At 42.7% G+C, this 136,211-nt stretch overlaps 1 protein-coding gene and 3 long non-coding RNA genes across 4 annotated transcripts; 3 read left to right on the plus strand and 1 right to left on the minus strand.

Moving 5' to 3' along the window:
• Window positions 1–12,784: 12,784 nt before the first annotated feature.
• LOC119486229 lies at window positions 12,785–76,739 on the minus strand. Its single transcript, XM_037766192.1, has 4 exons — window positions 76,423–76,739; window positions 71,562–71,683; window positions 55,081–55,374; window positions 12,785–13,381 (listed from the first exon to the last, which is right to left on the minus strand). Exons 1-4 carry the CDS (start codon window positions 76,576–76,578, stop codon window positions 13,315–13,317), a joined length of 639 nt encoding a protein of 212 aa, XP_037622120.1. The 5' UTR covers window positions 76,579–76,739; the 3' UTR covers window positions 12,785–13,314.
• On the plus strand, window positions 45,643–46,013 carry LOC119486233. The gene is made up of 2 exons (XR_005206493.1): window positions 45,643–45,809; window positions 45,920–46,013. It is a non-coding gene; the product is annotated as an uncharacterized LOC119486233 (long non-coding RNA).
• Window positions 76,740–100,201: 23,462 nt separating the features above from the next.
• Window positions 100,202–105,687, plus strand: LOC119486231. Its single transcript, XR_005206491.1, has 3 exons — window positions 100,202–100,450; window positions 104,946–105,091; window positions 105,550–105,687. It is a non-coding gene; the product is annotated as an uncharacterized LOC119486231 (long non-coding RNA).
• A 277-nt stretch (window positions 105,688–105,964) lies between these two features.
• Window positions 105,965–110,551, plus strand: LOC119486232. The gene is made up of 2 exons (XR_005206492.1): window positions 105,965–106,873; window positions 110,304–110,551. It is a non-coding gene; the product is annotated as an uncharacterized LOC119486232 (long non-coding RNA).
• The last annotated feature ends 25,660 nt before the right edge of the window (window positions 110,552–136,211 follow it).

The raw sequence follows: 136,211 nt of genomic DNA on the forward strand, positions 1-136,211 counted from the left end.
CCAAACAGACCTGTGTCAGGGTTAGGACCAAACAGACCTGCCTGTGTCAGGGTTAGGACCAAACAGACCTGTGTCAGGGTTAGGACCAAACAGACCTGCCTGTGTCAGGGTTAGGACCAAACAGACCTGCGTCAGGGTTAGGATCTAACAGACCTGCGTCAGGGTTAGGACCAAACAGACCTGCCTGTGTCAGGGTTAGGACCAAACAGACCTGTGTCAGGGTTAGGACCAAACAGACCTGCCTGTGTCAGGGTTAGGACCAAACAGACCTGCGTCAGGGTTAGGATCTAACAGACCTGCGTCAGGGTTAGGATCTAACAGACCTGCGTCAGGGTTAGGACCAAACAGACCTGCGTCAGGGTTAGGACCAAACAGACCTGCGTCAGGGTTAGGACCAAACAGACCTGCGTTAGGGTTAGGACCAAACAGACCGGCGTCAGGGTTAGGACCAAACAGACCGGCATCAGGGTTAGGACCAAACAGACCGGCGTCAGGGTTAGGACCAAACAGACCTGTGTCAGGGTTAGGACCAAACAGACCGGCGTCAGGGTTAGGATATGACATTTACCAGATGTGTGAACGTCTGTGTGTGAGAGGCATTCTGTTGAAAACATTTACCACCAGAGAACAGATAGCACGACATCCTTTTCTCACCAGAAAGAAAAGAGCTGACAGGTTACAGCATTCTTTGAGTGTGTGTGTGTGTGTGTGTGTGTGTGTGTGTGTGTGTGTGTGTGTGTGTGTGTGTGTGTGTGTGTGCGTGTGTGTGTGTGTGTGTGTGTGTGTGTGTGTGCGCGTGTGTGCGTGCGTTTGCGCGTGTGTGTGTGTGTGTGTGTGTGTGTGTGGTATCAGAGCTGAGCTCCAGCAACTTATCAATCATCTTTCACAGGAATTAGAGACAGGTAATGATGCCTTACACTTTGTGACATACAGTATGACAACCACAGCCCCATGAAAAATGTATTCATTTATATTTGCTTTGTAAAAGACATAAAAGGCTGTGGGGCACGTCTGTAAATCCATTCTTACTGTATAGATTTGTGTTGTCATTCCTCAGTGTAAAGTGAGCTAAATCAGGAAGTTGATTAAAATGTGATAAGGTAAATTTAGAAGCTTAGGCTTTAAAGAATGAAACGCTGTTTGGCTATCAGACTGGAGATTTATAGATAGAGTGCTCCAGGGATGACGTATTTTTCTAGGCCAACCAGGAAGTTAGCATCACCCTGGTTCCCTCCACTAACAGCCAATGGGATTGTTCCATTGGGTTTTGGATTATTGCACAGAATAAACTCTGTGGTAAACACACGGTTATGATACTGACATGTTTACATGAATGCAATCAGCAGACATAAAAAGCTAACGTTAGGCTTTAAACCAACTACACCACCACGGTCACATGAGAGAGAGTAAACACAACGAGGCTGTAAAGGAGGACGAGTCGGCGTGATGACGTTTAGTCTCATTTAGTCACTTGTTAGCAACCAACTTTTTAAGACACAAAATTCACAAGTGGGATATTTATTGATGTATTTTATATCGTAGAACAAAATGTTAAAATCTCTTCAGCTTGTGTTAACCACAGACCTGATTTCAGACATCTAACTAAAAACCCATTGACTTCCAGACGAGGGAACAGGAAGGGCTAAAATGCTGACTCACTTCTGGGTTTTAGGACTCATTCCTGTAGCTCTCTATTGGAAGGAAGAAGAAAACGATATATTTAATACATATTTAATGATGATATATTTAGAGAGATCTACCTTTACTTTGAAATTGTGATGCCCAGGTGTTATAAAACAGAATGCTCTGGACAACAAAACCAGCCCACCTTAACATGATGGTTTCTCATTATGCAGAGGGGTCAGGGTCGGGTGGTGTTTCAACATGTACTGTAGCCTCAGATTTGGCAGATAATCATATAATGACTACATTTATTATTTATCAAGGCGAGGGACAGGCCGCTGTGGCGGGTTTACAGCCACATTAGTGACACAAGCTCTGATTGGATTGAATATAGGCTTGTTCAGAGTGTAAAAAATAATCTCCAAGTGAAAAAAAAACTATTAAAAGAAAAATAAATCCCAAAATAGGTTGATTTATACTGAAATGAAAAGAAGACCAAAACTAACAATGTGTTAGTCCGTCTCTAAATACCATCCGACTTCCATACCGTGTCTGTAGGTTCCTGCTGGAGACGTAAATCTTTAAAAAGGCTCAGTAATTTCTGAAAACAGCTGGGCACTGCAGTTTTTAGCAAATGTTACTAAAACAAGAGGAAAGAGTCTATTTGTTTGGAAATACATTTATCTACGGAGGAATACACATTTGGTGCTGCAGTGCAGGATTGACCGTAAATAAACACAGTGTGTGTGTTCATTGTAATGAAGGAACAGTTGATCGTAGGATCAACTGTTTGTTGGTTTTGGTCTTTTTATGGGCTTTGTTGGTACATGCTAACACTGAGACACCAATGTTTTCGTCTCCGGTGTGAAAAGGCCTCAACTCTCGGCAAGAACATGAATATGTGTATTTAAAATCCAAAGCTTGTATCCACTGAACCAAACAGACACCCAGTATTATTACATGGTGGCGTCTCTGGGGAAATGACACACAGCACTACGAGTGATTTTACACATGATGCTAAAAGAAGCAACAGTAAGGCTGCACACCTGGAAAGGAATGAAGTGTGTATGAGAGAGAGAGACCAGGCGATAGGATGTTCCCTCTGACTCCAACCTCATCGTCGGCACCAACAGATGAATAGAAGGAAACAGATGCTGCCTTTCGCTTTCCTGTCTGCCACTTCCTATTACCTACGCAGCATGTGTGTTCCTATAAGACGTGTGTGAGTGTTAACTTTCCTTTTCTGCTCTCGTCAGCATAGCTGGAAATGGTGTGTGTGTGTGTGTGTGTATGTGTGTTCGTGTGTGTGTGTGTGTGTGTGTGTGTGTGTGTGTGTGTGTGTGTGTGTGAGGGGTTGAGAAAGACCCTAATTTCCAGTTTCTAATTCTGCTCTCTAGCTAATCAGCACTGTATCACAGCACCGTGCATCACAACGTGCATCTACTCGTGGACGAGATGCTCTTGCTCGTGAGAGCGCGAGCATTAAGGCGTCCTCGGTTGAGCTGTAACGTTAGCTAGCTCAGTGATGATAGGTGATCTAGGTTAGCTATAAACCATGAGCCACAAGCCTCTCATCCATGATGCACGCTTCCTTCTGCGCGGTGATCAACCCGTTCTCACTCCCAACTCGTAAAATACCGTTGTTTGGTCAGTGCCCTTCAGCATCGGAAACCGACGCACGGAGGCCCCCTTTAGCAACAGTATGTGACGCCCCGGGCTTTCAATTAACTCCAATGTAAACCCAGCCTCAGCGTTATTCGATGGTTAAAGCAGTGACATAGTATTAATAGCGTGAGAGTCCAACAAACACCAGACTTTCAACCAGGAGACTGCTGTTCATGTCTCGTGTGAAACTAAAAGTATCGTTGACTTAGTTGTACGTAGTTGTACTACCTAAACCTAAATCCCTGTGAAAACAGAAGTTTATTCTGAAAGGACACTATAATAATAATAATAATAATAATAATATATTTTATTTATATAGCGCTTTTCTGGAAACTCAGAGACACTTTACACAGATAAAATGATCATAAAACAGGGACATCATAAAAAATATAAAACACAATATTAATCACACATTAAAAGCAGTTCTAAAAAGGTGATCAGTGATTTGAATGTGGACAGGTTGGTGCAGTCTCTGATGTGTTTGGGGAGTGAGTTCAAGAGGGAGGGGGCGGCTATGGCAAATGCTATGTCGCTCCAGGTCCGGTGCTTAGTTCTGAGTGGTGTGGATAGGAGGTTGGCATCAGAGGAGCGGAGGGAGCGGTAAGGAGTGTAATGGTGGAGCAGATCTGTGAGGTAGGAGGGTGGTTGTGGAGGGCTTTGTGAGTGAGGAGGAGTTTGAACTGGATGCGTTGTGGGACAGGGAGCCAGTGGAGGTTCTGGAGGACGGGGGTGATGTGATCACGTGACTGGGAATGGGTGAGCAGACGGGAGTTTATTGAGGACTTTGGATGGTGAGACGTAGAGAATGCTGTTGCAGTAGTCGATTCTGGATGTAATGAAAGCGTGGATGAGAGTTCCGGCAGCAGGGAAGGAGATTGATGGGCGGAGACGAGCTACTGTATGTTTTTGAGGTGGAAAAGGGCAGTCCTGGTGATGTGGTTGACGTGGTGTTCGAAGGAGAGGTGGCTGAAATGACTCCGAGGTTGCGGATGTGAGGGTGGGGGGGGTGTGGGGGGGCAGAGTGGAGTTGTCGATGGTGAGGCAGAAGTTGTGAGCGGTTTTGGTGAATGATTTAGGACCGATGATGATAATGTCTTATTTGTCACAGTTGAATTTGAGAAAGTTGATTTGTATCCATGATTTAATTTCAGTGAGGCAGTTGGTGAGAGTGGAGTGTATGGCGGTGGTGATGGATTTTGTGGAAATGTAGAGCTGGACGTCGTCGGCGTAGCAGTGGAAGTGGAGTCCATGGCGGCATATGATGTGACCAAGGGTAGAGGATGAACAGAAGGGGACCAAGCACCGAACCCTGGGGGACGCCTTGGGACAGAGGAGCGGGGGAGGAGGTGCAGTTGTTGATGTTGATGAATTGTTGCCGGTTTGTGAGATATGATTTTAGCCAGAAGAGGGCAATCCCGGTGATATTAAGGGAGGATTCAAGGCAGGAGAGAAGAATGGTGTGGTTGATGGTGTCGAAAGCTGCAGTGAGGTTGAGGATGATGAGGATGTTGAGTTGACCAGAGTCTGAGGAGAGGAGGAGGTCATTGGTGACTTTGAGGAGGGCTGTGTCTGTGCTGTGTTTTGAGCGGAAACTGGATTGAAATGGTTCATACAGGTCGTTGGAGATGAGGTGGGTTTTGAGTTGTGAGGCGACAGCACGTTCCAGTATTTTAGACAGAAAGGGGAGATTGGAGATGGGCTGGAAATTAGTCATGACATCAGGGTTGAGTCTAGATAATGGCAGTGACCAGGGGTGTGGGACCAGAGAGTTTGAAGGCAAGTTGTTCAAAGGAATGAGTGGCAGGAATGGAGATGGTGATTGTTTAAATGTCCTTCCTGTAAACTGCAGCAACACCACCTCCCCGCCCCTCAGGACGAGGTTGGTCAGTGTAGGTGAATCCAGTGGGTGTGGTTTGGTTGAGTGAGAAATAGTCCAGGGGTTTGTGCCAGGTTTCAGTGAGACAGAGGAAGTCCAGGTTGTTATCTGTTATAAATTCATTTAGAATAAGGCTTTTATTGTTTAGTGAACGAGTGTTGAGCAAAGCCAGTTTCAGGTGACGGTGCTTGGTGATGGGTTGTGAGGACTGAGGGAGGGGACGGAGATTGGCCAGATTCACGTGTTGATTGTTGTGATGACGTAATGAGGAAGTATGTGTGCGAGCGGACTAGAGGGGAGGAGTGGAGTTTGGGGACGTGAAGTTGTATGTGAAGATACGGCCAGAGCCTCTGTGTGGAGGATGGCCTCTGCGGAGAAGTCCAGTTTGTTTGAGGATGTCAATGCAGTCCGGAACAGGTGGTTGTTGAAGTTATGGAGATCTGAGGCGGAGTACAGCAGCGGCATGGTTCGGTGGCGGAGCGCTAGCACAAGGCTAGCGTTAGTTTGAGACAAAGAGCCGGGTGTCCAGGGAAGGATGCGGACCCCAGGAGAATCAACGGGATAATCCACAGCATATCCAGCGTCAGCAACCAGCAGTCCGGTGGAGAGGAGAGGAACCTGGGAGAGGCTACTGGTGGAACTCTGGTCTACCTGGTGCGGCGGTGGCTAGTGGCGAGGAACTACGAGTGCCCAGGGCTTACCACACCGGGACGGGAAGACCCCGGCAGGATAAGCAGGTGGGCTATTGCTGGCTAGCGATGTAACAGTCAGAGACTGGAAAAATGACCACACCGGTAGCAAGGCGCAGACGTGACGCTGTGAGTCCATTCGGGATTCCTGGAGCTAGCAAGAGTGGTGGAACTTCTTGGAGGTAAAATTTATGAGGCGATCTGTAACGTCAGCGTAATCCAGATGAGAATACAAAGCTAGCATGTAGCTGCAAACTAGCAGTATCAACAGACAAACCAAATTGTGACATCAAAAGTGTGGATTAAACAGCATAACTTTAAGATCAGAAACGAAGCGGCAGCCAAAATGCGCCAGCGTCCGCCATCTTCAAAAACCAATGATGAGTTTTATGCATTTATGTATTGCATTTATGTACTATGCATGTAACGGGCGAATATTGACACACCGTCCCTAGTCTGTCAAACAGTAACACAGGAGGTGTATCCTGTGCATCGGTCTCCGATGCTGAAAGGCACTGACCAAGCGGCGGTATTTGATATGGTACATGGACTTGCATTTATATAGCGCTGTACTCCGCCTCAGATCTCCATAACTTCAACAACCACCTGCTTCTGGACTGCATGGACATCCTCAAACAAACTGGACTTCTCCGCAAAGGCCATCCTCCTAACAGCGGCTCTGGCCGTATATTCACATACAACTTTACGTCCCCAAACTCCATCCCTTCCCTCTGGTCCGACTGCACACCTACTTCCTCATTACGTCATCACAACAATCAACACGTGAATCTGGCCAATCTCCGTCCCCTCCCTCAGTCCTCACAACCCATCACCAAGCACTGTCACCTGAAACTGGCTTTGCTCAACACTCGTTCACTTAACAATAAAAGCCTCATTCTAAATGAATTTATAACAGATAACAACCTTCAGACCACTCAAAGCTCTTTACACTACATGTCAGCATTCACACATTCACACATACACTGATGGCAGAGGCTGCTAAGGTGCCAACTTTGCCCATCAGGATCTAATCTAAATACTCATTCACATACCAATGGCTATTTGGGGTTAAGTGTCTTGCTCAAGGACACATCAACATGTGACCCGGAGCAGCCGGGGATCGAACCACTGACCTTCCGATTGGTGGACAACCTGCTCTACCCTCTAAGCCACAGCCGCCCCAATTTGATAAGTTGGGAGTGAGAATCTGTTGCGGTGATATGGTTGGTAGAAAGAAAACAGTTCCTACATAAAACTGCTCACAATAGGTCTGTGGATTACCTTGAGTAACCGGGTCATGATTTGTTGAAAGAGACATTTCTGCGGAGTTTTTCAAATGTATTTCTTTGATGCTTTGAGCACCACAAGCCGAGCATCATCTAGTTCCATTATATTGGAGAGAATGCAAACATCTCTACAGCCGATATCTCCAACACCCGGCAACTCACACCAAAATGTTAAATGGACTTGCATTTATATAGCTCCTTTCTAGTCCTCCGACCACTCAAAGCTCTTTACACTACATGTCAGCATTCACCCATTCACACACATTCATACACTGATGGCAGAGGCTGCCATGCAATGAGCCAACCTGCCCATCAGGATCTAATCTTAATACTCATTCACACACCTATGGTTCAGCCTTCAGTAGCAGTTTGGGGTTAAGTGTCTTGCTTTTCCCCATAGACTTACATTGGGAAAGAGACGTCTGTAACTCAGAGGATCATTTATTTTGAGGTGAATCAACTCCCCAGTATGAACACTCTAATAGTCCTTATTTAAATCATTAGGTCCTAAAAGTAGGAAAATGCACAAATAGCTGAATCCAGAGTTATTTCCTTCCTCCGTTCATGTGAATGAGACCCAGACCGAGGCTTGAGCGAGGGCTGGGAGGAGGAGGAGTTAGGGGAGCGAGGGCTGGGAGGAGGAGGAGGAGTTAAAGGAAACACTATTGCTCCTGCTCTATGGGCCCAATGGATGAGGAAGATCACCGGATGATCCAGGTACTTTATCACTCGGCAGTCGAGCCATTTTGTCTTCATGCTCCACTGAGACACTCTCATAGGAATGAACGGGAGCCTCCGACGCTGTATCCACTTCTCTTTATACATCCATGGTTGAAACAAGCTGCATACTGCAGTATTACTAAGAATTTAGAGAGTACTTTCCACACAAACCTAGTGAAGGAAATCGCTGGAGCAATACAATCCAGAATGGAGTACAGCACTTACATTTCAATAAACTTGTTTTTGGCCCAACAAGGCCGATTAAATATACTGTAGCTGTATATCAGACATCTTAACAGTGTTTCTCACAATCAGAGCTTAACTAGGTTATTCTGACCCAGTTACAGTATGATGTTTACATACAGCGACTGAGAACAAAGTGAATAATGTGGATAAGAATAATCCATGCATCGCCAGAGTTGACAGTTAAAATCACTCCCGGAGAGTGTCATTTTACAGTATATGCTTCTTTTCTCAATCCTGTAGCCTCTGTCATATACTTGTGTAACCTAATTTCTATGCCTTGTCATGCCACTTTATTGAAGTGGTTATTTATGGCATTATCAAGAAGCTTCAGTCCTTGCCAGAACTGAAAGTGAGACACTCCCAGGTTAGTTCACCATAGCGCTCATCCACTGTGGTGCAGAGATATCAGGTTCAGAGGGACTCTCCTCCACTTTCCCCTCGAATGAAAGAATGTGATTGTAGATTAGCTCAACAGGGAGGATGTTAGGAAACAGGAGGCAATCATTAACCTCCGCTTCCTATCCAGCTATGGATTTCAAACTCTCTCTGAATTCCTCTCACATAAAGTTTCTCCTGTTTACATGTTTCTACTTGCTGCCGTTCTCTTTCTTTCTTATTGTAACTTTCCTCATCACATATGGCATATTCTGTATATAGTATTAACAACTGTAAATGATATAAGTGGACGGTGCAGGTGGGCTGAAAGTTCATATTAGGATGTAGTTTAAGTTGTTAAGTTAGTGTTATTTTGTAAAACTGGTGCTCAGTGCAAACTAGAAAACACATGTACTGCTTGCAAATCCTCTAAAAGCAAAAGCAGAATTTTTCTTGTCCACGTCCACGGAAAGCCTCAAAAACCCAAAGTAGTTCTGGAAAGCCATCAAATCATTGTCTGCTAGCTGTAACTCAATCAATCTCCCACCCAGTATACTTGTTGATGGTCTCAGGGTCAATGACAGGACAGAATCATTTGTTTCTTATATACAGTAACTCTGAAAATGATCGCCAATGACTGAACGAACCATTGGCATTACTAATGTCTTTAACTTCACTCCCTTTACCACAACAGAGGTCATGAGGGCTCTAAAAGAACTCGATCCTAGAAAACCAGCAGGCCCAGACCACTTAGAGCCTCTCTTTTTAAAAACTGGTAACTGATATTATAGCTGGACCACTGTGTCACATTTTTAATTCATTTTAAACCTAAACAAATAGTTTGGTTGCGTAAACCTAACCAAGTAATTTTATATTCTTTTGCTTCAATTCACAACGTTAACATTTTTAAAAGAAAATGTGTTTCGCTCCAGATTGAGAATGCAGTTTAGTGGTGTGGTTAAGTTATTTTTAGGAGACAGGGTTGGGTTGTGATAACCTCCTTGGTCGATGACATATCTGTCCACATATTCATTTGCTTTGCTTTTTAAGACCTCAAAACAAGCATGCAAACAAACAGACATGAATGGGAACAATAACTAATAACATGCTACATCCTTCAGCTCCTAGGATATCCCAAACAGCAATTTTCTGGATACTTCATGTGAAACATCTCAAGGGCAAAACATTTCTCATAATAGCAAATCGTCCTAGAAGACACATCATGTACAGCACTGACAGTATACACTTGTTAAACATGATGCATTAGCAAAATGCTACCTCCTAAAATAAATATAAATCTTCAAAGCAGAATAATATTTTTAGGGACTTCTGGGAAACGTGAGTAAAACAGTCAAATGTTAATGTTTGACTAATCTGTTTTGTTTCATAGTCAACCTCCCCTAAAAATAGATTTAGTTTCCTGTAAAGCCAGTTACAAAACACACACCAGACAGTCCTAAGTTGAAATCTCTAAGCGAGTAGGTTAAAGCTTAATGTTTCTCATACAGCGAGTGCTGATTTCATAATCAGACGCAGTGAAACTGTGCAGGCTACGTGAACAGAGGTATGTGACCCCTCTGTCCACCCCCGCATCTCTATCCAGGTTGTGCAGTTTGTCTTTGATCCCGAACTACCGAGTCAAACCATAACAAGGTCAGAGGGTCCGCTCTGGACATTCCACAGCTTTTAATAGGTCACTACCATAAGACCTGAGACGTGGGATGAACAAAATCGTAGGAAGAGGGAGAAACAGACCAAAAAAAGATCCCATAATCTGTTCCTTTTTTATTGTTCACCTGCTTTCTCTTTCAACAACCTTTAGTATCGCTGAGCCAGGGATCAGTGCGTGCTTGTTTCAAGCCACACCCATCATCCATCCACCGCAAATCCAGTTAACTGTGTTTTCTCTCATGACAGATTAATACCGGCAGTAAATCAAGCTCTCCTGTCATGACACTGCAGCCGAGTGTTAATGAACAAGGAGACAAAGATGTGTCAGTGTGTGTGTTCCAACTTGAGAAAAAAATGCATGAATGTACAGAAATGAGGGAAAAAGGAGACAGACTGAAGGAAATAATGTTCCGATACCATGTTTTTCTTTCGCGATACCAATTCCGATACCTTAATTTCGGGTAATCTGCCAACACCGAGTAGCGATCCAATACCAGCGTGATAAAAAACAAACAGTTTACTACTGACCATGTATGGATGTGATATGATTACTATCTTTATTGTCTGGCCTGGCTCAGGTTAAACCCATTGTAAACGTAACAAACTACCTGCAATCAGATCTTCTTTGCTGCTCTCAAACAGTAGTAGCCAGTGGCAGCCATGATACCTCCAGGGCAACAGCTACTGTTTTGGAGCAGCGAAGAAGAATTGATTTATGGTTAAACATGTTCTTTTTTTTCTGGGTTAATAAATGATGGTATCGGATTGGTGCATAGACTGGCGTACTCACCGATACCCGATACCACATTTTGGGCAGTATTGGATGCATTTCCGATACTCAAGATCAGAGTTTTGAGAGTTTCAGTCAGTCCCAGAGTCATTCTAATCATCATGGCCTGCTGATTCTAACAGATTAAATTTTTCTGAGCACTTTAAGGACTCGTCCACGTTGTCGTATCACTTTTCAGTGTGGCTTCCAAAACCACAGTCACATCATGTTACTTGATGGTTACGGGTATGGGTTGAAACATCTTAAAACAGTCAGAAAGTGTTGACTTAATGTGATGATGAAAATATGGACCAGTAGTTTTTAAAGTGCTCAGAAAAAATAACAAGTTGAACATCTGCAATTCCTTATTTAAAGGTGCTCAATAGAGAGGTGAAGTCCCCGGTGGACCCAATGGGACCTTGGTCAGAAAAAATATGTACGGTAGTTAACAGACAAATATTTTTGAATCCCATTTGATTTGCGCCATGAATCAAACAGTTGATGTTTGTCAATTTAAAAGATACTTTTGCAAGTCAAGAGAGTCTCAGTTTGTTGTAGTTTCATTTAGTTTTGTGTGAAACCGCTCAGTGAACATCTCTCATTTCACACAATATAAGTCACCAACACTGGCTAGCTAGCTAATTTAGCTATGTTCCACGCACAAATGAAACGTTATCTGACCTGATGTGTTTTATCCAGGGTGGACGCTACGCTTGCTCAACGGCTCCATTGGTCAGGACGGCGTTATCAGCTGTAACCACCGTACGAGAGCAGTGCAGAGCGGCAGCCTTAAGCTAGCTGACTATGTCAACAAAGCAGAAAAACTCAGATTACAACACACACAGAGGGAGAGTGACTTCGTTCTCTACTCAGGTAGACATTACTGCTCTATATCTTTACATAGACAATAGTTGTTTGCTGCTATAGTAATGAATATATAGAACCTTTATGGTCAGATTAGGAATGGTGTCCTTGTCATTGCTACTTGGGTCCTTGCTTTGGAGAGAGTTAGTACTCGCTAGATGTCACTTGTCTCGAAAATGTGGTCATTTTAAGCTCCTGAACCAGGGACCACTGATTTTATCTCAGATCATAACTGATAAAACCCAACTGATATTTGAATTTCAATAGCATCAAACATTTTCACTCAATCAAAATGTAATAAACACACTGTTAGAACTCTCAACACTATCTAGCTGTGAACTATTTGATATAAGAAGTTCCAACTCAGACTGAAGATAATTACATGATATGAGTGTGGTTTTGGAAGCTCAATGAAAAACTGACTCACTATAGAGTGCTCCAGGGATGACGTATTCTTATTGGCCAACCAGGAAGTTAGCATCACCCTGGTTCCCTCCACTAACAGCCAATGGGATTGTTCCATTGGGTTTTGGATTATTGCACAGAATAAACTCTGTGGTAAACACACGGTTATGATACTGACATGGTGTTCAGCAAGATAATCTCCACTAATAAACACCACTTTATGATTTTTGAAGCGTGAATACAATCAGCAGAAGTAAAAAGCTAACGTTAGGCTTTAAACCAACTACACCACCACGGTCACATGAGAGAGAGTAAACACAACGAGGCTGTAAAGGAGGACGAGTCGGCGTGATGACGTTTAGTCTCATTTAGTCACTTGTTAGCAACCAACTTTTTAAGACACATAAAGGCTTCAAAATTCACAAGTGGGATATTTATTGATGTATTTTATGTCGTAGAACAAAAGGTTAAAATCTCTTCAGCTTGTGTTAACCACAGACCTGATTTCAGACATCTAACTAAAAACCCATTGACTTCCAGACGACGGAACAGGAAGGGCTAAAATGCTGACTCCCTTCTGGGTTTTAGGACTCATTCCTGTAGCTCCCTATTGAGAAACACAGAAACGCACACAGGGATGCTACCACACTTTAAGCACAGCGGCCCGACAGCTCAGACAGACATCCTCCTAAATAAATAACAAGTCACCATTAAAAAGAATATCAATATTTTATTAGTGCCAACTGTGTAAAACAATAAAAACAGAGTCATGGTTAAGCTTTCATGGGTCAACTGGAAAAATGAACAACACCAGCGAAATAGTATCAAAATAGATCTTGGCTACATGCACATGCACGTGTGAATGCACGCCAACACTCATACAATTCAAAACATAAGCAGTATAAAGATACTCTCGACTACTACTCTGGTTTTACAGCTCTAAAGGACCTAACCAGGTCTGCAGTTTGCTGTATGGACCCTACACAGGAGGAATAGAACTGGGTTCTTATGGGAGTTAGTTACCCATTTGGTCCAAGACCAAACAAGATCACCTGTGATTTCATATGTAATGTTACCATTTAGTGCATTATATAACTTCCCGATCTTCCTCTCCCTTCTTCAGTGTCAGATCAGCTTGGACTCTCTGCCGTTCCTGAATGGGACGCTGGTTTGATGTCTGGAAGACAACTCCCTGAAAGATAAAGGCAAATAAAATAATAGCTTCAGAGAAGAAATACATTTATTCATTATCCGTAACCACTTATCCTGTTCAGGGCTGCGGGGGGGCTGGAACCGATCCCGATCCCAGCTGACATTGGGTGAAGGCGGGGTTCACCCTCGAACAAGTTGAATCATCCACTTCTAGGGACTTTTGATTAGGAAAATATCTGAATTGATACAGTAAAAATGTTTGATTTTCAGCATGTATGTAGTCAGAGATGTCCTGAAGTCAAATATATCAGGATCATTGTCAGGAATTATTATTACATTTTGTATCTAGCAACCCAAAAATCAAAGAATAAAGACATTTCCCTCACAGATTAGTGGTATTTTCTTTTAAATTTATGAGGGACATGTAATGTTTTATACTTCTGGTGAATATAATCCAATCAATCTGATTTCCATTGATGTATTTTGTATATACAGTTCCCTTTGTTAACACCTTATTTTGAAAAGCGGACGTAGTCCCACGTGTCTACTTCCTCTAACTTCTCCAAGGTGGTCTCTAGCTCTCCCGTCAGCTCCGTTCTCTTTATCCATCCATGGTCAGCTCCATCGGGGCCGTTTCAATGCAGAAAACACAAATGTCAGTATATGGTGCTCTACAGTTGTAGCGTCAGCCCGTTTGACCACGGAGACGAGCGCGATGGCCGGCTCCACCGCCACGTTACTGCCATACGATAACGTTTCCTGTCTGTGACAAAGTTAGCATGCAGCTTTAGCTCTGCTCTGTCCAGCTCTGCTTTTCCTGCAATGTGTGAAACCCAAAGTGTTTCCATTTTTTACTGGATGTGTAGTGTGTACCACGCTGGATTTAACATGGGAGGGTGCAGGTCGTATCCATGCTGACCCTGCAACATTTTAGACGTCCTTGTTTCGACTCGCGGCAGCCGGCTGGTTTGTTTTGGTTGACGGATACGGAACAGAAATGACGTCACGTTACTCAGACTACCACAATAAAAGCGGTAACTTCGTTGAAGCCAATATATCGATTCTGGCATTAAAAAATCTATGCGTGCTTTGCGTGGCAATGTGGACGGGAGTACAGTAGGTCCACAATTCACTTTCAGGACTCTGTAAGAAAATTAAAAAAACATGGTTCTTAATGAATCCTTGCTTTAACATACTTGGGTGGGATTTTGAGTGGGTTCCAATTCACAACTGGTTCTCGATACCAAAGCTGTAGACAAAGCAGTGCAGTAAGAAAGATTAAGTGTTGAATAACACAGCTACTATTGTAACACAGCTGATATGTTCTTGGATCTGCTACATTCAGCTGTAGCAGTTGGTCTTATTTGATTGAATTGACTGCATTTTAAATGTGGTGGTGTTTAAAGTTAATTGGGCCAACATAAGTAACCTCTTCTTCATCATCTTCCTGGAAATCTGCCTTCCCCATGGATGGAAATAAACCAAACTTTTTACATAGGTCCAGTCCTATGCCAAACCTTGTCAACTGGATTTGTGGGCCAATAGTCGTGATGGTGGCGCTACAGCAACCGTCTAAAGATCAAAACTTTGAAAATTCATAACAAATACGTGCTACAACTTTACAACTGCCACTAAAATGTAGGTCCAAGTGAGGAGAACAGTTCAGATGCTTCAACCTGGCAGGAATGATGAAGTCCATCACTGTAAAACTCCTCCCACATTTTTTCTCAATTGACACCAAACTTGGTGCATCTTCAGACTGTCCTCCACAAACCATCCAGACAGATATCTGAATGATCAAACACTGAGCCCACAGTGCATCAGAACGTTTCAGTGTAAACAGAACCGTACACAGCTGCTGCAGAGTCTCACTAAATAAAGCTCCAATGTTCATGACAATAAACGACAACATGTTGAGGTCATGGTAGATGTAGGGGGGTACATTTCACAATTTGATCTCAAAGACTGTATTTTTGACAGTATTTAGAATTCTATCCTCATGTGAACCATTACAGTCAATGGGAATAGAACACCTTTAAACATCAGTTTGTCTCTTATGGATCAATCAATCTTTATTAAAATAAATTACAGACATCTACATGAAGTACGCACATTCTCAGAATTTTGTCTCAAAAACTGCATTTTTTACACTAATTTGAAATCTGCCTTTACATGCAGCCTTGGAGATTACCTCAGTCATAGTGTGATGTCATAGTGTGAAGTCATAGTGTGATGTCATAGTGTGATGTCATAGTGTGATGTCATAGTGTGAAGTCATAGTGTGATGTCATAGTGTGATGTCGTTGTGTGATGTCATAGTGTGATGCCACGGTGTGATGCCGTAGTGTGATGTCGTAGTGTGATGTCGTTGTGTGATGTCATAGTGGGAAGTCATAGTGTGATGTCATAGTGTGATGTCGTAGTGCGATGTCGTTGTGTGATGTCATAGTGTGATGTCATAGTGTGAAGTGGTAGTTGTCTCCCGGGCAGTAAACTCACCAAGATAGTGACCTGCCCCTCTGTGTCTGAGGTTGTGAGTTTGAGACCCGACCGCAGCAGAACAAACATGCTAATGCCTTAAAAGAGTAATGATGATGAACCATCCTGTACTTCTCATTTGTCTTCCTCCTCTTCCTTTTTTCATCTTCATCTTCCTCATCTTCCTCCTCCTCAAAATGCCCAGCCCAACCCACAGCTGCACAGCAGCTATAATTCCATTTTTTTTGTAACATCTCTTTTCTGGTGTTCATACCATTGAAAACCACTGCGAGTTTCCCTGGGTTCATTTAATTATTGGTTATGGTTTTTAACCATATCACAGAAACTGGACCAAGATTCACATTCTCAAGAGCCTAAATTACATTTAGCTAATCTGCCAAAACCAACCAACTTGGTCAAAAGTCCTTGAGTTGCAATAAACCACAGACATTGATGAACACACCCTTAAGTTGCTAAACCAAATCCATCAGCAATGTGGAGTCACATACACACATCCTGAAAGAAAACACACATACACAGTGTTTGGGTCAAAACAGATGAAAGCTGTAAAATATTTCAGATGCCACCTGCTTTTTCCTTCTTGTTTTCCTTTCTCTTCCTAAAGGACTTTACATTTAAGAAACATTTCTTAGCTGAACAGCCCCTCTGCCTCTAGGGCAGTGAACAGCCACAATACCCATTCCTGCTGTGAGACAAATGCTCCATTATTATCTAAAAGCTCTCTTCGTGAAGAAATTATATTACACATGACATGACAGCGCTTTTTTTAACTAAAAGTGACCTTATCTTTATTGTCAGTGCACTTTCTGCATAGTCTGGAGACCTGTCCAGGGTGTACTATGCCTTTGCCCAATGTCAGCTGGGATCGGCTCCAGCCCTGAACGGGTTAAGATCCATACAGATAATGGATGGATGGACTTTACTCTGCTCCATCAACCACTTACAGCGCAGCGTGCCTCAACTCCACATGACATAAACACTACTTCTGTTCCTTGGATTAACCCTTTGAACCTTCAGTGCCTACACTGGTATTTTTGCTTATTATGATGTCATTTCTTGGAGTATCTTCAAATGCTTCATATCCCTAAAATCTATACAACCTAGGCTAAAAGGTCAATAAACCATAATAATTGATAAAAGTATTGACATTGTGTCAAATAAAAAAAAACATCTGACATGTTTTTTCATCAAAATTTACATAGAATCATACTGATCCACAATATGAATACGTCATTTCTTTGAGTATCAAAGTATTTGAGTTGAGTATCTTCAAATCATATTTTCCTAAATATTTCGAAGTGTAAAAACATGAACAAACTATTTCTTAACCTAACCATAAGTTATTTGAACTATGTACATTTTTTAGTTTTTGACATATGCTCATTTTAATGAGCAGAGTGCTAAGACGTTGATAGCTTTGTTACGTTACATTCCACATGTAACGTACCATGATGACAAAAGATAGAAGAGGCCTTAGCTCTCTGCTGCAAAAAGAAGGAATGCTTTAGCTATTATGGTTTTAATTTTAGATCGATTTATGCCGACCTTACACCGAACAACTTTTTAAGCAATTTCACTGTTGCAGACATATTTCCAATGTCAGAATAAAATCATGAGAGTGTTTCTAGAGTTGCGGCGCGCTCCCGTGATCTCGATCGTTTAGTGTAAGGTGGTCATAAAACTCAGTCCAAGCTGTCCTCAGTCAGTCTTTTTCTCGTCTTGACGTTCCGATAAAATCAAACAAGTTTAACGTTATTGTAAGTTCAATGAAGCGAACATTGTCAACAACCAATAGGAGCGCTCTCTCCAGCACCCATCAGGAAGCAGCAAACGGGGTAGAAAGTAAACATGGAGGAGCTGGTGAAGTTGTGGAGTGAACCAGAGTTTCTCTTTGACGTGTCCTCCATTTGTACCACGATAGAGAGGAGAAGGAAAAAGCTGCAGCTCTCGAAATCCTCTGTGAGTATGCTATATGCTATAGCTAGCTAACCACTGTCCCAAAAGGGCTACTTGGAAGCTAACGTTAGCTACTGGAATGTTTGCTATTAGCCTACGAGCTAACCGTACGTTTCAGCTAAAGATTGCTGGCTTCAATCATATAAGGGTGCTTTCAAATGAAACTCGTGAGCTTAACTTTATGACATGGGAAGTCGTGTACACGATATGCTTGGCGTTCAAGTGGTTAACTCATGAGAACACTGTCGGCGTCTAGAAGCCACAGAGGCTAACAATTTAGCAAACTAGCAAGTCAACATAATGCAGTCAATGTAAAGACATAATGACAGTGGAAAAGATGAGATGAGAATATCAACATTTTCCTCAGAACTATTATAAAATTACGAAGAAAAACAATATACAACTAAAATACAATATATGAACTTATTATGCACCGAAAAATGAACTTCCATGGCCTCCACCATTTCTGACAACTTCAACAAGCACGTCACAACTTGTAAACTCTGAGCTTTTAGAAACTTTCCACTGATGAGTTTGTGAATATCGCAAGAAGGGGGGGAGGCGTTCATGTGGACTCTTCTGGTGAACACGGTAAACACGACCACATCTGAAGGCACCATAAATCTGGCTACAGTACTCGCTCTCTCTCTTTCTCTCATATATACACGTGTGTGTCGATTTATATGATTGAAGCAGCAATCTTAAGCTGAAACATACAGTTAGCTCGAAGGATAATAGCAAACATTCCATGAGCTAACGTTAGCTTGAAAGAAGCCCCATTTGGGACAGTGGTGAGCTACTGTAGCTAGCATACTCACTGGGGATTTCTGTCCACTTCTTTCTCAACAGTTTTTCTTCCTATAAATTTCCACCAGGAGCACGATATGACATCATCTCAAAGACTGTAGTCTTGTAAATATTGACCCTGCAAGATCCCCATCCATCCATCCATCTTCAACCGTTTTTCTGGGGTCGGGTCGCGGGGGCAACAGCTCCAGCAGGGGACCCCAAACTTCCCTTTCCTGGGCCACATTAACCAGCTCTGACTGGGGGATCCTGAGGCCTTCCCAGGCCAGTGTGGAGATATAATCTCTCCACCTAGTCCTGGGTCTTCCTCGTGGCCTCCTCCCAGCTGGTCGTGCCTGGAACACCTCCCTAGGGAGGTGCCCAGGGGGCATCCTTACCAGATGCCCGTACCACCTCAGCTGGCTCCTTTCAACGCAAAGGCGTAGCGGCTCTGAGCCGAGTCCCTCACGGATGACTGAGCTTCTCACCCTATCTCTAAGGGAGACGCCAGCCAGCCTCCTGAGGAAACCCATTTCAACTGCTTGTACCCGCGATCTAGTTCTTTCGGTCATGACCCAGCCCTCATGACCATAGGTGAGACTAGGAACGAAGATTGACTGGTAGATCGAGAGCTTTGCCTTCCGGCTCAGCTCTCTTTTCGTCACAACGGTGCAGTAAAGCGCATGCAATACCGCCCCCTGCTCCGATTCTCTGGGCAATCTCATGTTCCATTGTCCCCTCACTCAGGGACAAGACCCCGGGGTACTTGAACTCCTTCGCTTGGGGTAAGGACTCATTCCCTACCTGGAGTAGACAATCCATCGGTTTCCTGCTGAGGACTATGTCCTCCGATTTAGAGGTGCTGATCCTCATCCCAGCCGATTCACACTCGGCTGCGAACCGATCCAGTGAGTGCTGGAGGTCACAGACCGATGATGCCAACAGGACCACATCATCTGCAAAAAGCAGCTATGAGATCATCAGCAAACCGAACTGCAAACACACCTCCCCCCGACTGCGTCTCGATATCCTGTCCATGAATATAACAAACAGGATTGGTGACAAAGCGCACTCCTGGCGGAGGCCAACCGCCACTGGAAACGAGTCCGACTTATGGCCAAGAACCCAAACACAGCTCTCACTTTGGGCGTACAGAGATCGGATGGCCCTGAGAAGTGACCCCCTTGGTGCTTGGTGGATCTTGTTGGGTCTCTAAACTATGGTGTACGGTCTAAGACCTGCTCTATATATAAAGCGTCTTGAGATAACTTCTGTTGTGATTTGACGCTATACAAAAATAAATTTAATTGAATTGAATTGAATTGTTCCTTCGATCCGAGGTTCGACTATCGGCCGAACCCTCCTTTCCAGCACCTTGTAGACTTTATCAGGGAGGCTGAGTAGTGTGATACCCCTGTAATTTGCACACACTCTCTGGTCTGCCACTCCTTAGGCACCGTCACCAACTTCCATGCAATGTTGAAGAGATGTGTCATCCAAGACAGCCCCTCCACACCCAAAGCTTTCAGCATTTCTGGACGGATCTCCTCAATCGCCGGGGCTTTGCCACTGTGGAGATGTTTGACTACCTCAGTGACTCCCACCAGGGAAATTGATGATGATCCCCAATCAGCTTCCAGCTCTGCCTCTACAACAGAGGGCATATTGGTCGGTTTCAGGAGTTCTTGAACGTGCCGGACGGTTTTCCAGAAGCACTTTGGTCCTGACCGAAAGTCTTTCTCCATGGCTGCTCCGAACTCCTCCCACACATTCTGCTTTGCCTCTGTCATGGCAGTGGCTGATGCGTTTCGGGCCTGTCGGTACCTTGCAACTGCCTCCAGAGTCCTCCGAGATAACATATCCCGGAAGGACTCCTTCTTCAGTCGGACGGCTTCCCTTACCACCGGTGTCCACCACGGTGTTCGAGGGTTGCCGCCCCTTGAGGCACCCAAGACCTTTAGACCACTGCAGCTTCAGCAATGGAAGCTTTGAACATCGCCCACTCGGGTTCAGTGCCCCAAACCTCCACAGGGATGCCAGAAAAGCTCTGCCGGAGGTGTGAGTTGAAGATCTCTCGGACAGGGTACTCCTCCAGACGTTCCCAGTTCTCCCGCACTACCCGTTTGGGCTTACTAGGTCTGTCCAGAGACTTCCCCCACCCTCTGACCCAACTCACCAACAGATGGTGATCGATCATCGACCTTCGGCATAGGGTGCTCTGGTACCATGTACACTTATGTTCGAACATGGTGTTCGTTATGGACAGTCCATGACTAGCACAGAAGTCCAGTAACAAATGACCACTCGGGTTTAGATCAGGGAGGCCATTCTTCCCAATCACAACTCTCTAGGTGCCTCCATGGTTGCCCATGTGCGCGTTGAAGTCTCCCAGCAGAACTATGGAGTCCCCTACTGGAGCCCCATACAGGACTCCATTCAGGGTCTTCAAGAAGGAGACCTGCTGTTCAGTGCATATGCACAGACAACAGTCAGAGTTTTCCCCCCCATAACCCGAAGGCGTAGGGAGGCAACCCTATCGTCCACCGGGGTAAACTCCAATGTAGCGGCACTCAACCGGTGATTTGTGAGTATCCACACACCCGCCCGGCGCCTCACACCTTGGGCAACTCCAGAGAAGAAAAGAGTCCAACCCCTATCCAGGAGTATGGTTCAAGAACCGAGGCTGTGCATAGATGTAAGCCCCACCAGACCTAACTGGTAGCGCTCCACCTCCCGCACAAGCTCTGGCTCCTTCCCCCAGAGAGAGGTGACATTCAACGTCCCCAGAGCCAGGCTCTCCTGCCCGGGTCTGGTCCGTCGAGGTCCCTGGCCTTCACTGCCACCCGTGTGGCAGCGCACCCGACCCCAGCGGTTCCTCCCGCAGGTGGTGAGCCCACAGGATGGAGAGGAGGGGGGTGCCACATCACCTCTTCGGGGTATCCCCGGCCGGGCTCCGTGGCAAGCCCGGCCAACAGGCGCTCGCTGAGTTCCTCCGTCTGGGCCTGGCTCCAGATGGGGGCCCCGGGCTTCCTCCGGGCCGTGTATCTCCTCCTCTGCCTCGTTCAATCATAGGGTTTTTATTAACCTTTCTTAGTCTGGCCCCTCGCCTGAGACCAATTTGCTATTGGAGACCCTACCAGGAGCACCAGGCTCCAGACAACACAGCCCCCAGGGTAATAGGGACACACAAACCTCTCCACCACGTTAAGGTGATGGTTCCCCAGAGAGGAGGCAAAATCCCTGGTCTTTGTAAAATATTATAGTCTGTGACTTAAGACACATTGTTTTTAGATGTGGGAGGTTGTCAAACTTCAGTCTTCTCAGAGTCTCCTAGTGTATGGTAGGCATTGAACAGGATCATGCAAACAACGATCCTCCGCAGCTGCCCGCAGGAGGTCCGTTTTTAAAGGGTTAAAATGTCTGACTTAGTGTGAGGGTGTGTGAGGGGGAGCACATGTGCCTGAAAGAGAGATGTGAGTGTGTTCCTTTGTGAGTGTGTGTTTGATTGAGTCATTGTCGATTGGCCTGATTCTGAGTCAGTGTGAGTGTGCAGCGATTACTCTGAGCAGGTTAGCTACGGTGGCTTTAGCTGCATGTGGTTGCAGACAGACCAACCTGATGGTAAACAGCCATTCACTGGGGCCAGCCCTCAGTCTGGCTTTCCCACAATACAAGTCTTTGGAGGTAATTCAATGGAAGAATTAACACTATGGTAAACGGTGCTCCTTGACACCGGCCCCACACTACACAAGCGTATGGCCAAGTCAGTCCACTAAGCAGCTCAAGCCTATGGAGAAACCAGTAAGGTGGGCCCCACACTATTCAGTCCACAACCTTTAAATGAACTCCAATAATCCCATTTAAACCCAAAGAAACTAAGGTGCACCTAATATAATGGATATACTCTGAGAAATCAGAATGGTACCAGTATGACAACATATGGCTCAAACTAAAAACCAACACAGACCAGTTGGAGAATATTAAACCCCCTGCCACCCACACACAAGCACTACTAAACAAGTGCAAATAAAAGACACCTTTGTCACCAGCACATAGAAATGTTCTCCCACAATCACTGGAGCTGGACCTGCATGGGTAATGATCTGTTTAATGTATGTACACGTGTGCATTAGTGCTGGCAAAGTTACTGCTATAATAATGTGTAAACGCAAATTTGTTTTAACGCCACTAATTTCTTTGTTACATTAACGCAAATTGTGATTTTTAGGTTGTAGCGGGTCAGTTTTAAAGCTAGAAAAAATCCATCGGTACCAACCATGTCATACTAGCTGGTCATGAAGGAGGTTAAATAACGCTCCAAACTTACGATACATTTTGGCGAGGAAAAACTGACATGGCCATTTTCAAAGGGTCCCTTGACCTCTGACCTCTAGATCAGTGAATGTAAATGGGTTCTATGGGTACCCACGAGTCTCCCCTTTACAGACATGCCAACTTTATGATAATCACATGCAGTTTGGGGCAAGTCATAGTCAAGTCAGCACACTGACACACTGACAGCTGTTGTTGCCTGTTGGGATTGAGTTTGCCATGTTATGATTGGAGCATATTGTTTTATGCTAAATGCAGTACCTGTGAAGGTTTCTGGACAATATCTGTCATTGTTTTGTGTTGTTAATTGATTTCTAAAAATAAATATATACATACATTTGCATAAAGCAGCATATTTGTCTACTACCATGTTGATAAGAGGATTAAATACTTCACAAATCTCCCTTTAAGGTACATTTAGAACAGATGAAAAATGTGAGATTAATTTGTGATTAATCATGATTAAATATTTGAATGGATTAACAGCCCTAGTTCTCACACATCCACTGGAGCAGGACCTGCATGGGTAATGATCTGTTTATTGTTTATGCACGTATGTGTGGTCATATTGGCGGGATGTAGATGAAGTTTCCTGCCATCCAGGGGGAAACCTAGACTCGTGAAAGCAATAAACATCCCTCCTTGCAACATCTACCTTTGATCTCTATTCAGTCCCTTAATTCCTGCCCTGACATCCATCACTAACACGTTATCCCCTACAATACTGGTTGTAAACTGACATTGTTTCACACATGAGAAGATTGACACCACTCTCATGCCTGTTAATCAAGCACAGAGCTGAGCCAGCAGCTGAACCAGCACTTCTAAAGCTCACTAATAATCGTTTGTTTGATCTGCATTAGAGCTGTCAATCGATTAAAATATTTAATCACAAATGAATCGCACGACTGTCCATAGTTAATCACGATTAATCCCAAATTAATCACACATGTTTTATCTGTTCTAAATGGACCTTAAAGGGAGATTTGTCAAGTATTTAATCCTTTTATCAACATGGGAGTGGACAAATATACTTGCTTTATGTAAATGTATGTATATATTTATTATTGTAAATCAATTAATAACACAAATCAATGACAGATATTGTCCAGAAACCCTCACAGGTACTGCATTTAGCATAAAACAATATGCTCCAATCATAACATGTCAAACTGCAGCCCAACAGGCAACAACAGCTGTCAGTGTGTCAGTGTGCTGACTTGACTATGACTTGCCCCAAACTGCATATGATTATCATAAAGTGGGCATGTCTGTAAAGGGGAGACTCGTGGGTACCCATAGAACCCATTTACATTCACTGATCTGGAGGTCAGAGGTCAAGGGACCCCTTTGAAAATGGCCGTGACCGTTTTTCCTCGCCAACATTTAGTGTCAGTTTGGAGCGTTATTTAACCTCCTTCATGATGATGACATGGCGAAATCGCAAGTTGCATTAATGCCTTAAAGAAATTAGTGGCGATAAAACGCTCGTTAACTTTTCAGCCCTAGTTGAAACAAATTGAATTTATTATAAACTTAAGCTAAAATAAAATAATGTTAGTCAGGTGATAGAACACAGAAGTGGCTGGTGGCTGGGAGGAAGAGGAGAAGGGTTAGAAATAAAGCCACTAAAATAGATTGAGGGCCAAGCTGCTCAGGTGGAGGCTATTTGCTGATGTCCTTCTCTGCTCTGCCCATTGACGTCAGAGCCAGGAAGCAAAACCAAACACGCAAGAGGCAAATTAACACAAAAGTTCAACTTCAGCTCAGTAGTGCAGGGCTTATTATTTCAACTGTGCTTCTGCATATACATTATGCAATAGACAAAGAGAGGCACTCCCAAAACTGTGAGCACCTTGTTTACAGGAAAGCATTCATTAAGATTTCAACTTGAAGATATTGTCCCCTGATTAGCTTCTGGGCTGCAGTAGCATTTGATAAGAATCATAAACCAGAGATATGGACCTCTACAGAGGTTCATATCTGCTATGCATCTGTTCAAAACATCACCCAAACCTTAAGAAAACAATGACAATGATATCATTCATGTCTATCAGGGGATACTGAACTAAACTGAGCGCAATCAGCTCTCTTGACATGTTGAGGCCTGACAGATTGAGCCGTATGATCCCAGCTGGCCCCACATTTTTCGCTAATGTAGAGCTCACAGTAGTTCGCTCCACTGTCATACAAAACTGCTGAGTTGATATAGTTTCCAGTCATAGGAGCCACAATGGAACTGCTAAAACATTTAGACTGGGTGTCAAGTTGGGACCACGCTACAGTGGGGTGGGAATCATTGAAACAAAGGCAGCTGAGTAACACAGTCAGGTGAACAGAGCTCTATCTCACACTCACACTCACACTCACGTAAAGTCTCTTGTGTGCCTGGTACAGTAATGGGAAAGTGTTAGCCAGGTAACATCAGCCCGTTGAACTGAGCCCAGGTTGCTTCTGGTTGTCAGAGACACACACACACACAAAAGATGTACAGCATACACATTACATACAAAGATAAGCATATTTGTACATGCATGTACACATATATATATATATATACATAGCCAGGTGTGCACGGTGCACACTCACCTGAACAACGAGAGTGATTATTACCTCTCTGCTCCAGCAGACATAAAGCATGCAGAATTCAAATTCAATTAGCCTGGAAGGGGAAGGAGGAAAGTGGAGAGAGACCCACAGGCAGCAGTAATGTGCTGCACCAGTCAAACCATTTCCTTTGCAGTGACTCAGCTCGTCAAACCAACTGGGCTCAGTTACTCAGCTCTTTCGGCTGATTGTCACTGATGCATCTCTGTGCTAAGTTCTTAGCACAGAGATGCATCAGTGAAAAGACACCTGACACCAGTGGCCAATGCACCTCAGAGGAACAACGTGTAACTGTGGCATGGCACTGTAAGCCTGTCAATGCCACATTGGTAAGACTGCTAAAGAGTAATGGTTTACTGCAGGAATAGGGAAGCCCCTGGGCTTACTTCACATGCCCCCTCAGCCACGGATGTAGGCCTGGTTAAAATGCCTTTATTAGTTTAGGGCATATCAAAGTTAAAAAGTACAACAGGAGAATGCCTAAGTAATAATTTAGTCTAAAAACATTTCTGAAGATAGTGAAAAAAGCCTTTAACAAGTTAACAAGTTTGAACTTGTTTTCGCACATTTTTTATTTGTTCAAAATGAACCATTTGTCAAGTATTTAATCCTCTTATCAACATGGGAGTGGACATATATGCTGCTTTATGTAAAAATGTATGTATATATTTATTATTGTAAATCAATTAACAACACAACACAATGACAGATATTGTCCAGAAACCCTCACAGGTACTGCATTTAGCATAAAACAATATGCTGAAATCATAACATGGCAAACTGCAGCCCAACAGGCAACAACAGCTGTCAGTGTGTCAGTGTGCTGACTTGACTATGACTTGCCCCAAACTGCATGTGATTATCATAAAGTGGGCATGTCTGTAAAGGGGAGACTCGTGGGTACCCATAGAACCCATTTACATTCACTGATCTGGAGGTCAGAGGTCAAGGGAGCGTTATTTAACCTCCTTCATGACTAGCTAGTATGACATGGGTGGTACCGATGGATTCATCAGGTTTTATAGTTTCATATGATACCAGTATCTTCACTCTAACTTCCACATCGAGGACTCAACCAGGGTTGAACCAGGGTTGGTTGTGTGTATGAAAAAGTTAGCCCGCTGTTCGCCTTCGCCTAAATTAGAACTGCATCAACAACAATAATAAACAATTCCACATCAGACAGGGAAACAGTCTCACAGAAACAGATGTTTCAACACATACACAGTCCACGTACATAAGGGCACATACTATCACACACACTATCACACACACCATGGCAGGTATTGCACTCAGGTAGTGCACTGCACCGTCTACCGTCTTGCCCATATTGCACAGACAATAGTCCAATATTACACAGATGCAACATATTGCACTGTCCCTATTTAACATATTGCACTGTCCCTATTTAACATATTGCACTGTCCAACCATATTGCACTGTCCTTATGATAGCTTTATGTTCCGAGTTGTTGAGGAGTTTAATAGACATCGGCAAGAATGAATGTTTGTAACGGTTCAACCTGCACAGTGGGACTCTATGTCTCCTGCCGGAAGGTAAAAGTTGGTACTCCTGATGTAAGATGCATAAAGATCCAACTGTCGCCTGTTCTCTCTGTTGCAAAGTAACAAACCCAGCCCTGGTTCATTACATTATCAAGCAATTAGCAAACTAAATGAAATATAATCTCATTTTATTATGTTTGGACAAGCTCTGATATTATCCAACAGTTGCCACATGTCCAGCTGAACAACTTTAGCTGGTCTACTATATGAAGTAAATCTTTGCTGTAATGGTGGAGTGAGTGGAATATACATTTCAGTCTTCAGAAGTGTTTAATCCTTTTTATAAATGTAGCCTATATTATCATATTAGATATCACAATGTGGTCTGATTTATGATAAATGGGTTCTGTAGATAGACAGAGGAACAAAGGTTGATGTTGATGGATAGATACTGTAAATCTGTATGTTGTCTGTATGTTTCTGCATACATTACAGCTCCATACAGGGTCCAACCCGGGTGGACTGGCTTGTTTCGAATTGACAAAAGGAGGGTTTAACCAGGGTCAGATAACCCTGGTCCAACCCTGGTCATTGGTGTGAAAGAGGTATTAGACAGCCCGAATATTTAGTTTACAAAGATATAAACTGAGTTTACAGCCACACAAGCGGCTCTGTGAAGATGAAGAGGGTGCTTTAACACCTTTACTTCAGTTCAGAGTGCTCAATGGATGACGTATATCAGTAGGCCAACAGGAAGTTAGCACCGCCCTGGTTCCCTCCACAAAAAGCCAACGGGATTATTCACAACGAGGCTGTAAAGGCGGACGTGTCGGCGTGATGACGTCTTGTAGCCACTTGTTAGCAACCGCCTTTTTATGACATATAAAAGCTTCAAAGTTCATCAGTGGGATATGTTTTGATGTATTGATATGTTTTATGTTGTAGAACAAAATGTTAAAATCTCTTCAGCTTGTGTTAACCACAGAGTTTATTTCAGACATCTAACTAAAAACCCACTGACTTCCGGACGAGGGAACAGGAAGTGCTAAAATGCTAACAACTCATTTCTGGGTTTTAGGACTCATTCCTGTACAACTCTATTCGGTCCGGATACAAACCAAAGGTAAAAAATACATATGTTTCATTTTAGTTTTTTAGTTCTGGTTCCTGCTCACACTGACTTTTTACAAATGAACCAGAGGAGTAAACAGGAAGTTCTACAGACTGACAGGTAACTCTCCGACTGTCATCCTGCATCATCAGGACTCATGAGGGGGAATCGAATTCCGGTGACTGACAGAAGTTTATGCAGCACTTTAATGCTTCTGATGATGTGTATATTTATGTTCTTTGGTTTCACAAAGAGCTCACGAATAAATAATTGATTTTAAACATTATTACTATTATTAGATTACAAATCCACCGCATGTAATGAATAATGACTAGCAGGTAGAGACAGGACGAAAAGGAGGCGTCTCGTACAGTAATGAAACAGGGCTTATTACTGTGCTGCCACACACTTTTTAATGGACTTATTGAACTGACAAGTACACAGAGTCGGATACAAGCACAGCAGCTTTAAATGCTTTTGGGCTATTAATCAGGGAAAATACCTGCGCTGGTTACCAAATGATTTGCATGGATAGCTTATATACAGTACATCGCTTTATGATGATCAATTATAAGATCACATCCTGAACAGATTACATGACCAGCAGATGGCTTTATTAGAAGTTTAGCTTTTGAAATCATGCTAACATGATATATCTGCTATCATAAAATCCTGAGGTTGGTCTGTTTGCTTTCACACCACATATGAACCGCACCAGAATCCACTTTTGAAGCGAGACCCACCTTTTCAAGCTGTCTTGTTCGGTTGTTTGGTCTGCACCAGAGTTCGATTGACAGCTTTCAGCCCAGCCTAAACGAACCGTACTTACCAGGCAAACGGACCGGAGTTCATTTTAACCAAACCAAACAGGTTAGGTGTGAAAGCACGCTTATGGGCCTTTCACACACAACACGGTTTGCACTGTGCCCGCCACTGGGTTCAGCGCACAGTGTGCTGGCCCAAAGTGAACGCGGTCCAAGACTACCTCTCGCAAGCGGTCTCGGACCGGTTGTTTTAGTCTGCACCAGAGTACGATTACTGCGTTCACAACTGGTTCACAACTGCCCAAACAAACCGCACCAGGGGTTGAACCATACCAGAGTTCGATTAAAACAGCGGACTAAATGTTGGCCCATGAAAGCGCCTCAGCAGAGCTTTGAGTTAAATGCTAATGTCCACATGTTAACATGCTGTTGTTTATCAGGTAACGTTTACTATGTTCACAATCTTAGTTTAGCGTGCTAGCCTGCTAACATTTGCTGATTAGCACTAAACAAAAAGTACAACTGAGGCTGACGGCAATACCATATATAAGGTATTCAGTCATAAAGCAAAATACGGGACTAATTAGAATTTTGACTCAATGGCGCTAGATGAAAAGAGTATCAATGAAAGCTATAACAATGAATCCTGAGGCAAACATGAATGTCTGTACTAAATTTCATGACAATCCATCCAACATTTGTTGAGACATTTCACTCAAAACCACAAATGTGATCCTCATGGTGGTGCGAGAGGAAAAGTTGGTGATCACCAAAGTCATTAGAATGCATGGATTTAGTGCCAATCCATTTACTCGATGTTGAGATATTATAGTCTGGACATTGTCAGCCATAGAGCAGTGCTGCTGATGCGGCTAAAGAGAAGCAAAGTCTCACATTGGTCACAATTGGAAACATGTGAATGACTTAAATCAATGATTCAATCATTTTGTGTCAACCAGCTAATCGATAAATTCACTAAACATTTCAGGACTATATATTGGCTTTATTTTATTTAATTTATCAGGGGGTCATGGAAGTTTTTCCCATACTTCTTAACCTTTAATGACAAGACTCTGGTTAGCAATATCTAACTTAATACTTGAATACCAGCCCCTAGTTAAGCTGCTATAGGCCTAGACTGCCGGGGGACTTCCTATGCCGGTCTCGGCAGATGGCTGCCCACCCAGAGCCGGTTCTGCTCCAGGCTGCTTCCCACTAAACGGGGAGTTTTTCCTGGCCACAACGCGCTTGGTAGATCTTGTTGGGTCTCTAAACTATGGTGTACGGTCTAAGACCTGCTCTATATATAAAGCGTCTTGAGATAACTTCTGTTGTGATTTGACGCTATATAAAAATAAATTGAATTGAATTGAATTGAATACAAATGATAATGCAAAAGAACTTTTGCAGATCTTCTTCGTAATATACAAGTCGTACACTTCTGAATGTACCATGGATTTACTGTAGATGATGCATAGATACAATCAGAAGATGAAATTGGAAGCTAACCTTACCTCAGCTACTGTCAAACAAGTGTCACAACAAATGACTGAAGAAAAGCCCCAAGGTGAGGGCTGAACTCAAACATCCTCTGAGTGAGGGGCAAGGCGGTTCCACTGGTAAACCATTACGTGAACAAAGTGTAGGAGAGTTGAAATGGGGGATTCTGGCTCTAATCTGATGGCACTATAAGTTAGAAAGGCTTTTGGCTTTTTGATGTTCTGGCAAAGTGTTCCTAACTGAGCCGCATTCTTTTCATTTAACCTGAAATGTTCATTTGACAACACAGCAACAAGCTTTGCATTTCACAAATAAGGACAGTAGATCATTCAACAGCAACCTTTACAGCCCCATCTCCCTCATCCTGTCCCCTGCAGGTGTTCGTAGTAAGACAGAGCAGATATCAGATAAAAGCTTAGATAGGGGCTGTAGGAAGTGCTGGGAAGTTACTAAAGACCTTTATCATGCAGTTCATTCAAAGCAAGTGAAATGTAGATCAGGGTAGGCACAGACTGAGTGGATATCTTTAACTGTTTCCACTGTTCCCTCAACAGGATCTCTGGGACGGTAGTTCACTTCTACTTTTACTACATTTCCAATGTGATATGCACACATATCACACATATTAAATACTTGACAAATCTCCCTTTAAAGTACATTTTGAACAGGTAAAAAATGTGCAGTTAATTTGTGATTAATTATGATTAACTATGGACAATTATGCCATTAATCACGATTAAATATTTTAGCCCTGATATATTAGGGCTGTCAATCTCAAGGGAGATGTGTCAAGTATTTAATCCTCTTATCAACATGGGAGTGGACAAATATGCTGCTTTATGCAAATGTATGTATATATTTATTATTGGAAATAAATTAACAACACAACACAATGACAGATATTGATCCAGAAACCCTCACAGGTACTGCATTTAGCATAAAACAATATGCTCCAATCATAACATGGCAAACTGCAGCCCAACAGGCAACAACAGCTGTCAGTGTGTCAGTGTGCTGACTTGACTATGACTTGCCCCAAACTGCATGTGATTATCATAAAGTGGGCATGTCTGTAAAGGGAGACAAGCTAATATGCCATTGTTTGCAATTTTTAGGTTGTAGCGGCTCAGTTTGAAATCTAGAGTGATGATACATCTTACGTCATACTAGCTTATCGCTAAGGAGGCGAAATAATGCTCCAAATTTACACTCAATTTTGGTGAGGAAAAACTATCATGGCCATTTCCAAAGGGGTCCCTTGACCTCTGACCTCCAGATATGTGAATGTAAATGGGTTCTATGGGTACCCACGAGTCTCCCCTTTACAGACATGCCCACTTTATGATAATCACATGCAGTTTGGGGCAAGTCTTAGTTTTAGGAAATTCTCTAGTAATACCACCATTGCAATTCACTACACATAATATATTGAGAAATATGAGTATGTGATAAATCTCGAATGACTATCTACACAAAATACCCGCATTCCCTTAGCACCAGAAGACTTAGAATCTGCATTGTCCTTTTATCCCAGCTCTATTCACTTTTATACTTTTAACCTTGAAGGCCTTTTCCCTGTCATTAACTTTGACCTTTAATGACTAGCATTCAAACCAACCCTTTCATTAAGATTGCAGATAAGCAACAATTTATGACATGTTTCTTGGTGAAATCTCAAAACCTCTACTTTTTTCTGTTAGGAATGACAGCTCCCTTTGTTACACTGGAAGAAAAACAATGAGCGAACCTCACAGAGCAATTTATGTTCAATCTATTCAATTTATCACGTCCCTTCACTGCAAGCATGCAGGGAAACCTTTCCATTCAGCTCTTAGAAAAACAGGGAGGTGTGGTCCATTCATGGTTCACTCACTCTTACATTTATACCTGTTACCTTTTGTTCACCTTTCTAGATAAACAGCAAGGCGTGGGCCAAAGCTGCCATTCACTTATGCTGCCTTGAGGCTGACCCCCTCTCAATGTAAAACTATATACATGTTATACATGTACAACATTCACTATAATTATGCAATAAGCATATTAAGGGTTTAGGAATTAAAGTAGAAATACTCTGAGTAGAAAGTCCATTTAATTACTATAATGATGGCTTATTAAAAGAGCTATAGTATAACGTACAGTATAACAAGAGGCTTCTTGGTTTTGGACTGATAAATCAAAACATAAAAAGAAGACTTTTAGACCACAAACTGTAGTATGACAAAAACTCAAGAGGAAATAAAGTTCAGCCAAAGTTGAAACAGTTAATTCACCGCTGTTATTGTATTTCTCTTTCTAACCGTTCAGGCTTAGGGTTGACACTTTCTTGAAGAAGTATAGTGAGTGTGTGTTTAAGTGAGTCTTTGATCAAACAAACACCACAGTGCGGGAGTCTCGCTTTTTCACTCATATGTGACCTGAGGAATGTTAGCATTCACATGGGTAAAGCCTGCTGCAGTGTCAGCTCAAACACACGCACGCACGCACGCACGCACGCATGCACGCACGCACGCACGCACACACACACACACACACACACACACACACCAAACAACAGCTGGGCATCGTTGGGAAATCTGGGATGACATCATGAATGATTAAGATTAGAGTGGTGGAGTGTGTGAAGAGAACGGTGCTCAACACAAATGGAGAGCACACGTGCATATTTGTTAAATTGGTAAAAAAAACAAAACTGATCACCAAACTTAAAAACAATTTTTCATCAGTTGAGCCTGTTGATAAAATATACTGCCATTTATGACCTTTTCAACTGCAAATTATGCAGTTTGTCAGCATCTGTTTTATCTAATAAGAATACAGTTTTCATTCTGCTCATCTCAGAGTTCAGACATTCACATATCTTGAGGTCAGAGGTCAAAGGACCCCTATGGAAAATGGCCATGCCAGTTTTTCATCGCTAAAATTCAGAGTAACTTTGGAGCGTTACTTGGCGTTCTTCCTCTAGCTTTAAGACTGAGCCCTCTACAATCTCTGAAAGACTAGTGAGGGAGTAGTGAGAGAGTAGTGAGGGAGTAGTGAGAGAGTAGTGAGGGAGTAGTGAGAGAGTAGTGAGAGAGTAGTGAGGGAGTAGTGAGGGAGTAGTGAGGGAGCAGTGAGGGAGTAGTGAGGGAGTAGTGAGAGAGTAGTGAGAGAGTAGTGAGAGAGTAGTGAAGGAGTAGTGAGAGAGTAGTGAGGGAGTAGTGAGGGAGTAGTGAGAGAGTAGTGAAGGAGTAGTGAAGGAGTAGTGAGAGAGTAGTGAGGGAGTAGTGAGAGAGTAGTGAAGGAGTAGTGAGAGAGTAGTGAGGGAGTAGTGAGAGAGTAGTGAAGGAGTAGTGAGGGAGTAGTGAGAGAGTAGTGAGAGAGTAGTGAAGGAGTAGTGAGGGAGTAGTGAAGGAGTAGTGAAGGAGTAGTGAGAGAGTAGTGAGGGAGTAGTGAGAGAGTAGTGAAGGAGTAGTGAGGGAGTAGTGAGAGAGTAGTGAAGGAGTAGTGAGAGAGTAGTGAAGGAGTAGTGAGGGAGTAGTGAGAGAGTAGTGAGAGAGTAGTGAAGGAGTAGTGAGAGAGTAGTGAAGGAGTAGTGAGGGAGTAGTGAGAGAGTAGTGAGAGAGTAGTGAGAGAGTAGTGAAGGAGTAGTGAGGGAGTAGTGAGGGAGTAGTGGCCAATCTGTCAGATTGTTAAATGGTTAATAGTTTATATAATAAAAGATCGATACTTGACGTCCGTGTACGAGACAATATTGCCACGCAAAATACTGCGATACTATGTAATAAAACCCTAAATAGGTGAAAGACAAACTTTGTGTTAAAGGATATGCACTACATTCTGCAACAAGGGGGCTAATTTCTGTGTTTACAGTGGAAATGGTGCTTTGGACTGAGAGACTAGTGTTTGAAATGATTTATGTGAAATCTGAGTGTATGTTTCATTCATTCATTCATATTCTGAAAGCTTTAGGAGGCCTGCCTTGTTATACACAACAGGAGTGGTGATTGCAAAGTTAGCATGATCAACACAAACTATAGCAATTTCCCTTTAATGTTACACCTTACTTCAAATATCTTTAACCTTTACCTTAAGGCTGGCTCATCTTAACATCATCTTAACAGATGTGTAAAATGTGAGAGAGCCCACACATCACGACATGTTATATTCAATTTAACAGGTTTCTTCCTATAGTGTGCGGAGAGCAACGATTAGGCCAAAACACACTAGCATATTCATTCATCAACAACGAGAGGTCCGACAAAAACAACCCCGGAAATCTCACAAAATCTCTGGCGATCAAACGTGACTTTAATGTAAACAAACATGGCGGACGACGGGCAGGAGGAATTAGTGATGTTAGTTTTTACTTTGTACTGAAGATTCATGAAGGATGGATGGATGAAATCATGGAGACACGTTAAATAAACACTCATCAACAAGTTGCTCCATCTCTGAGCTCCGTCTTGCTACTACTGTATGCTTCACGTTTAGCATTAGCTCATGCATTAACCGCGGCCGCCATGAGGGCAGTGGTTGTCCTTGTCAGGGGGAACGGGGAGAGGGACGCAATTGCGGAACAGGGGAATCTAAAAGTTAATCCCGAAGGTTAACCACTAAAATCGCAAGCGATTTAAAGGGAAAGGGGAAACGCCAAATGAAAACAGGCCTAAAAAGAAGGCTTCCTACACTCAATATATCTTGAAAAGACTAAAACTAAAACACAGCTGCCAAGCAGCTGACTACAACATAAATGAAACAAAAGAACCAGCAAAGGCAGGCCACACAGACCGAACCCACTCTAAGAGACTCCGGAGAAGAGAAGAAGCTAAATGGTGAGCAAATCCCACAGATAGGTTCACGTGGTACTTCTGCAAATTCACACACCCCTATACAGATAGAGCAAAAACAGGACAGCACTCTCACTGCCTCTGACAAAGAGACAATGAGTCAGCACCTGAGCGCTGAAACCAGGGGGAGATATAGGCTTCAACCATCTGATCCTCATCAGGGACAATCCCCACAGCTGCCTCTGCTCAGAGATAATGAACCCAACCAGCCTGCTGAGTGGCAAGTGACCCTCACAGTCCTTCCTTCTTCAGTCAGCTTGGTTCTCTATTGGCTATCGTTCTTTCCTACGTGACTGCATCATCGTCTGTTCTCGGGGTTCCCCACACACAACAGGATATCTGATCATAAATACTGAACATGTTTAATATTTATCATTTGAGATCAGTGCAGCCAGGATGGACTTCTGAGCCGATCGGAGGATGTAAAAAACTCTCCTAACATTCCTCACACCACAGGAACATCTGGAAAGATCATCTTTAGAACCATCAAACAATCAGGACTTGCTGACCATCGTCTGGTGGAATCAGGACCAGAATCAGCTGGATTCTAGTGTAGTGTGGACCCGGCATTAATTAAATTTAAATGCTAAGAAAATGCAGACAGAAAGATCCACAGTGCACAACCAAACAGGTGCCACTATCTAAAACTGGGGGTTTAGCTTGTCCAATATAATCGGTGGTGGCTGGTCTACCACTGAGCACTTGACTGTAGGGTAATTAGGCCCAAAGACTCATACTCATACTTCTAGGTACAATGTGATGTATCATACAATGAGTTATGACTTTGATCAAAGAACTGAAGTCATGGGAATGTACTGTACATTGTGCTAAGTCTTTATTACAGCTGTCAATTGATTAAAATATTTAATCGCGATTAATCGCATGATTGTCCATTGTTAATCGTGATTCATCACAAATGAATCACACATATTTTATCTGTTCTAAATGTACCTTAAAGGGAGATTTGTCAAGTATTTAATACTCTTATCAACATGGGAGTGGGCAAATATGCTGCTTTATGTAACTGTATGTACATATTTATTATTGTAAATCAATTAACAACACAAAACAATGACAGATATTGTCCAGTCAGCATAAAACAATATGCTCCAATCATAACATGTCAAACTGCAGCCCAACAGGCAACAACAGCTGTCAGTGTGTCAGTGTGCTGACTTGACTATGACTTGCCCCAAACTGCATGTGATTATCATAAAGTGGGCATGTCTGTAAAGGGGAGACTCGTGGGTACCCATAGAACCCATTTACATTCACTGATCTGGAGGTCAGAGGTCAAGGGACCCCTTTGAAAATGGCAATGACAGTTTTTTCTCGTCAAAATTTAACGTAAATTTGGAGCGTTATTTAGCCTCCTTTGCGACAAGCTAGTATGACATGGTTGGTACCGCTACTGAGCTGCTACAAATCTAAAAACAGCAAGTTGCTTTAATGCGTTACAGAAACTGCGGTGTTAAAACAAATTTATTACGCGTTATTACAGCGTTAACTTTGACAGTCTTAGTCTTTATCCATCCATATTTTTGTAGTTACATGTTTTGAAACAATGAGTGCATTATGTGTGTTACAGAGATTATATAATAAAAGACAACATTGTCAGCTGCTCATTAATGTTTTTTTATGACTTATTTTATGTTAAAACGACTGTACATTAACCAGTGACTGAAACCATGCTGGATTCGTTTGTGGTAGTCAGGGGAATGAAGGCATCACTTAGCTGGTCTAAGCACCAAACACTGCAGTAAGCCTTTCACTGTCCCTTTGTTTCTTTAAATAGGATGAGCACTTTGTGTGTGTGTGTGTGTGTTTGATCACTCATCCGTCCTGTATCCTCACTACCCTGTTACATAACATCACAACACCTGCATCTCAGCAATTCCCTTAACAATGGCAGAGGTGGTGTGTGTGTGTGTTTGTGTGTGTGTGTGTGTGTATCTAGTACATTCATGCACGTGCTTGAGTTTGCCTGATTACGATTTTTTCATGCATATGGCCATACCCGGGATTTAGTTTGCATCGTGTTTCATCACATGAAGCATGCGCAATTCAAAGGCATATCAGCACACACACGAACGAGCAGGTTACACAAGCACGTGATCACATACTGAATGTCTCTAATGTTAACGTGGACGGATATTTTGGAGTGTGCGCATGTACATAGAACATGTGTACACAAACACTTCCCCGGGGAGCAGAGATGAGAGGTGAGTACAGGACGGGAGAGCAGCTCCCACACTGCTGAACACACTGCTGAACACCAGAGGATCAGATGACAAGCTTCAGCCAACAACACACACAAGCTCATGCAGTATGCACAGACATGAATCATGTTTCTGTCTCTTTCTACCTCTCTCTCACATATGCATCCCAAAGGGTAACTCACTGGACATGCTAACTGCCCTTTGTCCAAAAGCACTGATAGATCATGTCTTTGACACAGGCACACACACATTATCTTATGATAGAGTTGTTACACTGAGCCTCTACCCTTCTGGTAGGCTCTGGGGGTTACATATGTTCTGCTGCTCTAACGTGAGGCTGGGTGGGAACTATGGCTGTAATTGTGTCAGTCCTACACACAATGATCAGCTTCTATCAGTGTCCTCACACACGGGACAAACAACTATTTAACCTTAAAGGGTTACTTCTGTGTTTTTCAACCTGTGTCTAAGTGATAGGGGTGTAACAATGCCTGTAATTGTATTGAACTGTTCAGCTCAGTCCGCGACATCCTCTCGGTACGCCCTGTGAGACAAACAGCTGTTTATGTCTACTACTCGCACACGCGGAACATAAATTCTGGAACATGACTTTTACCCGGAAAGTTTTGGCAGCGCACCAGTTGTTGTCTCTCAGCTGTAGCAGCGCTGTAGTTCACCAGGTTAATCAAGCTCAATGGACAACGTTCTGTACCAGACTGTATGCCGGCTGTTAAACTGAAGTCGGGTACATCTGTGGATTCTAGGGGTGGAACGGTTCACAAAATCCACGGTTGGGTTCATATCACGGTTTTCGGTTTGGTTTGGTTCATTTATGTTACAGCGAGGAGGTCATGTTCTGATTTCAACATGCTTTTCATTTATTTGGCAAAAATAAGTAAACTAATGTTTGCCTTAACAAAAGTATGGCTTACATAAGGAACATAAACACTTCATCATTGACAAATCTTAATTGAAAGAATAGGTCTTCTACAGTAATTAGTGCAGACAAAAAATGCAGCTTTGTTATTTTCATATAAATATGATGTAATTATAAACTAAGGCCATACATTGAAGCATAAGATCAACCAGAACTACTAAAAAACATAGCTTTTTATCTCCCACTCATTCAACAGTGGCTCATTGGCCATAATTCTTACTATAACAGTTAAGATACTCAAATACTGACATATTGTCAATAAAAAAAATAAATAACAAAAATGAAATCACAAATGTCTGTAATGTAATGTTCCATCTTAAGGCTGTTGGTAAATCCTCAACTGCTGCTTATGCTAGTTTCTACAGGGCCGGCACAACAGACTAACATTCACACGTGAAGGCTCACGCTCTTTGACCATCTGCTTTAATTCTGTATTGTTTATGATGGAGTGTGGTCGTATATGCAGCGATAAACACTCTTATAGCATTAGATGTTATTAATTCTGTATAGTTTATGATGGAGTGTGGTCGTATATACAGCGATAAACACTCTTATAGCATTAGATGTTATTAATTCTGTATTGTTTATGATGGAGTGTGGTCGTATATGCAGCGATAAACACTCTTATAGCATTAGATATTACTTTGGCACGGTGTGAATCTGCAGTGGGAGGCTGTCTGAACGCTGCAGGGGAACGGACTCTCCGTCCAGTCTGCTTTTGTTTCGCTCCGCTGATCGACACATTCAGGCGATGCCGTCGTAATTAAATGTTTCAAGTGTCCACATATAAACCCGACTTCAGTTGAGCAGCGTTGACATTATGGAAAGGACCCTACAGAGAAATAAGAGCGTTTTCTTTACCTTTCGCTTGATTCAGGGTTTCTGACAGTGTATTGTAAGGACAGCGATGCTTTGGCCTGGCCTGAGATGACTCCCCACCGAGCCAAAGCATCGGAGAATTATCTATTTTTAAGATGTTTTTTTAACTGAAATGTGTTCCACCAGTAGAGAACTCTGTTAAGGAATAACTGTGGTGGATAGAGAGGGAGAGACAGACAGAGATAGAGAGGGAGCGTGTGTGACGGAGTGACGGTGAGATGATGTCAGCCATAACTAGCTGTAGCGTAGCAGTGCAGTGTGAGTACAGTTCAGGCTGTCAGTGAATAAATGCTACAACTCCTCAAGGCACAAGCCAAGTTCCAGTTTCTTGTAGGGTTTCCCATACATGACGCACAGCAGGGATTTACATCTCCATGACAACAGCTTGCCTGCTTGACGTGACTGGTGGTCAAAGGAGCGGATGTAAAAACGGTGGATACTTTTATTTCCTTAATTCTTCACAATAAAAGCCCCCCTTTATTTGGTTATTCAAAAGCTTTTATTATGAAGCAACAAAATCAGGAAATGTCATCAGCAGCAACTCAACACAACTCCTATATAGCTGAAAGCAAAAAAAGTCAAATAAAGCAGATCTCTGAAAGTACAAGGGAAGCAGGAGATTCAGTTCCAAGCTACAAAACTACTGAGAGCTGAACACACAACGTCTGTCTCTGGTCTCCTGCACGCTTGTTCTACTGAAAAGATACTTTAGAAAATACCAAGCAACACTTTCTGTACTGCAACACAACACTCTGACAACACCAACACTCCTCTCTCCAACTCTCACTCACGTTTCCACCGCTGCCTTCTGGCAACAAGTCACATGACCCAATACCAGACCAGAAGGTGAACGGTAAAGAAAACCCTTGAATTTCTCTGTAGGGTCCTTTCCATAATGCTGTCAGACACTTATAATAACAATCTGAGCCTGTCAGTGGCAACAACAAGCACTTCTAGTGGACGTACATTGATGGTGAAGAGTTGCCCTGAGTGATTACATAGCAGCCTGTTTGTGACAGCCGTCTGCAGCGCTCTCCCTCAATACTGGACCAGTTTAAAAGAGTGTTGTCCCCGTTAGTCACTTAGACACAGAAACATGGGATGAACGTGGGTTGAAAAATACCAAAGTTAACCATTTAACAGATACACACATACACATACATATACAAGGTTTATAAGACAAGTCTAGATTTGAAGACAGCAGTTATCAGCCAGATCTTTCCCAAAGCAGAGATCTCAATTAAAAGCTATTATGTCTCATGAGTATATCTGTCTTGTTATAATATAATACGAAAGAGATTAAAAACAAATCCTTTAACATACTTTGGTAAGTGAGCCATGTCATGGTTAGATTTAATTAAGAAACCTTACACACCCTGTTTCTGTGAGAAGATGCCAAAGAGACGTGTGTGTGTGTGTGTGCGTGTGTGCGTGTGTGTCTCTCTCTCTTTGTCAGTGTCCACAAAAGTGCGTCTCGTAAAAAGGAAAAAGTTCAATTACAAATACAGTCAAAGACAAAAATATACAAGATAGAAAATGCATGCAACCTGAAACACTGCATGCAATACAGAGATTGTGCAAATGTGTGTTTGCCTGACACACATGCACACAGCCTTTTGGCTGTGTGCATGTGTGTCAATACGACTGACAGAATACTGGTTGAGCTAGTTACCGGGCACTGTGCCAGTCATAATAAGCACTGTGATTCTCACTTGGAAAAAAGTTGTCCTGCCTGCTAACCTGTTTGGGCCTCATGCAGAAAATATTCCTTTAAATTTCTCTTATGTTTTCTCTTAATTTTCTATTAAGAGAAAAAATTAGAGAAGTCAACTCCAGATGCACCAAACGTTCTTAACCATCCACATCTGCTCTTACCCAGGTGTGCTGAATGATGAATCCCACTCAAGGGACTCAAGGCACTTCATAGTGGATGACACGTCCTCTGTTTGTATAATCCCACTCAAGGACACTTGGGCAAGACGTGTGGGGCACCATAATAGTTTGTATTGGCTCAAAACTGTGTTATTTAGTGCGGTAATTGGTAAACTGTATAATCAAAATAGTGAGAAATTGTACCTGCTAGCAAGAATGCAACTAGTCTCTAGAGAAGTGGATCTGTGGCATATAGACTTCCATCCAGTGTCCCTACTAGGGATGTTAATAATTAACCGTTTAACCGTTAACACACATTAAGAATGAAACGATTAATGCTATCGGTTAAACTGTTAAAAGAAATATTAAAAATGAATTAAAAAGCTGAGCAAAACTCAGAGGAGACACTTGTCAGTTGAAGGAGAAAAACTGGTCCACCTTAACAGCCCACCGTAAGAGAGTATGAGCCGGAGTTACAGATACAGGAAGATGGCTCTCGTCTTGAGGAGTTGTAGCCTCGTAGCATTTATTCACCGACAAATAAACTGTACACACACTGTCTGCTAAACCTAGGTTCACAGCTAGAACGCCACCGACAACCCCACACCCACAGTGAACGAAGCACCGTGGCTGCTACACTAACTCTCCTGATGGTGAACTGGAGACAGTGAACGCAGCACTGTGGCTGGTACAGTAACTCTCCTGAAGGTGAACTATAGACAGTGAACGCAGCACCGTGGCTGCTACAATAACTCTCCTGACGGTGAACTAGGGACAGTGAACGCAACACCGTGGCTGCTACAGTAACTCTCCTGACGGTGAACTGGGGACAGTGAACGCAGCACCGTGGCTGGTACAGTAACTCTCCTGACGGTGAACTGGAGACAGTGAACGCAGCACCGTGGCTGCTACAGTAACTTTCCCTGACGGTGAACTGGAGACAGTGAACGCAGCACCGTGGCAGCAACAGTAACTCTCCTGACGGTGAACTGGAGAGAGTGAATGCAGCACCGTGGCAGCAACAGTAACTCTCCTGACGGTGAACGCAGCACCGTGGCTGCTGCACTAACTCTCCTGACGGTGAACTGAAGACAGTGAATGCAGCACCGTGGCTGCTACACTAACTCTCCTGATGGTGAACTGGAGACAGTGAACGCAGCACTGTGGCTGGTACAGTAACTCTCCTGAAGGTGAACTATAGACAGTGAACGCAGCACCGTGGCTGCTACAATAACTCTCCTGACGGTGAACTAGGGACAATGAACGCAACACCGTGGCTGCTACAGTAACTCTCCTGACGGTGAACTGGGGACAGTGAACGCAGCACCGTGGCTGCTACAGTAACTCTCCTGACGGTGAACTGGAGATAGTGAACGCAGCACCGTGGCTGCTACAGTAACTCTCCTGACGGTGAACTGGAGACAGTGAACACAGCATCGTGGCTGCTACAGTAACTCTCCTGACGGTGAACTGGAGACAGTGAATGCAGCACCGTGGAAGCAACAGTAACTCTCCTGAAGGTGAACTATAGACAGTGAACGCAGCACCGTGGCTGCTACAGTAACTCTCCTGACTGTGAACTGGAGACAGTGAACGCAGCATCGTGGCTAGTACAGTAACTCTCCTGACGGTGAACTGGAGACAGTGAATGCAGCATCATGGCTGCTACAATAACTCCCCTGACGGTGAACGCAGCATCGTGGCTGCTACAGTAACTCTCCTGACGGTGAACTGGAGACAGTGAATGCAGCACCGTGGAAGCAACAGTAACTCTCCTGAAGGTGAACTATAGACAGTGAACGCAGCACCGTGGCTGCTACAGTAACTCTCCTGACTGTGAACTGGAGACAGTGAACGCAGCATCGTGGCTAGTACAGTAACTCTCCTGACGGTGAACTGGAGACAGTGAACGCAGCATCGTGGCTGGTACAGTAACTCTCCTGACGGTGAACTGGAGACAGTGAATGCAGCATCGTGGCTGCTGCAATAACTCTCCTGACGGTGAGCTGGAGACAGTGAACGCAGCACCGTGGCTGTTACAGTAACTCTCCTGATGGTGAACTGGGGACAGTGAACGCAGCACCGTGGCTGTTACAGTAACTCTCCTGACGGTGAACTGGAGACAGTGAATGCAGCATCGTGGCTGCTACAATAACTCTCCTGACGGTGAACGCAGCATCGTGGCTGCTACAGTAACTCTCCTGACGGTGAACTGAAGACAGTGAATGCAGCACCGTGGCTGCTACAGTAACTCTCCTGACGGTGAACTGGAGACAGTGAAAGCAGCATCGTGGCTGGTACAGTAACTCTCCTGACGGTGAACTAGAGACAGTGAATGCAGCATCGTGGCTGCTGCAATAACTCTCCTGACGGTGAGCTGGAGACAGTGAACGCAGAACCGTGGCTGTTACAGTAACTCTCCTGACGGTGAACTGGGGACAGTGAACGCAGCACCGTGGCTGTTACAGTAACTCTCCTGACGGTGAACTGGAGACAGTGAACGCAGCACCGTGGCTGCTACAATAACTCTCCTGAAGGTGAACTGGAGCCAGTGAACGCAGCATCGTGGCTGGTACAGTAACTCTCCTGAAGGTGAACTATAGACAGTGAACGCAGCACTGTGGCTGCTACAGTAACTCTCCTGACGGTGAACTGGGGACAGTGAATGCAGAACCGTGGCAGCTACAGTAACTCTCCTGACGGTGAACTGGAGACAGTGAACGCAGCATCGTGGCTGGTACAGTAACTCTCCTGACGGTGAACTGGAGACAGTGAATGCAGCATCGTGGCTGCTACAATAACTCTCCTGACGGTGAGCTGGAGACAGTGAACGCAGCACTGTGGCTGTTACAGTAACTCTCCTGACGGTGAACTGGGGACAGTGAACGCAGCACCGTGGCTGTTACAGTAACTCTCCTGACGGTGAACTGGAGACAGTGAACGCAGCACCGTGACTGCTACAGTAACTCTCCTGACGGTGAACTGGAGACAGTGAACGCAGCATCGTGGCTGGTACAGTAACTCTCCTGAAGGTGAACTATAGACAGTGAACGCAGCACCGCGGCAGCTACAGTAACTCTCCTGACGGTGAACTGGGGACAGTGAACGCAGCACCGTGGCTGGTACAGTAACTCTCCTGACGGTGAACTGGAGACAGTGAACGCAGCACCGTGGCAGCAACAGTAACTCTCCTGACGGTGAACTGGAGAGAGTGAATGCAGCACCGTGGCAGCAACAGTAACTCTCCTGACGGTGAACGCAGCACCGTGGCTGCTGCACTAACTCTCCTGACGGTGAACTGAAGACAGTGAATGCAGCACCGTGGCTGCTACACTAACTCTCCTGATGGTGAACTGGAGACAGTGAACGCAGCACTGTGGCTGGTACAGTAACTCTCCTGAAGGTGAACTATAGACAGTGAACGCAGCACCGTGGCTGCTACAATAACTCTCCTGACGGTGAACTAGGGACAGTGAACGCAACACCGTGGCTGCTACAGTAACTCTCCTGACGGTGAACTGGGGACAGTGAACGCAGCACCGTGGCTGCTACAGTAACTCTCCTGACGGTGAACTGGAGATAGTGAACGCAGCACCGTGGCTGCTACAGTAACTCTCCTGACGGTGAACTGGAGACAGTGAACACAGCATCGTGGCTGCTACAGTAACTCTCCTGACGGTGAACTGGAGACAGTGAATGCAGCACCGTGGAAGCAACAGTAACTCTCCTGAAGGTGAACTATAGACAGTGAACGCAGCACCGTGGCTGCTACAGTAACTCTCCTGACTGTGAACTGGAGACAGTGAACGCAGCATCGTGGCTAGTACAGTAACTCTCCTGACGGTGAACTGGAGACAGTGAATGCAGCATCATGGCTGCTACAATAACTCCCCTGACGGTGAACGCAGCATCGTGGCTGCTACAGTAACTCTCCTGACGGTGAACTGAAGACAGTGAATGCAGCACCGTGGCTGCTACAGTAACTCTCCTGACGGTGAACTGGAGACAGTGAACGCAGCATCATGGCTGGTACAGTAACTCTCCTGACGGTGAACTGGAGACAGTGAATGCAGCATCGTGGCTGCTGCAATAACTCTCCTGACGGTGAGCTGGAGACAGTGAACGCAGCACCGTGGCTGTTACAGTAACTCTCCTGATGGTGAACTGGGGACAGTGAACGCAGCACCGTGGCTGTTACAGTAACTCTCCTGACGGTGAACTGGAGACAGTGAATGCAGCATCGTGGCTGCTACAATAACTCTCCTGACGGTGAACGCAGCATCGTGGCTGCTACAGTAACTCTCCTGACGGTGAACTGAAGACAGTGAATGCAGCACCGTGGCTGCTACAGTAACTCTCCTGACGGTGAACTGGAGACAGTGAAAGCAGCATCGTGGCTGGTACAGTAACTCTCCTGACGGTGAACTAGAGACAGTGAATGCAGCATCGTGGCTGCTGCAATAACTCTCCTGACGGTGAGCTGGAGACAGTGAACGCAGCACCGTGGCTGTTACAGTAACTCTCCTGACGGTGAACTGGGGACAGTGAACGCAGCACCGTGGCTGTTACAGTAACTCTCCTGACGGTGAACTGGAGACAGTGAACGCAGCACCGTGGCTGCTACAATAACTCTCCTGAAGGTGAACTGGAGCCAGTGAACGCAGCATCGTGGCTGGTACAGTAACTCTCCTGAAGGTGAACTATAGACAGTGAACGCAGCACTGTGGCTGCTACAGTAACTCTCCTGACGGTGAACTGGGGACAGTGAATGCAGAACCGTGGCAGCTACAGTAACTCTCCTGACGGTGAACTGGAGACAGTGAACGCAGCATCGTGGCTGGTACAGTAACTCTCCTGACGGTGAACTGGAGACAGTGAATGCAGCATCGTGGCTGCTACACTAACTCTCCTGACGGTGAGCTGGAGACAGTGAACGCAGCACTGTGGCTGTTACAGTAACTCTCCTGACGGTGAACTGGGGACAGTGAACGCAGCACCGTGGCTGTTACAGTAACTCTCCTGACGGTGAACTGGAGACAGTGAACGCAGCACCGTGACTGCTACAGTAACTCTCCTGACGGTGAACTGGAGACAGTGAACGCAGCATCGTGGCTGGTACAGTAACTCTCCTGAAGGTGAACTATAGACAGTGAACGCAGCACCGCGGCAGCTACAGTAACTCTCCTAACGGTGAACTGGAGACAGTGAATGCAGCACCGTGGCAGCTACAGTAACTCTCCTGACGGTGAACTAGAGACAGTGAACGCAGCACCGTGGCTGCTACAGTAACTCTCCTGACGGTGAACTGGGGACAGTGAATGCAGCACCGTGGCAGCTACAGTAACTCTCCTGACGGTGAACTGGAGACAGTGAACGCAGCATCGTGGCTGGTAGAGTAACTCTCCTGACGGTGAACTGGAGACAGTGAATGCAGCATCGTGGCTGCTGCAATAACTCTCCTGACGGTGAGCTGAAGACAGTGAATGCAGCATCGTGGCTGTTACAGTAACTCTCCTGACGGTGAACTGGGGACAGTGAACGCAGCACCGTGGCTGTTACAGTAACTCTCCTGACGGTGAACTGGAGACAGTGAACGCAGCACCGTGGTTGCTACAAGAACTCTCCTGAAGGTGAACTGGAGACAGTGAACGCAGCATCGTGGCTGGTACAGTAACTCTCCTGAAGGTGAACTATAGACAGTGAACGCAGCACCGTGGCAGCTACAGTAACTCTCCTGACGGTGAACTGGAGACAGTGAATGCAGCACCGTGGCAGCTACAGTAACTCTCCTGAAAGTGAACTATAGACAGTGAACGCAGCACCGTGGCAGCTACAGTAACTCTCCGGAAGGTGAACTATAGACAGTGAACGCAGCACCGTGGCTGCTACAGTAACTCTCCTGACGGTGAACTGAAGACAGTGAATGCAGCACCGTGGCTGCTACAGTAACTCTCCTGACGGTGAACTGGGACTCAGTTGTCTGTTGTGCTCATACACTGCAGCTGGCGTACCGCTGCATGAGACGCACTAATCTGTGTTCCACTGTCAAACATCCTGCAGTTGGGGGAAAAGCTATCCTGCAGGCTGTGACCAGGCCTGGACATGCACTTCTGCTGCTTTAGGTGAAAATCAATCATACTGCCCCTCTATTAGCAACAGGGACAGACTGGGACAGAAACCCATTCTGGGACTTTAAGATGGAGAAGTATTTTATGCGAGCACCCATAGGGTGTGAGCTGAAACATTTTGGGCAGTAATTTTACCACTAATACAGTTATTGTGCTTTTAAGAGAATGTGATGATGATGAAGACCTTCAAGACTCTTCATCGTGGATGACACCTCCTCAGTTTGTATCAGCACGTCACCACTGAATCCAAACCAGACCGGCCAGCTGAAGCACTAGTCACAGTTCATCACGTTCATGATGTAAATGACTGAGCCAATCAGATTTCAGACAAAACGAGGACTAGTCCAATTTAGGAGGGGTTGCTCGTCCCCCCCCCTCAATATTAGATTGTCCCAGTCTGACAGGCAGCGTTCTGCTCTGTGCTGTCTGCCTGCAGTTACCGGTGACTTTTTATTATATTATTGTTATTTTGCTCATAATTAAAAGTTGGCCCACATCTCGCCACCCTTGCCAAAGTGCCGCCCTAGGTAATTGCCTAGTTGGCCTCTATGGAGGCGCCGGCCCTGGCTGTGACGTACAGGCGTAGAAGCAGCTCTGTAGGAGTGTGTGTTCAGTCAGAGCCTACTTCTATCGTTGCTTCCAACGACATCAAGCTCTCTCTGGCCCGCGCTCTCTCACACAGTAGTAAACATTGTGGCTGCACCGGCTGCTCCAAACGCCGTGAAAAACACTCTGCCTCTATGATCTATTTATTTTTAGAAATTCTGAATTTTATATCTTAGAAAACAGAATAGGGGCAACAGTCTGGAAAAAGAAATGGTTTTCCATTCTCGCTTTTCTTTCATCCATACTCATCCAGACCTGGAAATTACTAAAATCAAATTTCATACTTTTCCATCCTTTTCCTGTAAGTAGCCCACGTTTACTGTACAACAAATCTCCCTTTTTCATCCCCTATTTTTTCCAATTCTGTCCCCTCATCTGTCCTCCTGCATGAGTGAAGTCACAGAAAGTGGAAAAGTCATTTCAGGCTGGGTGTGTCGGAGCCTCCGGCAGGTAGATACTGTCCGTCAGTGAGGTAGTGAAGACGGGACAACTTAGCTCATCTTCCTGTGCATGTCAGTTGTATTTCCTTGTTTCCCACACACAAAGGGAACTACTATCAATGTAAACTCCCTAACAGGAATGCATACCCACATAAAACATGTTGTTCAATCAATAGTGGAGGTGTGTGTCCCTCCCATGAGATTCTTGGGAGGGACATATTGTTCAGTAGGTGTGTAACCTACTGAACAGGAAACTACAGTTCTATTTCTGTGCTGTGGTTGTCCTCACCCTGCCCTGCTGGAAAACACTGGAAAACACAACAGTATGGGTTAACTCTCTCTGTCTCCCAGTCACTCACACATACTCATCTCATAAACCCAAACCAGTGTGAGCCATTTACCAGGGGGGTTTACACCCAGGCCTGACACAAACCAACGAGTCTGAAACCACGCTGTGGCTCTCTGTTTCTTTGTTTTTTTGTGGTTAAAATATGACATTTAGCAATATCAAACATTCATTAGAGTAAAAATATTGTGATGACTAGACACAAAATATGTGTGGTAAATTATTTACCATCCATCCAGCTCCATGAACATTAATGTGTTGACAGAATTAATAGGTTGCTTTTCAACAAAGCAAATGAATAAAGGAATGTTGATGTTCTAAGTGTGGTGATATTTCCTCACATTGTGTGTTTCCTAATAATACACTGGCAATAAGGTGACAGGTTTCAGTGATTATTGAACAATGTCTTTGTTAACAAAGGAACGGGTGGTCCTGGAACAACAAGACTTTTTAAAGTAACTTAATCATAATTTGTCAGCTAAATCAAAGGTTTGGCAATCAGAACATGACATGTAGCACGGCATGGAAGTGAAAGCAGAACTCTAGTTTATTTCAATATGAATTTGCAATAAAAATATTTTGTGTGCTAAAAAAAGAAAGAGAATATGTAGATATATAGTATATAGATAGTATATATAATGTTATAATTGATGTTTTTCTTTTGGTTTTGTATACTGGTATGAGTTGCTGGAAGATGTATTGTTATATGTTTGATGTTTGATATAGTATGTGTCTTGTGGAATGGCATTACACAGAAATAAATACTATAATAAATAAATAATAGGGCTGTAAATCGATTAAAATATTTAATCACGATAAATCGCATATTTTTTATTTGTTCTAAATGTCCCTTAAAGGGACTGTTTGTAACTTTTTAAGCGTATAAATGTAGCAGGTCGGGACACATGCGCGCTCGCATATGCGCGTTCACGTGTTGCCGCTGCCTCTCCTCCTCTGCCTGCTCGCCTTCACTCAGACAGCACGCGCGTTTTCGTGTACTCGCTCAACCCCTAGACGTGAACGCGCGCTCACTCCACACTGCAGAAGAGTTAGTTTAACTCTGAGAATATCTAGTGAATGTACAGTGGATGTTTGTGCAGAAATAACTGCTGCAGCTCCTCCAGACCAACAGAGGTTTCCCGTGTCTTGTGAAGTGACGGAGCTCTGCAACGAGTTACGTTGATGTCTCGTTACCGACCGGGTGCCGGTGTCTTCCTGTTCTCTCCGGCTGTTGGCGGAGAGAACAGGAAGACTCGCTGCAGAGCCCCGCTGCCTCAGCCTGCGTTGAGGCAGGAAAAGCCAACACTAGGATCAGATCTAAATCATGTTCATGGAGAGACCTTCGTCTGGTCAGCTAACATTACTGCCAAGCAGCTGAAATATAGAGTGATATTGTGGTTTTAGCTGACGTGTGTCTCCTCACTGTTTTGAGCGATGCTCGTTCAGGTATATTTAGAGCGAGCAAGCGCGAGCCCGACGCTGACTTTCGTTGATTTCACGGCCACAGGTGTCGCTGTTAACAAGCATTTCTGAAAGTTACAAATAGTCCCTTTAAGGGAAGATTTGTCAAGTATTAAATCCTCTTATCAACATGGGAGTGGACAAATATGCTGCTTTATGCAAATGTATGTATATATTTATTATTGGAAATCAATTAACAACACAAAACAATGACAGATATTGTCCAGAAACCCTCACAGGTACTGCATTTAGCATAAAACAATATGCTCCAATCATAACATGTCAAACTGCAGCCCAACAGGCAACAGCAGCTGTCAGTGTGTCAGTGTGCTGATTTGACTATGACTTGCCCCAAACTGCATGTGATTATCATAAAGTGGGCATGTCTGTAAAGGGGAGACTCGTGGGTACCCATAGAACCCATTTACATTCACTGATCTGGAGGTCAGAGGTCAAGGGACCCCTTTGAAAATGGACATGACAGTTTTTCCTCGTCAAAATTTAGCCTAAGTTTGGAGCGTTATTTAACCTCCTTCATGACCAGCTAGTCTGACATGGTTGGTACCGATGGATTCATCCGTTTTTTTTAGTTTCATATGATACCAGTATCTTCACTCTAGCTTTAAAACTGAGCCACTACAACCTAAAAATAGCAAGTTGTGTTAATGCGTTAAAGAAATTAGTGGCGTTAAAACAAATTTGCGTTTAACTCCTTATTCTCACGTTAACTCTGACAGCCATAATCAATATATAACTCCTCTTACTGATTGACACACTGGATCCTAATCAGCTCACTTTCACAAAAGTTGAGAGGAGAAAAAAAAAATTCTGTGGCAGCTTTTGGATTGATCAGTGAGGAGACGTTTGATGTGGGGCGTCACCGTCTGTTAAATAAGCACACTTCCTACAAACAGATTAACACAGGCTTACAAGCTGCTGGTTTGAAAGTGTGGAACTTGATATCGGAGCTACATTATGTGATGTGGTTTGCTCTGCTCACCACACTTATTTTGAGCTTGACCGCAGCTTTCTTCTACATCCGTCATCTGTCAATAAAAGGGCTCGTTTGGCAAGTTTGATCTTGTTAATTACCAGCAAGGTTCTATCTTACTACCTGCTGTCACAATGCACTAACTCCACCCAAAAATGCAGAATTTTGTGTGTGATGTCAATGATTGATACCAGTAGTTAGTTCTGTCTGTTTTGTCCAATTTCAATGTGTTGAAATGGCTATTCTGTATGATGTGTTACTAACTACAAAATACCTCTCTTTTAAACACAACCATTTAGCAAAACAAATAGTGATTTTAACATTAAAAAATGCTTTACTGTATTACTGTAAAGTGTGTTTTCCATGCATTAGCAATCATAAACCTCCTTCCCCAAGTCAACTATTAGTGTTGAGATTATTCAGCTCAGATCCCTTCATTCATCAAGAGGACAAGCACACAGTTAGTTCCACATCTGGCTAAGAAGTTTTAACACACAATACTTAAAGTATTTTACTGTTTTGATTAATAAGTATTAGCAATACTAATCAGCGCAATAAATGCACACATTAGTATGCAGCAAAATGATTTGTGGTTCAGTGATGCATCAAGTCAAATATTACCCTAAATGTTTGAAATATAATGTAGGATAAATCATTCAATCCCAGTGGGGGAAGATTTAAATGAAAATACCAAATAAGTCTTTGAATTAATTTGTTTATTTGAGTCCCTCTGAGCTCCTCTGATTTCATTCAATGTTAGGGGTGTAAGGAAATATTGAAAAAATTGAATATCGCGATGTTATGTTTTATGATGCTGTAGTGATTCTCCAAAACACTCTATTGATTTTTAATTAATAGTTTACATGTAAAGATGAACTCAGACAATACTTTTTAAGAGATATGTGCTCTCAAAGTAGTGCTATGATGTTTGATGTTACAGGGACTGTGATAAATACAGATCCCACCGTTCAGATCTTTTTTCCCTCAGATTTTATACATATTGGTGTGTTCTTGGTACTATAACAGTTTTCCTAAAATTAGATTTAAAAATCCCAATATATCGCATTACTTAAAGTATCACAATATATTGAGATATATTGAATCGCCAGATTCTTGCCGATACACACCCTTATTCAATGTTCGATATATTTTACACAAAAAACATTAGATGGTAAATTCCAGTATTTCAGTGTTTGAATTACACCGCAGCTTCTGGGGGAGCCCTATTTTCAGGGGTAGGAGGGAGGTAACTGTACACAGTACTGCACTGTGCTTTGTTATTGTCAACTATAGTGGTTATTTCAATAAAAACACAATTCAAATGATTAGGAATTAAATGATTGTATATCTATTTAAATATTTGCTTTGATAAAGAAAAATCTTGCATCAGTAAATGTAATTATATATTATAGGCTACTTAGAGCTAGTGTTAGGAAGTTAAACAAGTCAGAATTCTCTCTAATATCTGTTTTATATTGCTGTGAAAACATCCCCTTCAAACAACTGGATACATTCAAGTTTCTCACCAAAAACATAATTTTACAAGATTACATTTGAACACATCATGATAGTTAGAATTTACCTTCGCCCAATAGTCAATTTTACGGAGCAGCTTGAACGCACCATAATGTAACTCAATGGAACCTCCGTTAACGTTCGTATCTCCGGTATATAACCAGTCAGCACTGAGCTGCTAACGGCTAATGTTACTATCTCTCCTCCTGCTGATTTCAACACAGGTTTGTTGTTCACAGTGTCGCTTTATCAGGGAGAAATAGGGCGCGACCCCTCAGGTTTAGTAGTAGTAGCGCCACGCTTTTGAGCTTTTCCCTCCTCCATGGCTCCGGTCCCAAACAAACTGAAACATGATACAGATTCCTTCTGGGGCCGCCCCGAGCTGCTGAGAGCGGACGGCCTGCCTCCTACTGGAGCAGGCGCCGCTATTCTGTCTAGGAATATAGACAGGTGCTTACAGCGAGTTTAACACTAGTGACTCAGCGCTCGGCAGGTCGCAGGTGATTAGAGAGCCTGCTAGGTCTATAGCTAGTGCGGTTCTGGAGTCCAGTAGCTTAGTTAGTTTATCCAGAAAGGGAAACCTCGATAGTATAGACTATCAGACTGATAGCATAGCTTACAACATTGAGACTGTCTCCCTCCCCCGGCCTTGTACTCACAAACTCCCTCTCCCAAAGAAACATGTAAACCACAAACATCTGATAATCATCCTTACCAATGGTGGTGGTGAACTGTCCCATGAAGCACCTGATCAAGTTTTACAAAACACGAGACCTGAGGAAATCCTAGTTGTATCACCACGCCGTCGCGTACGCAGGACACTAATCCCCCAAACTGACACAAGGCATCTTGTTAAATCACTACCTCATCTGCTGCCAGCTCTATTAATGGAAGCTGCAGCCCTAAAACAACCCTCAAATTTGGTTTTCTAAATATCAGATTGTTGTTTACCAAAGCCCTACTGATAAATGATTTGATTCTTCAACATGGCCTGGATATGATTGGCTTATGTGAAACATGGCTGAAACCATTAAATGAAGCTTTCCCACCTAACTTCACTTATGCCCATGTTGCTAGGGCTACTAAACAAGGTGGACGTGTTGCCTTAGTCTACAAATCTCTTTTTAATTTAACCTCCAAACATGATACTAAATTGAACTCATTTGAGTCTCTCAAAATGAATTGCCTTGTCCAGGGCACCATGCTCCATCTTGTGGTACTAAACAGACCGTCTGGCCCCTATTCACAATTTTTAGAAGAATTCTGAGAATTTATCTCAGACATTGACATTCACATATCTGGAGGTCAGAGGTCAACGGGCCCCTTTGAAAATGGCCACGACTGTTTTTCGCAAAAATTTAGCGCAAGTCTGGAGCATTATTTAACCTCCTTCTCGACAAACTAGACCAAAGGATTCCTTAAGGTTTCTAGTTTCAAATGATACCAGTATCTTCATTCTAGCTTTAAAACTGAGCCGCTACAACCTCTGAAAGATTGATTGTATTAATGCGTTAAAGAAATTAGTGGCGTTAAAACAAATTTGCGTTAACACGTTATTAGCGCGTTTGACAGCCTTACTGTCTACTACTGTATGTTGCTATGTGTATATCTGTGTTCTGGCTGTGAAAAAAAATCTCTCACTGGGAGATTAAAGATCTAAATCTAAATCTATAATCTACTATTCTAGTCTCCAAATCTATGACGTCAAATTAAAAAGTTTTTTTTTACATAGGGGGTAAGATACGAGAAGAAGATCATGAGGTGGGGTGAGCATATGCGCCACAGACATGTAGAGCAGTCGCAGGTTTGATGCCAGACCTGCATTGTTGTGAACACATTGATGGTACGTGTCCACAGGCTCCGTGCTTACCACGCTTCCCATTCATTGTTTATGTAAGCAGCCGTGCAATGCATTCTGGTAGCGTGGCGGCGCGATTCGAGAAACGGAGCGTCACAATGGCCCCTCCTCATTTGCATAAAGTTGAGGGCTAGTCTACTTTATGCAAATCAGGGGCGTCCGACGCGACTCGCTGCCTCTCGAAACTTCCGAGAATCTTTTAAAATAAACGTTGTCGATGGAAAATAAAGACAGATTTAGCAACTGTATGGATTATTTCTCACCTCAAACGTTCTCAGAAACATATTTCGGTGGACTGTTTTCGTGAAATAAGAGAAGAAAGTTTCCAAACAAGCCTCCATACTGTTTACGGAATGAAAGCTGGGAGCAGCAACAGAGGGAAAGTGTTCGTCCAATCAGGTGGGGACAGCCTTGTGTCTAGTGACAACCCACCAAGCTTACAATGCTGGGAAGCGTCGCGTCCCCTCGCGATAAAAAACGCCCCTGTGGACACGTACCATAAGAGGTGGTGATACAGAGCTGCATGCCACTTTCATCCTCTTGGTGACAAAGCTCTTACTATTTCAACCTATTTGACAGATCAAATTCATGAGGTTCTTACTTGATGAGAGCTGTCGTGGGTGTGTCTTGCTGCTTTCGCTGATCCCTGCATTGAGGAGCACTGGATGATGGAGGACTTGGAGACGGGATGGAGAAGGATGTAGGAAGGGTAGAGGAACGGAGGGACAAGGGGAGGATAGAGGAAGAGGGAGTGGTCTGTCTCAGCGGGTTCTTGCCGCCTCGTAGAAGACGGAGAGACTTGACTCTGATAGGCTGGACGAGGCTGTGGTTGCTACGGCGAATGGCCACCTTGCCAACAGGTCCTGTACCCGTCCTCTTGAAGTTTTGCTCTGATCTGGAAACAAAATGACAGAAGAGTTTAAGGTCTAAATAACTTCCCCAATGGTTGTTCATAAATTGATATGGAAATTGGCCATTACCTAATTTGAATACATTATATTATATATATGGGGCCCGTCTGTGTGGACTCGGATGGGATTACAACTGCATTTCCAGTGTTGTGATATGCCCTTTATCCTCAGGTGCAGGTCTACAGTACCAACATACACCAAGAAACACCTGCATGGTGGCTACCTCATTACAGAGTAGGTGTGGGGGGTGGAGTGAGGGAGGGAGTACTGCTATTTCTGAAAGAATTTGAAGCAGGAAATGATGAAGACTTCATGTATTTTGAAGATATGAAGATGTAATGTATTGTAGGGAAGTACCGATACTTTGATACCAAGTCAATGCCAAAATTCTGAAAACGACGACGTGATGGTACTCATTTTTCTAGAGTACTGCAGATCCGGGGATCATGGCTGGAGACTTACAGTGTAACCTCGTCCCAGTGACGATAGAACATTTCCCTGATACTGTTACATTGTGAACAAGAAATCTGTGTTGATATCGGCAGGAGGAAATGAACAGTAGCTGTTAGCGGTTAGCAACCAGTGGGTAGCCTAGTCCTTCTTGGCAAAATAACAGAGCTAACAGCTAACGTTAACAGAGGTTACGTTTAGCTACATTATGATGCTCTATTCAGTAAAATGTATCATTGGGCGAAGCTAAATAATAAGGTTATCATGATGTGTTCAAATGTAATTTCGTAAAATGTTGTTTTTGGAGAGAAAGTTGAGGCGGATCATCAAGGATTAATAATAAATTCATAAAAAACATCTGGAAACCGTAATAAAAGAATGTATGTTGAAGTATATAGGATTTATTGTTTTGTTTTTTATCAAATTGGGTATCAAGAATGATGGAATTTCACTGGTATTGGCTACTGACCACTAAATTTCTGGTAGCGTGACATCCCTACTTTATTGTATATACAAGGTAAAAGGCTGTCAGTTGATCCTTGTTAGGTGCTTTATTAATCTTATTACAACAAGTACTTTCAGGTTAGCAGACTTCCAGATATATACAGTATACTTTTAATATGGATACACACACAAACAATGCATGACAATTCTGAATAAAAAATACCTAGTATCAAAACCAATAAAATATATAATGAAGTTCACACAACTGTGAAATACCAGTAGAAAGGTGCTTCTTTCTTTTCTTTTTTTGTTAAACAAAAACTGCAACCAAAAAGAATCATTCAAGATTGAAATCAAAATATCAAGACGAGTTCGCCGGTAAAAGGCAAAAATATTAAATCTAGTAAAACGTGTAAAAACCACCTATTACAGCTCAAACAGGCCTCTTATCTGGCCTCAGATAACCTACATTAGCATATTTAGCTACCTTATTGACTCTGTTGCTACAGACGGTGAAGAGATGAACAATCTGAAAAGCTCTGAGGCAGATCAGGACTTCCACAGTAACAAGGTTTAGTTTTCTACACACAGATAACCGTACTTAAACTATTTATAGTCTAATGCTGGCCTGCACTCCGTGCCATAAACCACCTTACATTTTAAACTATACAGAAAATAGTCAAAGTAACTGGCTGTCATTAAGGCAACGCTTCAATGCTGAGTCCTCCCTACACATGTCAGTCCTTTTAAGGACCCGACGTCTCTTCTCCGCTGCTTTTTATAGCCCAACTACATACACTAACTATATTCTGTACACTAACCATGTTCTGTACAGATGTATATGCGAGTCATCCTCAGTTCCCCTCTCTCATTCCCGACCGAGCCAGAGACCTCCACCATTTGTTCCTGTGAGATTTCAGTGAGTTTGTGAGGTGCGCACCGTGTGCCCACAGCGCCCGGAGGAGAAGCTCCAGTCATGACTGCAGCTAGAGAGGGGAGATGACTAGAGCAACTCTGTCAACACAGACGCTGTTTGCACGTAATCCTGCGCCCAATGTTGATGTAGCAGTGTTATTTAATAAAAGGTCAATAAAGTTAATGTTTATTACATCTAGGGCTGGGCGATATGGCCTAAAAATAATATTGTGATATTTTTAGGCAATATCGCGATACACGATATATATCGCGATATTTTCAAATATCCTCTAAGAACTTCATAAATGCTCGATTTAACCCTTTGATGCATACAATCACACCAATATGATGATTCTTGTAGTCCCTGCAGCCTATGTCTGCATTAAAACCTTATTGTTTATATTCATTAGTGGTTTCTATTGGAACTATTTTAATCTTGCATGCAAAAAGGGGGAAATCACAAGTTCAATTTAACAAAACAGTATCCAACAGTATTCACTTTAACCAAATAGTTATCTGGCAATACATGCTTTATATATTTTGATAAATACATAACACACACACACACACACACACACACACACACACAAACACACAGGCAGTTTTTAATGGTGTGTAATAAATGTAAAGTAACTTATTGTTATGTTTACCAGTAAGCTGTTATAACATTTCTGATTATAAAAAATATTATTTTCCCAGCAGTGTAGAAAGACTCACCAATCACGAGGTGCAGCCTGTTGCCAAACCTGCAGTCTCTCCCACTTCTTCAGGCTGACAGCTTTGGTTGTGTTAGCTGGACGTTCATATTTTGGATCAAGTGTCTTTATGAGTCTTTTGAATCCGGGCTTTTCAACTACGCTAACGTTGTGATATAGGTGTTTACAGCGGCCGTGATTTCTTTGCATTTTGCACTTTTTTGTCATATGGGATTGCTTTGGAAGGCGAGGAATCCAGTCATTTCCCTCTGGGCTGGTTCTGGCTGCTTTGGTCGTGTTCTCGCTACCGTACTCGCTTTGACGCTTCAGTTCTTTCGCTTTCTCCGTGCTGGCTCCTTCTCTCTCCGCTGCTTCCCTCCATAAACAAAAACACGCCGGCCGCATCAACACACACTCGCCCAGGAGAGAGGTCTGGATCGGGGTGGAGTCTGTGACGTGTGGGTCTGTGTCTGTGAGAGGGAGCCGGAGGGAGAGAAGGAAATGCCAAAGCGAGTCTAATGCTGGCGGGGTGGCTTAAAAACATTACGTGACAATTTGTAGTCGATGTTCGCGATAGTCATTTTATATACCGCGCATGGGACAAGTCGCGATACATCGACTTTATTCAATATATCGCCCACCCCTAATTACATCAATTGAATATTTTGACATTTAAAATTTTCATTAATCGAAAAAATGACAATAAAGTTGAACTTGACTTGAACTTGAGAATAAGGTGGATAGAAGTCTGATAGAAAATGAGTCTACTTCTCTCTTGATTTATTCCTTCAGTAAACATTGTAAACATGAGTTTATGGTCTCAATCACTAGTTTCAAGTCTTCTTCAATACAGCATGATGTTCATTTAGTAAATTATGGTCCCATTTAGAGTCAGATAGACCATAAAGCAGGGGATGCTTTAGGGCGGGGCTACCTTATGATTGACAGGTTGCTACCGCGGCGTTGTCCGGTCTGGGAGTTGTCTGTGTTTTCATCTTACAACTTAAACCCTTTCACTGTGTGTTTTCACTTCATGAAAGTTAATTAGAACCTTTTTAGTCGCCTAAAAATGTCTTATTCAGTGTTCGGTTGTGCTCCTCCCTCTCTTGTCAAAAAACCAAGATGGCGACAGCCAAAATGTTGAACTAGAGCAGGGGTTCTCAACCTTTTGCAACTGAAGGCCCACTTGTGATTGTCAAAACATTTCCGAGGACCACCTTCCCAAATAAATGAGTAAAAAACCTAACATGTTTATACAACAAATAATAAACTGGGCTGTAGATATGTGTTATGCCACTGTCAGCTGTAATGACCAAAATACATATTCTGCTTACCCTCAGTGAGACACTTGGGCTTGCCTCTGGGAAATAATGAGATCAAGTCGTAGTGGGATGGGTGAGAGGCCGACACGCAGAGTAGCATTCAAAGTTGCTTTCAGTTTGTTCCTTGCCTTTGATTTTGTGACAGTCACAATGGAAAACCCTGACTCACATAAATAGGTGGTGGTGAAAGGCAACAGAAATTTGATTGCCCGTTTTGACAGAGAGGGATATTGACTGGCAGCCAGTATCCAGAATGAAGCAAGGTCTACTTGTGTGAGCTGAAGCTTCAGGCTGCTGTCTGCTGATAGTTCCATCAGTTCATTTTCCAACACAGTGGAGAGAGCTATGTCTTCTGAAGCAGGATCCACAGAGAAAGGGTCCAAAATCCAAAGGTTTCCATCTCGTGCATCTTCTGGGAAGTAGTCTGTAAACTTTCCTGACAACTGAGTCAAATGCTGGGTTATAACACTGGATATGTTGACATGAGGAGTGGCTTCCAAAGTTTCACTTAGGAGTGAAAACACGTCAAATCGTCCCTCCTTGACTCTTCTGTTCCACAGAATAAGTTTTTTCTTGAAGCCCTCAATTTTGTCTGAAACCAAAACACTGTGCTGTTTCTGCCTTGCATTGATATATTGAGCTGATTTAACTGGTCAAATATATCTGATAAGTAGGCCAGTTTTGCACAAAAGTTACCATCAGTGTAATGCTCAGCAAGAGGGGAGTGCTGCTCTTCCAGAAATGTGTGCACTTCTTCTCTCAGTTCAAAAAGGCGATAAAGCACATGTCCCCTTGAAAGCCACCTTACTTCACTGTGGTACAACAGCTGCAAATGATCTGCATCAAGTCTTTCACACAAAGCAGCAAAACACCTTGAGTTGAGTGCATTTTTCTTAATATAGTTAACAGTTTTCACAGCCACGTTCATGACTTCATGCAGTTCTGGTGACATCTGCTTTGTAGCTAGACTTTCCCGATGTAAGAAACAGTGCGTCCACATTTCCTCACCACACGCTTCGGAGCTTTTACTGGCGCAGGGTTGTCTCCCACATCACTTTTTCGCTTTAAAAACCGATCCATTTTGTCTCACTGCATCCGAGAACGTTAGCTAGCTAACAGTGGCAAACACGTTTGTCTCTACCTGATGATGTTTGGTGTTTTTACACAAGGCCTATTGAAGGAGGTTGGGTCACACTTAATCAACGCGCCTTCGGGGTACCGCACATGCGCAGTAATATCTGCTCTGCACTCGCCGAAATTGAGCCGATCGCAACGCACGACCGCAGCTCCAGTTACACTGCGCATGTGTTATACCCAATACAAGACCCGTGTCCGCCCGTGTCTCAGCCTCCTTCAATAGGCTTTGGTTTTACGGCAGCTGGCATCTTACCTCCTTTAGGTTTTACCTGTTCACTTTGCTAAATAATAATAAAAAAATAATCTAGTACCACTGCCTCCGCGGCACACTAGATGGCGCTCTGCGGCCCACTGGTTGAGAATGGCTGAACTAGAGGCTTCAAAACGACAGTCCACAAACTAATGGTTGACGTCACGATGACTACGTCTCCTAATTATACTGTATACAGTCCATTGTGAAAGCATACAACTAAATTTGAATGCATGCACAGTTAAATTAAATAAAGTAAACTTTTGCTGTGTGTCCATTATTCCTGGACACAACTAATTTCAAAAGTTTAAAAGGTTGCAATATTAGTAAACTTTATGTGCAGTAGAATAGTGAACTAGTTGTTGGAATGGGATCAGCGTAGATTAGTGACTAAAGGTGCACAGATGTTAGGGAAGGTGGAGAAGTGTGACTTAAAGGTTCTGAGTGGGGACATACATAGTTTCAGGTCTATTGCATGACAAACATGGATGTGATGTAGGATATAATGGCTAAGTTTGTAACCTAATATCTGGGGGTAAAACGTGAAAGAATAATGCAGATCTTCACATGATGCTGATCTTGGGACTTCAAAGCTATTATATGCCATGAAGAACATCTCAAGACAGATTTGGGGTGTTGACCTGAAGACACAAGCTATCAGCTGTCAAACTATTAAAGTGTATAGCATGCATATCCAACTGGCGGCCGGCGGGCCACATCAGGCCCAGGGGCAACCTCAGAGTTGCCCAGCATACAAAAATCTGATATATGACAAAATATGCAAACTACATATACATGTATAGTGTATGGAAGTAGCTAACGAGTGGGCCGTCTGTCTTCCTTCTCACCTCTGGGCCTGAGAGTTGCACAAGCGTAGTATAGATCGGGTAGAATGTACAGATCGGGTAGAATGTACAGATCAGGTAGAATGTACAGATCAGGCAGAATGTACAGATCAGGCAGAATGTACAGATCAGGCAGAATGTACAGATCAAGCAGAATGTACAGATCAGGCAGAATGTACAGATCGGGTAGAATGTACAGATCAGGCAGAATGTACAGATCAGGCAGAATGTACAGATCAGGCAGAATGTACAGATCGGGTAGAATGTACAGATCGGGTAGAATGTACAGATCGGGTAGAATGTACAGATCAGGCAGAATGTACAGATCAGGCAGAATGTACAGATCGGGTAGAATGTACAGATCGGGTAGAATGTACAGATCGGGTAGAGACACTGCCAATTAGATCGTTCACAAATCAACGTTTTCTGTGATGTGCCTCGGTCAGATGTGATCAATGTGAAACATTGTTTTGTGTGTGTGTGGGTGAGAGAGATACTGGTAGAGAGAGATAGAGAGTTATTGGTTACTGTTTTTGTCACTTGTAATGGTTCTGTGCATTGATAGCTCTGTTTTTATTCTGTATCTGCATCAGATATGTGACCAAAAATATAATCTTTTTGTATTTTGTACAATAAACATTGCTATTTTTTTTCTATATTCACTTGCAGTTGTCATTACCAAAAGCTAAAAAGAGGTTTTAAATAGGCTGCTGAAAATGTCTGACCTATGCTTGCCAACCCTTCCAACTTTCCCGGGAGACGTTTTTCATCGCCCTCTCCTGGTTTTCTCTCGGGGTCACAGTTCGCCCGCATTTCTTCTGATTTATTTTCATATTTTCACACTTTTTTTCTTTTCTCATTATCTCAACCTGTTTCTGGCACTGTACAGCGTGTATTAAGCCATAAGTTTGACTGTTTCCACCCGGACGGCAACAGAGCTACACCAAATGTCTTTTCCTGGCGGAGGAGAACTGCATCACAGCAAATCCATCGTGCAAGCTGCTGGAAATAACGACTTCCAGAGGTCAGTGGTGCCGTCGTCACATTGTGACTGAAAGAGCCTTCAGAGAGTGAAAGAAGGAGAGAAATGGAGAGAACTAAGAGAAAGAAATATTCAAGCAGGAGCAAAACATTAACAAAAAAATGTTGTTGCAGTGTACTTATTATTTTCTTATTTTCATTATTTCTTCATTATATTATTTTATTATCAAGTCACCAGAATGCAGGAAACAAAGTCTCTGAAACTCTTTCCTGGGGGAGGACCCCCAGACCCCCTGCTTTGGTTTTGATATCCTCCCTATTTTTGAGGTCTCAAGGTTGGCAAGTATGGTCTGACCTGTCTACATTTCCTGGTTTGTAATTGAATAGCCCTGGTGTAAAGGGTGCATGTAAACCTGCTGAGGCAGGCAGGAGGGAAGGGGGGATTCTGAGAGGCAAATGCTACAAAGGAGCGCAAAGCATTCCTACTATTGTTTGAGTGCTCCCCTCCTATAGCTCGCTTCATGTTTTGTCTACCGCTTTCTTAACAAATTCAACATGTCAGACAATAATCTAACAGAGTCAAAGACATAGAGATGCTTAGACAATACAGTATAGCAAGAGATATGTCACATGGTCATGGTATAATGTCAAGTGACCGTGGTATTCAAGCAGTGTGACCCTAAAGGCTACCTAAAGGCACCAAGCCCTGAACTTTGACCCCTCCGAAGCAGGATCCACTTACCGAAGTCTGATATGATCCAAGGCTGCGATCGAATTTTGCTTAGGAAGGTTACTAACTGAGCGAAATGGCCCGAGAGTATCAGTCATGATAAGAGCTGGTCGAATTCTCTAAATGTTAAAGGACAAAACACACCGCCGCCGAACGGCGTGCATCAAAACATCCGGCCCTATAGTTTTCTATGTCCACCCTCCACACCAGCAGCATGGGCGCGCGCTGGTGCTCGTTGATGTGCCGCCCTGTGACACTTCACGCCATGCCAATTTTTGTGTTTTTCTCCACTCGCTCCCTGCTTGCTACATCCCGGCTCCTGTAGCAGCTCTTCTTCCGATCTCCTCACTCACCTCTTGCTGTCGCTGTCTCTCGTGGGTGTCGATGAATGGGTGAGGAGAGACTAGTTGTTGAGGTCAAGAAATATCCCAAGCTATAAGACCCACAATGGCAAAAAAAGATATTGCCCAGGGAGTTATAGTTCTGAAGATTGGCTCTTCAGGTAAGAAATCAAGTTTAAGTAGTGGGTGTCCACACATGATTTAAAGCGATGTAAAACAATGTAAAAACACTCTCTGCAATACGCGCTGCAGCACCACGATTCCTATTGCTAGGGGCACCACTTGACGTGTCATATACTGCGGCAGCAGTGTGTTTTCAGTTTAAGGAAAGGTGCGTCAATGCTTCCTTTCTTATCTCCTTTACATAGGGTATACTGGACATCCTTTACGAAAGGAAAGGAGATAACACTGTCCCATAATTCCACAAAAAGGGATGCTATTACTTATTCATTGTTTGAGTGTTAGTGTAGTGTTTACATATTATAAAAGACCACAACACTTTGTAAAATACAGTAATGAAAATAATTCCTAAAAAATATTATTGTAATTTAAATTTTATAATTTACAATAGCCAATTATTTTGTACAAACATGTCAGCAATCAAATGTGCGTAAGTGTGCACAGATTCTGTTCTTCCCTGATAACAAATCCCAAATAAGAAAACATTGGTGAATGTCAGAATCTTCGTGAAAACTGTATAAGGGGGTTTAAGAAGAAATGTCTTCTTAAGAACGGTTGGTGAATGAGGCTCATTCTTTTGGACTTGAATTGTACTCATTTTCTGTGTTATAAATAAAGTTGCTTTAAAAAAACAAACATCTGTATGTAGACTAGTGTAAGTGCAGTTGGATTCTCTGAGCACCACAGTTGTGAAAAAAGACATAGTTAGAAAAGACATTTGGACGTCATTTTTATGACTATTTGACCGCAGCCCATGTCCTCAACGGATGATTTGTTTCTTTCACGCTTGGAGTGGCGGCCATGTTAGCTCTCAAATCCCGCTCCAACTTATGAATGCTGGCCAGTGCCGATAAAGACAAGCAAATATTTCTCCATTTACAAGCAAAACAGCATGAGTAGTGCATGAGACAGGAAATCTGAAAAAAAAAACATGGTCCTCTGTGTCCTCCGGTGCTCCTAATGAAAACAACCAACCAATCAGAGCTGATCTGGAGTCTGTCGTCTCTGAGCAGCTGTCAATCACTCAACAACTCCGATCAAATGGTCAAACTAGGCAGCTCTGATCAGATCTGAATCAATATCCTGTCACGTTAATGCCTATTTCTCTCCTGAGATGTTCTCAGAATCATCTTGTAGTGCACTGTTTAGCTGTAAAATGAGAAAGTTTGTGATTCGGTAGCCATGTTGAGATCTGTTGAGGAAATACCAAGCACCGCCCACCAGCTGGAGCACAGCCAATAGGAACGCGCTCTCCCTGAAATGACCTGTGATTGGTCAAAGTATCCCATCATGGGCTAGATGTTCTAAAGCCTTAAGCAAGTGTCCCTCGCACTCACAATGGTCATTAATTAAGGCTTGGACAGTATAATAAGCTTTAAACCTGACCAGTGATGCAGTTTCTTCCTTTATATTATTACTTTCCAACTCACCGCTGTTCTCAGCAGCACTGCTTCCTCTTAGAGCACCAGGGGCCAAATATTGTATGATCATTTCCATAAAGCTGCATAACCCTAACCCTAGTAAGGAACATTTACATAAAAGACACTTGGGTAGAATTATTACTGTCTTTGTTTTTAACTCTAATGTATTCCTCCATCTCCCTTCCTAGTGTCCCACCTCTCACTCAACTTGTCTTGGTGTCATTGTTTGATTTTATTCTTGTTAAGACGATGAAGTTTTCAACACCTGGCAGACACCCCTGTCCGGGTCCATCCTCTACCACTAATTCGCCACCCGATTACAAGAATCCTTTTGGTGACCTGTGACGACCCCTAGTGACCCACAGCCTGGTTAAAACAACCTCAACCACTGAACACAAAGACTAAGTCTGCGAGGAATGACAAGTATGCTTGAGACACGAACACATACACGTGCATGCATACGCATGGAGGAAAGGGCGCGCACACACACACACACACACACACCGCTAACACGAGAGTGACAGCCTTTTGTTTTGAGCAATGTGCCTGTCAGAGGAAAAAACAACATCACAATGAGAGGATTAGAAGACTATTGTGAAATTCTAAGTGCTGCTGAAGTACCAGCTGCCTCTATGACAAAGAAACAACACCTGAAGACATGGTGGAATAGTACAACTTTCAACTGGTAAATATAATTGAGTTCCACAAAAGATGCAGATGTATGAAAAAAAAAACGCAGTATGTCACCGTCTGTTCTTAAATAGTACAGACATGCACATGCACATATAGGTACACGTGAGGCATCAGGTCAACACTAATAGCTCGTCTTTCCCACTGTTACGTATGCTGTGCACATCTACATGAAAATAAACAATGTCAAACAGGCAGTTGCATGTCCAAACATTGTGCATGGCTAGCTTTAAAATGCTTATTGTTATATGCACGTGCAAGCTCATTTGTCTACTTTTAAGCATGTATGGGAGAATTGCCTCAAAGCTGAAAGGCTGAAAGTTTATTGAATACGCCCGATGAAATGACGAGGAATATTAGGCCCTGTCATCACGTATACAGATATTTACATACAAACTGAATTTTGCGTCCCGAAAACAGATATTTTTGAAAACGGATATTTTTGAAAACGCCTTCTAAAGTGCAGATTTTTAAAAACTCTGGTTACTGTTTTAGGTGTGGAAATGTAAAATGGAGCGTTTGGGAAACGATGACACCCTCTCCATTGTTGATCTGTGTAATGAGCATGCTCCAGAAACAATAACAAAGATGGCGGAATACCGACGTTCTCAGGTTTTGTTAGAACTGCTCGGATTAATTACTACTTTACATTTGAAAAATGTTCCAGTCACAGGAGGCCAAAGCAGGAACATGTTAAACATGTGGAGGCCGAATGGTGATTGAATGTGAGGTTTGGAGCACTCAGAAGGGCTATGGACATAAACCTGAATGACCTCCCCCTCGTCATTTATGCATATAAAGAGACGGTTGATAACAGCAGAGTGATGACAGTCATGCAGTTCGACCAGGAATCCCAGCCTACAGTGGAGGCTGGTCCATAGAGGCAGAGGAGGTTGCTCCTCCACTATTTTTTGAGAGGCAAGAGGAAGATCAAAATATATAAAAGAGTAATTGGTTGAAATAAACCATTACAAAATCTCAGTATCATTTATAAAATACTTTTTCTCTCTTCTTTGGAAAAAAAACACATTATTTAGTAAAGTGAAATTAAAACGCCTCAACAGCGCCCCTGCAGGCAAGAGGGGAAAAGGCAGCCTGTGTGAAGTGGTTGTGGCATCGTAGGGGGTAAGGGAGGTCGAGCACCCTCTGTCCTCCCTTAGGGTGGGACATCGCCTATCAACTCAATGCTTTTCATTTTTTTAGACACGTCAAATGACGCTCCAAGGGAGATCATCCTCCCTTAGCTAGTTACGAATCAACAACTAGCAGAGTACATGATTGACAGCCGGTTGGTCAAATGATGATGTCCAAATGTCATCTTCAGTCTGTACCGCTTCACCATTTAGCATTGTGAAGATGTTGAGATTCTGCTGCCTGACTTTGAGATGGATCTCTTGAATCCTCTAAGAGGAGTATTGCAAATTTCCATACCTATAAAGTGACAAAATGGCGTCTTCTCACATGACTTATGACATCACCGTTCGAGGGATCAAAAATTCCTTTGCAATTTAGCGTCACATTAGTTTGATGGTTATACCATCCAAATTTGACGTGAATCCGATAAACTCTCTAGGAGGAGTTCGTAAAAGTATGCGTAAAATACATGAAAAACACACAATTCAAGATGGCCGACCTTCTGGTGGGCGGAGCTAATGAAACCCAATGAGGAATATGTCTGAAATAATCAGCAGGATGTGCCTACCAAATTTCATAAATATAGGATCACTTTTGTCCAAACTATGGCCTTCCAATCCAAAATCACGCAGGAAATCCAAGATGGCTGACTTCCTGTTGGCCGAAAAAATCTCAAAAATATTAAATATGAACTTCAAGATGTAAGCAATGACCTACTCGAATTTCCTGAAGATCAAAATAATTTTTTCTGAAAACCTGCCTGCATTTGGGGGCGCTATCGAGCCTGCTGGCGACACCCGAGCCCAATCACTACAAAACTTTGAATTTCCCACCAGTTCTGATGCGTATTCCAGTTTTCATGAGTTTTCGTGTATCCTAAAGGCCTCAAAAATGCAATCTCGCAGCAGAAAAATAATAATCCTTAGAAACACAATAGGTTTCCTCTCACTTCGTGCCAGGACACCGGTGGGTCCTGGCACTTTATAACTTATATAACACTTGTCAAACTTAAGCAGAAAGTTGTTTCCAGATTAAAAGATTTAAAGAATAAAAAACCCCCCATATATGAAATATAAAAAATAGGAACATGAGAGCACATATATCAAGCATGAGCACATTAAATGGAGGTGCAAGTGCAAAATATGGGAGGAATTATTAAAAAAAAATCCCGAAGTCGGATCATGATCCGGATCGCCACCAAAATCGAATGGATTGTTCATTGTGCCACACCCCACCCCTCCAAAACATTGCATTCAAATCCATCGCAGACTTTTGGAGTAATCGTCCAAACGGACAAACCAACAAACCAACAAACGGACAAACAAACAAATGGACAAACCAACAAACCAATAAACCAACAAACCAACAAACCAGCAAACCAGCAAACCAACAAACCAACAAACCAATAAACCAACAAACCAATAAACCAGCAAACCAACAAACCAATAAACCAACAAATCGACAAATCAACAAACCAACAAACAAACCAACAAACCAACAAATCAACAAACCAACAAACCAACGCCATTGAAAACAAAACCTCCTTCCTAGGCCTTCGGCCCTGGCGGAGGTAATAACACCGTGGGTTGGTTTTCCTGTACTCCCCGATTTTTGGAGTCACCAGCGGCCACTGGTGGTAACAAAATTCCTTGACCCTTAACTTGTGATCTCACTTGTTGTGACATGTAAATATTATGGCGAGCGTTTTTCAATGCAAGTCATTTTTGCGTACTAGTGTGGACGGACATATTTTGTAAAACAAAGGTCGTGTGGACGGATTATATTTTTAAACGGAGGGGAAAATATCCGTTTTAAAAATATCTGTATACCTGTAGACAGGGCCTACGTTTGTGCACAGCTATAAAAATGTCTCCAGCTCAGGGACTGATGATAAGTACCCTGCTGATTGACAGAAACCCTCAGGACTAAATACAAATCTCAGATTCTAATTCATTACCGAATCAGGTATATACAAAAGGTAATTGGCAGTCCAATGACTATCACTGCAGGGGAAATATTAAAGAATCATCAAATAGTTTTATATGTTTTACTTGAGCAAGCAGAAAGTAAAAGATGGTGAAGAAAAGAGTAACAAGTTATTGACTCTTTTAATCGCGCAACAACTGCCAAATGGTAGGTCTTGTGTGGCCGTCTCCAAGTGCACCTGCTACTTTGGTCCACGTATGTGTAGCAGCGCAAAGTGCTTAAAGGCTGAGTCGTGTGGAATATAGATCAGAGGGTGTGGTCATTAATACATACAGACGTAGACAAATTGTTGGTACTCTTCCGTTAAAGAAAGAAAACCCCACAATGGTCACTGAAATAACTTGAAACTGACAAAAGTAATAATAAATAAAAATTTACTGAAAATTAACTAATGAAAATCAGCTGTTGCTTTTGAATTGTGGTTCAACAGAATCATTTTAAAAAACAAACTGATGAAACTGGCCTAGACAAAAATGATGGTAGCCCTAGAAAAGATTGAAAATAATTTGACCATAGGGACATATTAAACTAAGGTGTGTCCTGTAATTAGCATCACAGGTGTCTTCAAACTTGTAATCAGTCAGTCTGCCTATTTAAATCGTGAAAAGTAGTCACTGTGCTGTTTGGTATCATGGTGTGTACCACACTGAACATGGACCACAGAAAGCTAAGGAGAGAGTTGTCTCAGGAGATGAGAAAGAAAATTATTGACAAGCATGTTAAAGGTAAAGGCTATAGGACCATCTCCAAGCAGCTTGATGTTCCTGTGACTACAGTTGCACATATTATTCAGAAGTTTAAGGTCCACGGGACTGTAGCCAACCTCCCTGGACGTGGCCGCAAGAGGAAAATTGATGACAAATTGAAGAGACGGATAATACGAATGGTAACCAAAGAGCCCAGAACAACTTCCAAAGAGATTAGAGGTGAACTCCAAGGTCAAGGTACATCAGTGTCAGATCGCACCATCCGTCGCTGTTTGAGCCAAAGTGGACTTAATGGAAGACGACCGAGGAGGACACCACTGTTGAAAGCAAATCATAAAAAAGCGAGACTGGAATATGCCAAAATACATATTGACAAGCCACAAAGCTTCTGGGAGAATGTCCTTTGGACAGATGAGACAAAACTGGAGCTTTTTGGCAAGTCAAATCAGCTCTATGTTTACAGATGCAAAAATGAAGCATACAAAGAAAAGAACACTGTACCTACAGTGAAACATGGAGGAGGCTCGGTTATGTTCTGGGGCTGCTTTGCTGCATCTGGCACAGGGTGTCTTGAATCTGTGCCGGGTACAATGAAATCTCAAGACTATCAAGGCATTCTGGAGCGAAATGTGCTGCCCAGTGTCAGAAAGCTTGGTCTCCGTCGCAGGTCATGGGTCCTCCAACAGGATAATGACCCAAAACACACAGCTAAAAACACCCAAGAATGGCTAAGAACAAAACATTGGACTGTTCTGAAGTGGCCTTCTATGAGCCCTGATCTAAATCCTATTGAACATATATGGAAGGAGCTGAAACATGCAATCTGGAGAAGGCACCCTTCAAACCTGAGACAGCTAGAGCAGTTTGCTCAAGAGGAGTGGGCCAACATACCTGTCGACAGGTGCAGAAGTCTCATTGAGAGTTACAGAAATCGCTTGTTTGCAGTGATTGCCTCAAAAGGTTGTGCAACTAAATATTAAGTTAAGAGTACCATCATTTTTGTCCAGGCCAGTTTCATTAGTTTGTTTTTTAAAATGATTCTGTTGAACCAAAATTCAAAAGCAATGTCTCATTTTCATTAGTTAATTTTCAACACATTTTTATTTATTATTACTTTTCTCAGTTTCAAGTTATTTCAGTGACCTTTGTGGGTTTTTCTTTCTTTAACGGAAGAGTACCAACAATTTTGCCTACGTCTGTACACTGTCGGTGGCAACCCGATAGCGAATGGTTAGGGCGCATACCACATGGGCACAAATGTCCTGAGCAGCTCAAACCTTTGGCCATTATTCTTTTATTGCTATGCATATGAAAGCATTTTGTATTGTATTTTGTTTGCACTTGTTGACAAAATCATCAAGTTGGCAGTAAATTGACGAGCTTCTGAGAAAGCGCTAAAGTCTAAGACACAATTTCCACCAAAATATCAACAAGTGGTTTTACACTACCTCATTTGAATCCCACCTTTTTGCACCTCTCCTCTCACATATGCACCAAAATACCACAGAGATAGGCAAAGCAAATTTTGAGGTCAGGTAACTACCAAACAGTCAGAGCACTGGTTGTTGCTTCAACACAAAAATAGGTCCTTAAGATATGAATTTGGGTGATGGTACAGAGAGACAGGGAGTGTAAAGGGTAGAGAAAAGGAATTTAAACTGAGACATGTATGATATTACCACAAAGAGCTTCAGAAAGACTTACTGTGGGGCTACTGTATTTGATTGCAATGTATTGTACAGGTGTTCATGTTATTGTGCCCACCCTCTGTATATATTATACAAAGATCAGGGGTAAAATAGACTGTGAGTGAATGGCCATTCATGTGTGCAGGCAGTATCCCAATACACAGCCAAAGGGAAAAAAAACACTTCAGGAAAGAGCTGACATGCATGAGTACAGGCATGTCATGTTCGTTTGCAATGTTTAACCTTTGTCCTCACCTGTCAGTTCTCCCAGCTGTATCTGTCACAGTGACAGGGGTCACGGTGACATCACCACTGCTCCCCTGCACTACTGGCTGCGGTGCCCCACCTCTCTGCTGGCTCCGCCTCCTGGATCTGATCTGAAAGAGGAAACAAAGAGAAGGTGACTAAGCTGGAATAAGAGTGGAGCTACGGTAGATATCAATCTGACTATAGACCAGATGATTGGTGCTCCGTCATAGTGAAGAGCCACAGTCCCCACCCTCCTTAGTCGGTGTGGTTAACCAGCATCAACAAGCTACTGCTGAAAGGATGTGGGCTTTTTATCACTTTCTGAACTGAACCCAGTGAGTGTGTGTGTGTGTGTGTGTGTGTGTGTGTGTGTGTGTGTTGGAAGGCACTTAAAGCTACACCTAAGAGGTTTACTTTCAACCCCACTTCTCATGCAAATAACATATCGTACTGTATTGCTTCTTTTGATTTTTTTATGTGGACATCCCAGTCCTGGCCTCTAGAAAATGTTTCAGAAAATCATACCGGTATTAGACCCCATATACATGAAAATAATAATTGAACAAGACTAAGAGTCTACAGCTAAGGTCTCAGCTATGAGGCTGTAATTAGGTACGGCAGTGCTTTGAGCTAAACACCAACGTTAGCATGCTAACATGCTCACAATGACAATGCTAACATGTTGATTTCTACCATTTTCACCATCTTAGTTTGGCTCGTTAGCATGCTAACATTTGCTAATTAGCTGAGGCTGATGGGAATGTCCTTTGTTTTCAGGTATTTGGTCAAGAACCAAAGTATTGGCCAAGAACTGTCAAAGTTAACATGATAATAACGCTTTAATGCAAATTCATTTTAACGCCACTAATTTCTTTAGCGCATTAACGCAACTAGCTTGTCGCAAAGGAGGCTAAATAACACTAATAATAACGGGTCCCTTGACCTCTGACCTCCAGATCAGTGAATGTAAATGGGTTCTATGGGTACCCACGAGTCTCCCCTTTACAGACATGCCCACTTTATGATAATCACATGCAGTTTGGGGCAAGTCATAGTCAAGTCAGCACACTGACACACTGACAGCTGTTGTTGTCTGTGAAGGATAAATAAGAATCGTTGTGATTGTCAAAAAGAAATCCTACAAACTGATAACACAGTTGCCATCCAGGTGATCATTTTAGGCTGTTTTGGCTGTAGGCATCAAAGAAAACTCTTCTTCCTCTTCGAGTTTAGGGCTGCAGTTTGCCATGTTATGATTGGAGCATATTGTTTTATGCTAAATGCAGTACCTGTGAGGGTTTCTGGACAATATCATCATTGTTTTGTGTTGTTAATTGATTTCCAATAATAAATATATACATACATTTGCATAAAGCAGCATATTTGTCCACTCCCATGTTGATAAGAGTATTAAATACTTGACTAATCTCCCTTTAAGGTACATTTTGAACTGATGTGCGATTAATCATGATTAACTATGGACAATCATGCGATTAATCGCAATTAAATATATTAATCGATTGACAGCCCTATATTGGCCATGTTAAAATTTTGACCTGATGGCGCTAGAGAAAAGGTCACGGCATCACCAAAATCAGTAGGCCTTATCCTGAAGGGACCATGAATGTCTATACAAAATTTCATGGTTATCCATCCAATTGTTAATCGGTGGATCAACCAACCAACCCACATTGCTATCCCCAGGGTCATGCTGCTGGCGTGGCTAAAAGAATCATGACCATCCATCACACATAAGCTTACAAAAACAAATTAGGAAGCTAAAGAAGAAAATAGAGTTACAAGTTTCAACTGAGAATAGGTGATGGCAGCAAGAATGAGTTAAAGAGTGTGACTAAGGGGTAGAGGAGGAAAGAGGGGGAAATATTTAGACTAAAATGTGGACCATCTTTAACCAGAACCAAACCCCAATGGCTGTCAAACAGTGATAGCTCTAGTCATTGTGACAAGATGTATTGATGCAATGTTCCAATCACATCTTCCAATCATTTTTAACGAGGGTCTCTGGAGCTGTATATTAATGTGACGTAAGAGATGTCAAGGTAGGAGGGACTATTTTCTCTCTTTTCAACAGAACGAGAACTATGCTGGGTCACATTCCCCAAATGATCAGAGGAAGCAAACTTGTTAGAGAAAAACTACACATACTAATATCCTCTATGACAGAGTGTAAGTTTGAGACACACTGATCTAAATTGATATGTTGAAGCTCTCAGTCTTCTCTTTGGAGTCTGACAGGACAAGCTGCTGCTCAGTCATGACGCGTGTGATTCAGACATTGAGGTGATCTTAAAAGTACAACTGAGGAGTGACAGAGTAATAACGTGTGCAGGCAACGCAAAGCTGTTGACGCCAAAAAGACACAATCCTCGCTAACTTTATAAAAATCGAAAGGGAACATAGCGGAGTTTCCTTCTCTAACAATCTCACATCTTACAGACAAGCATTCTGCTCTTGATCTTATTGGGTAATGTTGGGCGCAGGGAGCTTGTAGTGATGGGACATTTTAATGTATGTTTAAGGGGGGGCATTGAAACAATAGCGCGCTCAAACCCTCTGGATATTATAACATAACAGATCTCCCTTAAACCCTGTCAAACTGACCTCGACCTTCTGAAGTAGCTGCTATTGTTCTGGCAGTAAGAACAAAAACACTCAGAAAGAACCAAATCTTATGAAAACTCAACAGAGATAAGCCCTGCTGTGTCAACTTAGTGAGCATTGCTGCCCTGTCTGGTTTTAGCAGAAGGATTTGGCATCTAAATGAAGCTGTTGAAACTTTGGCTGTCAGACACTTGGTCCTTTGTTGGAGACTTTCAGACTGCTGGCTCTCAGTGGATCCTGGTTTCTTTAATGGCTGAATAAAACCATAAAGTGTTGAGGGAAGACAGTTTGAGAGTCTCAAGATGGCAGCAAGTAAAGACCAACGTTCTTGAGAATAGCAGTTGAGGTAAAAGGTCACACTATACAGAGCATATTGTAAGAAATACCGTACTATACATTGTTACATTGTGCCTATGCACCAACAGTAAGAGCTTTATTGTACTGGCACCATCAAAACAACCAGCAGAGTGATAGGTCTTTCAAGGGCAGTGGGAGAGTTACCAAGGACACCTGCTACTCAGTGTATGGGCACAAGTGTTGGGTTAAGTGGAATATTATTTGAAGGGTATGATGATTAATCATTATCCAGCTGTGCCAATCACAGTGGTGCATGATAACAATTACTCACCAAATGAAGAGGTGAGAGGAAGCCAGCGGCAGCACCACTTTAGCTCACAACATTTAATCCGTACAATGACCACACTGTAAAAACTAAGAATTCAGGAAATTGCTGTGCCAAGAAATAGTCCAGCACCAGTCTTTACGCTGAGCTAAACTAAACTAAACTAAGCTAAGCTAGCTGACTGCTGGCTGTAGCCTTGTACTGAATGTAGATATGAGAGTAGTATCAGTCTTCTCATCTAACTGGCAAGAAACAGAATAAGTACATTTTTCAAAATGTCAAACTATTTCTTTGAAGCAGCAGGAGGTAGAAACGGAGCGAATATGATTTAAAAAAAGGTTATTTTTATAAAACCTATAACCTGACAGTAGTGCATGAGACAGGTAATCTGAAAACAATCATGTGCATAAATCCAACACCATTACAATTATACTTTTCCTGTATTGCATCAGCTGAATGCAACCAAAAATGCATTTCAAAAATTAAAACTGAAATGCTACGGTTTGTTTTCTATTTAGTCTGGTTCAGTTTCATAGTGCACCAATCAGAGCGGAAAAATAAAAAAATTAATTGCTGTGGGGCCGGTACGAAGGAGCAAATTGATCTTTTTCATCTTGAAAGCTGCCACTTACATATTCTGTATGTTCTATTCAGCCCAGATGTCAAGCAAACATCGAACTTCTACAGAAGTCCAGGTCAGTCATGTTAACCTGTAGTTTACCTGTGTACACAGGCAGCCTGCAATTTGGTTCACTTGGAAACGGTCTAAGACCACCTAAGCGATCTCGGTCCGATTGTTTTAGTCCGCACCAGAGTACAATTACTGCGTTCACAACCGGCCAAACAAAGTGCATCAAAGGTTCGATAAAAAGAACAATATGTAATATATTTATTGTAATAAATCATAAAACAACCATGATATGTCATTGGAGATTGAGAAAACATGCTGAGTTGAAATACTGGCTTCTCTGACAACAACGCTACAGACAGCATGATCTCCTTTGAAATTTCCAATCCGGTCTGAACGTCTGTTTTTGTTTTGGATCTGTGTGATCCCGTCCAGTGCCCATTTCAACAGCCCGTTAACACATATGAAACAAACTGCCACACAAACAGCCTTCTGCCGCCATGGAAGCAATCTAACAAACTGGATCAACAGAGATAACACACCGTTAGATTCTACCCTACCTGAATAGCCTCTGTACATCTCTCTGTGGTCCGTGTGCAGCTGGTTATCAAGGCAGCGAGTATTTGAGACACACAGCCGCTGAAGTGATTCACACTACTGCTGGGCCCCTCTAAGGCAGTCCTGTCTAGATGGTAACCCGCAAATTGCTAAAACGTGTATGGTGCTATCAGTCACACCGGAGGAGCGGACGGGCCACGGCTCCAATGTTTTGAATTTGGACTGCTGTTACCCATTTTAAACGCTAGCTGTCAGTGCTGCATATTGTTCCTTTAAAGCGGACTAAGTGTTGGCTTGTGAAAGTGCCCTTAGATAATGAGGTATTCAGTTTAACTCTCCAAGGAATCAGAGTGAAATAAGCTGCAGAGAAATGTTTGTAAAAGAATGTTTATAGGAGGTCTCATGTCATGATAACCACTGTATTAACAAAGCTTTACCTGAGCTTGTGTTAGTGAAGCTGAGGTCCGACTCCTGAACACTCGTCCAGCTGCAGGACTACGCTGTCTGGGCTTGGCCTGTGCTTGAGAAGCCTTCACTTCAGCCCTCTGTCTACCCATTGGGTCCAAGAGGTACCGCTGGGCCAGGCGCATCATCCGGGTCAGGACACTTTTAGCCCCGGTAACTGAGTCTGCGGGCAAAAAACAATGAGCCAATAGAGTAAATCCTCCTGGGAAGTTCTGTAATTTCTGGTTCTCGAGGTGTTACAGGCCCTATAAAGTAGAAAATGTCATTTAAGATGGTATTAAAATGCAAAACTCCATCTCATTATAATCACACACATATTGCAGACAAACAGGGCCTGAGCACCACTCAGTTCCAAAATCCTGGGGACAACCCTGTGATGATACTGTAAGCAGTGCACGTTGGAGCAACTAAACAAGTTATCATTCCATTACAGGCACACCCCTACTGAACTGCCTTTGTGCATGTATGTGTGTTTTGCTGGGTGAATGTGTCCTTGTTATACACAAATTAATGTTATCAGTGGCTCACCATGTTTACTCAGGGGGCACAATCTGCCTGCTTGGGCAAGCTGTGAACACAAAGACCCACTTATACAATGCACTGTCCGTGTTTGTGTGCAAGCACACTCATGCATACCATCACAGACACTGAAGCTGTATCTCATTTAGTTTAATTACACAAGGAGAGCATGAATTCTACTGCAGCGTGTATTGAAAAGAAAACCTGATTTGCTTTACCATCTTAATAACATGACTTCAACACTGATTTAGCATTAAAACATTTCTGCTATCTCCTGGAGTCAAATTTATTGCAGTATACTATTCAAAAATGTGATGCGTTAAAGGACCAGTGTGTAACAATTAGGGGGATCTATTGGCAGAAATAGAATATAATATTAATAAGTTTGTTTTCTTTAGTGTATAATCACCTGAAAATATGAATGGTTGTGTTTTTGTTAGCTTAGAATGAGCCGTTTATATCTCCATAGGGAGCAGGTCCTCTCCATGTTGCTCTCCCATGTTTCTACAGTAGCCCAGAACGGACAAACCTAACTCTGTTAACTTTTCTTGTTTGGGCCGGAGTCGATAATGTTACTCGCTCCCGTCACCGCTGCTCTCTCTCTCTCTCTCTCTCTCTCTCTCTTCATCACTCACTTTCCACGTATACACACACACACACACACTATGCACTTGCTCTGCTCCAGATGGCTCTAGAAAGGGACATTCACGTTTTCGCGTCGACCACCGTAGCTCTCCAACACACTTTGTACACCGGAGAGGCTTCAGTTAGCATGCTAGCTAGTTGAAAAGTTGGAGTCTCCACAAGATAAAATGTTATGTAGCTAAATATTGCCAAAGTTCAGCTCTGGGGACGTAGATGAGACAACTTTTCAACTAGCTAGCTATGCTAGCTAACGCTCTCTGCTTATCAACTCCTTGATCATAATAGAGTATAATAACTTTCATCACTGCTCATTTTAGAAAGGCCAGCGCAAGAAAACATATTCCTTTTATGTTATATAACTAATGTGTGTTTAGATGAGTTTCCCATAAGCTTCACTTTCACTATGCATTCCTGTCTGCCACAGTACACGATTCTGGGAAAATTTAGGCTTTAGCATTAGCTAGCGTAGCTAGCTGGCTAACGCTGGCAGCCAGAAACAAACATCTGTGATCCATTGGTCGTTTGCTAATCTAAACAAAGAACACATAGTTGAAAAGTTGCCTCAGCTAAATCCCCGGAGCTGTACTTTGGGGATTTCATTAGCTACCTAACGTTGGTTACTGCGGTAAAGCCAGCTGTCACTCGCACTCATCACTTTAGCCGCCACTAAAGTTGGAGAAAGGCAGAGCAGAGAAAAATGTTGGCGAGCATAGCAGACGTAGTAACGGCGTTCGTGAAGCAATGTCTGGAACATTATTTAAATGAAATGAGGTGATTTGACCATGGAGATGGGGGAGACGGCTAGCTTGACCGTAGTCATTGGTTGCATGGGTGTTCAAGAGGAGCCTTGTTTTGCCCTACAGGTGGGCGTTCCCATAGGGCCGTGACGGATTACATCTGCCTTGTGTTTTCTGTTTCTAAATTATCGGTTAGCTAAAAACATACAACTTCCCTTTTCATACTTTTGAATTATTACTATTTAATGTTTATTTGTATATGGTCAAGTATGTAGAATGAACCTGTCCCTAGATGGGCCTATAAAATGAACAAAACTCTCAATGTAATATGTGCAAAACAGCATAACATTTTTATGAATTACATTATGAACAAAATCTAAAAAACATGAACCACTATGGCCAAACAAAATGCTCTGTACTAATAAAAAAACAAAACAGACATACCTGATGTAAACATGGTTAAAAACACAGTACTAATGGTTATTCAATTCAATTCAATATATTTTTATATAGCGTCAAATCACAACAGAAGTTATCTCAAGATGCTTCTCATATAGAGCAGGTCTATACCGTACTCTATAATCTAGAGAGCCAACAGGAGATCCCTCATGAGCGTGCACTAGGTGTGATAAAACACTACCTAACATGTGGCCAGGTGGGTTTTAAGTAGGGGAGGGAAAAAAATTCACTTATGGATCTGGATTTTTTTTCCGATTTTGTAATCGATGTTTAAATGCCAGAATCGCTATATTTGATATATTTGATTCATTTGAGTCTATGTGGAGGACAGAAGGAAGTTACCGCTTTCATTGTTGTAGTCTGAGTAACGTGACATCACACCTGTTTCAGGAAATACAATGCCGAAGCGAGAAAGCTAAAGCTGCATGCTAACTCTGTCACAGACAGGAAACGTTATGGTATGGCGGTAACGTGGCGGTGGAGCCGGCCGTCGCTCTCGTCTCCGTGGTCAAACAGGCCGACGCTACAACTGTAGAGCACCCAGATACTGACATTTATGTTCTCTGCATTGAAACGGCCCTGATGGAGCTGACCATGGATGGATAAAGAGAACGGAGCTGACGGGAGAGCTAGAGACCACCTTGGAGAAGTTAGAGGAAGTAGACACGTGGGACTACGTCCACTTTTCAAAATAAGGTGTTAACAAAGGGAACTGTATATACAAAATACATCTATGGAAATAAGGTTGATGGATTATAATAATAATAATAATAATAGCTTGGATTTATATAGCGCCTTTCATGAAACCCAAGGACGCTTAACAAAGACATAAATAAACACAACAAATGTAACAGAAGCTAGGGGCCATAGGCCTTGGTGAAGAGGTGGGTTTTGAGGAGTCTTTTGAAGGTGTCCAGAGATGGTGCGTTGCGGAGCTCTATGGGGAGAGAGTTCCAAAGTGTGGGGGCTGTCACACTGAAGGCTCTGTCCCCAAAAGTTCGCATTCTTGTGTGAGGGATGGAGAGCTGACCCGTGCCTGAGGATCTAAGGTTCCGGGGCTGTGTGTATGGGTGGAGGAGGTTAGATAAATACTGAGGAGCCAGGGCATTGAGGGATTTGTAGGTGAGGAGGAGGATTTTGTAGGTGATGCGGGACTTGACCGGGAGCCAGTGGAGGTGGATGAGGGTGGGGGTGATGTGCTGCCAGGGCTTGGTGCGGGTGAGAACCCTGGCAGCCGAGTTTTGCACATACTGGAGCCTGTCCAGGGCTTTGCTGGGAACCCCGGACAGAACTCCATTGCAATAGTCCAAACGGGAGGTGACGAAAGCGTGGATGAGGGTTTCTGCCACAGAGTCAGAGAATGATTGCCGGAGACGTGAGATGTTTTTGAGGTGGAAGAAGGCGGATTTGGTGATGAACCTGATATGAGACTGGAATGATAGTGTTGGGTCCAGGATGACACCCAGGTTGCGGACTTCCGAGGATGGGGAGAAGGAACAGCCGTCAACGTCCAGGTGGAGATCTCCAACCTTCCGGAGCAGGGCCTTGGGAGCCACAACCATGAGCTCGGTTTTGTTGCTGTTGAGTTTTAGGAAGTTAGATGACATCCAGATTTTTATTGCATGTAGGCAGTTTACAAGTGACTGTGGGGGTAGCTGGGTGGATGGTTTGGTGCTGAGATATAGTTGTGTGTCGTCAGCATATGAATGAAAGCTGAGACCGTGGTGGCGGATGATCTGACCAAGGGGGAGCATGTAGATGGTGAAGAGGAGGGGTCCCAGCACAGAGCCTTGAGGTACGCCATGGTTGACTGGGGCCGGGGTGGAACTGGAGTCTCTGATGGTGACAAACTGTTTTCTGTTTGTGAGGTAGGACTGAAACCAGGAGAGAGCTGAACCGGTGAGGCCAAGGTAGTCAGATAGGCGGGTGAGGAGGATAGTGTGGGAGACTGTGTCGAAGGCAGCTGAGAGGTCCAGGAGGACGAGGATGCTGATGTGACCAGAATCTGCAGCGATGAGGAGGTCATTTGTGATTTTGATGAGGGTGGTCTCTGTGCTGTGGTGTGGTCTGAAGCCAGATTGAAACGTTTCGTAGAGCTCATGGTTGGCCATATGTTGATGGAGTTGGGCGGCCACTGCTCTTTCCAGAATTTTGCTCAGGAAAGGAAGGTTGGAGATCGGTCGGTAGTTGTTGCTGTCATCCCGGTCCAGACCTGGCTTTTTGAGGATGGGAGTGACTGATGCCATCTTGAGGCTGTCGGGTACAAGACCAGATGCCAAGGAGGAGTTGATGATGTTCACCATAATGGGGCACAGGGCAGGTAGGCACGCCTTGACCAAGGCTGTGGGCATGGGGTCCAGAGAACAGGTGGAGGCTTTGGCCTTAGTGACCAACTTTGCGACCTGAGGAGCACATACAGGGGAGAAGAAGGAGAGGGAGCACTGAGGCAGGCGAACATCCAAGGGAGCCACGCCCAGTGGCTGAGGTGTGTGTGGAGGGAGGTGGGCAGGCACCAGGAGCTGCTGATGGATGGACTCGACTTTGTCCTGGAAAAAGTCCAGGAACTTAGTGCAGAGGTCGGGGGCACCTGAGGGGAGGGGGGGGTCGAGGGGGCGAAGGAGCCGGTTGATGGTGGAGAACAGCAGTCTGGGGTGGTTTTGTTGGTTGGTAATGAGGGTGGAGTAGTACTGTGTTTTGGCCTGGGAGAGAGCTACTTTGTAGGCCCTCACATGCTCTTTATAAGCCTCAAGGTGGACAGTGAGGCCAGATCTTTTGTAGCGCCTCTCCAGTTGACGGCCGGTGGACTTCTGGGTGCGGAGTTCAGTGGTGAACCAGGGGGCGGGACGGGTATAGGAGACAGTCCGGGTTTTGAGGGGGGCAAGGGAGTCAAGGCTGCCGGATAAAGTGGCATTGTAGTGGGCAACCAGCCCATCAGCAGAGCTGTCGTGTGGATCTGAGGCCAGATGGGTCGCTATCAGGTCGTTCAGAGCTGGTGTACTCACTGTCTTGATGTTCCTGTACTGGATGGTACGTTTTGTGCGCTGCCTGGGCAGGGTGACAGGAACAGTGCAGAGAACAGCGAGATGGTCTGAAACCGCGAGGTCCAGGCACTGCAGATGGGAGGGAGTTGTGCCAGTGGAGCACACCAGATCCAGCGTGTGGCCTTTAGTGTGGGTGGGACTTTTAACGTGCTGTGTGAAGTTGAAACAGTCCAACAGTGACAGGAATTCAGTGGCAAACGAGCAGCTGGTGGAGTCCACATGAATATTAAAGTCACCAAGCAGGAGTGTAGATGGAGATATGGAGCAGACAGAGGTGAGAAGCTCAGACAGCTCAGACATGAAGGTGGTGGAGGCTTTAGGGGGGCGGTAGATGAGGACAACCTGGAGCTGTGTAGACCCAACCAGGGAGAAAATCACACACTCAAACGAGGTGACATTGGGTACTGGGAGGTCTTTGACCAGGATGTCAGCTCGATGTATAACAGCCAGCCCGCCGCCACGACCCATGGAGCGAGGCTTTTGTATGTAGACATATCCAGGGGGAGTGGCTTGATTAAGTGCCATGAAATCCTGCTGATTTTGCCAAGTCTCTGTTAGACAGAGAAAGTCAATTTTCCTGTCAGTGATAATATCATGGATGAGTAGAGCTTTATTGTTGATTGAGCGAGCATTCTGCAGCATAAATGTTGCACTGTTGTTAGTGAATGCTGGGGCAGGCGGTGTGGAGGGAACGACACTGTCAACACAGACCAGGGACCTCAGATTGTTCAGGGTGCACACGTGTGGTTTGTTGTGATGACGTCGTAGCTGCGTGTTGGAGCGCCTGTCAGACAGTACTGAGGGAATACCATGATCAGCGTAAACAAACTTGCACCTGGAGGCTCTATGGACATAACGGGGGCGACGTAGGAGTCCGAGGGATTTAATGTCAGCGATGCAGTTTGGAATGAAGTGACAGAAGAGGTCCAGGAGTTGCGTTGTTGAGTATTTGATGAACACCATGTCAGCAGCAGTGGAGCGCCGGCTAAATCCTGGAGCCGCAATCCGTGGAGGAGGCTCCCAGCCTCGGACCGCAGCAGCAGCAGGGAATGTAGCCAGAACAGCAGCAGCAAACAGTGTAGCCAGAACACAAGGTGGATAGTCCTGGAGTCGTGGCATGGAGATGTCCAAACGTGAGCAGCGGAGTGACGTTGGATAATCCACAGTAAATTGATAGCGCCGCTTGGTCGGCGGAGCTAACAGCTGACCGGCGGCTAACAGCTGACAGCTGATCACTGGAGAAGGCCAGCACACAGAGCCAAATGTGCACAATCTTCTGACAGTTAGCAGCACCAGACAGTGAAGTGTAAATACAACTTATAGTGATAACTTATTCCTACATGCAGTAAATGTAGGCACAGATTTAAACAATAAGCGAAGTTTTGCTACGGAACTGAGAAGCGGCGACAAACACGCCAGCGTCCTCTCAATCCGAAATCTCTCTCTACTCTCTCTACTCTCTCTACTCTCTCTACTCTCTCTATATATATTCACCAGAAGTATAAAACATTACATGTCCCTTATAAATTAAAAAGAAAATACCACTAATCTGTGAGGGAAATGTCTTTATTCTTTGATTTTTGGGTTGCTGGAAAATACATGTAATAAATAATTCCTGACAGTGATCCTGATATATTTGACTTCAGGACATCTCTGACTACATACATGCTGAAAATCAAACATTCTTACTGGATTCATTTAGAGATTGAGATGATTCAACTTTTTCCCATGGTCTAGTGTTAAAAAAGATAACAAAAATTGCAATAAATCGCAATATCGAATCACAATACTTGTAAAATCGCAAAAAACGTTTGTGATAGTATCGAATCAGGAGATAAGCATATCGTCCCAGCCCTAGTTTTGTTAGGTTAATCAAATGGTTAATGAGCATGGACGCTTTCTAAAGAAGTTAAAGCTAAGCTAAGCTAAATAGCAGAAGATGCTATTTAGGTCTAGTGTACTTATTGACCTTGTTCACCCATTCACACAGAATGGCAACACCATCTGCTGTCCTGCAGTATGTACAATAAAACTGGTAAACACTGTACAATTGACTTGTTGAATTACAGTTGATCATCTTCTTCTTTGTCAAAGAACGTTATAAAGTCTTTGCCATATGTGTTCATCCAGTCAGATTAACTAGTCAGTCACTGGACCAGAGTTTACAATAGTACACTGCAATGAATTGTTGTAAATTTACGGTGGATTTACTACAGTAATGCAAGGCAAGGCAGCTTTATCTGTAGAGCACATTTCAGCAACAGGGCAATTCAAAGTGCTTTCTAAACATTCAAGAACATTGTGACAAAGTGCAAAAGTACATTAAGACATTACAGTATCTTACAGTATTTCATAATAATTGTAAAATACTGTTAAATATTCATCATTTGCATGTAAATTAACAGTTAATGTCGTCAGTTAACCATGGCAGTAGTTAACTGTAATTTATCAGCATAATACAGTATTTTCTGTCAAGCGGTGGAAATACTCGCTATCATTCCTTCACATCTCTGCGTGCTGGTGAGTCACTCTAGATCTACATCGTACTGATGATTATTGCTCATGTTTCTGTTTTGTTAATAACACATTTTATTAATCAAAGTGCTCATAGCCTACTGCTTATTTTTGACTGACTGTTCTTGAACGTGACATTTGGACGGAGCAGGCTTCTATTACACTGTTCTTTATAAATAAATTACACCAAAAATGTATTGAATGTGTATTCGCATGTTTTCTACTTTTTTTTTTAATTTGTGGGGAATTAAATGCAAAAGTAGCAGATTTTATTACCTTTTGTAAATAAACAGTAACATGCTGGCATATACTGTCAAACTACAGTAAAACCCAGTTATCCAACTGCTGTGTACTGTAACCTAATATACAGTAAAATACTGTCAAAATAGTTACAGTAGCTGCTCTGTAAAATAACAGTAAAGTGCTGGCGTCCCTGCTGCCAGCATTTTACTGTTATTTTACTCTGAAATTTGTTACAATAGTAGCATCAATGATTTTGGTCCAGCTTGTATGTGTTTCCTCACTGGGATGCACGTCAGTGTGGGTTGGTGTCATGCGGGAGGCCAGGAGGTTATGTTGACTTCTAATTTGTAACAGTGTATGTCAGTGTTTTAACACAAGCTTCCAGGATAAGGCTTCTGCCAAACAGGAAAAGCCGATGATAAAGTGCAGTGTCTCCTGGCCTAATGCGAGGTCTTTGCAGCGTCCTGCGCACGGTTATCTTTGATGTTAAAACAACTCCATTTCCTAGACACACCCTCCCCCCACCCCCCGTAGCCCATAGCTCTCTCGCCCTGCCTCATGTCTCTCTCCTTCCTTCCCTCCCTCCGATCTATCTCAATCACTGTCAGACATCGGTTAAGGAGAGGTTCCCTTCCACAGTCAACTTCAAAACACTGACGTGTCACAGCGTGTCTCCGGTTAGCCACCCAAAGACTGACTAGATAGGAACACATGCTATTCTGAAATAAATTAGTCAGGTATTGCAGGTCTGACAATATGTTCACCCCTGTTGACTTTACAAATGTCCAAATTAAAACCTCTTTTAGCAACTCCACGCTTCTCTTGACTGATTGACAATTACCATCATATATTACTTTCATATCATAGGTATAAATAGGTTTTCATACAGCCAAAATAGTCACACAAACACACTACGGATGCATTAACACTGGTGAGCTCACCTGCACAGTTTCTGTATGACTCAGGGTTGTAATGAGAAGGTCTGTGTGTGTGTGTGTGTGTGTGATTTATTGTTGCTTGGATTCAGCCCTGTGCAGGATCTACTACTCCTTCTGAAGCTGCCACCCATCAGTCAGTTTCATTCTCACACAGTCTAGACGCTCTTTAAACGCTGCACAGTACACAGAACAACTCCGCTAAAAGACAAATCCTGACAATTACATATATCAATATTCTACCAATTCTACCATAATTGACCAATCCTAAGTCCCACCCCCCTTAGTTACTGTTGCTAGGTCAGACAAACTTGACGAAAAGAACCGCTGGGTGCATTTAGCCAGGTGCCGCAGTGTGTATTATTATTACATAGTTTCTGGGCACCAGGCAACATAGCTTCAAGATGCCAACAGCAAGGACTACAGTATGCAATGGAAAGATATAATCACTAGGATCAAATTTACTCTGGTATCTTTTCCGTTTGCATGCTTGTGTAAATCAAAATAAGTACCACCAAAAGTTACTTCGGGGCGTCACAAAGCTGAGATCAAATAAACAAAGGAACGAAATCAGACGAAATCATGCAGGTTCACCAAAAATGCCTTCAGCTCAGAGCTCCTGAACTGCAGTTGGAGCTCTGGTGGGAGGTGAAGAGCTCTGCACCCGGCAGCAGCGGCCCCGGCCAGTAGAAGTGCTTTGCCTCGCTGCTCCGCCTTGCTGGCCCCGGAAGAGGGTTGTCAGCAGCCCTCTTAGCTGTCATGCGAGAGAGAGATGCTGTTGGCTCTTGTTATGGCACTCCAGCCATATTTTTCGGAAACTTGACTTGACTTTGCTCTCAAACTTGCAACACTACATAGTTGCAGTTTTGTCCACATCCTCTAACGCCACCCAACTAATCTCCTGTTTCCTGGATAACTGAAACGCTCACTTGTGCTTCAACTTATGAACTTTGTCTTTACCGCCGCCATTTTCTCGAGAGTGCCCGATTGATACTGCGCATGTGCAACTCTCAACAGAGATGAAAAGGAAGTGAAATGGCTCACTCCTTAGCTACCTCCATCATCAGCTCTGGAACTCACTTGCAGTTGCAAGATTCACTAGCCTGACGTGATATTTTACTTGCCCCGGGCAATCGGACAATCCCTATTGTTGAGCACTGGGAAGGAAGTGAAGAAAAACAGAAGATTTTTGAAACAGCAGTGGCAAACATTGTTTAGCCAAATGGTTTGAAGGACAGTTGTAGGTTTACGTCTAGTGGGAATGTGGCTTTTAGACCCCTGAGGCTGTACACATAAAGAAGAGTTGGATACAAATTGCAGGTAGAAGCAGTTACTGTATGCACGGCTATTTTCTAATTTTGTAGTTTGCGTGTGGCTGGATTTGAGAATACAAAGTGTGTGTGATGCAACTTGTTTAAAAAATCTGTCAGTGCTTTACAATTCCTCTGGGCCTAAGTATTTTACTTACTTTAGGGTTAAATACTTAGGCTTCGAGTTGATGTGAGTTGAAACTTGTAATTTTTGCTAGTCTGAAAACTAAATTTATTGCTTTTACTCTCATTTTTCCTGCTCCACGCTTCAGTTTAATGGCGTATAAAGCCCTTACTTTATTATTCAGTCAAGTCATAGCTTTAACAATATAAGTTATTTAAACTCATTATAGGGATGCTAATTTTGAAAAGAAAATTTATCCGATAACCGACCCTCGTTAACCGATTATTAACCCTTAACCGAAAAGATTAATGCGTCGCATGCAGCGGTGCGCCAGCTGCAGTGTATGAGCACAACAGACAACGGAGTCCCCAGTTCACCGTCAGGAGAGTTACTGTAGCAGCCACGATGCTGCGTTCACTGTCTCCAGTTCACCGTCAGGAGAGTTACTGTAGCAGCCACGGTGCTGCGTTCACTGTCTCCAGTTCACTGTCAGGAGAGTTACTGTAGCAGCCACGGTGCTGCGTTCACTGTCTCCAGTTCACCGTCAGGAGAGTTACTGTAGCAGCCACGGTGCTGCGTTCACTGTCTCCAGTTCACCGTCAGGAGAGTTACTGTAGCAGCCACGGTGCTGTCTGTAGTGTTGCGGATATGCACCCACTTTCCCAGTAAAAGTCCGCCAACACCACTGCATCATTTAGTTTAGTTTAGTTTAGCAGGTTGTCAACCGTGTGTCAGCCCAGCATAACTTTAGCGAGGGACCGACAGACTGTGTGTGTGGCGGCGGTGAGTGTGGGGTTGTCGGTGGCGTTATAGCTGTGAACGTAGCTGTAGCAGTGTGTGTACAGTTTATTTGTTGGTGAATAAATGCTACGAGGCTACAACTCCTCCGCTCAAGACCGGAGCCAACTTCCTGTATCTGTAACGTCGGCTCAGACTCTCTTAAGGTGGACTGTTAAGTTGGTCCCGCTTTTCTCCTTAAAGTGATGAGCCGCTCCTCTGAGTTTTGCTCAGCTTTTGAATTAATTATTAATATTTCTTTTATCATCCCTACTCATTATAATTTAACAGAAATTGGCTTGTCATCAAAGCAACTGCTCCAAATGAATTAATTTGGGTTCCTGTTCAGCATTAATTTAATTGCCGATACTAAACAAACAGCTTGTTGTAACACAGGTTGTTGTGTCACACTGAAGTAAACCACTGGTCTGAAAAGACAAATGCTTTACCGAAGTGGAAGGACAAAACATACAGTATGTATCTTTTTAAAATTAAAGGCTTTCAAATTAATATTATAAGCCAAATAGTTAAAAATAACCAGTATGAGAGCTTTAGTCCTTTGGAATTATTAACAGAGCAACATATCACAGGCTTACCTCTGAAAGCTGTCAGGTTATCAAATAAGTCTACCAAAGAAGAGCCTCAGCTACTCACTTTATACAGCTGATGCCAAAATAAAGGTTTAGACTAATACTATAATGATAGATGCCAAAACACACACACACACACACACATAAAGACACCCTATTCTCACACTGTAATGACAGGGTTGAAGACATGTTGGCAAAGCCATCGACAATACATCACATGGGGTATCATAATTCTTAGCCAAACTAGTGGCTGGGCTCGAGGAATGGCAATGCTGGTCAGGAGGTTGGTAGGTCCACCACTTTGCTCCAGAATAAAGGGATAGTTCGGTAGTTTTGAAGTAGGGTTGTGTGAGGTACTTCTCCATAGTCAGTGTATTACCTACAGTAGTTGGTGGTCGGCACGCCTCCAGCTTGGAGAAACAGACAGAAGTACCGACGCAGGAGCAAAGCAATGTACTGCTGTGAATGGGGCCGTAAACGAAAAGCATTTTAGCCACCTAAAAAAAGGCTCACCTACAAAAAAACAATATCCGTTTTAAGTGTACACTATATTTAGAATATTTTAACTGCTTTATCTTGCCATGAGACAGCCCTTTCTGACAGGGAACTAAACTGAAAGTGAAACTTATCTATGCTCTCTTCAAAATTTTGAACATACATTCATGGTCCGCAGAGGATAAATCCTAATGTCTTTGGTGATCCCCTGACATTTCCTCTACTGCACCGCACTGCAGATCAAAGTTTTCAATTATCTACTGAAATCTGAGTGAAATGTCTCAACTACAATTGGATGGACGGATTGTAATAACTTTGAGGATCCCGACTTTTTATTTAAAGGTCTCATATTATGCTTATTTCCAGGTTCATAGATGTATTTTAATGTTGCACTAGAACATGTTTACATGCTGCAATGTTAAAAAAAAACTTTAATCTTCTCATAGTGTCTCTCTCACTCAGCCTGCATTTAGCCTCTGTCTGAGAGATCCTGATTTACAGCCTGTCTCCTCCCACTCTGCTCTGATTGGTCAGCGTTTCTATCAATCAAACGTCCTCAACACAGAGTCACTCCCCCCGCTCCTCTTTCCCCTAACGGAGAAAGAGGAGCTAGAATAGAGCTTATAAACCACTTTAAAGTTTATAAACCAGAAACTTCACCCAGCGCACGTTACCGGAGGAATCTGATCAGAAATCGGCGACAAATGAACAACATCTGCGGTCCAGATTCCAGGTTTTCCTGACGGTTTCTCTCAGGTAAATAATGCTATTTATAGCTCTGTTAGTTAGCTCAGTGTTTACCTTATGCATTAACTCTGTAAACCGTAAACATACACTCTGTTTTACGTCTGTCTTTATAGATCCATCTGTGAGAAATGACCGACAGAATCATCCCTGAGGAGAAGAAAACATTAGCAGTGAGCAAATAGTTGTTTACATGGAGATACAGAGCTAACCCGTTAGCATGTAGCTACATGCTAACGGGTTAGCTACATGCTACCGCTATGAGACGGTGTGTAAACACAGCGACCATCAGGGTGGAAAATAGAAGATGTGAAACAGTAGTCAGTTCATTATTTCTGGTAAAAGACACCTGATAAATGTATGGAAGATCAGAGTAATGGTATATTAATTACAGTAGTAGCTGTCTCTGTGTTACCATGACTACAGACCACCGGAGCTTAGCTTACCGGAGTGTGCCGGAGCTGAAAGACTTTCTCCTGTACCATGTCATCATAACTGCAGGTAGGATGTTTACAAATGCTGTGAATAATTAATATTGTCATTTGTCTACTCAAATAAAGTTTGACTGTGAAACAGAAATGTGTTGTGTTGCTTACAGTCACTATTTACTACCTGTACTCTTCTACATGCATGACATCAAATATATATAATATATAAATATCAGCTGTTTAAACAGTGTAATTACATAAAGCCTTTGTGAAAGAACATGTTATATTTAGATGATGGGATTACATGAAGACTGTTCTGCTGGTTCTTGCAGACTAACAGGAGCTACTTTGCTCATAGTTCGGTTGAGAGTGTGGGGCGGGGTCAGTTAGCTGAAGGTTCTGCTCTGGTTCCAGGAAACCCTTACATGGCTTGCAATTCTCTAATGACGTCAGAAGAGAAGGAAAAGCTGCAAACTGATTTTCCACACCCATTTCCGGACAAACGGAGCAGGAGAAAAAGAGAGAGGATGGTCTTTTATGATACTATGGTGGCCTGTAGACACACTGGGGACAGATATTGATGTTTAAAAGACATGGAAAAGTGCATTTTGCATAATAGGTGACCTTTAAAATATGTCTAGTACATTGTAATGTTGCACGGTATACCGATACTAGAAAGGTATTGTTCATTCATTCAACCTTTAAATAAATCTCAAGGAATCATTGAGGGCATGCCCTCATTTTCAATGATGTCGAGAATACAACAAAACGGAATGTACAATAAAACTAAATAAAAACACAAAAACAGTTACATCAAGCGGAGTAGTTTCTAATCATGGATTTAAAATCACCTAGAGGTGCAAATGTGTTTAATTTTAATGTGTTTTGTAAACTGTTACAAGTTTTTGCAGGACAAACACCAAAAGTTTCCCCAAATTTAGTGTTTGCACGCAGGACGTCAAGCTTTATCCGATCACTTGAACGAGTCAAATAATGACTAAAGGACCAACTTACCGTCATACATAAGGACGTAATGTGTGACCGTAAGTTGCCATTAAGGGCTTTATAAATGAATAAATACCAATGCCTGTCGCATCTTACTGTTAGAGACGCCCATCCAACCTTTTCATACTGGATGCAGTGATGAGTAGAATAACTGTCAGCGGTAATAAATCTATAAGGCAGAGTGATAAACTGAATCTAAGGGTTTGAGAGTGGAGGCAGAGGCGTGTCTATAGATAACGTCACCATCATCCAAGGCAGACAAGAAAACAGCCTCAAATATTTGCTTCCTACTGAACAGGAAAATTAGCTCTGTTTCTGTACAATTATCAACATTTTTGTCGTAGCTTCCTGACAAGTGTGTCAATGTGAAATTTAAATTGAAGTTTTGGGTCCAGCCAGATGCCACGGTATTTATACTCAGAGACCCTGTCAATACTACGTCCATTCAGAGTGGTAATATTCAAACTGTTATCCACAACATCTCTGACTCTAGAGAATAACATACATTTAGTCTTCTTTGCATTCAGAACTCATTTCAAATTAAAAAGTGTATTTTGCAATTTGTCAAAGACTTGCTGTAGGATTTCAGTGGCTGAGTGTGCAGTATCAGCAAGTAATACAGAACTGTGTCATCTGCATAAAGATGGGAGTTACAAATTGTTAAGAACATAATGATGTTAATATACATTTTGAACAAGACCGGACCCAATATAGACCCCCGTGGAACCCCCTTTGACATGGTGACAGTACAGAACAATCATTTCCCAAAATCACACATTGCTGTCTATGAGACCATTTACAGGATTTATAATCAAAACCAATTTCATACAGCCTCTGTAGGAGCATAGCATGATCAACAGTGTCAAATGCTTTTGTTAGATCGACAAAGAGGACAGCACAATATTCCCTTTTGTCAAGAGCAGATACAATATCATGTATAACCAAAGTAATAGCAGTGACAGTATCATGTTTAGCTCGGAAACCTGACTGGTTTGGATTTAACACAGTATCGTAATACCCTGCCATTAAAAACCATATGATACCCCATTATATTAGTACCGGTACTTTAAGAATGACAGTGTTTTAATACGAGCCGTGAGTTGCGTCGATGTGCGACCGCGGGGCCGTGTGTGTGTGCAGCGCTCTGCTTTAGAGGACGCCATCGGGACTGGGATCAGGAGCAGGCAGCTATTTTGCTGCTGGTGGGAGCAAGGGGTAAATAAATACATAAATATTGAAGTGAAGGCAGGCATACTATTTTTCTCAAATTCTGCGCCAAGTTTACCTTCAGGGTACCTTCAGATTGACAGGAGACCAGTGCATAATGTGTGATCATGGAGCATTGCATTAAAATTAACTCTGAACTGACAATAGCTCATCAATATAAAATGTAACAGCGAACAGGTCACCACAAGCACATGTGCTCTCTAAATATTTCACTAAGTCATACAGTACTTGAACACACTGCACACATAGTCAAATATAGCTACTGTAAGTGTAGAGAGGGTCAGGGTCGAGTTTGTGTCAGACAGTCTAAGATGTAATTATAGGTTTAACGTTGGCCTTTAACACAGAGAAAACACAGCCATGCATTCTCATGTACAGTATACTGTATTCACAAACAGACAAATATATGAAAACTAATTACATAACACAAACACAGTGATGTGGCAACTGGGAGCTATTAAATTAAAACATATGGTCCAGATCACAAGTGGCACACACAAACAGTTGAGAATGTCAGTGTCGGTGAGCTCAGCTCCGGGTTCCTCTATGACTCAGGGATATAATGAGAAGGTATGAATGACAGTGTGTGTTTTACTGCCCACTCTCTCTCGCCCCCCATCTTTCTCTCTCTCTCTCTCTCTCTCCCTCAAAGTCAGTTTCAGATGACAGAGTACTCTGCTGATTCCTCAGTGTCCAGGAATTAATGCTGATGACACGCAGCCTTTTGAAGGTTGTGTTTTGGTGTGTTTGAAGCGTCTGCCTTCCTCTGGGAGTTGGCGGGGCAGCACACCTGTAGCTACGATTGAATAAGCTCTAATGTAAGGCTGGGCTCAGCAAATTCTGTGTCCTGGGAGCTCAATGGCAGCTTTGAAGTGCTGATCATTTACAGAGGGGGAAAAGGTAGACAGAAACGAGACTAGGCTGAAAGCTAGTATCAGACCCGCAAACACTACAGTAGTAAAAAAGACTACAAGACACAAAACTAAAATCAGGTAGGGGATGTCCTGAATTTTTTGTGATTTAATACGCAAATGAAGCCATTTGGAGTGTTCTGAGATTAGAATTAGGGCTGTCAATCTATAGATTTATTATTGGAAATCAATTAGCAACACAGATCAATGACAGATATTGTCCAGAAACCCTCACAGGTACTGCATTTAGCATAAAACAATATGCTCCAATCATAACATGTCAAACTGCAGCCCAACAGGCAACAACAGCTGTCAGTGTGTCAGTGTGCTGACTTGACTATGACTTGCCCCAAACTGCATGTGATTATCATAAAGTGGGCATGTCTGTAAAGGTGGAGACTCGTGGGTACCCATAGAACCCATTTACATTCACATATCTGGAGGTCAGAGGTCAAGGGACCTCTTTGAAAATGGACACAACAGTTTATACTCGCCAAAATTTAGCATAAGTTTGGAGCGTTATTTAACCTCCTTCATGACCAGCTAGTATGACATGGTTGGTACCGATGGATTCATCAGGTTTTATAGTTTCATATCTTTACTCTAGCTTTAAAACTGAGCCGCTATAACATAAAAATCACAAGTTGAAGAAATTAGTGGCGTAAAAACAAATTTGACAGCCCTAATTAGAATACAACGAGAAAACAACATCTTGTTTTGATAAACAAATAAGATTTATTGTGTTACGATTTTTTTAATCACAATGTCAGTCCTGGATATTAAAAGTTCAACTGCAGAGTGAACAGGCAATGGTTTGCATTATTTTGTTAAACAGACGGGACCTAGGTTGCATACCATGACAATGAGACCTTATTTTTGGGGAGACCTTATTTTGTCTCCAGGGCCGAAGTTGATGCTCACTTCGGGGCTAGACCCCTTCACTTTACCCATCAGTTGGGAAGCAAGACTCATGAACTTTGCTTGGAGGAGCTGCAGTTTATTCATGAACAAACTGAAACCTACACTGTACATCTTCTACCACTTGACAACTGCTAGTTTCTTCTCTGATAAAATGATAAATATTGTTTTCATTAGAGATTTCTTTTGTTTTTTGCCTTGGTGGCAAAGACACTGTCACGTCTATATATTTTTGAAAGAGCAATGATCAATTGGGAAACGCCAACTTGACCCAACCAATGGCGTAACTTCATCACTCACTCACTCTGTGACAGACTTTCGGGTTTATAGGTCTGTCCCCCGCTTTCTGCGTTCCAGCCAAAAATAAGAAATGGACACAGAAAATGTCGTTAAGGATGGCATACAGAAGGGCAAAAAAGATGGAGACAAGTTGAAAGATTCCACTCCTACATTACCTGAACAACAAGAAAAGAGTAAATAGGACATGGGTTGCATGTGTACCAGATGCGTTTGTAACTCAAATGTGACACCTGAAAATGATGGCCTACTGCTGTACAGTATATACTGTATATGGAAATTTAATCTGAGCTCAATACAAGAGACAAGCCAGAAAACAAGCTATTATAAAAGTAATGAGGAAAGATGTTCAGGAGTTCTCAAGATTGAAAAACCAGAGTAACCTGATGACCAAAGGGCAAAGCACAGTTTGGACTGTGGACTTTTAATGTGTTTTTTTCACTGTAATAAGAGTCCATCATGCTGAGCTTAGGTTACATGGATTGGAATTTGTTTTGTCAGGATTGCCACCAGCATGACCTCAAAAAAGATGACACCTTAAGCAATAATGCTAGTTGGAGAGAATGCACACAGTATAGTTTAGTTTACTCAGTTTAGAAGTGTTAGTAGTAGTGTTTCCAGTTTCCCAATTCTTAGTTTGTTTTTCTGTGCAAATCACAAATAATAGTTTTAATGCTGCTCTAATCAATATTTGAATATCACCAATGGGTTATGGATAGTTATCAGAAACTCTCATCCCCCCTCAGCTCTACAGAGTGTTTTAATGTTCTTCTTGTTCTGGTTTTCTGTTTGGATCACTCTCACAGCTTTCATCAACATTGTTTCCAGCAGCAGCAGGCAGCCCTTTTTAACAAAAACGCTCTGATAAACCGACTGTGCCTACCTGCCCAGCACCAAAAGGCAGACAGAAGAAACTCTATGACTACCTGGTGAACATAGCGGAGCTTTTAGCAGCTAAAGAGTCAGATATTTCCCTCAGGAGTTGGTGGAGACCAAAACAGAGCCAAAATGAGAGGAAATATTGGACTTAAAGTCATCAGGTGGCCAGAATGGCTCAAAAATAAATGCTAATGTTGCAGTAAGTCGACTGGATGCATAAATAGACAAATGTTTGCTCACACTTTTACCACTGTTACTGTCACAATGGAAAGACAGTAACCATGCTGATGCCAAATTACTGCTAGAGTGAAAACATGAAACAACCTATTGCTACAGTTTATCACTGTTAACCTGGAGGGAATCATATTTTGGCTGGTCCTTATCACAGAACAATGGACAACAGTGAGAGCTAGTCAACTTATTTGTTATTTGAGCCTACTGGGCATGACTCTGATCAACCTCCAGTCATCCCATGTCCTTCCTCTGCACACTGCTCGGTCACACAACACAAAGGACTGTTTAACCTTTACTACTGTGTACAGTCTGCAGAAAGATTAGAAGCAGAAACACAGGGGAAGAGAAAAGAGAAAGACTTATATCAAAGGCAGAAAAGTCGAAAGTGTGTGTGAGAGAGAGAGAGAGAGAGAGAGAGAGAGAGAGAGATAAGAGGGGCAGCAGGGAAGGGAAATTGGGAAGTAAGAAAAGAAGAAAAACTGAAAAATTGTGCAAAAAATATCCCAGATATTGTTATAGATTCCCAGATGTCTTGTGTGGTTAGAGATAAGCTGATAACTTTACAAAAGGGAAAACAAAGATTAGTTGGACTGCTCTCTGTGCGCGCCCCCAAACACCAATGTAATATATCACTGAATGTTGTCACACTAGGGATGTCACAAGAACCGATACTTCGGTACCAAGTCGATGCCAAAATTCTAAAAACGCGACGGCACTCTTTTTCTACAGTACCGAAGGTACCGTACGATGCCTGTAATCAGGGTTCCAAATGAACAAGCGCTAAATGCGGGTAGATTTTCCGTTTGGCGAGCAACTCTCCGAAGGCTTCTGTCCTCTGCTCTCTGTGTGTCGGAGCCCGACACACACACACACACACACACACACACACACACACACAATAGCGCTGTGCAACAGCGTCGAGATGTTGGGTTTGTTTACTTTTTCAGAGATCCCTTATTGATTTATTCGAGAAGATGACTCACTCGTGTGGAAATCACTGAACTGAAAAACTGATCAGAGATCCTTCATTGATTCCCTTGAGAAGAGGATTCACTCGTGGGGAAAAAACTGAACCGAACAAACTGAACCTCTATCTTTTCTTGTCCACTGCTAAATCTCTGAAAAGTGGTGCTTTTTTTATTGTCATCAAAATATAACATTAACATTTTAAATAAATATTTAATGGTCTAATGGTCTGTCACCGTGTCAGTGAACTTAATGCAATCTGAGGATATATATATAGAGAGTGCGTGTGCGTGTACAGCCTCTGTTGTTTTCTTACAGTCATTGAGCTATACCTGAGGAACAAAGTCTCAGCATTTTTTTTACCACGGTATCAAATTGGGTATCGAGAAGCGTGAAAATTCACTGGTATTGGTATCGACTACTAGATTTCTGGTATCGTGACATCCCTATGTCACACTACTGTCTTTTTAATGTTTTAGTGGACTGAGATCAGTCAGCACTTTAACCTCATAGTCACCTTTTCATTTGACCTGCAGTGTGGAGCAGAGCCAAAAGAATGAAAAACATATCACCATCCCAATACTTATGGGACTGAATGTGTTTCTAGTCTTGTATTTTTGTCTATTATTCATTTTTTAATTTTATTTTTGAAATATTTTTCTATGTATGGCATCTGAGAGAAACCAAATTATATGTATATCTTATACAAAACAATGCAATTTTCGCAACTTTTTTAATTAGAAAGTCTAGGCAAGTAAATGGAACTAGAGGTTGAATCACTGAACAAAGATACGTTTCTTATTCAGTTGGGTTAAACAAGGTTTCTCCAGGCACTGACAGACGGAGGCCTGGGGTGAGGACACAGATATTTTATCAGTCCAGCTCATCACTAACATCAAAGTTGTTCATAGTTCAAAGCCCTCTGCAGCCGTCCTACGATTCCTCTAAACTCAAAGAGGTTAAATGAAGGCTATTACAATGGAGAATGAACCAGCCTATAGTGTTTGATCTGACTGGCCTGAAAGAACAAACTACTATGTTTCTCTGAGTATTAAAGTCTTATTGGATATATTAGGTCTCATGTGTACAATATCTATTAGGCTGTATTAGACTACAGAGTGAGTGGTGACTAAAATGACTAAAACTGCTTTATTTAGCCTGCGCTGATAAAGATGGAAAGACAGACAGAAAGGGTGAACAGGAAAAAAAAACAGTAGGGAAGATGAATACAAAAGAGTAGAATGATAAAAAATAAAATAATATAAAGGAGAAGATTATGAGTAAGAGCAAGGGGATTTCCACAGAGAGACTGTGGTCCACTAGAACGAAAAACACACTACCAAAGAACAAAGTCACACTCTTATGCTACAGTTTTATCACTTCTCTCTCGAACAGTCTTTCTAGGGAATAATGACAGATGTCGGATATTATAAGCCTTGTAATTTTATTGGTATAATCCATATTGTATTCATAGTAGGGCTCTCAATCGATTAAAATATTTAATTGTGATTAATCGCATGATTGTCCGTAGCTAATCGTGATTAATCACAAACTAATTGTTGAAAATTTACATTAAAGGGAAATTTGTCAAGTATTTAATCCTCTTATCAACATGGGAGTGGGCAAATATGCTGCTTTATGCAAATGTATGTATTTATTTATTATTGTAAATCAATTAGCAACACAAAACAATGACAGATATTGTCCAGAAACCCTCACAGGTACTGCATTTAGCATAAAACAATATGCTCCAATCATAACATGGCAAACTGCAGCCCAACAGGCAACAACAGCTGTCAGTGTGTCAGTGTGCTGACTTGACTATGACTTGCCCCAAACTGCATGTGAGTATCATAAAGTGGGCATGTTTGTAAAGGGGAGACTCGTGGGTACCAATAGAACCCATTTACATTCACATATCTGGAGGTCAGAGGTCAAGGGACCCCTTTGAAAATAGAGATGCCAGTTTCTCCTCTCCAAAATGTTTGGAGCATTATTTATTATTAACTTCTCGACAAGCTAGTATGACATGGTTGGTATCTAAAAGATTGATTGCGTTAATGTGTTAAAGAAATTAGTTATGTTAAAACAAACTTGCGTTAATGTGTTATTAGCTCATTAACTTTGATAACCCTAATCCATACAATTTTGCAAAACTGTTCACACTTAAAATCAATTTTAGCTTGGATTAAATCAAACTCAAACTGCATGTCATAGAAACATATCATGAGTGTTTGTGTGTCCATATGTTCACATGTGTCTGTGTGTACAGTCAAAGCAAAAAAACATTAGATTGGCATGAGGCCAGAGAAACGTGAGAGGCCAAGAGATGGAGGAAAGAAGGTAAAGAAACACAGCATACAACAATACAACACTGCCAGGGATGGAGCCAAAAAGTTTGCATGCAAGACACTCTCACAAAAAAAAGCAGGATTAACACAGAAAAATTACATTGGCAATAGAAAGAACAATGTTAGTGAGGACACTCTACCAGCATTTTTCAGACATTTCAAACTTTCTTAGACACATGTTATTGAAGACCATCCTGTTCTTATCCAATCCAATTAATCTAGTTCAGTTTTGCCCCTAGGTTGACTGCTTTGGGGCGGCAAATGGGCCGGAGGGGCTAACCCAATTAAACTCATTCTACCACCTACCACCACACCAAACTCCAACACTTTAAAGTTTCTTTAAATATTTATCAGTTACTTTTCAAAATCCACATGAACCACTCTTTACATCACCACTTCACTTTTAAAGCTGGTTGGCCTGTTACTCCCGTTATTTCCTTCCATAACAGTGGTGAAGAACACTAGTTTCATTTAAACAACATTATGGCAGCTGTCAAACACTCACCAACTCCGATCAAACGGTCAAACTAGGCAGCGCTGAGCAAATCTGAATCAATATTCTGTTACTGTAATGCCTTTTTCTCTCCTCAGATGTTCTCAGAAACATCTTGTAGTTACTGTTTAGATGTAACATGAGAAAGTTTGTGACCCACAAGCCATGTTGAGATCAGTTGAGGAAATACCAAGCACCGCCCACCAGCCAGAGCAAACTTATTTATGCAGATGATAATCTAATTCAAAAGTAAGATCCCTATGTTTATATCATAAAGGAACTGTGTTATATAATAAGTAATAATCGCTAAGATTTTTTCAAACTTTTACATAGATGTCTGTTAAGTCACTATCTATCGCCGAATGATACAAGCAGCGTACAGTTATGTTGCTTTCACACTAAATGAGAAGCAAATTTTTGCCTTGCTTTACTTGCACAAGTTTGACCACCAGGATCATTTGTGTTTATTTGCATCACTCACGCTGGACACGCCGGAGGAGGGCTAACCTCCATGGATACCGACGTTTCATCAACCATGGCCGAAATAACCACTATTTCAGCTTTGTACATGTTGTGGAAGTCCGAGATACGTCAGAAAACCAAACGCCGTCGTGTCTGGGTTCATAACATCACCCGGGGGCGGCACTCCCTGAATTTCACCAGGCCGTATACACTGTATCTAGCAGCCACATGTTGCTACTGCGCTATGAACACAAAATATAAACAGATTGTGCTGTGATTTAATTGCAATAAATGTATCAAAAGGAAAAGGATGCTGAAATAACTACATGAATTCATGCTTGAGTCTGTCCGCAAGACAACAAGCAAACAACTTTTAAAATGTATGTTTTCTGAATGGAGTTTGGATGGATCAGTGCCAGGATATGCAGCTGCTCCATCAGCACTCAACATAAAGTCATCTAGGCGTAAATATGGCAGCAATGTTATTTATACCATAGACATAGGTCTCGTAGCTCTGGGTGACCACAGACAGCTACAATATTGTTTTCCTTCATCTCTGATTCAACGTTAGGACGTCAGTGACAGCAGGAGGACAATTTCAACGCTGATAGGCTTTCGACACAGCGTCACTCCTGCAATTACCGCTCATCGCCATAGCCAAAAAGAACAAAACGGAGATCTTCGAGATTGTTCGAGGTAAAATATGATAGACCCTTTTAGTGTGGACGTCATGATGAGGTCACGGTGTTAGCTGGAGGCTAAACAAAGGAAAGACTGGAGGCTAACACTAGCAGTGGGCTAAAGTTCCACATCTAAAATGTCATCTTGCTGTGTTGTTTGGTGCCAGAATCCAGATATCACAGACATTTGAGATGACAAACTGTGATTCGAGGCTCTAGCGAGCTACAAAATCGGAGAAATGTTTCAGAGAAGGAGAGTAAATGTTGCTAATATTTAGCCTTCTGCTAACCGCAGCCTTGAGCCGTTGGCTGCTGTTAGCAGAAGGCTAAACTATTATCAACCCTTTCTCTCCGTCTCTGAAACGCTTCTCCGATATTGTTTGACTCTCTTTCTGACTGACTTTACTGAAGGATAGTTAACTATAGACATCCAAAGATTTATACACCCTCAATTTACCTTTACAGCGCTGCTGTTGGCCACCAGCCCGCTGGTCGGCAATGTGCTTTCCTACGCTGTGACAAGAGTGTGAGGATGAAGCATTAAGTTGTTCAATTTTACTCATTTAGCGACCGGCTAGTTAGCTAGCCACCTTGCTAATTCCACCATGCTACAGAAAATGAGCCCAACAGAGGACAGCGCTGGGTCACGGTCCCTCTGCCTCACTCCTCGCCGCTAGGAGACGACTTCACTGGGAGGAGAGCAGGCGTTAGCTAGCTAGCTTGTCAGTCTCTGGACAAGCTAGCTAGCTAACTAGCCACTTCCAGAGACAGAAAAGCTAGCTAGCTAGTGTTAGCCAGCCGTCTACTCCTCCTGAAGTAGTCTCGAGCGGTGTAGGGGTCGGCTAATCTGGTCCTGTTGGTTAATGTTAACTTTTTCAACTACCACTGGTGATCCTGGAGAGTGAGTGACAGCACATGTTGAGAGAAACTAGCGGTGTGTTCCAATCCGCATACTTCTGTACTTACACTCACTATTTTGAGTGCATAAGTGCGTTCCAATTGGGAAGTACGGCAAAATGCAGTGCACTCAAAGTACCCGGATGTTGTACTCGGTCAAATCGTTGAGTGTGGAACGCTGGACACTTTCCACACTCATTTGCCTCCATCTTGGCTATGTAGTGGAAGGGGCGGAGCCACGACCACTATTCAAACATACATAGATAACAGAATAAAACAATACAATACGTAAACATACCGGTGCATTTTCAGCCAACAGGAGGACACATCGTAGGCGTAGGCGACGACGTTGTAAACGTAATTTCCACTCTGCTTTCATTTTTTTTCAGAAGATATTTTGGCGGGTAGTGAGCCGTGGTCAAATGTTGCGATCGTCATTTCCGGTCAGTGCGCCGCAGAGTATTCGATTTGAGACGATTCTACCCCGCTGAAATTTACGCACTACTCAAGTGAGTACAGAGTGCACAAAGTGCACCACATTGAAGTGTACTTCTGGAAGTACGTGGATTGGAACACACTCTAGGATTTCCTTCAGCCATTGTTAAAAAAACAAGACAACAATACTTGCTAGCCAGCTTTAAAGGGACTGTTTGTAACTTTTTAAGCGTATAAATGTAGCGGGTCGGCACACATGTGTGTTCGCATATGCGCGCTTGCGTTTGGCCGGAGCCTCGTCTCCGCTGCCTGCTCTCCTTCACTCAGACAGCGCGCGCGTCCTCGCTGTCTCGCTCCACCTCTAGACGTGAACGCGCGCTCACTACACACTGCAGAAGAGTTAGTTTAGCTCTGAGAATATCTAGTGAATGTAGAGTGGACGTTTGTGCAGAGATAACTGCTGCAGCTCCTCCAGACCAACAGAGGTTTTCCGTGTCTTGTGAAGTGACGGGGCTCCTCAACGAGTTACGTTATCATCTCGTTACTGACCGGGTGCCGGTGTCTTCAGCTGCCAGCTGCGGTCGGGAGGCGATAACGTAACTCGTTGAGGAGCCCTGCTGCTGAAGCCTGCGCTGAGCAGGAAAAGCCAACACTAGGATCAGCATTCATTCATGGAGAGACCTTCGTCTGGTCAGCTAACATTACTGCCAAGCAGCTGAAATATAGAGTGATATTGTGGTTTTAGCTGACGTCTGTCGCCTCACTGTTTTGAGCGATGCTCGTTCATGTCTATGTAGAGCGAGCAAGCGCAAGCTCGACGCTGACTTTCGTTGATTTCAAGGCCACAGGTGTCGCTGTTAAGCAGCATTTCTGAATCTTACAAATAGTCCCTTTAACTAACGTGTTCAGAGGATTATTCTGCCTTTAACCCTCCGCCCACTGAATATGTCACGTGACTTTAACCTCATGAGTACTTGATTATTTTCCACTGCAAGTCCATAAGTCATTAAGTCAAAGCAGGGCCTCAGCCTGTTCAGTTGCCATCATGAGTTTTAGCTCAAAGTCACTTGAAGGCAACAGTGATTACAGTATCTAATCTAGCCTCATGAGCATCAGACCACAAACATGCTCAGTCATTACTCATTATTATGTTTAAGAATTCAAAACTATTTTGTTTAAACCACTTGCAAATATCCACACTGTAAAAACGAAAACTTAAACATTTCTGGCCTTAAAAAGACTTTTCAGTAAACTGAACAAAAAATATTAAAATGTGTTGGAAACTACATAAAAGTATGTATCTCAACTACCTTTGTTAAGTTTCCTGTGTAAAGTTCTCATTTCAAAACGTAACGTGGCAAAACTCAAAATTCTAGGTTTGAGGCCAGGTCAAGGTGGCAAAACGCAGAATTCTAGGTTTGAGGCCAGGTCAAGGTCTGTGCGCATGCTTCGCGGAAAGAACGGGATCTCCAACACAAATCTGCAGGGGTTCTCATCCACGCTTTGGATTTGTCACACGAGCCGCCATCTTCCCTGTACTCCTCAAGAGGTTAACATTGTCCTAAAGGTGAGCACTTTCTTTGACTATTGTATTGTAATTCTAGCTTTACAGTAATTGCATGGAAATTTGACTCAGTCCATTGTGCTTTGGATATGCTGCCCGGTTACTGTGGCTGTTAGTTAAGTAGGCGCAGTATTCTGGTCATTACTGATACATAGGCCGCCTCGAACATTAGCTAGCTAACGTTACATTACAAGTTGGAAAACGTTGCAGGACCGAGGCACTGACTTTACTGCACCGGTTGCCAGGGCCCAGAGATGTTTCTCCGTCATGTGAATTGAGTCGAGAGGTTTTTTGTGCTTAAAGCCGTGTGTAAATTATCATGTTTCGGACGTCAAATGTATTTTTACATGGACAAATTTAGCTAGCGACATGGCTGGTTGTTAGTTTAGCAAATATAAGATGGACTATATGAGTGCCAGGAAGATTTAACTACATACATGGGTTTGATTAATGCTCTGGGAGAATTCCCCGGACCCTGCCAACCTGTTATACCGAGGAAGGCGCGGCACATTTCGGATCCGCTGCAGACGCGAGTCTCTCAGGTGGAGCCTGGCGCACACACCCACACAGTGTTATATGTTAGACTCTACATACTCTGCGTCCGCTGGTAACGTTACGTCTCGCTTGTTATTGCATTGAATGAGCTGCGATGTCTCATGTTAAATATGAACCGTCTTATGACATTGTTTTAATAGTTTTGTGTAGCTGGATACACTTCGTCATTAACAATAAACCTCTCCACCCACGGATCACCTGCTGTGATAACGGAAAGTTGTGTTATGTAGGGGGCTACTGTATAAAACGTAATGAATATTGGCAACAGAGCAGAGACATACAGGCAGCGAGAAACGGGAGGAGGCGGCATGGGACAAGCTGCTGTGTGAGGACAGTTGCAAGTGTGTGTGTGTGTGTGTGTGTGTGTGGATAAGAGAACTGAAGAGAAGCAAGGTGAGCAGATTAAAGTCGTTTGTGAACAAACGCTTAAATAATCTAGATAATAAAGCAAAATTAACATAATATATAACCTAACTTAATAAAAAGTGGTAATGTATTTGTTGAAATAATTTCAATAGGCCCCCTATTCTATACAAAATGCAAAGCAAGTAAGTTGTCACCTCTAAACTCCTCATTGTTATTGCAGGATTAACATTAGGAACACCTCTCAGTATAACCCAGTATAGTTCAACAGCACCACAAATTAATAACATCCTCCAAAATTACCACCAAAATAAATCAACACCTCTGTTTATGCACACTGTTTATTTGTATGTATATTTCGTAAAAAAAAACAAAAACAAAAAGTTAGTCAACTAATTGGACTTTTAATTCTCATCGCAGTTATCCTATGAGGACACACTTTTTTCACTCATCTTGTATATCATTTAAAAAATCAACAAACTGTGCATTGCCCCTTCCTGCAGTATGAGTTTAAATGTAACAATTTCAATGATATTCTATTGTATTCTAACTATTGTATAATCTGCTTATAGAATAGTTTCTGCTGGGCAATGCAGTGGACTGCTGAATTTCTACAAAATACTGAACATTGTGGTAAACTTTGAGAAAGTGTGTTTGCAACTACAAGGCTGTCCTTTTGGTTCCTGGAACATTACAGGTCTTACGAAGTTATTGACAGCAGCTACACAGATGTAGAATCCTGGATCCAGAGGCTTTGAATGATTACCACCTACTGACTGCATACCCAGTAGCTGGAAAGTTGATAGTGATCCCAAGGATGTGCCTGCTGCATTACATTTAATGGTATGTACTATGGATGTGCATGATCAATGGCTTATTGTTTGATGACCATATTTGTAAATATAAATATACATTTTTGTTTTTTTTGTGTATTTTTTCAGTCACTCTATAGACCAAATGTTGTCATATGCATTGTACTATAGATATATTTAAATTTGTACTTAAATATGGCAATTTAAAGTTCAGCAAACAACTTGTGTTTTTTGATCATAGTGTGATTTTCGACCTAGAGAATGTCTCCATTGTTTGTCCACAATCACTTAAATCATTTGTGAATGCCAGCACATACTGAATAATTGATTTTTGTTCATGCAGATTAGTCAACCATGAAACATGGGGACTCATATTGGTTCTCTTTTGACTTCTGAATAGATTCATGCAGATTAATACTGTAGTAACTTAGCTTTCCGTTAATCATTTGAGCTAAGTTGACAGCCCTGCACAACTTTTGTTTTTGTTAGTCTTCACAGGCTTTGTTACTGTGCGTAAACATAAACCCAAAACTCATCCGGAGGGTTCAGCTGACTGAACCCCCTGAATCTGTCGAGCATCTGCAAGATGAACTACGGGAGAGGCTTGGACTTAAAGGTGAATTCTCTGTACAATATGAAGACCCAGATTTTGGTAACGCACTTTGCAACTTGATAGACATTGCAGAGTTGCCTGCAGAAAGGGCCGTCTTGCACATTATTTGGAATGATGATGAACCACAACCACTATCCGAGGCATCCTCCCTCTCTTCCTTTGATACAGCCAGCCTCAGTTCACCAGCCTCTTCCCACAGCTCATCTTCGATTATTCGGACCTATTTGCGAGACATTTCAGTGGCCTTCTCCATTTCCGGTCCCCCCTTTCTCATATGATGTTGAGTTAAAGCTTCGTAAGGGCAATGACATATATGAAAATACTGGGAAAGGTCTAAGTGTAACAAGAGACATGAAAATGTAAATTCTAGACAAGCTGGCACAAGAAATGTTTGCCCTGAAAGCCTACCCTGACAAACATCAAATTGAATCTGTTGCTTTTGAACTTGTCAGTAAATATCCATGCCTTAAGGAGCCTGGTAGTGGCACAGGATACGACGGCTGGACAACAAGCATAAAGTATAAGTTTGGAAACTACCGATCAAAGCTGCGCCAGGCTGGCTGTAATGAGGTCAGTGTAAACAGGAAAAGAGGGAGGGATGAAGATGTTGATGAGGGTAGGTTTTCCTTGAAAAAAACAAAGTGAGGTGAAGTCAATCATGTGCCGGATCATCCGGAAAACTATGATGATGATGCACTCGAAGACCAAAGATGTGTCCTGGTGGATGAAATGAAAAATACAGGAAAGACATGGAACTCATCGGACAGAAGATGAACCTCACATTCTCTCTCAGGAGAAAGGAGATTGTCGAGCTAGAGCCCATGGTCACGGAAATCCACGAGAAATAGCCTGCTCTGTTTCTTGAAAAACAGGCAAGACAGATTTTCTTTAAATATATTGTAATATTAAGTAATGTTTATTTTTGAGTGCTTTTCAAAGCAAGGATGACCACAGTGTCTTCCATTGGATTATTCAGAGTGCTACTGTGTAAGCAATAGTTTTGTGACATCAAAAGTTTTGGTTCTTTTTGACATTTTCATACTCACCATGTAGATCAGATTAACATCATTGAAGAACCTGTTGGGGACCTTTCGAGCAGCCTTAGACAAGTACTGTCCTCGACTGCTTAAACTCTATCGTGCCAGGAAAGGAGCCTTTGGACAAGACATGGAAAGCCTCTTGGATAGGCTTGATGAACAGGTAGTTTTATCTATTAAACATTGTATTGATTTTGGAATAAATATTGAAATGGCCCAGGCTACTTCTTTTGTGTTTGCTGTTAAATTAAAAACTATAGAAACATTTAGGTATTTTTGAGAATCTACAATAATTCTTAACTCCAGTAGTGTCCATTAGCAAATACAATAATTATAGCTGATTCTGTTAGTATGAGAAATGTTCCACTAATTACACTGTAGAACTACATGGTGCATTTGAGTGGATAAAACACCACAAGTTTTCTTTTTTTGTTGCATTCAAAACATACTGTGTTTTTGTCTATTTTGCTTCTCTGCTACAGGTTGTCTCTTCAATTCTAAATACTCTGCATATATTTAGATTTTGTTGCCTGACCTTATTTACTACATGAAGTTGGGTAAATGGTTTTCCAGCACTACGTAGTGTATGGCTCAAATGTCCCATACAGTACAAAGGTAGCCTGATTTTATGCCTTTGCGTTGGCAATAGCCATGGCCAGAGGCATTATATTTTCAGCTTCTCCGTTCGGCCGACCGTCCATCCTTTATGTATGTTTGTCCTATTCTTGTGAACGCGATATCTCGGGAACGCCTTATGGGATTTTTTTTAATTTAGCACAAATGACCACTTGGACTCAAGGATGAAGTGATTATAAACTGGGGAAAAAGGTTTGGAAACTTGTGTTTGGTTGATTATTTCTCTGTTGTTACAATGCTAATTGGCATTGTATTTTACATCGTTGGAAAGCCCGTTTATTTACCTTCACAATGATGTCCAACTTGTAAGGATCATGCATCTGTGGGATGAGCAGCACAGCTGATTATGTGGGTAGCACCCAAGAAAAATTTGCCAAAATGCTCTGCCAATGGTAAACGGTATATTCTCCTGTTGGTATTGACTCTTGTTTTGAGCTCCAGGTGCTGCCAATCAGGCACCTGATTGGCAGCACCTGTGTGCATGGGGCCTGCTGGGTACTGCACCCTACTAAAATTATCATTTGGTGTCTGCTCCAAGCATCGGCATGCCACGTTTATCTAATCTGGATAAGGCCCGTGCGATAGGGCAAGTTAAAGCTGGTGTTCCGCAAAACCAAGTCGCATCATTATTTGGAGTCAGCCCTGGTACCATCTCCAAACTGAAGGCCAAAACCCGTGAAACCAGTGATGTAAAAGACAGACCGCGAAGTGGGCGTCCCAGGAAGACAACACCCCAGGAAGACCAGTTCATCACCCTTACAGCACTGAGGAAACGTAGGCTGTCTTCTAGAGATTTGCAGGCAAGGTTTGCAGGACGTTATGGCATACAGATCTCTGATCAGACGGTCAAGAACAGAATGCACACAGCCAATCTCAAAGCTCATAAGGCTACCAGGAAGCCTGCAATGACTGCCCTTCACCGTCAGGCCCGTTGGCGCTGGTGTCGACAACACAGAAAATGGAACCTGAACATGTGGGGGAACGTCATGTTCAGTGATGAGTCCAGGTTCTGTCTGCGAAAGTTGGATGGCAGGGTCAAAGTATGGAGACGACGCGGAGAACGCTATGCTGATTGTTGCACCGATGGAGTAACAGCTTTTGGTGGGGGCAGTGTCATGGTGGGGGGGGGGGCATCTCCCTCACTGGCAAAACAAGGCCTGTCATCATTGAAGGCCATCTCAATGCAGTGAGATATCGGGATGAGATTCTGCAACCAGTGACGATCCCATATCTCCACAATCTGGGACCTAACTTCATCCTCCAAGATGACAACGCTCACCCCCACAGAGCCAGGGTTATCACAGACTACCTCCACAATGTGGGAGTAGAGAGAATGGAACGGCCTGCCAAGAGTACACACCTCAAACCAATTCAACACTTGTGGGATCAGCTTGGGCGTGCTGTACGTGTTAGAGTGACCAACACAACCACGCTGGCTGACCTGCAACGAATCCTGGTTGAGGAATGGAACACCATCCCACAGCAACGTGTGACCAGGTTGGTGACCAGCATGAGGAGGAGGTGCCAGGCTGTTGTGGCTGCATATGGATCTTCCACCGCTACTGAGGCTCCTGTCGGTGTATTAAATGAATAAAGTGTAAAATAGTCAACATGTCTTGTTTGTTCCTTGTTACTGATAGAGAGTTCAATCATCCAATCCACCAAACAACTCAAAACAAGAGTCAACACCAACAGGAGAATACACTGTTTACCATTGGCAGAGCATTTTGGCAAATATTTCTTGGGCGCTCCCCACATAATCAGCTGTGCTGCTCATCACACAAATGCATGATCCTTACAAGTTGGACATCATTGTGAAGGTAAATAAACAGGCTTTCCAACCATGTAAAATACAATGCCAATTAGCATTGTAACAACAGAGAAATAATCGACCAAACACAAGTTTCCAAACTTTTTTTCCCCAGTTTATTTTGGTGGCCAAAAGTCCATTTCACTACCATTCTTGTGAACACAATATTTTAGAAATACCTTGAAAGAATTTCTTTAAAATAGTCCACTTGGACTCAAAGATGAACTGATTAGATTTTGGAGGTCAAAGGTCAACATTACTGTGACCTCAAAACACGTCTTTGGCCATAACTCAAGAATACAATACAAAAAGTTCTGACTTTTATATCCCGAAGGTCAAAGGTCAGTCCCATTCTTATAACTGCAATATTTCAGGAATGCATTGAGGGAATTTCTTCAAATTTTATACAAACATTCACTTGGACTAAAGAATGAACTGATTAGATTTTGGTGGGCAAGGTCACTGTGACCTCACCTAATTTCAAGAAAGCATAACAAAGTAACGTTGATTAATTTTCATTACCATATCCCTGCCCTATATAGTTCAAACATAAGGGGATTTTTAAGTGGAAAGTTTCTTACTTATCACATTCAGCAAAGTTGTTGTATTATCCAAGACACACCATGGTAACAAAGTCACAAATGGATCCTAACTTCGGACATGCTGAAATTGGCCTTTAATCTCTCATTTTAACCAAAAGTCCTATTGCTTTCTTTTTTGGGGATTTCCAGATATCTGACATGGCAAAGCATCGAAGGAGAACGTGTCTGGAAGGTATACCCATATTTGTTCGTGACAGTTCAGAGAAGCTTTTCCTGAAATGCCTGGTGAGTAGAGTATGGTGCTTTTCTATCAATCATGAGTGCACATTAAATGTCATGCGCATGCTGTTAATTGTCTTCTATGCCTATAATCTTGGATGAGAAATTTGCTTTAAAATGTAGCCAGAATGTCAAGATAAACACTAAATCTGCTACCAAACTATCAGTGGGCTAGCTTGAAATGTAGAACACTCATGATCTTCCCAATATTTATTGTGTGATTGCTGAGCAATCAAACCAATGTTTCCTTCGCAGTTTCATTTATTATCATGTTTTCTGTACATGAGTATGCAATCTAAATTTGGTTCTATTTCTGGCTTCAACAGGACACTGATCCAGATGATAGGCAGACCGTAGGTGCCAAGATGGGTATCCTCACTGTCCTCGTAGATGATGATGCACCTACCATGTTTCCGACAGTCAACAGTATTGCTGTTTGTAAAATAGGCGTTGGTGTAATGGATACCAAACTTGTGACCTTAGTGATGCTGAGTGAATGAACCCTTAGATGATGGTTCTATGAATGTCATTTACAATCTCCACAGGTTGTCCGGTAAGAACATGAATATGATGACGATGTATCAATTAGTCCAGGTCACACACACTCTCTTTGAGATACCACTCATTTATTGATTGAAGATGGTTTTTAAATCCTTTTGAATAGTGTGGATAGTGTGGATAGTGTGGATAGTGGTTACTAAATACAGAAATAAAATAGAAAACATGAGCAGGTATTAGTAACATGAAGTAATAATAAACAAACAGCATTGTATGAAATACAATGCAAGCTAAACAGTTTAAAACAGGAATAAAAGGAAGAGAACGCAGCCTTCTGAACTTTAAGGGAGCGTCAACAAATAGCAGACTCAGGCTCTCAGGCAGTACAATGAGCAGAGTGCACACAGAGGGTGATATGAGTAATTGTGCGATCCCTTAATGACGGCCGCATATGCCCGTTCACTGCGCTGTTCTAACTTAAATGATGTTGACACAGAAACACACAACTTATCATTCAAACTCTTATAGACAAACACTCGTTTGTATTATAACATGATACAGGTGACTTTAGAATTATAACGGTGCAGTTACTAAACAATAGACAACTACAACAAATACTCACTTTCTCATGGACGCACAGGAAAGACCATATCAATAATAAATAGAAAAGAGTCCAGAAAGGTGCAACACTGATACTGAGCTGAGTTGGAGGACAAATGAGGCTTGCGATCTGCGCAGAAGGTGATTGGAATAACAGCACTGTCTGATCATGTGAAGACCATGCGCCAAGCCACAGACTATTGGTCCGTGCATGTGATCAATGCATGGGCTGGTGAGGGGATGCTTTTGGTTAAACTGCTGCACCTTCTGAACACTGTTTTATTGGAAGAGGCCATTGTCCTCACAGATCTACCAGACCTCCCCACTGCATTTGCCTACCTTTAGTGTCTGCTCTATGCCTTGAACATGGACTTCCCAAAACAACATAAGTACACTTTTGAAGCTATTATGCACATCTTCATGAACATTCCACTAGTTGTTCACAGCGCTTTGAGCTTGAAAACCAAGTTCTCACTCTAACACTTTAAGCCACAAGCTTTTATTTTTATTTTTTTTCCTATGCTGGCTTTATTTTTTTTATGAAAAGGCATTTGAGCTTTTACTGTATACTGGAAGAGTTGAACATTTTGTGTGGTTTGCATTTCACATTTGTGGATTTCATTCTTGTTGATGTTTGATTTACCCTAGGCTTATGGAACATAAACTGTATGCATCTTAAAAGAGAGTTTTAAAAAAAGATGATGTGTTAATGTTAGGGCAGGGACGATTCACCTATCTCATGGTTCAATACTATCACGATACTTGGGTGCCATTTCGATATGTATTGCGATTTTTAAGTATTGCGATTCTACAAGTATTGTGATTCGATATTACGATTTATTGCGATTTTTGTTAACTTTTGTAACACTAGTCCATGGGAAAAAGTTGAATCATACACTTCTAGGGACTTTTACTTTGGAAAATATCTAAATTAATCCAGTAAACTGTTTGATTTTCAGTATGTCAGAGATGTCCTGAAGTCAAATATATCAGTCATTGTCAAGAAGTATTTATAAAAAAAATTCCAGCAATGACATTTCCCTCAGAAATCAGTGTTTTTTCTTTTCTTTTTAATTTATAAGGGACATGTAATGTTTTTTACTTCTAGTGAATTTAATCCAATCAATCTTATTTCCATAGATGTATTTTGTAGATACAGTTCCCTTTGTTAACACCTTATTTGAAAACTGGGCGTAGTCCCACATGTATACTTCCGCTAACTTCTCCAAGGTGTTCAGCTGTTTAGTACTTTTCGTTTTGGCTCACTGCGGACGACTTGTTAGTTTTTGTTTTTTGCAACGGATATGATGCTGCGTTACTCAGACTACAACAATAAAAGCGGTAACTTCCTTCTACCTCCACATAGACTCAAATTAAGCAAATATATCAACTCTGGCATAAAAAAAAATGGATTTCAAAATCATGAAAACGAAATTGCGATACATACGTGAATTGATTTTTTTTTTTCCCACCCCGGGTTAATGTATGAATGTTGGTTATGATGATGTTACAGAACAGTAGAGTGTTTACAGTTTAACTACTATTTAATATTTAAATAAACATGTTAACTGAACTGGTTTTGTTTTTCTGTATGAAAGACAATTAGTTGGCACAACTTTTATAGTCTAAAATTCTTAATATGTAGAACTCAAAATTTTAAGTATTTATAGATAAGAAAGATAAATTATCTGAACAAAAGCTAATTAGTTGGCCCAACTTTTATTATTTGAAATTGTTAGTATGTAGAACTCAAAACTTGAAGTTTTTATACATGTGAAAGATAAATTATCTCAACAAAATATAATTAGTTGGCTAAAATTTAAGCGTTTGAGTTGGCCTCAAAACCAAAAAATCTAGTGCAGAAAGTTGGCTTGAAATTTTGAGTTTTGATGACTTTTTCATTTTTACAGTGCATATCCTCAGGCAGTCCTGCAGAGCAAATACCTATAACAGAATTGGGGTCAAACACTAACACCCACACTCATATTTATCACTACATTCTGGGTTTGTTATAATACTTTAGTACCCAAGGGGATCAACATCTCATCTCACAGACTATGTCCTCATTAATCAGACGGTGGCTAAATTATTCCTGCTGTGTGTTTTGTGTGTTTACGGCTTTGCATGTGTGCGTGAAACTGACAGACAGGAAAAGCTCCATGAGGAGTGTGTAGTAATTGGCGGTTGGGAATGCACACTGCAGTCAACATGTGTCTGATGACAATCAGAAAAACACCAAGCCCCTTAACAGGAGGACTAATGCACAAATTCAGTCAGTCACACACACAAAGCTCAAGAAATGAAAAGTCCCTTTAGTGTGTTGGTAAATCAATGGCTTAGGAGTGTGGAGGCCACGACAGGGTCTGGTTAGGAGAATAGAGGGTGCAGGGAGGGAGGGGAAATGTGGGAAGGCAAGGCAGTAGATGAGGAAGGGGAGAGGAGAGAGCAGGAGGGGCAGGACAGAGGTTCAGAGGTGGGTTAGCGACATATTAGTATTGTCCTTAGTTCCAACTGTTTGACCATGAGCACAACTACATGCTCATGGTCAAACACAGAGAGAGAGAGAGAGAGAGAGAGAGAGAGAGAGAGAGAGAGAGAGAGAGAGAGAGAGAGAGAGAGAGAGAGAGAGAGAGAGAGAAGGATGTGGGAGAAAGACAGAGGAGAAAGGCATAATGGAAGGGAGTGGGCCTGTGCGCCCCACTGACCTGTGAGTTTTGACCCCTACCACACCCTGTCATTCAGAGCCTGCCTCTTAATACGCAAGGTCAGAGTTCATTCCCAGAGGGCAAAGGTCCAGCAAGGACTCCAGAGGCCGGGGTACGGGAAGTTGGGCACTGAGCAATAAGTAACCCATAGCACAAGACAGGTTAGGGTGGAGGTTGGCATAACAGAGATTTAATACTCCTAGACAGTAAGCGGGGGGGGGGGGGGGTGATGAGAAGAGGAAGGAGAGAAGGAGTGAGGGATGAATAGAGTGTAGGGGAAGAAAGACTGAGGGTGGGAGGACAGGAATGGAAGTAAAATAGACAGATCTCTACTTTCCCACCTGTACTTAGAGCTGCCAGAAGTAGAATGATGAGCTCTAAACAGTCTGGGGCCTCTCATTTAAACTCCACAATTTTAATTTTTGATTGTGTCATGTTTGGGTTATGGTTAAACAGTTAAATTAAGTTAAGCTCTTTGCCTCTGTGATCGCCTGTCAGACCAGCCCTCGGATTTCTCTGTGAGTCAGTGTGTATGTGTGTGTGACTCCAGAGATTGTTGCATTTGCTTACTAGAGCTTGATAGACTACAATGAATAGATGATAAGACACGACACAATCATACACACATACGCAAACACACACTCTCTCACATTACAATATTTTTAGGGCTGTCAATCAATTAAAATATTGAATCGAGATAAATCGCAAATTAATCACACATTTTTACAAAATGTACTGCAAAGGGAGATTGCTCAAGTATTTAAGACTAATTAACAATACAAAACAAATGCTCCAACCATAAAATGTCAAACTGCAGCCCAACAGGCAACAACAGCTGTCAGTGTGTCAGTGTGCTGACTTGAGTATGACTTGCCCCAAACTGCATGTGATTATCATAAAGTGGGCATGTCTGTAAAGGGGAGACTCGTGGGTACCCATAGAACCCATTTACATTCACTGATCTGGAGGTCAGAGGTCAAGGGACCCCTTTGAATATCGCCATGACCGTTTTTCCTCACCAAAATCTAACATAAGTTTGGAGCGTTATTTAACCTCCTTCATGACCAGCTAGTATGACATGGTTGGTACTGATGGATTCATCAGGTTTTATAGTTTACTATGATACCAGTATCTTCACTCTAGCTTTAAAAGCCTGCTACAACCTCCGAAAGACCAAGTAGCGTTAAAGAAATCAGTAGCGTTCAAACGAATTTGCATTAACGCGTTTTGCATTAACTTTGACTGCCCTAATATTTCATTTATCTTGTTTTTTTGATTGATTTTGTTGCTTACTTTGTTTGCTTTTTGATTCTAAATTTGCTTGTGTGTTTACATTTGGTGATTAGTTTATTGGTTTGTTGATTGGCTGTGGCTCAGAGGGTAGAGCAGGTTGTCCACCAATCGGAAGGTCGGTGGTTCGATCCCCGGCTGCTCCAGGTCACATGTCGATGTGTCCTTGAGCAAGACACTTAACCCCAAATGTCTCCCGAAGGCTGAGCCATCGGTGTGTGAATGAGGCTTTAGATTAGATCCTGATGGGCAAAGTTGGCACCTTAGCAGCCTCTGCCATCAGTGTATGTGAATGGGTGAATGCTGACATGTAGTGTAAAGCGCTTTGAGTGGTCGGAAGACTAGAAAAGCACTATATAAATGCAAGTCCATTTACCATTACATGCCATTTGTCTTTGCTTATAATGCTTACTGAGGTGGGATTCCTTCTCTGGGTTGTTGTTTTTTTTAAATCTCACCTGCACAACTTGCTTCTTTTCTTTTGTTGTTGTGTTTCTGCTGCTTTGTTTCATTGTGCAAATAAATCAAATAAAATCAAAATCAAATAATTATCATCAGACACTGACTTGACCACCTTCTTTTGCATCATTATTTTCCTCTGTTATGTTTATTTTTATTTCACTTTAAATCTCCAACGAAGTATTCTCAATAGGGCTGTCAAAGTTAACATGATAATAACGTGTTAACTAAAATTAATTTCAACGCCACTAATTTCTTTAACGCATTAACGCAACTTGCAATTTTTAGGTTGTAGCTCAGTTTTAAAGCTAGAGTGAAGATACTGGTATCATGTGAAACTATAAAACCTGATGAATTCATCGGTACCAACCATGTCATGCTAGCTTGTCGGGAAGTAGAATAAATAACGCTCCAAACTTGCGCTAAATGTTAGCGATGACCATGTTGATAAAAGTATTAAATACTTGACAAATCTCCCTATATGGTACAGTTTGAACGGATAAAAAATGTGCCATTAATATTTGATTAATCGCAATTAACTATGGACAATCATGCGGTTAATCGCAATCAAATACTTTAATCGATTGACAGCCATAATTCTCTAACATTGTGCACATCTATTCCTAACTTTGCCCTTGTTATTCTGACCTATTGTAGTTCCTCTATTCAAGCACACTTTCTCAGCCATTTAACAATATGCCTGTCTTATTCTTATTTTATTTTTATTTTATTTCAGTATTTTAGATCAAATTGAAGCTAAAAGTTCTTTTTGCCTTGTTTGGCAAGAGGAAAACGACCCAAATTTAAGTGTATCGCCCCACCCCTGCTTGAGTTTGAGAGCAGACTTCTACTTCAGAATACAAATAAAGCTGCTTTATTCACATGCATGAACACAAAACAGTGTATGTTATGTTATCTCACACACAAACAAATATCCAGCATATACACTCTCCTTTTACCTCAATGATATAGCAATACACACACTCCGGGATAGCCACAGGGGCTCCACAGGGTGGAAAAGCAGAATAGCGAGAGAAGAAGAGAGGGTAGTGCTGGGAAACTTACAACGCAAGAGCTGGAGTGTGTGAACACACACACACACACACACACACACACACACACACACACACACACACACACACACACACACACACACACACACACACACACACACACACACACACACACACACACACACACACACACACAAACAGGCACAGAGGAAAGCCTTAAGGGTCCAACCCTGGAGGAAAGTATTCAGGGGTGTGGTACGGTAGGATCCCAGCCAGCACTGCTTTCCTTTCTTTTCCTCTAAACAGATTAGTTCTTGTCTTTTTACCCTCTCATCTCCTCTTCTACCTGCGGCTTCTAATCCCATCAGCTAACACATTTATACCCAAATCACAAATAATTAATTCTCCTCCTAATTTGATCTAATTAAAGGACCATATGCAAACAAGCACAGAATCCCTAACCAGCTGCCTTGTTCCAATTTAATGAGGGGGGATGAGGACATGCAAACCGTTGTTCACTTGCCTTCGCTGAATGTAATTCACCTGTCAGCTCCAATTTTACACAGAAAGCTATTGTAATTGCAACATATACATAAAGCCAACTATCAAATTACTAAAGCTTCATGAAAAAGTAGAGTTAATAAACAAACTCTTCTTTACAAAAAAGTATGCTTTCTTCAGAAGGAAAATGTTTGAGGTGAAACGATTAGCCGATTAATATATGGGGCCATTATTGTAGCCAAACTATTTGCAAATGTGTGTGGAAACTGTGTAACTGCATCTCAATCCGTGTGTGCGTAATTAGATGTGAAAATATGTAAAAGAATCTCTAAAAGCGTACAGGGATTTGTGAATGTGTACAGGAATCTGCAAATGTGTTTACGTAATCTGTGTGCGCATAAAAATGTCCAAAAGGTAACCAGATTTGCAAGTGTATTGAAAATTGTAAATTTGTAGACAAATCTGTAAATGTGTAGACAAATCTGTAAATGCGTACATAAATCATACATAAATGTTTAAATGTGTAGAAAGATCTGTAAATGTGTACATAAATCAGTAAATGCGTACATACATCTGTAAATGCGTGCATAAATGTTTAAATGTGTAGAAAAATCTGTCAATGCGTACATAAATCTGTAAATGCGTACATAAATCTGTAAATGTGTAGACAAATCTGTAAATTTGTACATTATCTGTAAATGTGTAGACAAATCTGTAAATGCGTACCTAAATCTGTAAATGCATACCTAAATCTGTAAATGTGTACATGAATCTGTAAATGTGTAGACAAATCTGTAAATGCGTAAATAGATATTATTGGTTGAAAAATCAAAATATTTTGCTCCAAAAGCTGTCGTGCCGCACATCTAAATGGGTTTGGCGATTTGTCTGTACACTGACCGCAGTACGGCCTACACACGAGACCGAGACCGAGACAGGTGAGAAGCATCCGTCTGCACCGTGGACACTGAAAGAGCTAGGGTGTAACCATGCATTCTTTTTTTTCTTTTTTTTGAGGGGGTGGAGGTCGAGTTCCAATACTGAAAAAATACCAATCCCTCCCAGTAATGCATGTAGGTCCTGTTTGTGCATGTGTGTGTATTTCGGGCCTGTGTGTACTGTGTAAATAACAGGGTGAAAAAATTTAATTTCCCCTAAGGGATTAATAAAGTGCCTTTCTTCTTCTTCTAGTCTGCGATTCCCCCCCTCCCAATTGTACTACTGGTTGCGCCCACGTATACAGATCCCTGTACACATTAAAATCTCAGTATGCATTTAAAGATACTACACATTTACACAGATTGAGTTACAGTTACATCCCTCCACAAACATTTGCAAATAGTTTTGCTACATTAATGGCATCATATTAATAGATTAGTTGATCAACAGAAACATAACTAATTTGATGGTCCATAAATTGTTTAATTTATATTTCAAGCAAAACTGCCAAACGTTCTTCCAGTCCACGTTCCAAGCTTTTTTCCAATGTGAGCATTTGCTGCATTTAGTTGTCATATGTGATAGTAAAGGAGCTTTGGACTGTTGACAAAACAATCAATTTAAAGATGTCACATCAGTGGGCTCTGAGAAATTGTGATGGGCATTTCATTTACATATATATACTGTATATATGTGTGTTATAGACAAAATGATTAATCACGAAAATAATCTGCAGATTATCGATAATAAAGTGTTTGCAGCTCGAGAAAAAAATGCTTATTACAGATTACAATTAAATAACTGCTCATGTACTGTACAAATATGATGATGATCATTACCTGATAAAAAAAAAAAATACAAAATTAATTAAAAAAACTGCTAGGTAAAAAGCTGATAGAAATACAACAAATCATTTTCTATGACATTAAAATTTAATTAGACATTTGAATATAAATGTCAGTTGGAGAAACAACACAACAGTTATCACTACTCAGTCAACAGGAGGAGCCAGACAAGCCTCCAGGACATTGGCCCACTTCCTGCTACCTGTTAGTCAACTTCAAGTTGAACAAAAGAACTCACAATGTACAATATGTAGGTCATTGTTAGTGGATAGAACACAAACAAGCTCAAGCTATGACCCCTCTGTCCCATAGGAGTTAAAGAAAAAGTGCATTTACCATCACATACCTATACACAACAAGCACCATGACCCTCTGGTCAAGTAAATCCAGTTTACAGAGTCAGACAGACACCCTTAGAAGTGACAGAAATGGAATCTGTTTAAGACCTCCTTGTGCTTCAGTACGTAGCCAAATTATACTAATAAAGGTCCCACTCACAAGAGAGGTGTCTAATGAAGGGTGTAGGTTAGCCTTGGGCTGATCAAGCAGGTGGCATTCCACTTCAACCATCAAAAAAAAAAGGGAGATGGAGAGGGAGGGGGGATTACGACAAACCTTTACAAAGAGCAAAGCTTACTCGGAAGCAGGTCCAACTACGAGGTCAAAGGTAGGCTAAGTGCCCATGGCTAAGAAGCCTTATCCAGGTTAAAAAGGTGACATTCTTGTGGGACTAATAGATGCAATCCAGCCCCAACAATGGCCTCAGACCACAAGACCATAATAATGACCCAATAATGATGACCCAGATATTTTCTACCACCTCCATTAAATCACTATTTTGGTCAGGACGTACTAGAAAAATACCCTATTTCTACCACTAGTAAAAAATTTTGAATCGCAAAATTTGTAACACTGCAAAGTCTGCACATAAATTACTACTCTATTTGTTGGAAAAGGACACTGTTAGATAAACACAAATCTATCTTGCATGACATGAACAGCATCAGTCATCAGCATAATATTAACCAAGGTGTCTTCCACTGTCTGACCAATATTTCAGATTGGGTAAATTAATTAGATAAATTAACGCGATAATAAGGCGTTAACGCAAATTCATTTTAATGACACATTTTTCTAACGCATTAGCGCAACTTGTGATTTTAGTGGGCAGATGAAACTAAAAAACCTAAAGAACCCATCGGTACCTACCATGTCATACGACCTTGTCGGGTAGGAGGCTAAATAACGCTTAAAACTCAAAGTGGCAGTAGACAGAATATTTTTGGCATCATTGGGCAAAAATCCCATAATAACCTTTCAGCATATTGTAATTCAAGTGTTCTGAGAGAAAACTAGACTTCTGCTCCTCCTCATGGCTCTGTTTTCAGGCTTTAAAGAATCTAGCTGTGACGGGAGACTTTGACCAATCACAGGTCATTTCATTGAGAGAGCGTTCCTATTGGCTGTGCTCCGGTCATGTGATCAGAACTTGGCGTTCCTTCAACAGATTTCACAATGGCGGCTGCGTCACAAACTTTCTAATTTTACAGCTAAACCGTGCACTACAAGATGATTCTGAGAACATGTGAGGAGAGAAATAGGCATTAACGTAACAGAATATTGATTCATATTTGATCAGCGCCGCCTAGTTTGACCGTTTGGTTGGAGTTCGTGAGTGATTGACAGCCGGCTCCCATAGACGCAGCTGGACGGCAGACCTCAGATCAGCTCTTACTGCTTGTTTTCCTCTGGTCTGTGAAATCTTGCAGATGCCGTTTGGAGCACCAGAGGACACAGAGACACATGATTGCTTTCAGGTTACCTGTTTCATGCACTACTGTCACGATATAGCGACCGTTTTATAAAGATAACTTTTTTAAATCATATTTGCTCCAATCTCGCCTACTTCAGCCTTAAGTTAAATTTTGGCGAGGAAAGGCCGGCATGACCATTTTCAAAGGGGTCCCTTGATCTCTGACCTCCAGATATGTGAATGTAAATGGGTTCTATGGGTACCCACGAGTCTCCCCTTTACAGACATGCCCACTTTATGATAATCACATGCAGTTTGGGGCAAAAAACATGCATTTTTTTTAATGCAGTATAAATGTATTTCTCCAAATGGTGTATCTGAATGTTTCTGCATACAGGGGTCCCTAAACAGTGTTGAATTACATAAATTGTGTCTCACTGTAAAGCTGAGACTCTTGTGGACCCAATGAGCCAATGAGTGTATTCATGTGTGATGATGTTAGTCCCCATAGGAGTCATTTCATTGTCCTTACTGTATAAAATGACCTGTGGTGACCTCTAGGATAATCACAGCCTCATGAAACTTTACAGCCACAAACTAGAGACCTAGAGCATTCAGAAGATGAATGGATCAAACTAGAGACCTATAGCATTCAGAGGAGTGATGGATCAAACTAGAGACCTAGAGCATTCAGAGGATGGATGGATCAAACTAGAGACCTAGAGCATTCAGAGGATGGATGGATCAGACTAGAGACCGAGAGCATTCAGAGGATGGATGGATCAAACTACAGACCTAGAGCATTCAGAGGATGGATGGATCAAACTAGAGACCTAAAGCATTCAGAGGATGGATGGATCAGACTAGAGACCTAGAGCATTCAGAGGATGGATGGATCAAACTACAGACCTAGAGCATTCAGAGGATGGATGGATCAGACTAGAGACCTAGAGCATTCAGAGGATGGATGGATCAAACTATAGACCTAGAGCATTCAGAGGATGGATGGCTTTCCTAGCTACATTGACAATAAGGAGGTTTCTGAGCAGTTTACACAACACAAGTGCGCGACATCCAATCAGAAAAAAATGCAATTCTTGCAGAAATCTCCAATGGTCAAAAGTTTTTGATCCCAAATCACAGCATGTCTCGATGCATGACACTTAGTCACTAAGTAAGTATTCTTTGGCTGATCCATTTATATTAAGCCAAAGAAGCAAAGAGAGAGAGGAAATGGTGTGTTGAATGGACAGGCACGCATGCATGCACGCACTTATGTATGAAGTATGAAAGCAGCACTGGCTATATGAGGTTATTTAGGGGCACTGAATAAAATGAATGCTGAGTCACTGCAATAAGGCTCGAGCAGCAGGCGGGCAGGAAGAAAGCAGTGTAGGTATCAAGGGAGCCTGCTGAGGAGAACAGGACACTGGCATCTGCTACTATGCCAGAGGAGTCACGAAAAAAAAGAGACGTAAGAGGGCAGGAGAGGGAACGGAAAGAATGAGGAGCAAACAATGGAGGGAAGGAAAGGGTGAAAAGAGGGCTGAATAAAAAGGAGAATAATGGAGGAGTGGGGAAGGACGGGGAGGGGAGAGAAAGATAGTAAGAGAACGGGAGGTGGGGAGAGGAAAACGAGGGGAATACGATAGGAAAGTAGCCCGTAGAAGGACAGAAGGACACATCTACCTGCTCTCAGAGCTTCTCAGCCTGACTCAGCATAACCTGAAGTCACTTCAACTTTGTCCTTTATTGCTGACTCAGCCTGCTGTTGGACGGGCCACAGGGACCCTACTGTCTTCAACAATGTCACTCACAACACCAGGGCAATGCACTACATGTAACCTTTTTAGTCACTTGTACTACCACGATAGCTTCATTTCAAATATATATATGTATGTATTAGGGGTGTTACGATTCGATTTCACTTTCGATTTTAAGGCCGCGATTCAATTGGATGTTCGATTTAAACATGCCACTATTGGACTATGGAGTCTTGATTCGTAAAGATCAACAGATCATTGTTTTTATACCCTGTCATTTAAAGAGAGAACTGAACTCCCTTTTTATTTAGAAAGTGTTTAAAAAAATAGACTACAACAATACAATATAAAAAGCTGCTTATTTTCAATATCAGTATCTGTGTGACCCATCTCAGTGTATAATCTTTACAATATCAGTATCTGTGTGACCAACCTCAGTATTTAATCATTACAATATCAGTATCTGTGTGACCCACCTCAGTATATAATCATTACAATATCAGTATCTGTGTGACCCACCTCAGTATATAATCATTACAATATCAGTATCTGTGTGACCCACCTCAGTACATAATCATTATAATATCAGTATCTGTGTGACCCACCTCAGTACATAATCATTATTATGTCAGTATCTGTGTGACCCACCTTAGTACATAATCATTATTATGTCAGTATCTGTGTGACCCACCCCAGTATATAATCATTACAATATCAGTATCTGTGTGACCCGTCTCTGTATATAATCATTACAATATCAGTATCTGTGTGACCCACCTCAGTATATAATCATTACAATATCAGTATCTGTGTGACCCACCTCAGTACATAATCATTACAATACCAGTATCTGTGTGACCCATCTCAGTATATAATCATTACAATATCAGTATCTGTGTGACCCACCTCAGTACATAATCATTACAATACCACTATCTGTGTGACCCATCTCAGTATATAATCATTACAATACCAGTATCTGTGTGACCCACCTCAGTATATAATCATTACAATACCAGTATCTGTGTAGGCGAGCGCCTGGTGGCCGGGCTTGCCATGGAGCCCGGCCGGGGATACCCCGAAGAAGCAACGTGGCACCCCCCTCCTCTCCATCCTGTGGGCTCACCACCTGCGGGAAGAACCGCTTGGGTCAGGTGCGCTGTCACACGGGTGGCAGTGAAGGCCAGGGACCTCGACGGACTGGACCCGGGCGGCAGAGGCTGGCTCTGGGGATGTGGAACGTCACCTCTCTGTGGGGGAAGGAGCCGGAGCTTGTGCGGGAGGTGGAGCGCTATCAGTTGGATCTGGTAGGGCTTACCTCTACGCACAGCCTCGGTTCTGGAACCGTACTCTTGGATAGGGGTTGGACTCTATTCTTCTCTGGAGTTGCCCATGGTGTGAGGCGCCGGGCGGGTGTGGGTATACTCACAAATCCCCGGCTGAGTGCCGCTATGTTGGAGTTTACCCCGGTGGACGAGAGGGTCGCCTCCCTACGCCTTCGGGTTATGGGGGGGAAAACTCTGACTGTTGTTTGTGCGTATGCACCAAACAGCAGTTCGGAGTATTCGGCCTTCTTGGAGACCCTGAATGGAGTCCTGTATGGGGCTCCAGGAGGGGACTCCATAGTTCTGCTGGGAGACTTCAACGCGCACGTGGGCAACGATGGAGACACCTGGAGTGGCGTGATTGGGAGGAACGGCCTCCCTGATCTAAACCCGAGTGGTCGTTTGTTATTAGACTTCTGTCCTAGTCATGGACTGTCCATAACCAACACCATGTTCGAACATAAGGATGCTCATAAGTGTACGTGGTACCAGAGCACCCTAGGCCGAAGGTCGATGATCGATTTTGTAATCGTATCGTCTGATCTGAGGCCACTTGTTTTGGACACTCGGGTGAAGAGAGGGGCGGAGCTGTCAACTGATCACCATCTGGTGGTGAGTTGGGTCAGAGGGTGGGGGAAGACTCTGGACAGACCTGGTAAGCCCAAACGCGTAGTGAGGGTGAACTGGGAACGTCTGGAGGAGGCCCCTGTCCGAGAGATCTTCAACTCACACCTCCGGCGGAGCTTTTCTGGCATCCCTGTGGAGGTTGGGGGCATTGAACCCGAGTGGGCGATGTTCAAAGCTTCCATTGCTGAAGCTGCGGCAGTGAGCTGTGGTTTTAAGGTCTTAGGTGCCTCAAGGGGCGGCAACCCTCGAACACCGTGGTGGACACCGGTGGTCAGGGAAGCCGTCCGACTGAAGAAGGAGGCCTTCCGGGATATGTCATCTCGGAGGACTCCGGAGGCAGTTGCAGGGTACCGACGGGCCCGAAGAGCAGCAGCCACCGCCGTGATGGAGGCAAAGCAGCGGGTGTGGGAGGAGTTCGGAGCAGCCATGGAGAAGAACTTTCGGTCGGCACCGAAGTGCTTCTGGAAAACCATCCGGCACCTCAGGAGGGGGAAACGGGCAACCATCCAAGCTGTGTACAGTAAGGATGGGACACTGTTGACCTCAACTGAGGAGGTAATCGGGCGGTGGAAGGAGCACTTTGAGGAACTTCTGAATCCGACCAATACGCCCTCTATTGTAGAGGCAGAGCTGGAAGCTGATGGGGGACCATCATCAATTAACCTGGTGGAAGTCACTGAGGTAGTCAAACAACTCCACAGTGGCAAAGCCCCGGGGATTGATGAGATCCGTCCAGAAATGCTGAAGGCTCTGGGTGGGGAGGGGCTGTCTTGGATGACACGTCTCTTCAACACCGCGTGGAAGTCGGTGACAGTGCCTAAGGAGTGGCAGACCGGGGTGGTGGTTCCCCTTTTCAAAAAGGGGGACCAGAGAGTGTGTGCCAATTACAGGGGTATCACACTACTCAGCCTCCCTGGTAAAGTCTACTCCAAGGTGCTGGAAAGGAGGGTTCGGCCGATAGTCGAACCTCAGATCGAAGAGGAACAATGCGGATTCCGTCCTGGCCGTGGAACAACGGACCAGCTCTTCACTCTCGCAAGGATCCTGGAGGGGGCTTGGGAGTACGCCCATACAGTCTACATGTGTTTTGTGGACTTGGAGAAGGCGTATGACCGGGTCCCCCGGGAGATACTGTGGGGGGTGCTGCGGGAGTATGGGGTGAGGGGGGCACTTCTCAGGGCCATCCAATCCCTGTACGCCCAAAGCGAGAGCTGTGTTCGGATCCTCGGCAACAAGTCGGACTCGTTTCCGGTGGGGGTTGGCCTCCGCCAGGGCTGCGCTTTGTCACCAATCCTGTTCGTGATATTCATGGACAGGATATCGAGGTGTAGTCGGGGGGAGGAGGGTTTGCAGTTCGGTGTGCTGAGGATCTCATCGCTGCTTTTTGCAGATGATGTGGTCCTGTTGGCATCATCGGTCTGCAACCTCCAGCACTCACTGGATCGGTTCGCAGCCGAGTGTGACGCAGTCGGGATGAGGATCAGCACCTCTAAATCTGAGGCCATGGTTCTCAGCAGGAAACCGATGGATTGCCTACTACGGGTAGGGAATGAGTCCTTACCCCAAGTGAAGGAGTTCAAGTATCTCGGGGTCTTGTTCGCGAGTGAGGGGACGATGGAACGTGAGATTGGTCGGAGAATCGGAGCAGCAGGGGCGGTATTGCATTCGCTTTACCGCACCGTTGTGACGAAAAGAGAGCTGAGCCGGAAGGCAAAGCTCTCGATCTACCGTTCAATCTTCGTTCCTACTCTCACCTATGGTCATGAGGGTTGGGTCATGACCGAAAGAACGAGGTCGCGGGTGCAAGCGGCCGAAATGGGTTTCCTCAGGAGGGTGGCTGGCGTCTCCCTTAGAGATAGGGTAAGAAGCTCAGTCATCCGTGAGGGACTCGGAGTAGAGTCCTTGCTCCCTTGCGTCGAAAGGAGCCAGTTGAGGTGGTTCGGGCATCTAGCACGGATGCCTCCTGGGCGCCTCCCTTGGGAGGTGTTCCAGGCACGACCAGCTGGGAGGAGACCACGGGGAAGACCCAGGACTAGGTGGAGAGATTATATCTCTACTCTGGCCTGGGAACGCCTCGGGATCCCCCAGTCAGAGCTGGTTAATGTGGCCCGGGAAAGGGAAGTTTGGGGTCCCCTGCTGGAGCTGTTGCCCCCGCGATCCGATCCCGGATAAGCGGTTGAAGATGGATGGATGGATATCTGTGTGACCCACCTCAGTATATAATCGTTATAATGTCAGTATCTGTGTGACCCACCTCAGTATATAATCGTTATAATGTCAGTATCTGTGTGACCCACCTCAGTATATAATCATTACAATATCAGTATCTGTGTGACCCACCTCAGTACATAATCATTATAATATCAGTATCTGTGTGACTCACCTCAGTACATAATCATTATAATATCAGTATCTGTGTGACCCACCTCAGTACATAATCATTATAATGTCAGTATCTGTGTGACCCACCTCAGTATATAATCATTACAATATCAGTATCTGTGTGACCCATCTCAGTATATAATCATTACAATACCAGTATCTGTGTGACCCATCTCAGTATATAATCATTACAATATCAGTATCTGTGTGACCCACCTCAGTTAATAATCATTACAATACCAGTATCTGTGTGACCCACCTCAGTACATAATCATTATAATATCAGTATCTGTGTGACCCACCTCAGTACATAATCATTATAATATCAGTATCTGTGTGACCCACCTCAGTACATAATCATTATAATATCAGTATCTGTGTGACCCACCTTAATACATAATCATTATAATATCAGTATCTGTGTGACCCACCTCAGTACATAATCATTATAATGTCAGTATCTGTGTGACCCACCTCAGTATATAATCATTACAATATCAGTATCTGTGTGACCCATCTCAGTATATAATCATTACAATACCAGTATCTGTGTGACCCACCTCAGTACATAATCATTACAATATCAGTATCTGTGTGACCCACCTCAGTATATAATCATTACAATATCTGTATCTGTGTGACCCACCTCAGTACATAATCATTATAATGTCAGTATCTGTGTGACCCACCTCAGTATATAATCATTACAATACCAGTATCTGTGTGACCCACCTCAGTACATAATCATTATTATATCAGTATCTGTGTGACCCACCTCAGTACATAATCATTAAAATGTCAGTATCAGTGTGACCCACCTCAGTATATAATCATTACAATACCATTATCTGTGTGACCCACCTCAGTACATAATCATTATAATACCAGTATCTGTGTGACCCACCTCAGTACATAATCATTACAATATCAGTATCTGTGTGACCTATATCAGTACATAATCATTACAATATCAGTATCTGTGTGACCTATATCAGTACATAATCATTACAATATCAGTATCTGTGTGACCCACCTCAGTACATAATCATTACAAAAACAAAACAGAAATGCTGTGCATTACAAGTGTGCTGTAATCTACAAAAATACGGTTTTATTGTCATTTACTGTTGTGCTTATTTCTCTCCTCTCTTTCTTCTCTGATCGCTGTGTGTCACCGAGGAAGGAAGCGGAGCTTTGGACACAGTCTTTGTGCACTGAGAGACAGGACTCAGTATCCAGCTAGCATGTTGCTACCAATATCAGCTGCTCTGATTCAGCAATGTTCATTGACACATTTCCCATCATGCCTGCCTAAACCTGAGTGCTGGACTGAGTAGTTTCAGTTTGCTGTTTTATGTTCCAAAATGCAAATGTTCCTTTTGTTAGTGTTTGTAATGTAATGTGTCGGTTTAGAACAGGGGTGGACAATTATTTTTCCTGGGGGGCCACATGAGAAACCCAGATTGTTGCCCGGGGCCAAACAAATTCTGTCAGAAGCAACCTCTATTTTATCACTAGATTAATTTATAGAAAAGATACTGCACACTTAGGACTTTTGGAACTAATGGAATTAGTTTATTGAGCACAATTTAGGTTATTAGCTCACCTTTCCTCAAGTCCCAAATTTTTTAAAATGTTGGGCACCCTGGACTTCTAACCCCCAAAAGGCATAACTAAACCACACTGTTAACCATCATACCTAATTTAAAGTTCGGAAGTTAAGTAGATTCCGAGTTCTGGGTTTATAGTTCAAACCACGAGTGAGATGGCTGTTACATTTCTTGAGAACAGCTGTATTTTCCTTATTATGCACGGGAGGAGGCGGGGTCGGAGAAAAATAAATAATCGTCGATCCTGCTTTTGATTTCAATGATCGAGATCGGAAGCTAATTTCGATCGATTTCCGATTTAGAGTCAAAACCTTGACACCCCTAGTGTGTATGTCTAGACAAAAGACTGTTGCCGCAGAGCAATACTTCTTAGTCTGGACTTCTAATATTTCAATAACCAAAACCTTTCTACTAGGGATGCTAATTTTGTACAATTTTCTTAACTGATAACCCACTCTCGTTAACCGATTATTAGCCGTTAACCGAAAAGATTTTTGCGTACCAGCTGCAATGTATGAGTACAACAGACAACGGAGTCACCAGTTCACCCGTCCGGGAGCGTTAACTTAGCAGCTATGATGCTGCGTGTAGTGTCGCGGACATGCAGCCACTTTCCCAGTAAAAGACTCCACCGCACATTTAGTTTAGTTTTTGCAGGTTGTCAGCTGTGTGTCTGCCCGGCGTAACAATACTTTGTCTGCCCGGATTAACGATAGCGATTGTCCGACAAAACAGTGTGTGTGTTTGTGCTACGTTAACATCTGTAGCTCTGCTGGTAGCTTCGTGCTCACCATTGTCACACGCATACGGTCTGTCAGCGCGGCGTAACTTCAGCAAGTTTCCGACAGACAGTGTGTGTGTTGTCGGTGGCGTTCTAGCTGTGAACGTAGCTGTAGCAGACAGTGTGTGTGTTGTCGGTGGCGTTATAGCTGTGAACGTAGCTGTAGCAGACAGTGTGTGTGTTGTCGGTGGCGTTCTAGCTGTGAACGTAGGTGTAGCAGACAGTGTGTGTGTTGTCGGTGGCGTTCTAGCTGTGAACGTAGCTGTAGCAGACAGTGTGTGTGTTGTCGGTGGCGTTATAGCTGTGAACGTAGCTGTAGCAGACAGTGTGTGTGTTGTCGGTGGCGTTATAGCTGTGAACGTAGCTGTAGCAGACAGTGTGTGTGTTGTCGGTGGCGTTATAGCTGTGAACGTAGCTGTAGCAGACAGTGTGTGTGTTGTCGGTGGCGTTCTAGCTGTGAACGTAGGTGTAGCAGACAGTGTGTGTGTTGTCGGTGGCGTTCTAGCTGTGAACGTAGCTGTAGCAGACAGTGTGTGTGTTGTCGGTGGCGTTATAGCTGTGAACGTAGCTGTAGCAGACAGTGTGTGTGTTGTCGGTGGCGTTATAGCTGTGAACGTAGCTGTAGCAGACAGTGTGTGTGTTGTCGGTGGCGTTATAGCTGTGAACGTAGCTGTAGCAGACAGTGTGTGTGTTGTCGGTGGCGTTCTAGCTGTGAACGTAGCTGTAGCAGACAGTGTGTGTGTTGTCGGTGGCGTTCTAGCTGTGAACGTAGCTGTAGCAGACAGTGTGCGTGTTGTCGGTGGCGTTCTAGCTTTGAACGTAGCTGTAGCAGACAGTGTGCGTGTTGTCGGTGGCGTTATAGCTGTGAACGTAGGTGTAGCAGACAGTGTGCGTGTTGTCGGTGGCGTTATAGCTGTGAACGTAGGTGTAGCAGACAGTGTGCGTGTTGTCGGTGGCGTTATAGCTGTGAACGTAGCTGTAGCAGACAGTGTGTGTGTTGTCGGTGGCATTCTAGCTGTGAACGTAGCTGTAGCAGACAGTGTGTGTGTTGTCGGTGGCGTTCTAGCTGTGAACGTAGGTGTAGCAGACAGTGTGTGTGTTGTCGGTGGCGTTATAGCTGTGAACGTAGCTGTAGCAGACAGTGTGTGTGTGTTGTCGGTGGCGTTCTAGCTGTGAACGTAGCTGTAGCAGACAGTGTGTGTACAGTTTATTTGTCAGTGAATAAATGCTACAAGGCTACAACACCTCACCTAGATGGGAGCCAACTTTCTGTAACTGTAACGCCGGCTCAGACTCTCTTAAGGTGGGCTCTTAAGGCGGACCAGCTTTTCTCCTTTCAGTGACGAGTTTTTCTCAGCTTTTTAATTAATTATCAACATTTCTTTTAACCGTTTTAACTGATAGTGTTAATCGGTTAAGATGCTTAATGTCGGTTAACGGTTAAACGGTTAATTATTAACATCCCTACTTTCTACAAAATGATTTTTCTTTTCTTTTTTCTTTTTTTTTTAAATCAGCTCATATAAACTAAGCGATCAAATAACAGGGGATGAAAATCATGCAATGCAAGAGCAGTCAGGCGTGTGCTTTGCTCCTTATATTGAAAATATGGATCAATGTGACAATCCATTATAGAGTAACTGCTGCGAGTTCAAGCTGACATTCTAAGTCAAAGAAGAGCAAGTAACAAACCTTTTGGAGCCAAGTTTAAACACTGCAGAAGGTGAGTATGTGGCCTTCAGAAAAGATTTCAAACAGTAAGCTAGGGCAGTGATAATGTTGGAATAATAGAAATTTGTCAACTATAAGGGAATTTGAAATTTTGCATAGTTTATTGCATATTGCCTCCGGACAGCATGACGTGGAGCCCAAGGCACAGGGAGTAGGATGCCTGAACATTAATTAGTTAATTAATTATCAATTTTGAATTTGAACACACCGTCACAGTTTGATCAGTTAAAATTATAGCATCTTTATAGGAGTACACCATAAAACATTTAAATTATTATTAATTGATTTATTAGTTTGATGACGGTCCCAGAAGGTAATATGGCAATCAAATGCACAAAATGGGTTTGGTTTTGACATAATGTTTTTGTATGCAATTTAAGCAATAAATTGCAGAGTTTTCTAAAAAGGAAACCAATTAGTAGCTCAGTCTTATTTTCTCTTTTGAACAATATATTTAAAGGGACTATTTGTAACTTTCAGAAATGCTTCTTAACAGCGACACCTGTGGCCGTGAAATCAACGAAAGTCAGCGTCGGTCTCGCGCTTGCTCGCTCTAAATATACCTGAACGAGCATCGCTCAAAACAGTGAGGCGACACAAGTCAGCTAAAACCACAATATCACTCTATATTTCAGCTGCTTGGCAGTAATATTAGCTGACCAGACAAAGGTCTTTCCATGAACATGATTTAGATCTGATCCTAGTGTTGGCTTTTCCTGCCTAAGTGCAGGCTGAAACAGCGGGGCTCTGCAGCGTGTCTCCTCTGCTCTCTCCGGCTGCGGGCGGAGAGAGCAGAGGAGACACCGGCACCCGGTCGGTAACGAGAAGACTACGTAAATCTCTGTAGAGCTCTGTCACTTCACAAGACACGGAAAACCTCTGTTGGTCTGGAGGAGCTGCAGCAGTTATTTCTGCACAAACGTCCCCTGTGCATTCACTAGATATTCTCAGAGCTATACTAACTCTTATGCAGTGTGGAGTGAGCGCGCGTTCACGTCTAGAGGTGGAGCGAGCTGAGCTGTCTAAGTGAAGGCGAGCAGGCAGAGGAGGAGGGTACAGCGGCTACACGCGAACGCGCATATGCGAGCGCGCATGTGTGCCGACCCGCTACATTTATACGCTTACAAAGTTACAAATAGTCCCTTTATTAGGGCTGTCAATCAACTAAAATATTTAATTGCGATTGATCACATGATTGTCTAAATCGCGATGAATCGCAAATTAATCGCACATTTTTTATCTGTTCTAAATGTACTTTAAAAGGGAGATTTGTCAAGTATTTAATCCTCTTATCAACATGGGAGTGGACAAATATGCTGCTTCATGCAAATGTATGTATATATTTATAATTGTAAATCAATTAACAACACAAAACAATGTCAGATATTGTCCAGAAACGCTCACAGGTACTGCATTTAGCATAAAACAATATGCTCCAATCATAACATGGCAAGCTGTCAGTGTGTCAGTGTGCTGACTTGACTATGACTTGCCCCAAACTGCATGTGATTATCGTAAAGTGGTCATGTCTGTAAAGGGGAGACTCGTGGGTACCCATAGAACCCATTTACATTCACTGATCTGGAGGTCAGAGGTCAAGGGACCCCTTTGGAAATGGCCATGACAGTTTTTCCTCTCCAAAATGTAGTGTAAGTTTGGACCGTTATTTAACCTCCTTCATGACCAGCTAGTATGACATGGTTGGTACCGATGGATTCATCAGGTTTTATACTTTCATATGATACCAGTATCTTCACTCTAGCTTTAAAACTGAGCCGCTACAACCTAAAAATAGCAAATTGCGTTAATGCGTTAAAGGAATTAGTGGCATTAAAATTAATTTGCATTAATAGGTTATTATCACATTAACTTTGACAACCCTAATATTTACTAATATATACGTCCCTGGATTAGCCAAGGAGATATTCCTCAATAGGATTTTTTCACAGCAGACATTTTGACCTGGCATAGCAGGAAAAGCACAGGTGTTACTAATAAAATGAATGATGGCTCTGCTGTTCTATTTAAAGGACTCCATCAACTTAGCATTACACTCCAATAACATTGTCATAGTCACGATGGGCAGTTAAAAAAAGGATAAAAATCAATGCAGCACAACCAGAGATATCATCTTTTTTACCCCATGCATTTTTCTTCCTTGTCTAAACCTGGTGCCTACATTACCCACAATGCAGCTTGTCAGCCGAAAGTTCAGCTGGAGATTTGTGTGAGTTATGCTAATAGCGGCTAATGTAGCTTTAACCCACTAGCCTCGAGCAGAGAGGAGGAGCCGGGACAGAGGTCTGGTAAGATCACTTCTTTCTAACTCCACACCCCCACATTTTCCCCAAGACCTATAAATAAACCACCAGTTTGGAGAAGCAGACAGGAGTACTGGAACAGAAGCTAAGCAATGTACCGTTGTGCGGACGCCACGCTAGCTCAGCAAATCTCACAATAACACAAACTAACCGATTGATGCAGCGGTAGAACAGCAACTCCTGTGTTCTGGAAGGTAAAATGACTGCTTTTGTGAATGGGGTAGGCCGGCACGATATGAGGAAAATCTGCAATGTGCAATATCATTGTTCAATATTGCGATGACGATATGACTTGTGACAAATAAACAAATATTGAAAATGTGCATATTAGCTACACTTATGTCAGCCTGGTTGTCTTTAAATTCAGGACTGAATATTTTAAATACAACTAGGCTACATGTTTCTAGAGCAGCAACAGTAATGTTTACAACAGCAAAGTCGCCATAGAAACTCCTTAATATCTCAAAGACAACAAATCTGAAATGTAAATAAAATAAATCATATTCCTGAGTGAAGTTTATAAAGCCTGAAGAACACTAACATCAGTTAGTATCGGTCCTTCCTCCTGTCGCAAGTCTTCCATCAGTCAGTATCAGTCCTTCCTCCTGTCCTCCATCAGTCAGTATCAGTCATTCCTCCTGTCCTCTGTCCTCCATCAATCAGTATCAGTCCTTCCTCCTGTCCTCTGTCCTCGATCAGTCAGTATCAGTCCTTCCTTCTGTCCTCTGTCCTCCTGTCCTCCATCAGTCAGTATCAGTCCTTCCTCCTGTCCTCGATCAGTCAGTATCAGTCCTTCCTCCAGTCCTCTGTCCTCCTCTCCTCCATCAGTCAGTATCAGTCCTTCCTCCAGTCCTCTGTCCTCCTCTCCTCCATCAGTCAATATCAGTCCTTCCTCATGTCCTCTGTCCTCCTGTCCTCCTCCTTCTGCTGATGTCATTCACTGCTGCAGGTAACGTTATTGCTTTGCCTCAGCCAGCTGCTCAGTTTACCAGTAAGATATGTGGTGAACTAAACTAAACAGTTAGACTATGTACAGACAACTTTAGTTTTAGCTTGTGTAGCTGAGGGTTACGTTGCGCCTATACTTTATGAAGATAAAAAATTAATAACACGGAGGCTCCGTAGTCTGCACCAAGAGGGCAACAACATTTTTACTCCGACCTTGTCAACAACAGTGCATCACCGCTTCACTGCTACCATTCCACCCTTTGCGTTAAACTCCCCGCACACATACACTGGAACACTGCTTAAAAGAGGGAACTAAAGTCATTCACAACTCAACTAAATAACGCTATTAACGTTAGCCGAGCTAACACGCATAGCGGCGGTGGATGAGAAACTGCGGACAGAGCAGATTGAAATTTGGCTTTTCTACATGTGTAGCGTTAAATCATGTTTATGCTTGTTGAACAGGTGTATTGATAACGTATCTTGGCTTTACACTTGAAAAGCTTTATTGCACTTACTTACAGTAATGAGCGTAGTTGTCTCAATTCGTCTCCACCGCAGCCTCTCTGATCGCTGTGTGTGTTAATGTGTGTGGAGAGCTCCGACACAGAGCAGGAGGAGGATGCAGCATGATGATAAATACTACGGTCTTTAGCTCCGGAGCCCGTTAATAGCGGGTTTCAGAAACCATCCCTAAATATAATGATTTTTCTTATTCATCGTGTTTCAGGCAGTCTTTTGCGATGTGTTCATCGCGCATGTTCATATCGCGATGACGATGGAAATACGATTCATCAACCAGCCCTATAATGGAGTCTGGTCTGGTGGCTTTGAAGACAGCGATATAATGGCTTCAGATCCCAGTCAGAAAGGACTGTGATGGTAAGGTAAAGCTGTGACACTTAAACTGATATAGATTTTTTTAGGTGGCTAAAATAAGTATTTCTGCTGCTCCCGTCCATAGCCGCTTTAACTCACCGTCAGACAGCCCTTTCCAACAGGGAACTGAAGCAATCGCTCTCTTTAAAGCCACCAGACTCCATGTACTAAAGCAGAAATTTGACCTCGCAGAACGTGGGAGTATAAATACAACCCCACTTCAAACAGTCCAAACTAACTCTTTCAGTTATTACCAAACTTAGCACAGCTAACTTTGACTCAGCTAGTGCTAGCGTTCACATTATTCATAACCTTATTGATTAGCTTCGATGAGCTTACTTTGGTAACCTACGTCATTGTTTTTCGCAACGGCTGAGTGGTAATTTCCATTTGAAAAAAAGAAATGGATGATGGACCCTTTAAGTATCTCAGTAAGCCACGACAGTGTGACAGCATGCACAAAACCAGGCCCCTGAAACTGAAGCAGCTAAATGGAATTCAGAATCATTAGTTTTATTATTATTAGGGCTGTCAAAGTTAACGCGATAACACGCAAATTTGTTTTAACGCCACTAATTTCTTTAACGCATTAAAGCAACTTGCAATGTCTGGATCATAGTGGGCTCAGTTTTAAAGCTCCTGGACTACTACTACTAAACTAGAAAACCTAATGAATCATTGGATTCCATGTCATGAAGGAGGTTAAATAACGCTCCAAACTTACACTAAATTTTGGTGAGGAAAAACTGTCATGCTACAACTGCTAAGTTGATGGAGTCCTTTAAATAGAACAGCAGAGCCATCATTCATTTTATTAGTAACACCTGTGGTTTTCCTGCTATGCCAAGTCAAAATGTCTGCTGTGAAAAAATCCTATTGAGGAATTACTAATAGATGAAATAACCACTCAGGAATGTCTCCTTGGCTAATCCAGGGACGTACCTGACCAATCCAGATACTACATCACATTGATAGAAAAATAAATCAGTCCTGCTCATTGATTTACAACATTGTCCAGAATGGCCTTATACGACCACAGATAGTAAGAGAATAGAATAGGGCTGCAGCTATAGATTATTTTAGTAATCGGGTATTCTACTGATTATTTCATAGATTTAATCAAGTATTCAAATAAATACATTTTTATTTATTAAGGAGCAATAGTAAATATTAGGGTTGTCAAAGTTAATGCGATAATAACCTATTAATACAAATGAATTTTAATGCCACTAATTTATTTAAAGCATTAACGCAATTTGCTATG

This window comes from Sebastes umbrosus, chromosome 4, assembly GCF_015220745.1.
Source record: "Sebastes umbrosus isolate fSebUmb1 chromosome 4, fSebUmb1.pri, whole genome shotgun sequence".
NCBI classification, from domain to species: domain Eukaryota; kingdom Metazoa; phylum Chordata; class Actinopteri; order Perciformes; family Sebastidae; genus Sebastes; species Sebastes umbrosus.

Coding starts and splice junctions, on each gene's coding strand:
- LOC119486229 (XM_037766192.1), bottom strand. CDS start 76,578: ATGATGCGCCTGGCCCAGCGGTACCTCTTGGACCCAATGGGTAGACAG. Junction 55,375..71,561: donor ACAGCTGGGAGAACTGACAG/GTGAGGACAAAG, acceptor TTTTGTTTCCAG/ATCAGAGCAAAACTTCAAGA. Junction 13,382..55,080: donor CCCACGACAGCTCTCATCAA/GTAAGAACCTCA, acceptor TTTATCTTTCAG/GGAGTTGTCTTCCAGACATC.